At 42.7% G+C, this 105,962-nt stretch overlaps 1 protein-coding gene across 8 annotated transcripts; it reads left to right on the forward strand.

Moving 5' to 3' along the window:
• The first annotated feature begins 9,828 nt into the window (after positions 1 to 9,828).
• Positions 9,829 to 85,631, forward strand: LOC105919022 (CD2-associated protein). Of its 8 annotated transcripts, none has more exons than XM_021311543.2 (19): positions 9,829 to 10,275; positions 26,368 to 26,525; positions 33,478 to 33,646; positions 40,924 to 41,024; positions 41,291 to 41,417; positions 44,452 to 44,666; positions 51,001 to 51,088; positions 52,248 to 52,351; positions 54,011 to 54,109; positions 54,879 to 54,932; positions 59,053 to 59,086; positions 61,222 to 61,284; positions 65,646 to 65,742; positions 68,885 to 68,994; positions 72,853 to 72,968; positions 74,856 to 74,939; positions 78,781 to 78,980; positions 79,264 to 79,327; positions 84,710 to 85,631. In XM_021311543.2, the coding sequence occupies exons 1-19, from the start codon at positions 10,272 to 10,274 to the stop codon at positions 84,749 to 84,751; spliced, it is 1,929 nt and encodes a 642-aa protein (XP_021167218.2). In that variant the 5' UTR covers positions 9,829 to 10,271; the 3' UTR covers positions 84,752 to 85,631. The 8 variants fall into 8 exon arrangements, with proteins under 8 accessions (XP_021167218.2, XP_036002981.1, XP_021167220.2 ...); XM_021311544.2 differs by having other exon boundaries at positions 9,830 to 10,275; positions 65,649 to 65,742; XM_036147088.1 differs by lacking the exon at positions 61,222 to 61,284 and having other exon boundaries at positions 65,649 to 65,742.
• Positions 85,632 to 105,962: the final 20,331 nt, after the last annotated feature.

Consider the following 105,962-nt stretch of genomic DNA (forward strand, 5'->3'; position numbering starts at 1 on the left):
AATCACATTAAGGCGTTTAGTAAATGTGTAAATAAGAGGTTAAAAGCGCTCTTTTGGAACAAATCTACCCCCACTGATAATTAAGCAATGTTTAGCAATTTTAATTCAATACATTGAGCTCTCGTTGTAATCCACACTTAAAGACACTTTCATGAAACCTGGTATGAAAAGATCTGAGCTTGATTTGATTACTTATATCACCTAAAGGAGAGCAGAAAGTTGAAGTTCTCTCTCCCATGTTCTCTCTGCCCAGAGTCTCAGCCAGCAGGCAGAGAGACATTTCCAGCTCCTGATCTCTCTCTGTCAAAGGAACCTTGGTCTGTCGCCCCTGAGATCCGCCTAGGTCACTCTGAGGAGGAGAAACGCTGTCAAAAGAGGTCGAGCGGACTTGGAGGTCAGCCGAGAATACCTGTCAAGACAACAGCAGAAAAAAGGAAGAGGTTCCCTGCAGGCTGAGTTGTGGGAGTGTCCTAGTGGAGGATCAGGGATCAGTTTTTTCATGTCCGTTGCACAGAAATGTTTTCTCTCAACCACTTACAGGAAAGAGACTACTGAAGCTTGAAGGGTAAATGAGCCAAAACAGAAGTGTGAGGTTTCCCAATAGTCACACAAGATGCAAGTAATGAAATCGGGACTGTGCTGGTTGATGATTTCTTGCTGGCTCCAATTATCCCCGTCGTGTCAAATGATGCGATCATCTCGAATAGTGTCTAACCAACTCATGGGTCTTCTGGGCATGGAGATGGTGCGTGGGAACAGGACGCTCTGCAAAGGACGGCTAAAGCTTGGATGAGCCGCCTCAACTTTAGCAAAGCAGGAATGTTTCCACACGACACAACCTCTCTAAATCTATTCCAAAGCCCTTGAAACATCAAAACAACACTTTACAATACCGTTTAAACAAGAACACGATCATCATGACCGAATCTACGCTTCAAAGTTCATAATCACTGTGCGAAACAGGATTTCATTGGAACATTTTGGATGGATGGACTGGATATCTGAAGGTGTTAACATACCAAACACTCCAAAGGCAGGACAGAACCAGCAGCCTGCCTACAAGGCCTTCTGCAATCATCCCATCCATGGTCTTGTCCTCAACTCAGATTATGGCACGTGGGTAAACAAGTCCAGCAGGGATACCCCGCCCTGCCCTGCAACACCAACCATCTCATTCAACCTCAAGCGTTTGAAGCCCAGGAAGTACATTCAGACCCTTCAGCAAGTCCTGGGTTGGCCTGGGGTCTCCTACCAGTGAGATATGACCAGAATACCTCCAAATGCATCCTGAACAGGAAGTTCCTGAGCCTAGCTCTAAGGCTGAGCCCAGCTACCCTTCGGAATAGGCTCATTGTAGCCGTTTCCTTCTGGAGTCTTGTTCTTTCAGTCATGATACATGCCTCATGACCACAGGTGAGAGTCACAAAGTAGACAGACTAGTGAGTGGAAAGCTTTGCTCTTTGGCTCAGCTTCTTGCGCAGGCTTACTGGGTTCTGCCTTAGAGATAGATTGAGGAGCTCTGTCATCCAGAGCTCAGCGTAGAGCTCATTCATGTCATTAAAGCCGACCTTGGTCTTCCAAGTAAAGTGCCTGTGGCTCCACAGTGGTGCAGTTGGTAGCACTGTTGCCTTGTAGCAAGAAGGTCCTGGGTTTGGCATGCTCCGATGGCACAGGGGTAGTGAGCACGACCCATGTACTCGACGTGGCTAACCAGGGTTAGATTCTGGCCTGAGGTTACCGCATGTCTTCCCCCTCTCTCAAACCACCTTTCCTGTTGGAAAAACGAGCCACAAAAACCCAGAACTGGATGGATGGATGGATGGATGGATGGATGGATGGATGGATGGATGGATGGATGGATGGATGGATGGATGGATGGATGGATGGATGGATGGATGGATGGATGGATAGATAGATAGATAGATAGATAGATAGATAGATAGATAGATAGATAGATAGATAGATAGATAGATAGATAGATAGATAGATAGATAGATAGATAGATAGATAGAAAAGGTCAAGGTTTGACCAAGGGACTTTCTGCATGGAATCTCCACCATTGACTCCTGGAGATAGGCACAAGACCTTTCCTGTGACCCTGCATGGATAAGTGAGTATAGAAAATGGATGGACGAGTGGCTGCAGCTTTACACTTCTCCCACAAGGTGGCTCTAGTCTGTTAAAGTGTATAACAAAGTAAAAGACCAGGTATAACTCCATCAATAATGTCCTGTAAAGGCGTAGATTCAGAATCTCTGTGGCCATTTATAGTGTGTCTTGACCGTTGAAGTCTACTTTTAAGTTGTATTTGACTTTAATCTTAAAGCAGAGCAAAACTTTATTCAGATCTACTTTCATTGGATTTAACTTGTTCAACATTTGGTGTTTTTAGGCGAGAGACCTGGTCTTCCTGCTGGCCTTTCTCCCTGTGATCCTGAAAGCATTCTGTATGGCACCAGTCACCACTTCTCACTTTTCACTTGTTCTTTCGTCAGCGACTCTTTGGTAATTTGATCTCTTTAGTTGATAAAGTTCCAGGAATATTCCAGGAATATTCCTCCTCTGTCACACTTACTGCACCTACTCTGCACAAGGAGTCACATTTTCACATTTGTCATCGGGCAACCACAAACTTCAGTCTATCTCATTGGGAGTTTATGTAGTAGAACCGGCTTTTTCTGGAACCACAGTTTCGAGTATTTGGGGATAGGTCTCTACCACCTTTGCACAACTACTGGATGGAGAACATCCACTCAACAATCTTCCAGTTTTTTCCCCGGATTCTCAGTTGGATTTAGGTCTAGACTTTGACTTGGCCGTTACAGGAATATGTTTTGATCTAAGCCATTTGTTGTTGCCCCAGTCACCAGTCCGTAGCCCCCTCTCATCGTCTCTGACCGGCTTTCTTGGACCCACTGAAGAAACACAGCCACACCACTGTAGGTCTATAAGTAGGCCTGCAGTCACAGAACCAGAACCCTTTCTTTCTTGCTGTCCCCTACACGACCTGTGGTAAACTGTAAACAGGACTTTATATGGTCTCCTCCTAACAATGGCTTTGTTATTAAAGGCCAGATATGGGGAATGCACAACTGATAGTGCTACTTTGAGTTATTATATCACATCAAATCCTCATCAAACACAGTGAAGATGGTGGGGTGACAAGACATAAAAGGTTCTAGGGGTGTGCAATGTTTTTGGCTTGTCCTGTGTGAAGCCCCCTGTAGTTACTGCAGTTGCTCACTTTGTTTTATTTTGCTCCCTTGTTTCTCTGCAATCCTTACAGACATGTCACACAATGTGCATTTACAAAGCATGTTGCCGGACTTGTTTCTGTTTATTCTAGAAGAAGAAGCACATTCCTGCCTTAAGACTTCCCTTCAGACCTAAGGAGCCTCTGCTTAATAAGGCTCCCGTTGGATGCTCTCCCCTCATAACGCATCGTCAGCTGGATGATTGATTGGTTAGTTTTCCTCTGTGACTAGATGTGACTAGATGTGAGATGTCCTGGTCACATGATGCAGGTATGGAAGGGTCAATGATGCATGGTAATTGTTGGACATGTGATGCATTTAAATATGAATTTTCTTGTTGAAGGAAAATCAATTATTGACTGACAAGAACAAAAACAATGTCTTTACTGTTTTGGCATGCAAATATGATTTTAGCCACTCCGATGGTGGCCATTGTTGTCTGGTGTCTTCCTTATTCATCAATCATGAACATCGACCTAAAGTAAAGAAAATGAGGTCTGCAGTGCTTTAGAGGATGTCCTGCTGGGCTTTCTGGTGGAGTTGTTGATATGTTGCTGGAGTACTTTCAGGTGGGCCGGCCGCTTCTGGGAAGCTTCACCACTGTTCCATGTTTTCTCCATTTGTGGGGAATGGTTCCCTGGAGTCCCCCAAGTCTTTGTTAACCTTTCCAGGCCGATGGTCAGTTAGTTCTTCTCTCTTCTGTTCTTGAGTTTCTTTAGATTGGGCAATGATGTGTTGCTTTTTGACTTTGAACCTACATGATGTCAGAGAGGTTGTATTCAAGGTATTTCTTCTTTCCACATGTCTGGCAGAAAACAGGCCTGATGTGGCTAGTAAAATGGAACCAAAGAAATTACAAGGACTTTTCACAGGGGGCCAGATTAGCTTGGTTAGAGTTTCCCTTTGATGAAAAATAAAATGTTTGAAACTTACTTTTTTGATTCACTCAGGTTATATTGATGTTTTTGATAAATTTGTTTAATTTTATGCTCTTAAGTGCGCCAAAGAAGCAAAAACAGAATAAATCTATGAATGGGAAAACACCTTTTCATGGCACTCTGTATTTTGACTCTGCCTGGATTAAACCTGCGTTTAATATTGACTCTGTCTGGATTAGATGGAAAAGGACTCCTAAGTATTGTTAGTTTTGTTTATTGTGGTTCCTCCTCAGAAAAAGGCCTTAAATAAGAATCCAGCGTTATTCCTACATTGTGCCCATGGTGCTTGCATGTAAACCTCCCTCTGGACCTGTCTAGACCTCAGATTTGCCACTAAACTCTCGAGCAGCGGAAAATGGGAAGTCGTTCAGAGAAATTCCACCAAGCAGAGTGTCGGGGGCCAAATCAGCAGTAATCTGGTTTTACTAAAACCGTTTCCCTGCTTTGCAAAAAATCTGCGTCAACAACAAACCGCAAGTCTTTGTAAAACAGGGAAACCACAACTTTAATTGAGGGCAGTTGTGGTTTCCCAGTCCCGCTTGGGACAGTGTTTCATTCACTGCAGCCAACAAAAACACACACACACACACACACACACTCCACTGCGCGCACGTGTGTGTTGTACTCCTGTGGTCAAGCACATTTGCATAGCATTTGTGTTTTGTGTTGCCTTTTGAACGCTTGTTCACAGTTTACCCAAATGGCCCCGTTGAGAGTAAAAACAGCGCTCAACTACTTCCTTTTCCTACAGTCCACTTTCTGGTGGCAGCGAGATAAGCCGGGTAATTGGCACTGGGCGCTGCGCCCGCCTACGGCCTGAGCTGCAGAGGAGCAGCCCGGCTGCTCACTGCAGAGCAGGCCGGGACTGAGCACAAGGTGCTTGGACCATTTCAGCCTCTGGAATAGTTAAACGCTGCATGTTCTGGTGAGAGTAGGGGGATACTAAGCACATTTCCTGCTATGAAGACATGCTGTGAGCTTCGTTTCTTTCTCTGTAGTGACGCCGCTGGGGAGCAGACCCCGACGGTTAACACGTTGTTAGTCAGAGAACAAAGGAAACGTCAAGGGTTCATTCTGAGGCGCAGGTAAATCAGTGTGGTTGAAGTGTAACGATGACAGAGGTGTAGCGTGTGTGTGTGTGTGTGTGTGTGTGTGTGTGTGTGTGTGTGTGTGTGTGTGTGTGTGTGTGTGCACTAAGCACCAAGCTGCTCTGAATGAGAGACTAAAATAGCAGCATGGATTCTCACCCTGCTCAGCAAACCACTGCAGACGCTTACGTAAGGATCACACTTCTGTACTCACTCCTGGTTGAAATGTTAAGAACCAGAAGAAACGACGAGTGCAGCAGCGGATGTGTTTCCCCCGCAGAGCTTCAGAATGCTAAGAGCAGAGGCAGAAGCAAGTGACCCCACAGTGAGGAGAGGCAAATTATTCGAAATGACGTTTCAATTCAAACAGGCCGTTCACCAGCGGATCAAACGTTTAACACCGTAGACCTGAAAATAGTCCACATCTGAGCATAAGTCTTCCTCTTATGCCATTTTCTGTCAGGCATTGAATTTGTCACCTTCTGTTGGCAAAGGCAAAAAGCCTTTTGACCGAGGCTGCTTTGTTGAGCTGCAACCGCAGGGAACCGTTCCTACAGAGGTTAGGTGGAGAAAGACAGTCGTTTTGAATTTAAGATATCCTGTGGGGCTTGGGATAAAAAAAGTATAAAAAATAGTCTCAATAATTTTATTTTTTTTTTCTTTTATTACCTGAACTGGGCCAGAGGATTTGACGGGCATTCTGTGAAGACGCCGATCTAGATTAGGACCCTGAAAGATGCTGGCTGATGTCCTCCCACGCCAAAGATGGGATACTATACGTTGTAAAAAAAGGTTTATTTTCTGCAGAGATAAAAAAATATCTATAATAATTAGACTCGTAACACATTTTATTTTATAGCACTTTTCTAGATGCTCAAAGACATTTTACAGAGGTGCAGCATTGACAACCAAACTGCAGCATAACAGATAAAACCACCTAAAAAAGGCAGATTAGATGTTAAAAAGCAATTTGAAAAAGATGGATTTTTAATTCTCTCCTGAAATTGGAGCGGTCGGAGCAGGAGCGGCACTGAGTTCCAGAGAGTAAAGGTGTAAGGGAAGGCTCGGTCACCCCGGGTTCAGAGCTTGGTGCTACAGACGAGGGACAGAAGGCTGGCATCAGAGGAGAGGAGGGAGCGAGATGGAGCGAGGTGGTGGAGTAGGTCAGTGAGGTACCGAGGGGCCAAATTAGGAAGGGCTTTAGAAGTGATGAGGAGGATCTTGAAATGCATATTCTGTGTGGCAGGGAGCCAGTGGAGGTTCTGCAGGACAGGAGTGACTCACTGAAGTGAGTGTGGGTGAGGAGGCTGGCAGTGCAGTTTTGGATAATTTGTCATTTGTTAAGGGGTTTAGGGTGGTACACCATGCAGAATGCTGTCGCAGTAGTCAAGTCTAGATGTGGTAAAGGTGTGGATCAGGGTTTCATCCGCAGAGAAGGTGAGTGATGGGGATACATTTTTGAGATAAAAGAATGCAGTGCTGCTTATTTGTTCAGTGTGTGATTCGATGGAGTCAAGGAGAATACCAGCTTTGAGTGGATTTGTTTATGTGTTTTTTTATCAGTGAGGATTGTGTGACTTTTGTCAGTGCCTAAATGGAGAAAATTGTGCTTCATCCAAGTGTTGTTATCTGTTAAGCAGCGGGTGAGGGTGGAGTGGCCGTCAGGGTTTATGGATGTGGTAAAAATGTAAATCTGTATGTCATCGCCATGGCAGCGTCAAAGGAGGGCGTGACGACGGGCGGCGTTACCGAGAGGAAGAATGTATTCCTCTTCGCTGATGCATGTCTGCAAAACATGGGGATTCCTTTTGAATATGTTTTCTGTGTCACACAGAGCAGGAGGTCAAAACTTCATGGCTGTTTGAGGGGAAAAGCAACGCCCTGAACAGAGCATCTCCACAGGGAGATGTAGTGATGGCAGCATCATGCCGAGGGGGATGCTTTTACACTAGAAGGAACAGGAAGGCTGGTCAGAGGAAGCTGGATTGATATTAAAAACAAGGCTGTAATGATGGTGAATCTTTTTCCGTTTGTTGACACAATACCAAGAATGAAAACCGTGTAGGGAACACAGGAAATAAGTGGAAGAGGACGCTCCAGGAAAATAAGATTGAGTCGATGAGAAGAGAGAGGAATCTAAATAAAGCACGGTCCTGGAAGGAACGCTTTTTTTTTTATTTTTAGAGGCTGTCAAAGACTTGGCCCTGTCGAATCCATTCTGACCTTTTTTCCATTGAAGTATTGGGACACGTTTTATCCTCTAGATGCGCAATGCCGATTGCGATGTACACAAAAACATTAACATTGATGATAGTAAAAAAAGACTGAACAAGTATATTTTTATGAAAGATTGCTTCAAGACATGTCACAAGACGTCTGGAACAAAAAAACTGTTTCCCTCTAATATGTGTGGCAGAACAAAACAAAAAAAAAAGAAATCACAAAATTTGTCTCTGCACTTTAAAAAGCAGGGAAGCAGTCACTCCACTGATCAGGCGCTCTAGTGTATTCACATAGGAGATATGGTTAACTGCCCTGGGTGCCTGTGCATGATGGAGTGGCACTGTTCCTAAACAAGGAGACAGTTGGGAAGATTCTGTGAGTTGCACCTGAACAGAGTTTTCTATTGTTTGTTTGCATGTAACCGCAGCATGCTGACCAGCTGCATCGCTGTCTGGTCTGGGGCCTGCAATGCTTCAAATATGCAGAGAGAGCGGCGAGGACAGCAGAGAGAATCATCGGGACAGCGCTTCCCTCCATCCAGTGCTGACAGATGCTGCCTGACCGGGGCTCAGGCAACCATAGCGGTCAGGGGTGGACCACCAACTGTCCCAGTGGATACTGGATTACCTCAGTGGTCGACCGCAGTATGTGGTTCTGACAGGGTGATCTGCAGCCCGGGAGCACCACAGGGAACTGGACTGGAACCATGTTTGTTCGCCTTCTACACAGCTGCAGACTTCTCCATCAACTCACCTGGCTGCAACCTGCAGGAGTTCTCTGAGCCATAGTCGGATGAGGCAGTCTATGGTATAGTCAGATCATTAATTGTTTACACTGTTCCCTGATGCTAAGGTATCTTGCGCACTCCTTAGCTAGGGACGCTGCTGCACTATTATGCATATTGCATATTCTATTATCGTGCGTTATGCAAATAGGCTGGAGCTTTTTTTACACTGGTAAATATTTTCCACTGTGCAGGTTAAATTTACTCTGGTATTTACTTTTATCTTCTACTCTTCCTGTTTCTTTAGAGTTGATTTTAGATTAAACTGATTTGTCCTTTTTTTCTTCTTCTTTTCACTGCCAATTATTGTGTGTAACTGTCTGTGTTTTTGCCACAGTCACACCTGAATTTCCCCACTGCAGGACAATAAAGGAATTCTTATTATAAAAACGCCCTACCATGGACTGTTCTCTCTGCTGGCCTCTGGCAAGAGCTTCAGCTGCTCCAAATTCCACAACAGCTTCATTGCACACGTCATCAGACTGCTAAACTCCCAATATTCCTCCCCATACATACAAAACTATAGTCACTTAACATTAACACTGTGAACTCTATTGCACTGAGTAACTGCACTCTCTGCATTATCATACGGTCCGTTCGATGTTGCAATGCATCCTGCTGCTACATATACTTGGACTACTCATGTGGTCTTACACATAACTTTTCTGTACATATACATTTTTAGTTTTTTTTGCCGCTACATTGTTGACAAATGACAAACGCTTTTATAAAGTTTCTCTTTTGTCTTCTGTTATTACTTGCAGCCTTGCAACAACATTTCTATATTTTCCTCAACGACCAATGGAGAATCTCTAAAAGCAAATACTGTAGTAATTAAGTCCTTTTTTACAACCTCTGAATCTCATCAAAAGATGCACTGAAGACACAAAAGAAATTGTTTTTCATACATGTAGGAGGACGACTGCAGTTCAAGCAACTGTTGAAGGCGACAGAAAATGAGAAAATGCAGCAAGCATTCTGGCAATATTCTGAGCTTTAAGGGTGCTTCCCTGAGACCCAGAGTTGCACTCTGTGGGATTTGAATCCGGGAACTTTCAGTCTTCCCTGCTCCAACCACCAGGTCTCCACTCTCCCAAACAAAAGGACACATGCTACCAGGGAACAGAACCCAGGTCACAAAAATTGGGAAGCTACATTCCAGTACAATAATAATAATAATAATAATAATAATAATAATAATAATAATAATAATAATAATAATAATAATAATAATAATTTTTAGTTGCATTTTATGAATAGATTTGGAAAAAAATAACATTTAAAAAGTTTTGGTAGCCAAAAAAAAAAAAAGACAGAAAATGCAAGTCTGACTAAAATCATAACTCTTCACTGGGGTATATATATGTACACAATATACACAAATGTATATGTGTTTATACATTTGTCATCCTGTATTTAAATTTCTGAACTTAGACTTTAAAAGGTGGGACCCCCAAATCCCAGTCCCACCCAGGGCCCTGTGTAATTTGGGGCCGGCTCTGGGGGGCTGAAGCGGCGTCCGTCACCCGCAGTCCTGCGTGCCGCTGCGCGTGCAGTAGCCGGCTGACTGTACGCGCTGAGCGGGATGGAGGTTTAACATTCCACTGACTGGTCCTCCCGCTGATCCACCCCGACCGAAACCTCGCGAAGTTTCCGAGTCGGCCGCTGCGTCTCGGAGAGCAAGGCAGGCACGAGAACAGGCTGCGAGCGGAGGAAGCAGGCAGAGCGCCCGTGTGCGGAGGCGAGTCCAAGAAAGGTGGAGACTCCTGGCTGACTTCCTGCACTGTAATCTTCAAGAGAAGAGAACTCGGGAGGACTGGACCGCCGCTGGGGGCTCGGACGGATGGATGTAAGGCTGGTTTAGCTCGTTTTCGGCGGTAATTCGACCCACCGACTGGCCGCTCGTGCCTACCTGGACGGCAGCCTACTAGCTGTGAGCAAGATTCCCAACATTTGAGTCTGCGGGGCGTTCCGAGAGACAGGAATGGGTGAGTTTTCCACTGATGTGGCGCTGCTGTTTTGACGCTGCCCTATTTTTTTTTTTAATATAAATTTTCATGTCACTCTCTTGAAGACTCGTTGGCCCAAGAGGCAAAACCATTAAAGAAAGCGTCTTTAGTTATTTTCCATTCGCTCCTGGAAGACGTGTGTTAAAGTTAGCAAAGCCCGGAGCTAGCTGGTTAGCTTAGCCAGCTAGCTCTCAGCCCGTTCGCAGGACAACGCCAGCTCCATCCCGGGATTCGGCCGTGCTTCATGGCGTTTCTAGGGGACTTTCTTTACATCGGAGTCGGTTTGGGCCGCTGCAAACTCTGGTGAATCTCCGAAAACCCACCCGAGTTGTCAGTTTTCTTTATTTTTTTTCCCCCCTCCCCACCCGACTTTGCCCGGTCAGTCCGAAGTTTAGAGGATAAGGTGGGAGGGGGAAACTTGAACGTCTTCTCTGGGCTAACAAGGTGCACTTCCTCTTTGGACTTTCGCCTCCAAGGCCGATGCCGCGGATAGGTAAATCCAACCGGGACAGGAATGTCAGAACTCGTGGGCGGAATCAGGGAGTCCGATCCCACGGAGAACCTCCCCAGAATGAAGTGTGGGAACAGCATCTGTCTGTCGCAATCTGCCCACAGATCTACGTAAACGCACACATGCTGTTTGCGGTGCGTTTTTTGTGTGTGTGTGTGTGTTTAAATCGACGCATCCGCAGCAGGATCCAGAGGACGTGTTTTGATCTGGGTTGGCGTGCTGTCAAAGGATGACCCCCCCCCTCTCACCTTTTTGCATATGTTGTGCCTGTGCTCTCCGGGCTCTTGCCTAAGGTGCCAGCTATGTGGTGGAACAGGTTCCTAGTTTGGCTGCTTTCAGCTGCTGGTATGTTCAGTCAAAGCAATGCTTGAAGCGGAACAGAGGCTGGCAGACAGGGCTTTCTTTAGCAGGTGTACACTCCTGCCTGCGGATGGATGGATGGATGGATGGATGGATGGATGGATGAGCTGATCCCTGTTTTTGGTGTGCTCTGCTGCGGTTAACTCGGTTGTGTTTGAACATGTCCGGGCTGTCACTGTGTGGCCCAGGCGTTCATTCACCCTGCTTCACACGGCTTGTTTGGCCGCATTCCTCAAACAGGATCTCTGCTTCCACTTCTAAAAAAACATGCAGTTGGCTCGAAACCAAGGTCCTCCTTACGCCCGTGGACCCGTTTCCATGCTGTCTTGGCTTTTTTTTTTTTTTTTTTTTTAGATTATGAAAAAGTTGGTGCGTTTAAAACTTTTCCTCTGATATGTTTTTTTTTTAATGCGCACTAAAAAGCAGGGGAGTTTTTGAACCTCACTAGAAACATGCTGATCAAGCATTTCCTGACTAATACAGATAAAGCACAGTTCAGTTTACAAGCGGCAGGCATAGGTGAAAATCAGCTGAATGACAAACGTGAACATAGAAAGTCAATAAAGTTATATGTAAGTTCTGCAGGCTATTATTATTATTATTATTATTATTATTATTATTTATTATCTGATGCTATCTTGCATCTCGGCCAGTGGATCATTCATAGTATGGCTTTACAATATATCGGCATTAACATCGGTATCGGCAGATGTTAGTAAATTTTTTTAACAAACTTTTAAAAAAAACCTGGGCCTGGATTTGATTGACGATTTGGCATGATTTTGGATGGTTTGGTTCTTCGAAAGACATCCTGGACTGGTTGTCATAGCAACATGTGCGCCAGCTTAAACCGGCACAAGAGTTCCTGTCGTTTTATTTAAACAATTCTTTATAAAGAAAAGCCAGAAAGTCATCTTTTGCCTGCAGTAAGAGAAAGTTATGTAAAGTCAGCAATACTACTGTCAAATGGTGTATTAGAACTTACTCTGAACGTCCTTTTGAAGCAACTCGATCTCTAGTGCAATCTTTCTCTTTTTCAAGTTGTGGAGTTCAATTTCTCCTCTTAATTTGTGTTTTTTCAGGTCAAAACACTAATTTTTTTGTTGAAGATGCCATTTATATAGGGAACGGATGCCACTATGTGTCATTTTGTGAAAGAAAAAGGGTGAAACGTGCCTCATGCAATAAAAGTTATTTTATTTTTAGCCTTTTTCTTGGTGGCAAACACATCATTTAACAGTGGCTTTTAAAAAAGAGGAAGAAGTTGCTTTTTAAAATAAAGTATAATAATTAAAGGCTACCATTTTGTAAAATATTCTTGTATTTCACATTTACTTGTCCCCATGTTCTAGTGGGTCCCGTGGAGGCTCTGACATAAAAGAACAAAGTAAATATGAAATTATTAAGATGCAAACATACATACTGTAGAAAGTGATAGAAACATCTACCATGGACAGTATTTATGCATTTAATTTGTCTGCTACTTTCTGCCAGCCCTCTCTCCTGGCTTTAGCAGACTTTGAGGTGTTTTAATTAATGCCTCAAATTCAGCATAACCTTCCATTACAGAATTTCTGTATACTGCGTTTTAAAAGTAACGGAACAGTTGATGAAGGTGAAGCGCATCTATGGCAACTCAAAGAAAAGGGAAGGTCTGGCCTAGGGCTGGATGATACAGGAAAAAAATCATATTGACCGATATCGATAATTAGCAACAAATTCCGTAGATATATTTTATGCTGTTGCTTAGCGACCAATTTTTAGATACATAACTCACAAACACTGAATTCAAACTCAACCCTTTATTCAATCAGCGTTTACTAAACCTGCAAGTTTTTCAAAAAGAACATAGCGTGCTCTCTGAACCCTTTGAAGGGGGCGGAGCTTAGTGACGGTGCGGTCCTGGGTCTGCATTTGTGATTGGTTGGGAGGATGTGATGACTGGAATATTAACCTACATGGATATAATGCAAAAGGAAGGAAAACTGTTAATCTATTGAACTTTTTACTCACCTTTTTTTCTATCATCGATATACGTCTATCAATCGATACATATTGTTATTGACTTATCGTCCAGCTCTAGTCTGGGCTGACTAGTAGAACGACAAACATCACCACAGCGTCGGTCTGGGCCGTACGGCTACTCCATAAAGACGAGGCGCGGAGTTGGAGGTGAAGAGATTCATAAGGTTTAGCTGGAATACACACCTACCCTGATGCCTGTCATCATGTAACAGCTCAGAGTGCCCCAAACAGCCGGACCGGAGCCAGACATGTCAGCTTGAACATTAAAGCCAGCCCCACCTGGCCTCAGCTAATATTTACCCACCTGTGGCCGGCGTTGGTTTCCCACCCAGCTGTTAACTGATCTGACGAAATGTCCGTTTATCCGGCTCGCTATGGCAAGAGGTGGGCTGAAACGCACACCTACAGCTAACAGTGCTAACGTAGAGCGCGCTAGCTCCCTCACGTTGCAGTTATCGGGGCTTTGATCTGCAGAGTGGGAGAAATCTACCAGATCTGGTGAGTCAGCCGCTGTTCCTGCACAGGGAAACCTGCTCCAGGTCTCGTCACACGAACACGCGTCAGAGAGCGGCGGCGTTTTACTGCTCAGAGGAGGGCAGCTGATGAAGTGGCCTCATTGATTCATCTGCCGATATCTGCTCACTGCTATTCCACAGACGGCGAAGCACACGATGGCCCATTTACCCTCCGTGGACTCCGTCTGGTTCTGACGCTGCGTCAAGCCATACGCCCCCTACATCTGGACCTTACTTCAGTTTATTTTGGAACACGGAGGCAGAAGCCTTTTTCTCTATAATGAAGCTTTGAATAAAGAGAAAGTGTGTAATCCAGTCAGTTCTCTGCAGCTAAAGTAGTGACGTGTCTGTTCCAGGTTAGTTTTCCTCTCTGTGTTTTATTAGCCAGAGTGGATATTTCTCAGCCGGCACCTCCGCCTGTTTCCCCGGTGCAGAGAGAGACGTGGGAACGAGCCCCGTCGGTGCGTTTCCCATCTAGCCGTTCGGTTTTTGCCTGACCTGCTGTTGTGTGTTGATGCCATCAGCAAATCTAGCATGTAGGTGCCACTTTTTCCCCCACTTTGAAAAGGAGCAGAAGGAGCCAATGCCTAATAAGTTCTACTCTTATTTAACTCAGCCTGGCTATACAGTGCACACCACCCATAATTGTAGCCAGTTGCACATCAATCAAATGTTTTTTGCCTTTTTTAAAGGTCTGTGGTCTTTTTTGCAGTATAACAAATAGGACGAGTCGATAATGCCAAGCATTTCCTGTTTTTTGGTTATTTAATTGTGAAATCTGGCACCTGTTCCTATCTGCACCGCTATAGTATTTTGTTCTTGTAACGAACGTCTCCAGCGGTGATTACATTTTGCTCTTTTAATAAAGCGGTGTGAATGTGGAGCGTAGAAATGATGTCCGGTCTACCCTGTCTCTAACTGTGCCTGTAAAGCGGACCTGTTTGTCAGTATTGCAACCTGGTAAAGCTACCTTCCTGTTTGTCACTGTAGCCTTCTGCAGTAATTACATGTTACTGTTGAGAAACCGTCTCGATGGAAGTCGTTTTTTTTTTATTTAAAGTCAGCTTTCAGACACAGCCAGCTGTCAAGAGTGTGCCGCAACAAGCAGGGCGTTAGGAAATGCAGCCGTCCTCCATCAAGGGAAGCCTCCACTGGACTTTTGTCACACTTTTATCTGCAGGTATTCAATATGTGAGCATTACCTCTAGAGCTGCTCAGTACAGTACATTTCAGTTTTCATCACAGTATCATTTTGTGTAGAATTGCACACAGGGCTGCTTTGGTGCTCTATTTTTTTTTTAAACTTAAGATTGTAAGTTTTTTTTTTTTTTAAACTTACAATCTCTTACACATACTTGCCTGTCAACAATACACCTGTTTGGACTTTGACTGCAGTTGGTGGCGGCCTCTGATGTAGATCTTGATGCTTAAGTGGACCGACGTCTCTGCGCGCACGTCACCTTTTTCCGCCCCTTGTTCCGCCGTCGCGCATGGTAAATATATTTCTGATGTTTTGTGTTGTTGGCGGTCACCTGAGTAAACCACGCAAGCAGAAGAGTCAAAAGACATTAGTCCACAAATAAAGTCATGGTTGAAAATTAGAATAACCCAGGGGGTGAGTATTGGAACTCATGAAGAAAAGGCACAAAAAGTCGAAGAAAGCAGAGAATACCCACTGAATCTTTCAGTATTTAGACAAGATTCCTACTTCTATTTGCATATTAATAGCAGCAGGTTTCTTATTTAACTTGTGGCCTTTAAAAAGGTTATTAAAGCACAACTGGTTACAGCTGGATCACCCTATTTCTGAATGTTCCATTGAGTGACGTTGGAGCTATAATCAGGAAATGTGGAGTGGCAGAATTTCCCCCTAAACCGGCCATAACCAGGTGGCCCTCATAAGATCTCTGACACAGGAAATTAATATGAGAGCCAAGGAGCATTCCTGAAGAGCTTGAGAAAGACCTGAATACAGCAGGCACAGTTCTCCCATCAAAAAACAAAAAGTAAGGCACTGACTGCACAAGACTCCACTGCTGAAGGAAAAGCTTGCTGTGTTGATGCTTATTTAAAGCTATAGTTGGTAATCTTGTTCAGAAACACGTTTTGGTATACTGGGTAAAATCGTCCTTCCATCCTGAACGTAGTCAATCCATGTACTCACCGAAAAGGAGGTAAAAAAAAAACGTTGTCTGTGGGAGCTGCAGGCCTGTGAAAGCTCTAACCATTCTCTGCCGTTCGGTCCAAAGGGCATGAATTTGTCAGAGCTTTGTTCCTGCTCTCACCCATAGTGTTATACACTCTGTCCCTCAAGTTCAGGAGGAATCTCCTTGTCTATTGGTTGTCCCACATGCCAATCATTCTGACGAGCTCACGTACAACCAGCGTCCATGCTCATTCCTTCCTTGTTTCCGCTCGCTGGCTGCGCATGCGCACTTGTGGTGTTCAAGTATCCGGTTAGCTTAGCGGCTAGGTTAGTGGTTAGCCGTTCGTTGTAGCTCTGCTGCTCTCACCGTAGACTTTGAACATGGCTGAGAGTCACAAGAAGCGAAGTGTGTTCATGTTTATGAGAAGAAGAGAAGGACTCAGCAAATCAGACCAGAGTGGATTTGGGAGAAATCTTTAATTAAAGTGAGGCAAGAAGGTCGTGCACATGCGCAGTTATTCAAGAGGGGACTTGGGGAAACTTCCGAAAAAATTGCAGACCCTAGCTTTAAAGTTGGCTGCAGAAGATCTGGATAGACCAGAGGAACACTGGCAGAACCAAGTCAACATACCAGAGAACCTCAGCGTTCATAATTGTTCACCCCCCTAGAGCCAGTGTTTTGTAGAACCACCTTTTGCAGCAGCTGCAGCTATAGGTGTCTTGGATCGGCCTCTCTGAGCTCACCACATATGGCCTCTGGGGTTTCTGCCCATTCCTCAGGGCTAAACTTCAGCTGCTTCTCAATGCTGGATGGTGTTCTTTGTGAACAGTGATCTTCAAGTCTAAACACAGTTTGTCAATTGGATTGAGGTCTGGACTTTGACTAGGCCACTCCAGTACATTTAAATGTTTCCCCTTGAGTGATGCTTTAGCAGGATGATTCAGGTCGTTGTCGTGCTGGAAGCTGAATCTCCACTGACTCCGGTTCTGCTCCAAAACATCCCTGCTTTCAGCACCGTCCGTCTTTGCCTCGACTCGGACCCGTTTCCCTGTCCCTGCTGCTGAAAAACAAATGCTGCCACCACCATGTTCCACTGAGGGGGTGTGTTGGCTTTGGGGCAGACAGTGTTTTCCTTGGTGGCCATAAAGTTCAGTTTTAGTCTAATCTGACCAGAGCACCTTCCTCCATACATTTGGGGAGTTGCCAACATGCTCTTTGGTAAACCCAAAACACGCCTTCATATTATCTTCAGAGTTACACTGTGGATATGGGTTAATTGTGATCAGTACCACCCTCGCATTATTGAACAATATCAAAGTGCAGCCCTAATGTCTGGCAACGTTTTTCAGCGAATGCCTTTTTTATCGGGCCGCTCTTCTGAAGGACTCCCATCATGCAGCCACTGGACGCTTGCTGTCCACATGTTTGGAAACGAAAAGAAGCCGCTCTCCATATTCCACCCATCGTTTTCAGCTTAGCGGCCTTCTGTTTCCCTGTTTGGTTCTAAAAGTCAGAAATTGTACGACACAGAATCAGATCAAGTGACACCTAAAGGTTCTGATGCTTCTGTTCACTGAAGCTTCCTGTATTTCTTTCCTCTCCTCTGTAGCCTACATGCCGTCCTTACACCAGTAACAGCGAGCATCGTCGATGCCAGACTTCTCCGTAATGGTTGGTTTTGTCACATCTGGCACTCACGGCCGCTGTTCTCTCTCTCCTCCGGTTCTTCTGGGTACCAGTGTGGTTATTAGTTCTCCATTGTCTGCAGGATACAGTTGGTCAAGCCTAGCTTCTGAGCGTGTGCATATGGAGGAAAACCGCAGCAGGTTTTATTTCCCTTTCTCTGCTAATGACCAGCAGGATTCTGCGATCAGCAGCGGGCCTTCCGTTCTCTGGATTTGTCTGTGGAGGACTGTCTGTATCAGCTAACCCTCCGATCAGCAGGAAGGAATGCAGTTATGAGTTTCCTGTTCCCTGACTGACTGACTGATCCGCTGCTTCAGCCTGGCAGTCAGCTCGCCTGCGTGGCTCCGTGTAAACCCTCCCTCTTATCCTTCCTCCTGACTCCCCCCCCCCCCCCCCCCGCAACTTCCTCCTTTCTGTCACCTGCTTGCATAAGATTCCCGCTGTGCACCAAGGCGACCTGGAAATGGCATGCAGGCCCAGGACATCCCTTTATCTCAACCTCAACATGCCCAGGAGAAAAAGTTGCTCTGCTGTGTTTTTTTTTTAAAGTTGAAAACAAAGGTCTGTTAGGAATTTGGAACATCTTTAACATTTGGTGTGACGGAATCTCTTGAACGTCTAACATTCTCAACCCATTGAGCAAATCTCTGCTTACGGGGGAAATTTGAAATCGCTGCAGGAAGCCAAACTGGAAACATGAGTTCAACTGATGGGCCGGAAGAGCTATTCCTGCCAGAGAAATTTTCCAGAGAAAAGACAACTATCCACAGTTCTAGACCGTAAGGAAGAGGTGCTTGCAGTTTGGGCCATGTGGGGCAAACCCATGAAGAAAGGTTCTGTGGGCAGGTGAGACCCAACATGGACCATTTTTGCCTAAATATGGAGATCTAAGTGTGGAGGTTAACTAACCCTGCAGATAAGGCAGAAAACGCTGTCTCCACCGTGAAACACGGTAGTGGCAGCATCATGCTGTGTGACGCTTTCAGAGGAGACAAGGGGGTTGAACACAGAACAAAGCTACAGGAGCAGCTGACGATATCCCAAACATTACACCCACAGGAGTTTAGTCCAGGACTCCATTACACATCATTCATCAGCAGCCCAATCCTGAACCTCAGTCAGACTGGGACTTGTTTTGTTTAAGGTTCAGCATCAACAGATAAAGGACTCTGATTGGTGTTTTAAACAAAAATAATGTTAACACAGCCACGCTCACCCCTTCCCTGTCAGCTCATCATGTCTTCAGCTGTTTTTGCTGCTCTGATCTCCAGTTGGCTTTGACTTTGTCGCTCACAGCGCTTAGAGTCTTTAAATGAAACTGCCTCTAGCTGCCGCCTCGTAAAATCAGGTATGTTGTGGAACCGCTTAGCCCAACAGGTCTGGTGTCAGCCAGCCACCCATAGCATGGTTTGGTAACGTGAAAGTAAGCCAGTAGCTCGCTGCCTGGAGGCTGTTTGTTTCCCCAGTTTCACCCAAAAGGTCCATTCAGGCGGTTCCGAAGAAACAACCCTATGCCATTCCTGTCTTCGCCGCACTCACAAGTGTTGCTCACGTGTCTGAGGTGGTGAGACACTGGGTATGTGAGGTAGCTATTCCCACAGCGGTACAAATCCTATAGCTGGAGCAGACTCCCTGATGCAGTTTGGTCTCAGCTGTCGCAGACACGTCAGGCATCCTCAAGAGGGCGCTCCCATCGCCCAGTCGGAAAACCACTGGGCTGCTGTTGGGGTGAAGAGCTACAGACGGCTGGGTTTCCCCTGGGAATGTGGCAGAGGGGGATATAATGCGCCAACCTGCCTGGGAGGGGCAGAGTACAACACCTGCGAGTGCAGGTGTGGCAGAGGCACGTCTGGTGAGAGGTGGAAAAGACGCTGTTGTGAAAATAACATCGAAACCAGATCAGTTTGTTTCATAGAACGTTAGATGACTTCTGCTGTGATCAACATTCTTAGAAAATACATTTGATATCAGTAACTTGACCTTCTAGGGCAGCAGAGGTGGTTGTTGAAGGGGTGGCGCCCCTCCAAAGTATTGGCAGGAGGAACGCTGGACTGGACAGTGACTGAATCGTCACTGAACGGGCCGTATCCGACACATGTGGCTCCCTGTCAGGAAGGCACCATGTTAGACAACCCGGTGATGGCTATAACTGTAATATTGCCATGACGATCTCAGCTGCAAAATGGGCCTATTGGCTTCTTGACCTCTCTTTCTCATGTGTGACTTTAACCCTTTGGCAAATGTCTTTGTGTCCTGGGTGGACATCTCCGTCCAACTGGCTAAACGTTACTTTAGACGTGAAAAGCATCTTCAGAACACTATTTAACCCCAGACAGTCTATGGGGCATAAATATTGCACCCTCTGATATTGTGGTGACGATGGGTGGATGGGTTCGGGGGAAAAGACGTCATCATTTATCAGTTTTCATTGCAGGACCTCTCCACCTCCTGCTATGCAGCCTCTTGGTGTCGAGTGTCATGATTTAATAAATCTATTCAGATGTGTGATGAGGGACTGTCTTGTCTTGGCGCGCAACCAGTTCAAAGTTCCTCTGATGACACTCTGTCATTTGACCCTCGTCCATATGGCCAGGGCAAGCTGCCCTCGTCTCCCTTTGTGTTCAGCATAAACATCCCTTTGGAGGCCCAATGGCTGTCTGTGGCCGAGACTGCATGAATGCAGTCATTCTCTAGTATCTGTACAGCTAAACACAGCTTGAAGGCCCTGGCATTGGTCCGAGTCTGGAAACTTTCAGCCCAGGTTACCCTGTTCCCACAAACCTTTCCTCTGTTTGCCCCCGCGGACCAGCTCAGAGGTCAGATTAACCGCTGCTGGAGCGGGCAGGAAGCTCAGTCCTGCTTGCCTTTTTTGTTTTTGGCCAAATGCAAAACATTTAGGAATAAGCCTCACCAGTCATATTCTGCCCTCATCCACCGTGGTCAGGGTTTGTAGCGTTCCTGCTGCCTTAACTCGTACCAACAAGTTACCAGCATGCTCAGCTGAGCCCTGAACAAACCCCGCAGATGAACCTTTCAAAACCTGCATACTCCAGCGTATATTAGTGGGATTTTGTGTAGTTGACCCACATAAAGTGGCTTAACTACACACATAAAGTGGCTCATAGTGGTGAAGCAAAATGAAAAGGGCACTTTTTTCTTTAAAATAATTTTTTTTACGCAGATAAGATCCTTTAAGGAGCTGCAGAGGTCCACATCTCCAGTGGGAGAATCTGTTGACCAACTATCTCTTGTGCGCTCAACCAATCTTGCCGTTATGGGAGAGTGTCATGAAGAAAACGACTCGAAGTTTGCCGTTTTCCACTAGCCGTCTGGAGAACGTAACAAGCGTGGGGAAAAAAGGGCCATGGGGTCACCTGAGGCCTAAACCTCTCAGCTTCCGTTCAAAATGCTGCGAATGGCCGACAGCTTTAACGCTGCACCTCAGCCTGGACACAGCATGCCTTAGAGAGCATCATGGTGTGGGGGATGCTGGTCAGAACTGATGGGGAGATCCATGGAGCTAAATGGAAGGGATTGCTGGGCCCAAACCCGTTGATTCTGGGGGCGGAGGTTCACCTTCCAGCAGGACGTTGACCCTAAACATCCAGCCTGAGCTACAGGCTCAGGTTGAAGCATATTCATGTCTGGGGTGAGACTGGGTTTTGGGGCCACAAGTCGATACAAAATAATTTTTTCTTTTAGGCGCCGCCGCCCTTTCTTTGGTCTGCTGTTGTGCCCCGTGCCCTTTTCCTCCGCGTGGCGCCGGCTAAAATCTGAAGCCGAATTTTATTTTGGTGGAGCTTATTGGCTTGATGTAGGAGGTTCATCTGAGCGCTGGGTGTGTCACGGTTGCTGAGGCGTTGTTGTCTGCGAGACCTGCGGGGCAGCCCGTGTGCTTCAGAGGCTCAGTCTGAGGCTCGCATGGTCTTTGTTGTTTACCACAGCAGACCGCTTCTCACTGTGTGCGAGCAGATAGTAAAATAACAGTCCGCAGCCGCTGCTGCGTGTCGGCTCTCATGTTTAGACTGTTTCCCAGCAGTGTGGGCTAGTTTTTACACGTGGGTTGGGACGATACGCTGTGAAATACCAGCAGCTGGGCTGCAGATTGAGATGTTGCTCCAAGTTCCCTTTAAAGCCAAAATCCCTTCATTTCATGCAGTTTGCAGTATTGCTGGTCATCTCAGGAGGAGGTCAGGTTGTGTGACCACACCTCTGTTCAGTGCTGGCCTGACTGGGTTCCTGATTGAACCTTTTTTCAGGTCATTGAATGCATTTAAATATCAGACAAACATCTGAATAAGAGACTAGTAAATATAATCTGCAGCGTAACGTCTTCATTACAGGGGAAAAAGCTACTATGTGGATAATGTAATTGCCCCCTAAAGCTAACGGCAGGTGGAATCTCTCCCTGTCAGTGTTGGTGGTAACAGGCCTTGAGTCTTTTACATCCCCGCGGAGGAATTTCAGACCACGCCTCTTTGCAGAGTTGATCTAATTCAGCCACGTAAGAGGGGTTTCAAGCAAGAATGGCCTGTTTAAGAACATGCCACAGCATCTCTGTCACATTTGTCAGGACTTTAACTAGGTCACCTTAAAACCTTTTTATTTCAGCTTTTTCTTTGAAGTTGACTTGCGGTGGATCATTGCCCTGCTGCATAACCCCAGCCTCCCTTACACTTACACGATTTCCACCTGAAATTACATATCTGAAATAAATCAAGTACAGCTCCAAAGTTATAAAGTGTAAAAGTTAGTATTTATGTGACACGAAGGCATTAAAGAACATTTGAATAAACAAAGGGAAACCATTTTTTAACCTAAATTGTTTCCAAAATAAACACTGCAAAGCACCATGAAATTGTAGAAGAAGCCTCATACTTTTATAGATTCACATCTTGACTATAGCTGCTACAAATCTGGACTGAATCAGTTGAAGCGTATTGTTGAAGCAGTGTGCCGGGCGGACCTGTGATCTTGGCACAGCTGTGCCATAATAGGCAAAACTGTGCCAAATGTTTTCTTCACTTCATAAAAGAGAATCTGGTCAAATAAATGTGCTGATTTCCATTGTAGGACTCCTGCATTTGACAAAGTATTTGTTGATAAGTTTTACCTGTTTCATAATACCCTGGGTAAAATAATCAACAGAAATGATTACCCCCGTCTCAGCATAATATCAATAAAATGAAGAGAACATGAGCAGAATCGTGTCCTTTTGTCTCAAAAAGTTTGATTGAAAAAAGCCTTATCAATAAAAAAATCTAATAAACATGAGCAAAACTAAGTTATCAATATAAAGCTGTCATTAAAAAACTTAGTAAACAAATGTGCAGCAAAAAAATGTATGTAAACAAGTCTGGAAGAAACGGTTATGAAATGAAACCTTGTAAACAAATGTGCTGTAACCAAAAAAAAAAAAAAAATCAATAAAAAATACATTTATTTATTTATTTTATTTTTTGACTTTGTTCTCCAGAGGTCAGCACAAATCCACTAAACACTGCAACTGCTAAGAAAACAAAGAACTCTAAGGTGTCCTGTTGAATTTCTTCCCTGCCGAAATCAGTTGTTTGAAATGGCTCAGAGGAGACCGTGATTTGGTGGTGTCAATTCTGGCACCAGGAGGATGCCTTGGTGAAAATGTAGGTGTCTGCGGCTCAGTGTCTGGTTCACCTGGAGAGCGCCACATGTCCTCGCTGTCATCAATAGGCTGAGGGGTGGCTTGAATCGCCCGCCCAGGGATTGGCCTTTTTTTCTTGGGGCAGATGCAACCGTGCGCTTCACGGGGCTTGTAGCAGTCTGTAGCCGATGTGCAGGTAGCTGATACTCCTCATCTTCTCCTGCACTGTTGTCACTGGGTAAACAAAGACATATTTTGAAGATTAGATTTGACTGTGTTTATCTAAGTGGAAGGCTAAAGCAAAAGTTGCATCTGACACTGATTTATAACAAGCATAGGAATACAATGCTCATACTGCAATGACATTTATTTTGTAACCACCATGGTATGCAGAATAGACTCTCACCTGGAAGAAGAGGAGGCCTCAACCGAAGCGGTTAGATGCACGGTCATTTCTGTACCACATGGTCCTGCTTCCTCCTTCCTAAAGATGCTGGAAATAAAAAGTAACCATACGACTTACTCATGAAGCAGGTCTAGAATCAGCCGCTGCTCGTCTTTGTTCTCTTCAAAATCCGTGGAGAGGAGTCAGAAGATTCCTCTATGTCAACATGACTCTCCTTCCTAATTCCTACCAAAGCCTCCTGAATGCTACATTTTCTCTTCTGTGCCACCACGACTGCAAAAATCCACACTGCCGGAAAGATAAACAATAACAAGCTGCCTGCGTCTTCTGCGTGCGTAAAGTACAGTGAAGCATTTTTCTGAGTCAGCAATTTCTGATCAACATTTAAATGCCATCTCCTGTGTTTAAAGTGCCGTAAAACCCAAAAAATAGTCTGGAGCAAGAGTGGTAAGACTCCACTTTATTTTGGTGGTTTTGTGTTGGCCGTATTGGCGCTGGGCTCCGGCGCCTTGGACCGCCCCGGTTCTCTCACACCGCCATGTTTGATGTAAGGAGGAGCGCTGCTCTGAGTTCTGTGGCGACGGGTCAGCGTCTTCTAGGAGGTAAGCCCAGGCTGCCGCGGTGTCGGTGCCAGGGTTTGATGTCAGAGTGAGGGCAAAGACACACACACACACACACACACACACCTTGTTTTATTAGCAACAGAAGCTCGGCCATCTTTAACAGCAGGTAATCTTGAGTTAATGAATTACTTCTACAGGTGTGTTTGTGTGTGTGTGTGTAGACTTGTACTTGCTACTGAGTGTGAACATATTTTACCACCAAAGTGAGGACCTTTTCTTGGTCCTCATTTTTTTTCGAGGTTAGGGTTAGGTCTGTGGTGTCCATTAGTCTTTTTTTTTTTTTAGGCTCAAGGTAAGGCCTTAGAAAGGCTTATAAAAATGGAAGTCAAGGCAAGGTCCTCAGTAAGTATATAAAACAAGAATGTGTGTTTGGGACTCCAGTGGGAGTGTGTGTTACTGGAGCCTGTGTGGTATGAGGCCAGCCATGCTGGGTGAGCCAGTTAAAGAGCCACATGGTAGTGGAACACCTCGGCAGCAGCCAGCTCCCTGCAGGGTGCCGAGGATGCAGCCAATCAGAAGACCGGGCAGACTTCTGTTCTCCCTCCCACCTTCAGCCTGCTGCTGTTACTTCATGGAGGCTTTGCAGCGTCATGCTACTTTATTCTGTTAAGGCAACGCAGAGCTTGTGATTTCACGTGGATGCTGGTCAGAGAGGCACTTTAAAGGACTAACCCAGCATTCCTGGAGTTTGTTCCTTCTCTGTTTTAATGCAACAGGAGATCAGAGCAGTTTATTTGCAGCGGTTAATGAATGAATTAGGGTGCAGTTAGACAATCTGTCTGCTTCGGTCTCTGTTTTACATCTTGTACATGGTGGGAAATTCATCTAGTAGGATATAGCTGCGCGTGTGTTAAAACATTGTTTTGTGCAATATTTGTGTTGGCTACAAAAAGCAAATAAATGAAAATATTCAAAATCAATCTGTTCAGTAAAAATGTACCATTTGATTTTATGACAAAGCACTGTTAAAGAAAGGTAACAACAAAGTGGATCAGTGTTGGGGAGCGGGCTGCTGGTCAGTTCATCATTTTACCAGATTTTAGCCACTTGTCTTTTCTATAAACAAACCACATCGTATCCAGATAATTAACCCTTGCATGTCAGTTTATTTCTTATTCGTTTGGTATCTGTGTTAAATTATGTAGGTAAAAAAATCATCCGACCTCCTGGACTCTCCTCTAATTCCTGTAGTTGTACATTATTTTTTTTCTATTGGACTATAACTCTACCGACAGCAATTTGGACTGACTGAATCTGATTAAAAAATGGCGTTTTGCTGATTAATGATAAAACCAAATTAGCTCTAGATAACATTTATTGTAGTTGTATAACCTCATTTCCTTACAGTAGGCATGAACAGATTAGAGAATATCCCTTTAAATTATTGTTTGAGATAAAAATCAAACGTCTGTATGAAAGGTCAGATGAAAAGTCTAAAAGCATGAAATGGTGATTTAGGCGAAGTGACCCAGACCTGCTGCTGACTTTAGGAACTGGTTGTTCTGGTCAAAAATCTCAGAATCAGCCACTTTCTCTGCTTTTCTACTTGTTTTTTTCTTCTTCTTCTTTTTAAAACACAGTAACATCTCTTTAGGTTGCCTTTGGAAATATTTAGTGGTTTTCTGCCAGCTGCTTCACGCCGTTAAAGTAACGAAAATCATTCAGCAAAGTAACTTATACGCAGAGCAGCTAGTTTTCAAATTACTGACAGATTTTTGGACAGAAGCTTTGAATTCTGTGCTGAGCTGAGGCGCTGTAGGTCTCAGTATTTAATAGATAAGACATATTCCTCCTAAAAGTTGCGTTTTAGTGTGTTCTCCATATGATAACAAACTATGGAATCCAGCAGGTAAATAAAGAAGTGAATATTACATACTTGGAAAGAATATTTAGTGCATCTTATAATCCGGTGCGGTTTATGGCCCTAAAGATACGTTACTTTTTAGATGATTTCTGTTGGTTATTATTCTAATCAGTCCTTCTAGGAAATATGCAGGATGTTTCTAGCCACAATGAAGAATGAATCAGTGTTATTGATCACTTTATGATAATTTTAACTGTGTCGGGCTTTTTAATTTCAACTGAAAGTAGATTTTATTTTTAGTTTTTTGTTTTGCTAACCATTTATATTTTTACCTTTGTGTCCCCGCCTTGTCTCCCCCTCCCTGTCTGGAGCAGAGGTCTTAGTGGAGTTTGAATACGACGCGCTCCACGATGACGAGCTGACGCTGCGGCCGGGCGACATCATCAAGAATGTGCGGCACACTGACGACGAGGGCTGGATGGAGGGAGAGCTCAACGGGAGGAGAGGAGTCTTCCCAGACAACTTTGTTAAGGTGGGGCAGTGTGAGCAGGCTTCCCTGCAGCTTCTGATCGGGTTGCCCCGCGTGCCGCTGGCCGGCAGTTCCTCTGTCGCTATAAAAGCCGCCGTTTGATTGGCCGTCTGAGCTGAGAGGATTCTCCCACCTGTCTGCAGGGTGCAGGAGCTCCATGTGTTTAGGGTTGGACATCATTTAGCGGTAAACTGGAACCAAACAAACGGCCACGGTCATGTCAGTATTTCAGAACCTTTTCCAGACATCTGCTGCTTTCAGGCGGTCTCAGACTCCTTCGGTCCGTCCTCTGGCCATTTCCCGAGGAAGGACTTGTTTTGTTTAGTTGGACGTACTTGGAGCTGTGAATTCAGACAACGAAGGAGTTTTTGCTAAAGCTGTGTTCTGACAAAGTGTGGAGGAGTGGTGGCCTAGTGGTTAGAGCATTCAGCTTCCATCCTGGAGGTTCTGGGTTCAACTCCTACAGACTGCCACTTTGGGTTCATGAGCAAGATCCTTAGCCCCAGAATGTTCGCCGGGTAGCGCACAGTGGCAGCCCTCTGCTCCCTAAGGGATGGATTAAATGCAGAGGACTAATTTCATTGCAATGTATGCAGCAAAGACAAAGATGATTATTGTTATTGGAGCTGCACGATTTTTCCAAAAATCTAAATTGCGATACATTTCAATCATAATTGCGATTGTGATTAAAATTTGACTTTTCTCTGCATTAACCACAAGTAACAAAAATGGCCTGTAGATAAAGATGTTAAAACATGGACTATTTAAAATAAGAAGCAAAGTGTTCATTAGTCAGAATATTCTTATTCAAGACAGTAGCTTGTTGAGTTGGACATCAATGCTTGTTGGACATAAAGTGCAGCCAACAAACAAGTCTATGTATTAAACAGTCTGACCAGTACTTAATGCTATGGAGAGACTCCTGAAGGTTTCTGGTAAAAACGTATTGATCATATAAACTCTGAAACAAATAATAAAATTAGATTATCTCACTGCTGCAACTCTCTTTCCTGCCATGTAGAGGCAAACCCACTTTAAACATATTACAGACGCCTAAAGGATGCGTTTGATCCATTTATTGTTACGTAGTCAAAAATTGTTGACCTTTGCGATTTGGAAATTGTGTTTTTTATAGTTGCAATTATTGCAAAAGTGATTAATTGTCCAGCCCAAATGATTATTAACCTGTATTGTTATTCCCTTGAAAACAATATTATCTTTTTGTTTACATTAGTCTGCGTGACTACTTAATAATTTGAGTTAGTTTATGTCCTGTACGGATTAAAAACCAACCATGACCCAGACGAGGATGAAATTGAGCAGTTGAAAACAATAAATATCAAATAAAAGCATTAATAGAAAGAAATCATTTGGGTTTTCTCAGGGCTGATGTGAGAAAGCCTCCTGAAGTATCAAAGGCTTTGGAGCACTTTTCTCACATGGCTTCAGTTCAGTCCTGAATCAACAACGGCTGCCAGGCGTTACAGATGGAGCAAATCCTAGCTTTTCTCTTTGATACGTTTAGTTGAAGGTTGGACCCATCTCAGTCCAGAACTTGGCCATGGCTGTTCTGCTTATCCCTATAAGCCATCTGCAGAAATTAGAAGGACCTTGTTTTTACACCTGATCTAACACCCGTTTGTGGACAGGATGAATAGTAACACCCGATAGGACCGGACCTCATTTAATTGGCCCGTTTGGGTCATGTTGTTAGTTAAGAGGTCCAGAATTCAGACTGCAAGATTTGTATGGACAAGCTGTTCTAAAAGCCTCCGGGTTAAAGACAAACAGCTTTATTACTAATCACTAATATTATGACCTGATCACTAAATAAATGATCAAGGATGAGAACCTGTCCCTTCCTGCTGTTTGGTAGGTAGCGGTAGACGGCATCGGGTCAGAGCTGGTTCAATAGGCCTCAACATTTCTGACTTCACCCGTCTTAATAATGTTCTCATCACAGTTGTCGTCAAGGCAACTGGTCTGGACAATGGAATTTAGAAAGGAGCCCCCCCCCCCCCCCCCCCCCCCCCACACACACACACACACGTCAGGTAGCTGCTGCGCCTCCATCTCTCTGGTCTCCTTCCTGGGGGAGGCTGATCACCAGGACTGTGAAGGTAGCATGATTAAAGGGCTATTTCACTGCTTTCAGGGAACCCGAGCTCTGATCAGCTCTAGACCGTGGTCTCACAAACCTGGACTAGTCGAACCCTTACTCTGTAGGCGAATGTCAGTTTCATAGCTTAAACATACAATAAGGGTTCAATAAACTTAGTTTAGCAGAATCTGTCGTGGCTTTTACACCTGATAGTCTGGTAGACTCTGTTCGATTGGGAACCAAATTGGAAGTTTTCAGCTGGTGCGGTTTGCTTTCAGCCTGAACTTTGCCAAACGAGCCAGCCTGCTCACCCTCTCGCCTGTGGAGGCGCTGCGGCCAGAAACACAGAAGACAAGAGGTCGGTCAACACCACAGCACAACTTCCTTTTCCGTGAAAATGTAACCAAAATGGAATGGGCTATATAAATAAATAAAATGTATTAGATTTTGATACAAGTATGGAGGGCCAGAAATCACAGGTGAGCGTTGATGGTTACTCTATTTCACATCTTTAACAAGCTTTACGTAATTACGGCAGGGATTTATCTGCAAGATTCTTTAGTGACAGATGTTTAGAAAACTTTTACTGCAGTCTCCATAGAAGTGATATCAATTTAAAGTCAGCACAAGCTAAACAGGAGCTCCTTTTTAAAATATGTGCACAGTGCCGGAAGACCAGAGCAAAATGTTGAGTAAACCCCAATAAACCAACATATTTGTACCTTTTTGAATGTTTTATTTATTTAATTTAGCCTTTTATATACCACAAAACAAATGTCTACCATGTTAATGCCTGGTCGGGGTGCCAGAAACGCAGAACTCATTTATCTGAATGGGAAAACAATACAGTTTGTCAAAATAAAACCCACAAACATGCTACAACGGTCCTGTCACTTGATAAAGTGGGCTCCAGATGTAAGTAACTATAAAGGTGAAGTATGATAAAACTGTTTCCAGAATATTTCATATAAAGCAAAACAAGCATAAAAGGCTAAACTTCATATATGAGTAGTTTGGAGACTGAAAAGTAGTCTGTAAATAAAGAAAATGGCAGTAAACAAATAAATCAGGATGGAACAGCAAAAAGGACTGCAGGCAGCATAACAGTGAGCTTTGTGATGACTCTGATTCTGCTCCCGTCTCATGAATGTTTGCTGTGATGCCAGTTCCCGCTCCGCTGCGGGCCGCTCCTCTCGTCTCCCCCTCGGCGCGCTCCTTCCTCTTCTTTCGATCCTTTAATCCTCGCAGCGAGATAGGTAATCCGCTAAGCGGCCTGCCGCAGCCGGCGGGCTCGGCCAAATAATCCTGTAAGGCTGGAGCTGTTGAACTTTGCTCCCAGCAACATGACAGTGGTCTGACGCGCCGCAGCGTCCCAGCGAGCGAGGGATATAAGAGACGAGAAACATGTGGGAATGGGAGACGGTAAGTCTGACTGATAACTAAGTGCTATTAGCGCCATGGCAGGTGTGCAAATGTGGAATCTGGAGGAATGGAGGCTTTATTTAGTTGCTCGTGCCGTTGGCAGGTATGTCTGGATCTACCACCATCCCCTCTCCTCCTCTCCGTGGATCCTGAGCTGGAGGATTTAACTTCTGCACCTTTTTTTTATTTTTTTTATTGTGTGTGTGCGCTGAGAAGGAAGGCATCGTTTTCTGTTCAGGTTGTGTCTTTGGCAGTCAGGCGGTCGTATATTTTTGGCGCCGTAATTTGACCGACGTCTTGGTTTCGGTTTTATCTGTCGATGTCTGAAAATCCTTACAGCGTAACGCCAGATGTTCCTACTTCATCTGAACTTGACCCAGTGTGTGGTTGACTTTAATTTTTTTTAAAAATGTCTGAGCGTGCTGGGGGGAGTGACGTGTGATTGGGACATTCAGACCCTGCCGTGAGTAAACAGAGTCCTGGAAATGACGTTTGAGTACCTTGAACACATCCACCCTCTGGTTTTATGCTTTATTACCCATCAGCTGACACACACGCACACCCAGAGAGCCGAACAAACCCACAGAGAGGTTGTTGGACGGAGACAACAAACCCACAGCTTTACTGGTCACTTGTTTATCATCAAATACCTACTTAAACATTTACAGTGCCTTGCAGAAGTATTCATACTCCTTAATAAGAGTTATGAATACTAGAAGTGCAAATCACTAGCTTTGTCACGATACCATGTTGTATGGATTTGTTTGGATGGCCATACGATATTTGCCGATATAACAAAGTCTGTTAGGATTTCTGATCGATGCGATCGAAAGGATGCGCTATTATCTGTCCATCTAACACTATTATTTACATTAATTTAAAACGCAAAAAAAACCCTCAAATATGATTTGATCATTTCATTTCTAAGCTCTTCTAAGTATCAGGCATTTAAATTAAAAAGGTGCTCTTCTAATTTTAAAATAATAATTATAATACATCACCTCTTCACTATAGTCTTATGCCTGAATTTCAAAATAAAGACTCACGTTAAAAAATGACGATACGGCTCGATATTTTTATTTTTGGGTCAATGGATCAATAATCATTGAATTGATATGTAGATGTGGATCGATGTGTTGTTACATGTTTAGACCATAAACCTCCGTGTGTCTTGGTGAGACCAACATAAAGTCATTGATAACGGTAAAGTAGAAGGAAAGTTGCCATCAGTCGACGCTTTTCAGAGCCTTCATCTCGAAGTGTTTCGGCTAGACCGCCAAGAGTCTCATTTAATGCTAACCATCCGGCTGTTAACTGTCTTGTATTGTCGCCCCGCTGAAGACAGGTTTTCAGCGCCGGCACACAATGCCATCTGTAATGCTAGACATCTTTGAAAGAAGAAAGACAATATTGCGAAGCTTTAAAGCCTAAATTTCTCATCTGTTGTGCAGTGTGTTAAAGTAATCAGGGATGGAGGGATGGATGTTATGAATGAACTAATATTTCCTACGCAAAGCCTTAAAGGGCCTGTTGTGAATGTGCCATTTGTTCTGCATCACAAGCTTTTCTGTCTTCTCATAGAGTGGATGCTTCCTGTCTGGCCTGATCACATTGTGATGATGGCAGAAAACGAACTGCAATATGTTCTGTCTTTCTTTGAAATAATTAACACGTGTGAAGTGTCGCGGGCGTGGTGCCAGCACAAGCTTGTACTTGTTAAGTCTTTTGTGCGCTCTCCCTGCTGAAAGCTCAGGCCTCGCTCTGTAGCGTGGTGATTGGAGCTCACAGCCAACAGTAACAACAGAAGAGTAGCTGGTTTAGCCTTCAGTTGTTTTTTTTGTTTGTTTTCTGGAGAGAAACCTCCCAGCACAAAGCTCTAAAGCTGGACTTGTCATGATGTTTCCTGCTGTTTCAGACACAGCTGGACTTCCTCTGCAGTGGAACCTTCATGTCAGCACTTGTAAACCAGGAAGTAAATGATGAACTAGGTCACTGCGCACACACACACACCTTCACACACATTTACACGGGGACAGCACTGAACCCATTTTTATGGACGAAAGCACTTTTTTTTCTCTCTCTCTGGAAAGTAGTCCCTCCACGTACGCCAGGATCCTGTTTGAGTGCTTCGGCTCACGGCTCACAGCGCCAGCCTCCACCTGTCAGTGGATCACCACATTCCTGATTGGCTGGCAGCGGCAGGTGAGACCGGGGAACATCTTCTCCTGCACAAGAGCCATCGGCACGGCAGCCCCCCGTCTGCTGATGCGTCTGACCACTGTGATTGGTCTGATCCAGGACGGTGACACGTCTGTAACGCAGAGGGTGGTTGGATTGGTCGGTCCACCTTTGTGGTCAGAAACACAGTGAGGCTCATTAGGGCTCACCTCTCCGGCCAGGCCATGTAGAGGACCAGGGTGAGGAACAGAGACAGCTACTATCTCTGCAGATCCCACGCATTCTGGACACCAAACTGCTTAGGACCGTACCTTCAGGCCGGCGCTACAGAGCTCCGTTTACAAAAACCTGCCGACTCAGACAGTTTCTTCCCCCGGCTGTCTCTCTGATGAGCACTTAAAAGCCAGAGTGCTCAGATCGATATAGCCGCAGTCCACCCACATGTTCCTCTTTTTTAAAAATACAGATCATGTATGTTATATATTTATATTTAAAATGTCTTTATTGAGAGCAAAATGGAACCAAAGTCAAATTCCTCTTGCCTGCTCAAACTTTACAGCTGATTCTGATTCATCTCCAGAAAGCCTCCCTTCCTTCTTTCAAAGCACAGCTGAGCTCAGATCCCCCCCCACTGCATCACTCCACCCAAAGCGTCGGTGTAACTTTGGGGTCAAAATTGCAACATCCATGATGCACTCTTGGACTTTGTGTCGGTCGCAAACTTAATTTTATCAAGTCACCGCATCAATCGCAGGATGTCTGTATTGTTATGCATTCAAACCTAGACCAAACATCTGAGCTGGGTGGGAAACCCTAATTCCAAGGTGCGATTTGGGCTTTTGCGTTTCGTGTGGGAGTTTCATAGAATGAGCCACTTTACCAGCAGTTTTACCGCTAGGCTCTGTTTCTTAACCCTGATGGTTAGCAGGAGCTACATTTTGCATAACTGTCCTGAAGGTTTTACGACACCGTGCTGCAGAGTGTGTTCTGTGTGACATTTCCCTTCTCAGAAGGCCTGGCTGCCACGTCCCCTTTCCACGGAAGCCATCAGACGTGCACGCACTTGATCACTTTGTGCACAGTTCCTGTATGAAATGTTGCCTGACCGCATTCAGCGGGGCCGCGGGTGACCACAGCCTCTTTCTGATGCTTCTGTCTGCGTTGCAGCTAAAGTGGATTTTTCAATACATGTTGCCTAAAGTCAAAGTGTAGAAATGTTTATTTTTCTTTCTTTCTTTCTGTTTTCCTCATTAGGAGCTGAAAAAGGATCCCAAAGAGGTGAAGGAAGTCAAAAATGAGCCAAAACAGGAGGCCAGCCAACCTCAGGGGAGGGAGAGGAGCAACGTGGCCAACCTGGCCAAGAGGATAAGTTTCATCAACCCCACTGGGGGCTTCCAGCCTATTCCTCCAGCAGCGTCAAAGAGTAAGAAACTAGTGTTCTCATCAGAACCACAGCACCTTGGGTTCTCTGCTCTTCATGAATGAAACATAGCCACAAATGGCTTTAACCCTAACAGAGAGCCGTCAGTGGGAAGCCAGGCACACAGCACCTCATGCAGGCCTTAAGAATCAGATTGTGGTTAATACACAACTTCACACGTGCTGTCGGCCCTTTTGTTTTAGCTGCACTCTGTTATTTCTTTCTTTTTCCCCCCTTTCATGTGTATTTATGTTGTTGTTTGACAATATTGTTGGAAATGGTATTAATATATTTTATCTGCTGCCGTTTATTCAATAAAAAGTCAAAAATCTGAATGTCAGAAGTTCAGCTGGTAAAAAAAAAATGAAACGGGAGTTAAACATATTCTGTCCTGGTGGTCTATTTCCATCTTTGGAAGCAGCCAAACTGCTTGTTCAACTTTCATATAAAGTACTTGCCAGTGAGGAAGTCCCTTTGCCCTCAACACCCATCTGAACCATTTAGGAATGGGAGTTTTGTACTTAAACAGCCAAACCTGTTACTTCATTAAAATCAGTGTAAATGCACACTACCTTTCCTCAGTACCGGACAGTTCACTTCAGTATCGCCATTGTGTTGTTGTTTTTTTCCACACAGCAACACGTTGTTGTTTTTTTTTTCCAATTTTAGCTTCTGGACGTTGCATCAGCCTTGTGCTCCAACATTGGTTAACTCTGTAATGTGACCATGTGTGACCTTAAACACACAGAGCAGCATAATTTGTTTCTAAACGTATCTAACTGGACACACCCAGCTCCGCTCTTTGCTAAAGTAAGAGCTCAAGTGCTAGGCTAATCCTAGCTTGTTAGCTTTCTGTTTTCTATAGCTTGTTAATAAATCATTTTTAACTTTTTTACTGACTGCTGTGTGGAGCAGACGGATAACAAAGTTCTTTTTGCATTTTGCTTTCAACGCTACACAGATTAAAAAGGGAGGAATATTGTTTTCGGTACAGGTCTGTCAGCTTGTTACGTCTGTGTACCGAATGAATAACTGTTGTTTTAAAGCTGGACACCTGCAAAATGCTTGTCTCCAAATATCCAGAACATTAATCTTGACTGCTTAATTCTGGTTCACACGGCAGGATTTTTGCCCCGATCTGCCCCTTCCGAGAGGCGGCAATTATCAACGTGTCTCTTAAAATAATCTTAAGAGAATATCCTGCCGTGTGTGGTTTGTTGAGAGCGATCGGGTCCGCTCGGTGGGACCGCTCTGACCTCAAATCGGAGATATTCAACATGTTGGATTGTCTTGCCCCGACATCCTACCGTGTCCCGTTTCAGACATGGCCGACTATTCTAAAATCCTGCCGTGCGAACCAGCCTTTAGTTTAAATAAATGGAAGCACAGCCAATCAGAACTCCCAATTACTGCTACATTTTTCTTATTTAGCTAAAGCAATCCCGGAGAAAGAAAGTTGGACCAGTCCTAAACTTTTGTCAGCTAGGTTATGAAATTAGAAGGTTAAGTCAGAATTCCAGCTGCCTGAAGGGTTCCACCGAGCCCAAATATCCTGAGTTTTTCTAACTGCAGACATGCGGTGCTTAATATCCGGAGGGGAGTCCATGCGACTAGAGGCGTTTTCTTAAACAGCTGCCCAGTTATGATGCGTTCAAAGACAACTTGTGCTCTGGATCATCTGTTTTAAAATGTAATTTGAACATTGTTTTATTGGCAACTATTAGAACAGTGTTATTGAAAAATTCACAAACCAGTGATTTTTACCCATCTAGTGTCTGTACCGGTTTCTCCTTTTTTAGTTTGCTAAAATGAAACTGAAGCTCCAGTCAGTTCTATACTGGCCCAGTTTTGGAATATTAGAACGCATTAAATTACATTAAAATTAGTATCAGAGTATATAAACTTTTTGAAAAAATTGATTTATTTTTTTCTTTTTTAAACTGGCCGCACAAAGCAAAGTTAAACGATTCCGGCCAATAAGTTTGTTGCAAGTCAAAATCTTAACTAGTTTATTTCCTGATTTCTCACATTGGGCCTGTAAATGTCTGTGTCAGCGGTGTGTGAGCTGACATGTTCTCTCCTGCATACAGCTGTGTGTGAGCTGCATACCTGCCATGTGTCCAGTCTTGCTCAGCGATACTATCAGATACAGTTTGTATTTCGTGCTCTTCCTGCTGTCTTTAAGAGTTTCTGTTCCCAGCAATATCAGCTTATGAAAGCTGTGATATGACTACATGAAGTGAAACTTAAAGCTGAGCCCGAGTCCTCCAGCCTAAAGTTCAGTCGGTTAGTTTGTCTATGTTACTGTTTTAAAACGCTGATTATTGAAGCATCAGAGTTACTGTAAGCTTTCTGTTTGGGTTTGAGACGAGTTCAACAGGACGTGGAGCTTTCCAGTCTGCACAAAGGTTTTTAGCTTTTCTATCAAAAATGTCCGTCTGTGACGTTGGGCCATCAACAAGAACCGAAACAGAAGACAGACATTCAACTCTGGGGGGCCTCATAAAACATTAGGTAGAATCCATACTAAAAGTGTGCGTACACCAAAAAAACAAAAATTATGTACAGCAAGAAAAGTTAAGATTTCTAAAACCATGCACACGCACACCAGTGTGCAATTTTCCTTTCTAGATCACAGCTATATCTGCATGTTTGCGTAGCCTCATGTTCCGCCCTCTACACGCCCAGATTCAACCATAAATGGTCGATGCAAAGCGCCTCATGAATGTTAATGTTTAAATGAGTCAGCTGATCGTTGTTATTTCATGGTCAACTATGGAAACCACAGAGAAAAGCAAAAAAACCCAAAAAACTGAAGAATTTCTAAAGTAAAAAGGCTGTCTTAAATGCATAAATCAGAGGTAAAAGCACAGATGGTGTCCACATTAAAAGAACTTGTTAAAAGCTGAACTTGATTATCGACAGTTAAATGGGAGCCTCATGGAGCCGTGCTATGTGTTTAAATTCCTTTTGTCTTGGAGGAGGCTGTGCATCTGGGTCGTCGTTCTGAGGAGGGAGGGAGACTAGGAGAAATGATGTAGAGTTAAGTTGGCTGATGGACATTTTATTTTAAATCTCCTTATGTATAGTGAAGTATCACCAGCGCAAGCAAGAATAAGATGATTCCTCTCATTTGTCTGAGAGGAATCATCGTGCATTTTTGCTCCTACAAAGCACACCTGATCGAAATAAAGAGCTCCTGTTGGACGATTTAAAGTCTAACATGTGGTGAACAGTCAGAAGAAAACATTTGACTGTCTTTATAGACAAGTTAAACACAAAGAGGAAAACCTTTTGTTGGGGAAAAATATAGTGAGATTTTTTTTTTATTTATTACCAGAATTGAAGAAGGGATCATTGACTATCCAACATCCATGCTGGAGACTGGAATTCAACATGTAGACCATACTCGTGTTCTGGCAATGTACAAAATTGGCAAGCTATCGGGATGATATTTTAAACGGTTAACAGATGTACTAGGATACTTATGACCAAAAACGTGGACATTTCTCTATTTTGAACTTTTATCAGAAGGAGGCATACAAATCAACAAACTGTTATTTGATCCACATTCTCCTGGCAACCACAATGAAGACATCTACAGGGAATTGGTACAAAGTGCATTTGGATGGACGTTGTGGAAGAAATGGAGACTTGGAGAGAGTGAAATGTGAGAAACTGTGGAGAAAATGGACAATCTATAAGAAACTGCAAAGATGGACAAACAATCATCGAGATGGTATGGAACGGTAACACCTGGCACTTGGCTCTGTAAGTTCTGGAAAATTTTATTGTATTGTTTACAAGGAAAATAAAATAAGTATTAAAAAAAGATAAACAAAACCGTTGTTCGGAGGAACTTTCCCAGACAGGCAGAGAAGGGGAAAAAAAACCCAGAATATTGAAGTTAAGCTACAAGCACGACGGCGTGGATGTTTGAGAGCAGCATAAAAGGTTTAGTAAAGCTCTTGAGTCTGCATCAGTGAAGTTGTAAATCTCCCGGACATCATAAGCTAATGCTAGCCGGTATTAGCTTGACGGATAGCCCAACGACGGGGTTCTGTCAGTCTGGGCTCCCCCTTCAAGCTTCACCACACAACTGAAGCAGCAAAGCAACATACCGGACCATCTCTCCGTTATGCTAATTCCTGCATACAGGCCCTTGCTTATCAGAGGAAAACCCACCATGAAGCAGGCGAGGGTCTGGCCTGCATTACAGGACTGTTGAGGGTATGAATATGTTCAGGGAGGCTGCAACGGACACCAATCTAGAAGGTAATGGAGGATATCTCTGCGACCAAGATCGTCACCACATGGGCAAATCAGAAACCCTGGATGAGCAATGAGATATACACAATGCTAAGGACACGAATTGCAACGTTTCAGTGTGAGGACAGAGAGGCATTCAGATCAGCCAGAGCCAAGCTGAACTGTGCCATAAGAACAGCAAATCGTACCTATGGTCACAAAATCCACGGACTCTTCCACGACCCAACAAAAACCTTTGCTCTGGGAGGAAAACACAGTTTCTCGACCCACGCAATAATTACTTTGGTCGGTCCAAGAACTCGACACTCCTCTGAGAAAGTCCACACCAGACCCTGGTGAACAGGCACTCAGATTTGATGTCCAGAGAGCATTGAGAAGACTCAGTTTACGGAAAGCAGCAGGCCGACAACATACCGCAGCGGGTGCTGCCATGCTGCCATCTCATCCTGTTTAAAGAATGCAACCATCACACCAGTACCACAAAACTGCACAATTTCAGCACTGAACCAGTTTGCTTACTTCGCCAACTGCTCCAATGAGGATGCCATCTCCTCTGCACTCCATCGGAGCGCAGAGGAGATGGCATCTCCACTCTGGACATCAGCTCATCGTTCAATCATCCTCCAGCACCTGGTGAGAAAACTGCCCCGCCTTGAAATCAACACCTTCCTGCCCCACTGGTTGCTGAATATCCTCACAGACAGACCCCAGTCTGTCCAGGTTGGCAAAAACACCTCCATTCTCATCTCTGTCAGCACTGGCTCCCTCCAGGGCTGTGTACAGAGCCCACTGCTCTTCACTCTGAAGATTCAGGACAGCTGTGCCAGGTTCAGTGTGAACCGCATCATTAGGTATGCAGATGACACAGTGGACTGGTGTGACTAAAACAACCAGCCACGTCACACGTCTTTCCTCATCAACGACGCTACAGTGGAGCGACTCAGCAGCATCAAATTCCCAGGGATGCAGATCAGACATTTTGACCTGGTCTCTCCACACTTTCTGTGTCGGATGAAAAAAAGCAAACCTCCCCATCCTCACCACTTTGTACAGACGGACAACAGACAGGAGCCTGACCAGCTGCACCGCTGTCTGGTCTGGAGTCTGCGCCGCCTCAGCCTGGAAATGTGTAGAGAGAGCGGTGAGAATAGCGAAGAGAATAATCGTGCTGCCGCTTCCCACCATCCAGTGCTGACAGACACTGCCTGACGAGGGATCAGACAACCATAAAAGACCCTTCATCATGGATTGTTCTCCCTGCTGGCCTCTGGCAGGAGGTTCAGCTGCTTCAGATGCAGAACAACAGAACAACAGCTTCATTGCACACGTCATCAGACTGCTAAACTCCCAATATTCCTCCCCATACATACAAAACTAATCACTTTACATTGACACTGTGAACTCTATTGCACTGAGTAACTTCACTCTCTGCATTATCATACGGTCCGTTCAATTTTGCAACACATCCTGCTGCTACAAATGGTTGCACTCATATAGTCTTACACAACTGTTTTGTTCATAAAAAATGTCTTTGCTTTGGCGCTACATTGCTGACAAATGAGGATTGCTATTATTTATTTCTCTTTTTGTCTTCAGTTTTCTTGCAACAAACTTTTGCTCAAATGAGCGTTGTAAATGTGCAGTTGAATGACAATAAAGTCTAATCACATGGCAGCAACGCATAGTATGTTCACCAATCAGAGCAAAGTTAGGATTCTTGAGCTGTTGCTTTTGATTGTTTGTTTATGCAGGTCGGTATGGGCTTGAAGGTAATCCTAACAGTATAACCACGGTTTCCTATTGAGGATTAATAAAGCAATTCTTTATTTTATTTTATAGTATGATGATTTTAAGAAAAATGTCAAGTTTTTAGTAGGACTTCCTTCCATAGGTTCCACATCTTAACTATCTGTCTTTTGGGGACTGGAAGTATTTTCAAATGACTAAATTGGTCTATTGTGAAGGGTTTATTTAAAAATAGAACACGGTTGGCTTTTGTTTCTGTGAGTTGTTCACAGAAACAGGTGGGGAAAGGGCAAAGCAGGTTTATTCTATGGTACATAGTCGGAGGAAATTCTGTTCACAGACCCTTTTTCCCCGGCATCTTACACAGTAGCAGTGGTGTGATGCACTGTAGTCTGCAGAAATTACAGCAAAATAGCAGAAAACCCGCCTTTACATAGCTTTTGATTTTGCCTTGTTCTGTATATTAAGAGACAAGTCCTCCATTACTTTTCTGTAAATATGTTCTGTACTGTTCAAAGTTTGTACTTGAAATACAAAATCTTCAAATCAAATTCCGTTTGTGTGATTTTCTTCATTCTAAATAGTTAATTCAGCCTTTTTTCACACAGTAAGTTGGGAATAACCACATATTGAACGTTCCAAGTCTTTGCTGTCCTTTTTACAGTTGAAATAAGGCAAAAATATCCAGGGGCCAGGGGAGATTTTTAGGCTTACTTTAGGCGTTAAAGGGTTAAAATGAATTTAATTAAATGTTTATTCCTCATTACCTTCACCTCAAACTCCGCTGCGAGTTCAGTTACTTTGTCCACCATCTCACCACGTTTTAGTGGGATTCATAACTAAAATAAAAAAAAACTCCAAAGGAAGGTTTTCACTGCAATTTTCCACTGCAGAACGTTGCAGTAGAAAACTTTCCACAGCTTAGCCTACATTGTTTAGTTTTTTTGTAGGTAGGTTTTTTTCTTAAATGTGGTGGTTTTTCTCGTTTTTTTTCTGCTAACCTCTTAGATCTTATGTTTCCTAAACACTCTTGTCTTCTGCGGCTCTCAGGCTGGGTGTGTCAGTTTTGTCCCCCGGCACAACCTGAGAGGTCGGCGGGGCGGCTCTCCCGGCAGGTTTCACCCCTTTCTTTGCCTCTCGTCTGCCCCAGATTTTAGACGCTGGCGTTGGCGAGCGAGCTGGGAGGCACGGATACGCGCAGGCTTTTCCTATTTGACGTGAACGGGCCGATAAACTGACTTTAGTTCGTCTCTTCTCCTCATCAGAACCCAAGAAGAGGCAGTGCAAGGTACTATTTGATTATAAGCCGGAAAACGAAGACGAGCTGGAGCTGAAAGTCGGAGACGTCGTAGAGATCATTGAAGAGGTAATCTATTCGTTACACGTTTTAAACGCTGAAGCTCGAGAAAAGGGAAGATGCTGTATGCTAGCTTTGATTGTTTTTCTATCATACGTGTTTAATGTTAGATGTGGGCCATTTATAAGAGCCCTGAGCAAGTTAGAGCACGCTGAGAAGTGAGCTAAACCTTTAAAAGGGCCCGTGTGCAGTTAGATCATCCCCCCCCCCCGACCTGAAAGCCTGAGCGTTAGAGGGAAGGTTATTGTTTCTGACTTCTTTCCTTTGTGTCGCAGGTTGAGGAGGGCTGGTGGAACGGCAGTTTCAACGGCAAATCGGGACTGTTTCCGTCCAACTTCGTCCAGGAGCTGGAGGCTGCAGGGGAGGAGGCGGAGACCAGCGACACGCCGGCTGACAAGACTGGTAATGTTGATGGGCAAGGCACTGTTTCTGGAGACGCTGCAGCCTCAGACAGGAAAAGGAGAGCGAGAGCATTGTTGCAGAGCTGGGACGTTACGTTGCAGTCGACATTTGGATGACGCGTTACCCAAACAAATCTCACAGCGTACGAGCAAATGCTAAAGAAGGCGGTTTTGGATTTGTACTGATTGTAGCTCACTTAGTGTAAATTTCTAAGCGAGGAAAAGGTAATGACTTTCTCCAACAGCCCAAAAATAAACTTGTCTGCTGTTGCAGCATCAGGCCAGCACATGTTCGTAGCCCGGGGTGAAAATCTGGGAGCCAGAAACTGCTTCAACTTAAGTTACCTGGGCTGTTCATCCTGAAGGGCTGCCTTAAAGGCTGCCTCTGTTATACGGTGCCTTGCTAAGTGTTTCTAACCTTGGAGCGTGTTTTGTCTCGTAAGAGCCACGGTGGATCTAAAATAAGTCAGCTGTTCAGCTACTTGCCTTCAGAATTAACCGGATGAGTGAACTGGGTCCATCTCAGGCTTCAGAGGTTTCTTAGAGAACAACCAGCGTCATGGAGACCGTGGAGCACGGCATACAGGTCAGGGAGAAAGCTGTGAGGACAAACATGGGGCTTAGGTTATAAAGCTGTATCCCAAAGGCTCCGTGGGTCACCCTGAACACACGGTCCCCACTGTGAGGCACAGGCTGGGGCGGCATCATGCTGTGGAGATGCTTTTCTTTATCCAGGACAGGGAAGATGGTCGATGCCGAGGAGGATGGAGGGAAAACACAGAGCAATCCTGAAAAAAGTGTTAAGACTGGAGCAGTAGTTGGGGCTCCAGGAGGATCCACATAAAATAATATTATTTCAAGGCACTTTGCCCAGGAACAATAAATGAGCAAACCTGCTCTCAAAACTCAGGAAGTGAGAAGAACGTCAGCGTTTAAAGGTAGAAGTCAGATGGTTAAGTCTCCTGTCAGATTCGTCTCACTGTTTCAGGTTCATGTTTTTTTTTTGGCTCACCATTAATTTCATTTCATAACTCCAAACATATCCCACAACACAAAAAGCATTTAAAACTCGTCATTTAATATCAGTTTTTATTTTTAAGGCGAAGTCATATTCTGTGAACCCTGGAAGAACAAACGTGTTTTGGCTGGGGTCCTGCATGCGCTGGCAGATGGCGGCGGGGCCGTGGCGCGCTAAGTGCTGCGTCCACATGGACGTTACCTTGGTCTCAGCACGTCCAGTGAGAGCAAGTCATGCATGCAGATTGGCTGATGGCTGTAAGCGGATCATGCTGAGGCCTGGGGTCCCTTAATAGCTGAGCGATCGTCCCACACACTCTACACACACTCCATTAACACGGGGTGCAGTTATACAGTTGGTGCATTTTCTGAACGAGCCAAAGTTCATCACATCTTTGACGATATTCCAAAATATCTATAGATATGAAGCTTGTGCTTTCCTTTCAATTCCTGACGGGTGCATTCTTCACGTTGCTCCATCCAAATGTTGTTCCTAAGGTTTTGTGGAAAAGTCAGGCGTTCTTTACCTGAAATAATAATCCAAAATAAAACAATATCTTTCTCTCGTTGACCACTTCAGCAGCTGCAATTTGGGCTGAATTGAACCCATCTGCTTGGCTTGATGGTTGTTTTTACTGCCGCGTGGATTTACTGTGATCTGCTTCGTGCTCTACTATAAAAGTACAGCGAGCTGGTGTAACTCACGTTATAAGGTTTCTTCAAAGGGTCGTTGTAGAGGCAGGGAGGATTTCCTGGAGCCGTCTGTCTTACAGCGGACCCAAAGACTCCTCTGACTGAAGACGCTGTTGTTGTGCGACAGACTGATGAAGAGGATGCTCAGGGTTGTCTGTAATGTTCTTCATGCTATAAAGAATTCTTCTTTCTAATAGAGACACAGCAATCCGATACCTGGATCGATATTGACCAATTGGCTGGATGGGATGTCGGCTGAATGACGCAGATCCAGCATTTCCCTGCAGTCGTTTCTGTTTTTATTAATATCGTACACAGCAACACAGATACAGCGATCTAGTCGCTTCAGTTCTATTTTTGCAACGCCGGTTGAGCAAGCACAGAGGAACATGGTGCAAGCGCCGGACCGAGCCAAGTCTGCTAATTGGAAACGCCAACAAGGCCGACTGTAACATGCAATACCTGCAACATGAAAGTTGCGTGGGGTGGTGATAAAGTCGGTAAATTCAACACCACAAACTTAATTAGGCACCGTGCTAAAGAGCATGTGGAGCTTTTTTTAACAATGTTTGTCAAGCCTGATGCCTTCACTTACATAGCAAGTTAATTAATTTAACAGGAGTATCGGGTATCGGGTGTTGGCCGATACGTTCAGCCCAGGTATCGGATTGGAAAAAACTGGATCGGTGCTTCTGTGTTTTGTAAAATCTTCTCCAGAGGATCTAGAGGAGTCCCCAGAACAGAAGCAGCCCTCTTTAGCAGCTTTATAGAGCTTTAAGTCGCTGGCTGCTGTTGCCCCAACAGCTGACGGTAGAAGAGATCACGCTCTCCACAGCAGGCTCATAGAAGATCTGCAGGATCTTGCTGCAAACCGTGAAGCTTCCCCAGTAACTCTAGTCACAGCCAGACTCTTCCACTGTTGTCTCCACAGAACCGGAGGAGACTGAACCGCTCTGTGAATTCTCCTCATCTGTTTCAAACACAGAATGCAGAGCTCTCAATCACGAGACAGAAAAGATGAACTGAATAAAGGAAACGTTTGCGTTGTACAAAATCCTCACAAACGGTTGATGATTGGGTCATGCACAACTTGGACCTCTCCACTGTAGATCTAAAAGTATATTTCGTTTTTTAATGACTTTTAAGTTTCAAATGGCGTCAGACATTCAGACACGTATTTAACTTCTAATCAGTTTTTGCAGTGAATCTTTTTAAAGATGAGTTGTGCTTGAAGTGGAGCTATTTCCACGTGGCCCGGTGTGGGGAGATGGCTCACCATGACTTCACTTGGCTCATGCCTTCCACTTTGTTGCGTCTCCTTGCAGATGGAAGTGGAGCAGAAACACTTGCCGGTGTCCCTCCCACATCTCCTCAGCCCGACTCAGGAAACGGAGCAACCCAGCAGCCCAAAAAGGTCCAAGGTGTTGGCTTCGGAGACATTTTCAAAGACGGCTCGGTCAAACTAAGACCGCGGTTCAGCCCCGTCGCTGAGGACAGGAAGAGCAAAGACCAGGAGAAAGACAACGCTGGTCCAGCTAAGGTACGACACTACATTCTACTGCTCAGCACCTTTTGATACATGTCTCACACACTATATATATATATATATATATATATATATATATATATATATATATATATATATATATATATATATATATATATATATATATATATATATATATAAGGACAGACATTGCGTTAGCCCCTTAGAGCTGTTATTATTCAGTTATTAAGATAACGTCCCTGTTGCTGTCACCAAGATGCATGTCTAGTCGGTGTTTATTGTGAACACACTTATTTCTGCTCTCATCAGCACATGAGCTGACCTGCATTAGAGTTAGAAAAAAAAAATCTTAAGCCGAGGCAACGTTTCAGATCACGGCAGCAACTTCTTTCTGAGCTACTTAAGACTTCAGGGTTGTTTTTAATTCAAGGGATGACTGTTCCCAAAGACGCTGCTGGGCTATTTGGACCATGTTATTAGCCAGGTAAAAAAGGAATGTATTTACTCTAATATAATACTCTAGTATTATTAATATATCTAATAGTATTTTTACCTAAAACAATCTAAATAACAGTTTTACTGGCGTGCATGCGGTGCATAAGAGAAAATAAGGAGGTTCAGTTGTTTTAAGCAGCTCAGCAGATAGAAACTTTTGTCCAAAGGCTTCTGTATCACCTTCCTTTGGCCTGAAAGGGAACGATGTGTGTTTGGGATTGATGGGCGTTCCGGTGTTGAGGATCAGAGAAGCAGATGTGTGTTTCCCTGTCCTCACCACCTGGGACCTGTTGGTGAGGAAGTCACTGATCCAGGAGCAGAGAGGTGTGGATAGTCCGAAGGTGTGGAGCTTCAGAGCCAGCATGTGTGGGAGCACGGAGCTGAAGTCCATGAAGAGCATCCTAACTGTCGGATGCTGCAGTCAGAGCTGGGTTCAGTGCTAACAAGAGGCAGCAGGCTGTCCAGTCCAGCAGGGATAGCGTCCTTGATGTATTTTAGGAGGATCTTCTCAAAGCACTTCATGATGCCGGGTGTCAGAGCAACAGGACGGCAGTCGTTCAGGCAGGTGTTGGTTGTTTTCTTGGTCATGGGAGAGGTAAATATGTCCAGATAAGGCCCTGCTAGCTGGTAAGCACATTATTTTAGCGTCCGACCTGACACCGTGTCTGGACCCGCAGCCTTGTTGATACTGACCATCTTTAAGGAGGAGGTCACCTGGAGCAGCTGCAGCTCCTCTGCCTGAGGAAGATGTTCAGAATCACCCGGGTCACGGGATTCCCGTGGGAATCCCGCGGGATGGTAGTCAACGTTAGTAAATATCACGTGATTGGGACGGTACTGGATTAAATATAAACAGGAGCAGACGGGAGCGGGAGTAAACCAATAGCAGGTACAATTAACTAGGATCGATGCCAAAAAATAAAATAAAATAGAAAATCAAAAATGTAGGATAAATGCAAATATTAACAAACTTGACGAGAGTTGAATGTCACAGTGTTAACACTCAGTATCCTGCTTGTAAAACGTGTTTCCTGGACTCATTTCCCAATGTGCAACAGTGTAATAGACTTTGACTTAGACTTAGACTTAGACAACTTTATTGTCATTTTGTATGCACAAAGTGCGTACAGAACGAAATTTCGTTGGCATACAGCTTGAAAAAAATCACAGTTAATTGCAGCAAGTTTCAGGATAAAGATGCAGCAGCGATTTATGTAAACAATTGAAATGGCTTCAGCAGTTCCAGCAGCTCTAAGAAGCAGTTCTAATAATACGGCCAATAACTTAAAACTACTTTATTATTTAGTATTATTTGAATAGTTGTGTTTTTTTTTTCTGTTTTAACCCACTAACTGAACGTGTTAACACTTCTCTTTAACTTTTTAACAAAAGTAAAACATGTCTGCTTCCATGTCTGGTCGGATAAAAGTGAGACGGGGCTGACTGGACCGGCTTTCCCTGGGTCCAGTTAGCACTGCATCCAGCCCCCCCCCCTGACAATTAGCATAATCTCACTCTTAGCTTTTGATAAAAGTTGAGAGGTCTGTCCAAGAATGTGTTTATTGTTCGATGAAACTATTGGTTCTGATAGTAAACCCTAATTAGTTTGTGGATATTTAATTGCAAACGGAAAAATACTAATATGCTTGAATGATATTCAACTTTTTATTTTACTAAACTAAGTTTATGAACCACTGAGGTACATTATCTAAATTGTGAATATCTCATGCTCGGTGCATTATTCTTTAGTTTCAGCAATTTGAAATATAAAAGTAACTTCATTGTTCATGTGAAACAATGACTTAATAAATTAGTAAAAGGCAACATTGTACATTTTGTTTCTTCAACTAAGATAGGCATGGTCTGTTTCCTTGTTTGTTACGTTTATTATTTATTATTATTCCTTGTACTTTAACTGGCCTTTACTACAGCTAAAACAGGAACTTAACTGACCCTTCATAGATGTTCAGGTTTAATGTATTGCCAGAAAACTTAATGAAGACAACCAGAATGGGAATGGCGCAGGAGCGGGACTCATTCGGAATGGGAGTAATTTTACCAGGAGTGGGACAGGACAGGGCTTTATTTTTTACTCTGGCCAGGGATTGGGACGGGACACACATTTTTTCAGTGGGAGTGGGATGGGACAGGAGTGAAAATCCACTCCTGTGTCTCCCTCTAGTTCAGAACTTCTGCTACTTTGAGAGTCAAAGCGTGCAAAGAAGCTGTTTAAGGTGTTTGGAGGAGCTGGGTAGTTGCTGTGCTTGTAGTCCATGGTGGTCCCGGTGTCTCTACACCTGTTATTTGGGTTGTTGTTGTCCTCTATGCACTGCTTGTATCTGTGTTTTACATTCTTGATGTATTTTTCAATTCTAGCCCTGCTGTAGGCCAGTCTGTCTCCTGATCTGTGTGCTGCATCCTGGGCATTCGGGGGGGGGGGGGGGGGGGGGGGGACACTGTGCTGCCCACCATGGTTTCTGGTTAGGAAACATTCTGATTGTCTTTGTGGGTAGGACAGCACAATCAACGTGCTCCCAGTCTGTGTGTTCAAAGCAGTCCTGTAAAGCTGAGCAGGCCTCCTCAGTCCAAAGCTGAGTGGTTCTGACAGTGGGTCTGGTTCTGCAGGTCAGGGGTTTGTAGGCAGAGATCAGGTCCACAGAGATCTGATCAGACGATCCAAAGTGAGGAGCTGCTGTAGCCTAGTATTCACCTGGGATGCTGCAGTAGACCTGGTCTGGGGTTCTACTGTCTCTGGTTGGAAACCTTATAAATTAGTGCAATTTTGGGAGCACAGTTTTTAATCCAACATGATTAAAGTCTCCAGCTGCCTCTGGATTGCTGCTCATTCAGCTGCTGATGAAACAATAGAGCTGCTCCAGGACAAACCTTCTGCAATAGTAACAGAGCTGAGGTCTCTAACCAGTTTAAATGGTCTACGCTTTATTTCTAGATATTCCAGGTCTGGGGAGTAGAAGGTTCTGATTGTTTTTATAGCTGTGTACCACGGATTCTGAATGTACAGTGCCGGACCTCCACCTTTGCTCTTCCCTGCGGCTTCGGCTCTGTTGGCTTGAAAAAAAAAAGGTGCTAGCTCCACCGCATCCATGATGTTGTTGTCCAGCCACGTCTCTGTGAACAGCGCTACACATCTGTCCATCTTATGTCAGGCGATCCTCAGTCGGATCTCGTCCAGTGCGCTGGCAAAGTGCTCTGACATCGGCCAGGAGGAGACTGGGGAGAACTTAGCTTAGCGCGCAGTCCCGCCCTCTTAGCCCATTTTTTTCCTTTCCTCTGGTGTTTGTGCTAGGGCTGGGCGATATGGCCTAGAAGCAACCTTGCGATATATTGACCAGTTCACATCGATAACGAAATGGACAATAACACCAAAGCCTTGATTTTCCCCTCTAAGTAGTGGACTGACCAGATCTATCTGAGACTTTAATGGTCCTTGGTCTTTTCCACAAGATCCTCCTGTTTGAGCAGTTTGAGCAGTTCAGCAGCAGCGTCTCTAGTAGAGTATGTGACGCTCCAGTTTTAAAACTACTATTGTTGGAAAGGTTCTTTCTGCTCTACTCCACATTGGGAGTCTAACAAGCAGACGTTTGCTGTCATAAATAATTTTCCCGTTTATCTGTCTGGCCCCAGTAGCTAAGGCTGCGTTGAGCTGTTTATTTTACCAGCAGACACGCTAACGCTAGCTCGTTACCAGTGTCTTAAAATACCTCAGGAAGCCACCTGAATAATTTACAAACGGCCAACATTCTGTCCGTTCTAACAAGGGAACCTCGCAAGTTCCCTTCCTTCAGCCGGCTGACGGCACACAGCATCAAGTGGGGGAGGGGCAGGGCTCCTTAGAACTACCCACCGTCGAGGGTTACTCCGGGCTCTTTGGCGCTCTCTCTCACATCTCAAGGAAAGGAAATGAAATTGCGGGGAGAGCATAAAGCAACAACTTTGGGTTTTGGAACCACATATCCTTCTTGTCCTGCTGTAGAGCTAAATCACAGGAAGCAGTCAATCCCTAAAAACCTCACATCCTTATCTAACAAAAAGGCTCCAACCTACTTACCAGGTGTTTTTAACAGAAATCAACCTACACGTGGAAAATGTACAGGGTACGGCAAACTTACCTAGCCCTCTACCTCCCACCACAAACCTTTTGAACAAACATAAACGTTCCACAGCAGCAACACACATGTGCCAAAGAGCCATCAGCCAGGAAGAGAGAGAGAATCTTTCCAGCCTCACAAATCAGCTGCCTTTATAGGGCAGTCCTGAGTCCTGGTTGGCTCCTTCGTTGGTTCTACTACTAATCAGAGGTCCCAAACTGGCACCAGCCTACATTCTGAACTTGAGTGGAAACAAAAAGAAAGGAGGAGAGGGGTAAACAGAATATTACAGAGGAGCAGGGTGGATTGTCTTTGCTTCCTAGAGTCTCTTTGGGCTGCTAGCCACAGCTACTGGCTAAACAATGACTGGACCGCCACACTGGGTTTCAGTTAAGTGCTAATAGTTAAACGGCTAACGGTGAGAGCTGTTAGATTTCTGATTGATGCTGCAGATTATTTTAAGATTATGTGGGGCTAGAGATCTTTCATGCCACTAACTGGAAACGGGCAGAAGAAAAGGGGGGAAGATGTAGAAAGGTCCCTGGTTGGGATGAGCTGCGATGAGGACAAACAACCTCTGCATTTGGTGCATTAGCTGCACCGCATGCTTTCCCAGTTATTGCCACAGTTACATTAATAGCATCGTAGTGGCCATCCCATTGTTTGTCAAACCAAACATCCAAAGCTCAAGGAGCCACTTCCTGCCTGTGGCTGTGTTTCATACGCAGGCAAATCAAGTCCAGTGTCCCCAACTTTAATTCTATGGTTTATTTGTCTAGTTTGGCGAGTGATGAACACTGATCCAGCTTCTGTTGCCTCCTGCTGCTTCTCCTGCTCTGGTAACAAAGCCAGCAACATCGGCCCACCCCAGTGCATGCTGGTCCTAAGCCAGTCCCTTTACTTTTAGAAACGGTCTCATGGTTCTTTCTGGCTGACAAACAGAAACTAGACAAAAAAATATTGGCCTACAAATTTAACCCTGAACTGTAGAGCTAGGTCATGAACAAATTGAACAGAATTCAGAGTAATGAAGAACGAAACGCTCCAACGACATTGTTCAGTCTTTCTGCTGCTTTGCCAAATTTGTGCTGGAAATGGTTTCCAACTTCACAGCCACGTTTGTACCAAATCGGTTCTAATTGTCAGCTTCTTTATATTCTCCTGTTATTCCTGACGGAGGTCAGGTTAATGTAAATTTATCTGACCAGATGATCATTTTATTACAAGTTCTTGTGTGATTTAAGAGAGAAACCCTGGTTTATTCTATCTTCCCCTTTTTCTACTTGTGAAATGGATGAACCAAAGAGAAACGGATGTAACTGAGTGTTAACACACCTCCTTAGACAGTGTAGAGTTTAACTTTGTGTTGAAACTCTCCCCTCCTCTCCCTCTCTCCTCTTCACGTCACACCGTCTCACTCTAGCTCTGCTCCTCACCTCATATGGCATGCCCTCTCCTCCTCCTCCTCCTAGCATCAGACCTTCTCACGCCCACATCGATCCACCTTTAGGAAACGCCCTTTCTCACCTGCGTGCTCCAGCCAACGCTCTTAGAGTCACTCTGGCTCAGTTCCTCGCCTCCACTTCCATTAGCTCTAACCTTAAGTCGTCACGCATTCAGCCTCTATGACAGGAACACATCCTTCTCCCATGTATCCTTTCTCATATGTAGACCGTCTTCCAGACCAGATCCCTCCGCTCAAAGCCACATTTCCACTCATGTCCAATGAGTCACTCCCATCTGTATGGTTTGCTTCATTTTAGCCAGTCTCATCATTACCATCAGCTGCAAAGCCTGCTCATCCCAACATGACTGACTACCAGAGGGCGGACGTGGACGGCAAACCCAAAGGTAAAAACATCTTCACAGCCTGACGTTGATCCATAACACAACCTTTTAATACATTCAAACCATCGTGTTGTTAAAACGTCTTGTAAATGCCATCAATACTAAGCGAATCGGTCACACTATATTGAAGGAAATAAAGAGTTTTGTGTGTGAAGCTGCTCTGTGGGACCTTGTAGCATGAGAGGGTGCAGTTTAGTTTCAGTTTAGTTGTTGATCACCAAGGGGCTTCAGTCTCAGGTTAAATGGTGCAACTGTGTGGCCTAGTGGTGTAAGTCGGTAATCGCACTGTTCCTTTTCTAAGGAATTAACACACACACTGCAAAAAGGGAACTAAAAGTAGATAATGTTCTTAAAATGGGTGTATTTGTCCTTGATTTGAGCAGGTAATAAGATTATCTGCCAATGGAGTAAGTATTTTAACCCTTAAACATAAGATAATTAGATATACCGTACTTGAAATAAGATGATGGAGATGAGTCGTTCCTATTTTAAGTGAATAACTCTTATTCTATTGGTGGATCATTTGAACTTGCCTGCTCAAATCAAAGACAAGTACACTCATGTCAAGAACATTTAACTTTTAGTTCCCTTTTTCCTCTGCAAACACATGCATCACATCGAAGTCGGTGTTCTGTTCAAATGAGACAGCAACCAAACGTAGGCCTACATGCAGAGATCTACAGTACTACACATAACCCTGAAGAGGACCTCCAACCATACTGAAACATGGTGGTGGTGTCATCATGCTATGGGGCTGCCTTTCTTCTGCAGGACCAGGGAAGCTCATGTAGAGTCTATGTTTGGGAAACAAAGCATCCATCTGTGGCCCAGTCAGAGACCAGACTTGAACTGTCGTTTTGAGAATCTGATGTTCAAACATGTGCATGTAGTCATCCTCTCTGAACTGTTATGCAGAGATGTATACTAAAGCTTGTTGGTGCTGTTAAATCAAGACCACATTAAAGCAGACTGCAGCGTGAATACAGCGCTGCTATATGGAGAAGTCTGAGGTAGCAAATTCAGACTACAACAGATGAGCTTTACAGGACATTAGAATATTAGAACTGAAGAAACGTGAACAATCTGAGTATGTGTACGTAATTTCCTGTTGTGCCTGGTTGTCGTTTGTGTTCGTTGTCTTACATTGTGTGATTGTGTGCAGGTTCCACGGCGAAGGAGAGCTGCAAGGTCAAGTTTGCTTACGAGGGCAAGAATGAGGACGAGCTGACCCTCAAGGAGGGGGAGATGGTGCACATATTGAACAAGGTAAGCCTTCAGTTCAACATCACAGCCTCTTATTTTAGTCATGTTTCACTTAGCTTTCAGTTTGATCTATTTTCATGGTAATAACAACTGAAACACCCCCGTGGTCCCAAACATTAATGTAGCCCGGCAACACATCAATAAAAGATCAGAGTCTTAAGGGGTGATCCCGAGTGATCAATTCCTGCCCTGACTGGGTTGTTCTTTCAGCTAATGGCATGTTTTACGGTCGGTATGCTCCGGTCAACAACTCGATCACTAAAGTAGTTGACCATTATGTCAATCGATTAATAACAATCTGATTAATTGTTTCGTCCCTAGTAGCCAGGTCATGTTGAGAGTAATGAGATGTTTTAAAAACAGCTGATGCCTTTGTTCACTGGTGTTTTAATAATAATAATTAAACTTTATTGATCTCACAATGGAGAAATTCACTTCTGCATCTTAACCCATCCCCGTTGGGGAGCAGTGGGCTGCCACTGTAGGGCGCCCGGGGAGCAGTCGGGGGTTTAGGGTCTTGCTCAGGGACCCAGAGGGCAGGCAGTTGGGATTGAACCGGGTACTTGCATCCTTCTCAGAGCGCAAGCGCACTGCTCTAACCACTCAGCCAGCACACCCCCTTTTCGTCTAAACACACCATGTTATGAGGTGAGAATGGCTGACTTGTGGAGGACAGAGGCAACAATCAGGCATAACATTACAACCAGGTGAATGAATGAGACTATTTTTGTTTAAAAGGTTAAAAAAAATTCCCCACATTGGAATTGATAAGAGAATTGATAGGGAATCAAATCGTTTCACAGAATTGATAAGGGAATCGGAATCGTGAAAATCTTATCAATTCCCAACCATATTCACGAGGAGCATGTGCCCCGCCACAAAGCAAAAAAACGAGAGAACAGTGAGCATAACCGTCGTGGGATGTGCCGGAGATCCGAGTTCAAAGCCCACATTTCCCAGAGTCCTCTGAGCTGGAAAGCCTGGCTTAATGCTAAACCCCGGGCGGCTGTTTCTGCTGTGAGGATTTAGTTTGGAGAACCTGGAAGATCTGACCGCTCACGTTAAATGATACGCACCAGTCACAACGCGAAGCAGAAGATCAATGATATGTCGAGTTCACTGCCTGCTGAGTGAGAAAGCCACGTTGGATTGTTTCAGTTATGGCTGCCGTGGGGACTGCATCAGCATAAATCAGCACAGTGTTCTGTTAAATAGCTCGTTTTACTGACAAAAAGCTTGTTTTTCTGGCCCATTGGTTTTCTGAGCTGTATCTGAAACACGTGATGTCATTCCACTGCCTTATTTATGACTTGGGATTATTTTTGTTGCATGAATCTGCTTTCAGACCTTATTTACCCTGTTGAAATAAGAAGAGAGACTCTCCATAGACGGCGTGGAACTGAGAGTCACTGTGGCTCCATGTGATCAATACTGTCTTCATGATATTCAGTGATAATACGGCGAGGTCACGTGTTGCTGATTTCACCCAGTTTGTGCTGTAGAGACACAGGCTGAGGGGGGGCAGGTTTGTTGTCTGCAAGCTGCTGCCATCTAGTGGATTCCATGAGAAAAAGGAGATACATTTTATTTTTCATTCTTTTGTAGGAAATGAAAGACAACTATTTAGTCGACTCAAGCGCCAACACTTTCCTTCTCTAACAGGATACCGGTGAGCCTGGGTGGTGGCGAGGGGAGGTTGGCGGCAGAGAGGGGGTCTTCCCCAACAACTTTGTTGTAGTTGTTGCTGAGGCAGAGAAGGAGGTGAGAGCTCTTCTTTCTCCTGATTCCATCATTGGCTAGACGTCCCGCTCGGGTCGGGTCGGGTTCAACGTAACCAGGGAAAGGAGCAGCAAAAAGCGAGCTGCGTGTGTGCGAGGCAGTCAGTTAAACACTTTGGCCGGGGGCTGATTTCTAGCTGAGCTCCGTGACATCTGGATGGCTGCAGCAGCCACAGATATATGTAGGTAAATCTATCATCAGTCACCTGAGCCCTCCACAGGGGAGCTTAATCAGCCAGCAGCCAGGTAGAGTGTCCAGAGGGAGGGGGGATGCTGCAGCCTGCCCGGGCCCGGCCACAACTCCCCAGGGGGGGGTTAATGGTCTGCGTAATGAGCAAGGCCGGCTTTAGAATCTGCTGCTCTTCACATGCATCACTTTTTACTTTCAGCCAACTGGCCCATGATCGCTGGTACCTTTCATCATCTGATTAGTATTAGACAGAGATTCCCAAATATGGACAATCCTGTTTGATTTCCCTAAAAGCATTTCCATGTGATAGAGAAGGGCCCCCCCCTGATGTTCAGGAAGGAGAATAGGATGTAGTTTGAAATGAAGTGGTGATTGGATGGCGCAGATCAATGGAGAATCTAATATTAGAGCCCTCAGAGCGAGATAACGACGCCTCTGCACACAGAGGAAGTACTCTTCACAGTGTCCCTTGTGTCCCTTGAATCAACCGAGCGATGTCTGACCCCCTGCTGCTTTTTCTATCACAAGAACTTTATTCTATGTTCTGGTAATCCCTTTCCAGGCAGCGCCATCAAGAGGACCTGTGAAATTGCCCCCAAAGCCAGGGGCGGAGGAGGTAAGAGAAAGATGCTGATCGCATACTTCCTTTTGTTAAGCTCTGGCTCACCCCTAGGCAAACACAAACTCCTAATTTAGTTTCCATTGTCCAGACGGGCAAAATATTGATTTTAAACAATAGGCCTCAGTTGTAAAAACTGGTGTCATGATCAGCCCTTGATGCTGGTTTTTATCAATTTGTGACAGTTTTAGCTGGGAAAGCATCTACCGTTAGCTCTCTTGTTAAAGTGGACTTTTCTAAATTGGACTTTGATCCGGACAAGGCAGCGTCTTTGATATCAAAGCAGAGAACAAACATTGACATTTAAACAAGGATGTCTCTATCAGGATTTTATCATTTATTTGTCATTTATCAAGACATTTGCTGATAAATAGTTATTAAAATCAAGGCCCTGTAAATGTTTGCTAATGCAGGAGCTTTATGATGTGGTAAAATAACACTTAACCTTTTAACTATTTTACACTCTCACCATTGACACTGTAGGATGTCCTGTCTGTTTCTCACGAAAGCGACAGATGTTTGGTCCCAGCTAGAGTTTCTGCTGGACAGCCTCAACATGCCGATTCCAAATGGCTTTATGAGGGTAAAAAAAAGCTGCTATGATGTTCTAAAAGCATTACGGCAAAGGTTCTGATTACTGGAACCTTCACTAAACCTGAATCTGCTCACAAGATTTTGATGCCGAGCTCTAGGCTGAGTACGTTTACGTCCATTTGTGATCTGACTCGTTAAAATTTCGGCTCGTAATGTATTTCAGGGAGATTCCAGTCAATCGCTTGCCGACAATACGTGGAGAAAATGTGTTCATGGGCTACTGAAACTTAATGCTGGATTTTACACGTCACAAAAATATGAAGCTTCATACCCGCCTGCAGTCGAACCAAAACAACACTTTATAAAAATGTATCAGATGCAGTGCAAAGACATACACAGCAATCTCCAATTTTCCCCTTTGTGTTGTACTAGACAATTTTTTTTTTGTTGTTTTTTATGTTGCTCTAAGTCTGAGATGCGCTTGTGGCTGGTCTTTTGGGTTCCATCTTCTAAAACAGTCACCCGTGTCACAGCCACTTGTCATATCACTGCAGACCGTAGACCAACCTTTACTGGGGGTTCTGTTCTATCAGGGACTCCCCATACCGATCATTTCAACAAGCCTGGCTTTGGATACTTGAAATCGGATTGGGGTATCTTCACATTTAAAGGTGCGTTCACATTGAACGCGAATGTGTCAGGGCGAGTGACAGATTTACATGATATCCCTGTGCACAGGAGCGATGTGATGCTAAACAAGGCCACAGAGGCAATGCTAGCGATGCAAAACACGCGATTTTGCCGATTTTAAAGCGAAGGCAGAGAAACACAACACCTGTGAGGGATGCGAAGCGACAGTTGTTGGAATTGAAAAAGCTGAACTTTTGTGTCTTAATGCTCCGCGATAACCAATCAAGAAGTGGATGTGGTTGTGACGTGGGGTGAAGGTCTGCGGCGAAGGCGAAGCAGTGTTCATTCAACATGGAAGACACGCTGATAATAGCAGGTTGTCTGCGGTCAACCTGAATTGTATGACTCAATCAATTATTCGTACCGAGACGAGTTCAGAAAGGAGCAAGCCTGGAGAAGAGTGAGTGAGGAGGCTGGAGTGGCATGTAAAACTTGAAAGAGAAAAGCGTCACTAGCTAACACCATTGTACTGCTGTATTTTTGGCTTATCGCCCACTGTGCGAACGGCCGGTGATAAACTGTCAATAATTCGGCAAAATTGGCGACATTGTGCCGCCATTCACTTATGATGTGACCGTACCTTATTAGTTACTTACATTTTTGGAAGCTTGTAGCTAACAGTAATTTTCATATTGCAAAGATGTACAGTTGTGAAGCAGATTTTAAATTTGGGTCCAAAACAGCCAGTCGTCCGGGTAACCAAGAAACATTTCAGTCAGTAGACAGAAAATCAAGACGTCATCACATCCTCTTGCTTTTAGGAATGTTTGACTAAATATTTTGGCACGTTCCTTTAGCCTTCAGTTTAACTCAAAATGACAATACTTTAAAAAAATGAATAAAGATGACTTGGAAAGCATGGGCTCTACATGCACCTTGTGTGACATCTCTGTGTTGGCGTTGCCGTGTTTTCCCTCGGCGAGAAGTTAACAAGCCAGACCCGCGTGACAGTTTGCTGAACACCGATCCGCTGACAGATTCCTCTGTCCCTAATCTTCTCTCCCATCCAACAGACGTCATCCCACCGAGATGAAGACGTTTTTTATCTAAACTGTTCACACAGAGCAATGCATTCTGCTGTTCACTTCTGTCAGACCTCACCATGCGGAGGTAGCACTCTGATGGGGAGTCATTTTAACTAAGAGATGCCAGAGCTGCGTGTGTGTGAAAGTATAAAAACAGTCAGGCAGCTGCGGCGCTCCTTTTCATCTGTCCCAAAGCGTATCTGTGTGAAGATGAAGCCATACCTGCTGGCTCACACAATGTGGTTTGGTTCCAAAGAGCCCTGAGCAAAGAGATCCCTCTGATCCTGACATGGGCAGCGGACGTGCTGGAGGAGCATTTATATCTCTCTGTTGAGTTTATATTAGCGTTGGCAGGCAGTTCAACAAAATAATTAATTGGTGGCTTTGTAATTATGAATCGCAATTAATGGCATTTTTTATCAAATAGCGTTATTTGTGCACAATAAGAAAATGTTTTCAATTACAGTAAATGTGTTAGCGGCTGTAGCGGTAAATAGGCGTGTGCAATTTGCATTGGGATGAAAATCAGGTTGTTTGTTGCTTAAGGGCAGCTAGAATGTTGAAGCTTTACTTTCACGCAGCGGTTCATCCAACTATACAGAAATAGATGCGGCTACATTTAAAATGTCAAAATATCTGACCTAACCCGGAGCTTTATACTTTATATTCATACTAAACCATGCAACTATGTCAGGAAAGCAAGGGGAAATGCTTCAGCCTTTTACAGAGCAGGGTTTCTGTCATTTAATTCTGTATTCAGAAGTGTTCAGCATCGCTCTGACAACAATGCATCGACTGTAAAGAGTGACAAAGTTTTTTTTTTTTTTATATCCTCAACATGAAATGTATTATTCTAAACTCCTCATCAGAGGGTCTCATATTTTCTGACACTTGGTAGAATCCATGGTGGCGGTGGGCCGGTCGGGTCCTGCTGCACCAAAGCATCCTCAGACTGTGGCTGGCGTGAGCGCGGCCAAAGAAAACCTGTGATGAATATATGACCGCGGCAGATATTCATCACTGGTTTCTCACAGTGTGACAGCTGCTATGACTGGCGTCTATTCAGAGGTATTACCATACGAGAGGATCCACAGGCTCTGAACGGTGCTGCCCTGCATAGAAAGAAACAAAGAAAGAGGCTAATATTTGGATTTGTGAATCAGTTCCTATCAGGGGTCCCTGTATGTTCTGATGAAATCGCCACACGGAGCATGGACCAAGGCTCTGAACAGGTGGATCTTCACCAGCTGTGTGCATGTGAGATGGCATGGCAGTCTCAAGCCGGGAGGCAGCTTTTATTAATGTTCTCTGAAATTATGGCAGCCGACTGATAAATGATTTGAGCCCCAACACATTTTTACTTTTTTTTTTTTTTTTGCGCCTACAGCAGGTGCTAAACTGGGACATTATGTTGAACGCATTTTTTAGGATTTGTGAAAGGAGATTGATGATTGATTAAACAGATTCCTCTTTGGATGAATCTGTTTGCTATTTAATTTATTAGTTGACTATATTGTATTAAATGTAATTGTGATTTGTTTTGGATGGATTTGGGATTGAAGAGTAAAGCATGTGACTGAACAGCTGATTTTGATCGTTTCTATTGAATCCAGCCGGCGATGTAGATAGATGGCAGACGCTGATATAGGTGCTTATTGTCGTGCATTGTAAGCAATTAGGTAGTAAACGGGAATCGTATGATGTGCACACATCAAATCTGATGTTGCACAAAGATTATTAAAGCCACGTTGCGCAGCGTGTTGTGGAGTAGTCTTGTTAGATTGCTATAATTGCACAGTGTGAGAACGCCAGAAAAGTCACTGTCCGGTTTGTTATGCTGACACATTTTCTGCTCCTTTTTTCTTCAGAGAGGGAAACGACCTCCACCATTAAAGACACCAGGTAAAAACATTTAACATACTCTCTTTTTACTATTGTTGTCTAAGTCAGTAATTGTGGGCTAAGGGGTATTTGGGTGCCTGGTTTGAAGATCTGACTGCCTGTCATGTTGGTGAAATGAGGGTGAAATGTACACAGGGTGTCCCAGGCATGTCTCTACCCTCCTGGGGTTTCTTCAGATGTCCCCACTTTTGACATGTTATTCCAACGGCATGCTTTGGGTCTACTTTGAGTCAGCGCCATTCAGGCTGCTTCCAAAAACAGTCAGCTGGGGGGGGGGAGAGAATCAAAAAACAGTTTGTCAAAGAGCTTGAACTGGCTTATTTTAACTTGAATGAGCAGATGTCCTACTCCAAGCTTCTCCTCCAGGGCCTGAGCTCCTAACCAGGTCTGAAAGGCCCCGTCACACTGAATTAAGACAGTCCTTCAGGATCTCCACTGACATTCAGCTGCGGTTGGATTGTGTCATAAATAGAAAACCTGCGTTCCAGCATGAAGACAATCTGGACATTTTGCTGCTCTGGGTTCTAACCAAAAACGTTTTTGCTCTGCTGCACTTCCAGCTATTTTCCCACAATACTACTGCCACAGGTATCACATCTTGATGTGACCTTACCTTACAGTCTACATCATTTCCCTACCTTTAAGGGGGGTTTCTGCCCCCCCCCCCAACAGTTTCAGCCTTGCTGTTTAAAGGAGGCACCATGAGTATTTTCCCATCTTGTCAGGAGACAAGGGGCGGTCTCTTCCACCACTGAGCAGATGGACGTTAACCTGGTGCAGTGAAAAGTAATACTATGCAAGCACTGGTCTAGTATCTGGGTGTTTCACCGATCAGTGTGAGCCTAGAATGCTCTGAAACCTAAAGTTTTTTTTTTCCTGAGTTGAGCTCTTGAATTAGACAGTGTTAGCTGCTGCTCCTCTTCCTCAGACGCATTTTCTTACCGAGCTGCGTCTCGGTGAATGAATGTGTGCGTGTTAGTGAGAGCGACTGGGTGAATGTGGCTATAGTGTACAGCGCTTTGGGTGGTCAGCGTGATGGAAAAGCGCTTTATAAGTTCAGTCCATTTACCATTTCCTCCTCCCTCCCAACAAAACCACAGCTTCTCTTTGACAGTGGGACATGTAACATTTGAGATTTAACAAAACCCCAATGACCTCGCTGCCTTCCTTTAGTAAAGCCCGCATTTATGCAATTTGGAGATGTGTGCGCCTCTTTACACCTTGGACCTGTCTTCCATTCAGCTTTTTTGGCCGTGGTCAACCTGTTGTTGGCATGGTGAGTTAAATCTCTGGTAGCCAGTCCACACAGGTAGGTACAGGCCAGTTGTCATAAATTAGTGACTTCTGCTACTACCAGGCTGCTGCGCTCAGCACCCTGACCCAGATGAGAATAGAGCCATCACAGCATTGCCTCAGAAGTGTTGTTGCATGTCCAGAACTGTTGGGGAAGTCTCACTCTCCATTGTGCATGGTCTCTGTGTTTGTTTTTAACCTCCTGGTCTTAGTCTGAGGTGAAGGAGGCTGAAGGCAGAGCCACCTCTAGGAGAAGAAACATTTATCTGCTGGATTGTTGTCCCAAGCTTCCAAATGCAACCTGAGGATTACATTTTCTCGTCGACGCTGAACGAGATCCTCCGGTCCAGAGCCGAGTACTACCATGAAAAACGCAGCATGTAATAGTTATATCTGCTAATGCGCAAATTGTAGGTGGCAGTGTGTCTTTTCTTTTTTCTGTGGTTTACCATCGTTATAAAACGCCGCTGCCATCGCTTGCCGTCAGCGAAATGCGGCCATGCGTTGAGGTTTTCCTGTTTGTCTGGTAAGCAGCACAGTATTTCCATACGCACCCTGCTGCACATGCAGCGTGTTCCAGTTTACTGTGGGCTTTCAAGACACCAGGGAGAACGACGTGCGTGCGCAAACTTCCTCTTTAAATGCTCAGTCTGTCTGACAGCAAACCGTGGCGCATGGCTGTCGCAGCTATAACTGGAAGTCTCTGCTTGTTACTCCTTTTAGTGGGTGGTGTATGTGGTGAAAGTGCCCGTGACTGCGCGTGTTGCCTCTCATTGTCTGTCAAGTGTTGAATGAGTCAGTTGGGACGCCCAGGTGACTCTGGACCATGTTTCGTTTTTCAGCTCCCAAGCCAGAGCTGCCCAGCGCTGAGAGGAAGCCTCATCTCATCAGGCCGGAGGACAGAGGTACAGCTGGACCGCCGGTCCTCTCTGTCTCCTCTCATCCTTCCATCTCTTTATGCCACAGCTGACATTTCTGTCCACATTCAGCTCTGCAGGCAGTAAACAAACCTCGCTTTCATGCGCTTCTAGTATGTGATCTTGTTTCCGTCCTTTCCTGTCGCAAATCTCCCAACTTTAACAATCGTACAAAAACATGGTTGTGATCTTTCTGTTCGCTGTCAGCTGCACACCTCTGTCCTCTCACCAAGCTTCCTTTTGACCACATTCATTTCAGAACGCGTTGATGTTATAGGTCACTGCTAATCTATAAATTCAGCATAACTGAGCTGATGTTGAAACCTTCACTGCAGCGTCACCTGTAATCAGTTTGTCAATATGGACAATCTGGATATCGGCTGGTATGAGATTTTAATTGTATGTCAGGATTTCAACAGAGTTCAAAATGTCTTGCATTCAATTATCTCAATTTCAGTCTGTACTTTCCCTACTGCTTTTCAAATTAGATTTAAATGTGTGTTATATTTGAATGTCTTCTTGAATATCACTGCTTTTCATCTCAGTTTTTGTTCTGGGGATTGTCTTTTTGTACGTGTAGACAATTAAAATCAGAGTTCTCTTGTCACATCGTTACTCCTTCATCATGGGGAAGTGTATATGTAATGAGTCTGGTTGGAAAGCAGTAGTTTGCTTAAACCCGACGGATTTTACAGTATTCTAAAAGAAGGCGCTGATGTCGGGTTCTCCAGGGGTAAAGAACTGGGCTCAGGTCGCATGCCAGAGCTTAAAAACAGCCATTTCTTTTGTTATGCTTACATTGCTTAAATGTGGTAGATTAGATATGATTTAAAGTACGGTATTGAGTCAACTTATTTTTTTTTGTAAGTCGGCTGTTTAAGATACCACTCATGGCTTGCTAACTGTAATTATAAAATAGCCTTATCTTAAAAAGGATGATTGCTGTCTGTCCTTTAGTTTCCACGACATGACGCTGATCAGAAAAGTTTCCTAACAGCCAAGTTTGTCCTTTTTGTAAAATAGGGAACATTTTTGAGGCCTTTGTTCAGCCAGCTGACCTGCAGTGTGCAGTCGTTGGGGAACCGCCCTGTTACAGAAAAAGATGCTCACTCCAACACTTTCTCTGGCAGCTCATTAAAAAAGACCTTATTTCCATACTAACACAGTAAGAGACATGGAAAGTTGAACTGACGGGTCCGAGGAATATTCCATCACTTAGGGCAGGGCTTACCAAAGTAGGGGTCACAAGATGATTTGATGCTGATATGCTGAGAGGATTTAGTATTTCCTCATTTGCAAAGCAGATACCAAAGTATAATTGTACGAGATGCTAAACATTCCTCATTGTAACAGGGGAAGGGGAAGGCAGCACTTTTTTGCAAGGGTTCTCATAAAAACACTACTTTATTCACCTAATATTATGACATTATTTTCAAAATTTCCCCCAAAATGAAAAAAAATCCCACCTGCCAAAGGGGGCCACCAGTGTCTGGCACTGTTGTTTTGGGGATCTCAGGGTGAAAGATTTGGGAACCCATGCCTTAGAGGTTGGTAAAAGTTAGATTGCATATGTTGATAATTAGCTTTTCACATTTGTTACAGTCTCACTTTGTCACAATTTATAAACCAAGAATCAGTTTAGGCTGTTAACGCACTAATGTGGCAGACATCATGTTGTCCTGAGGAGCAGCTTATCCTTTTATTGACCAACAGAAATGATTGGCTCAGCAGATCAGCCGGTGTCACGTGTTACACACTGTATGAAGACTTCCATGTGGCGCTCAGGACCCAAGCTCTGTCAGCAAAGACCCGCATCAGTAACCATCCATAGAACAGCAATAAATAAATAAATTGGCCATAAAATATCTCATTAATACATCTGCAGACACCATATGCAGCCTTGCTGCTCACACTCCTGTCAGCGCTCAATTGACAGGTCATTTTTTGTAAAAGTTGGTATCAGGTGTCAAATCTCTCACCCTGTCAATTAGCTCTCTGCCCCTCTTCATTCTTTTAGGTATTTGGTCACTTTAAACTTGTTTTTTATATATATATTTGGGACATCTCTTCATAAGCAAAGTCTGGTATTTTCAACATATAATATAATTGACAGTAATTCAGACAACAAATAGATTTATTTTTGCAGTTTTAGGCTGATTTTCTAAAATTGTTGAAGTCGGCACTTGCAAATGTCTTTCTTTATCTTTATTAATAAAGTGTAGCTTCTGCCCTGTGAATGCTTTTCATTTAAATGTGGGAGTCATGTCGTCCTCTTTCTCAACTGCAGGATTGTGTTGTTAAAGCGTTGCATTTAAGCGGGTTAGACTTTATTTAAAGCGCAGGAAACCAGCTGTCACGCTCAGATGATTCTCATAATTATCAGCGCCGATCACATGTGGAGTCCCCCAAGGAAACAATCTTGGTTCTCAGTTTTCTTCCACTCAGTTCGCGGCTGTTAGATTCAGTTCTGTAAAAGTTACAGAAACACATTTCATCGCTATGCTTCTTCTTAAGTGTAACAGCACACATAAGTCCCACTTCAGCAAATACAGGGTCGTGAAAAATGATTTCCTCATTTGTTCTTGCATTTGTGACACTTAAATGTTTCACATCATCAAATAAATTAAAAAGCACCTTTATTTCGGGCCCCGGTTTAACTTTGGTTTGCTAACACAGCAACAAAAACCAAATGTCAGATAGCTTTTTAATTTTTTTACCAGACTACCAAATCTGTAAGTGAAGAAGAAGTAGAGCAGCTGGCGGGGAATTTGTTTACTTCACTTGACAGTTTGAGAACATTTTAAAATGTTTCCATCCAGGTTGAGCTAAATGGAGCAGTAAAGGCCATTCATCTGACAAAACGTTTCCGTTACCATGTTATGGCCATACTATCAAATAATCAATTTGAAAAAGTGTTTGTTCTAAATAACTTGGCCTTAAATTCATGAAAAAAACAAAAGATGATTGTATTTTGTATCAAAGTTTCATATCTTCAGTGTTGGCCCTTAAAAAGATATATTTACAAAATGTGATGAGTGTACTCTCTTTCTCTCTGAATCATTGCTGCTGTATTCATTTTATTTTATTTTATTTACAGATTTTTGTTTAATGGAAGGGTTATTGATGTATTTATTAAAGTTCTTGGATAAATATTTTTGCCACAATAAAACACTCTTTAGAAATTGAAACTAAAAGCAGAAATTATGAGTTACAGCGCAGTTATCAGAAAATGATAGCTACGTTAATGTTCTATAAGTGTGTGTAAATAAATATTAATATCTTCTCTGAATGTGGATTTTATTATCTAGCTTAAGTCACAAAGTTAAGCTTAACATTTAGATTAGTAAGGGCCCCCTCATTGTTCACGGAACATCTTTTTTTTTATCTTTGTTTTTTTTGTTTGGGTTGGGACTTTTGTTAGAAACTCTTAAACCTGAATTGCTCCTCTGTATTTTATAGATATTTGTTCTTGTAAGGAAAAAAAACATGAACTTATAAGATCTACAGCAAGAAAATAAAATTAGAATTAGTTTCACCTCATTTGTGCAGCCCCTACAGGCCTTCCATGTTGGCACCCTTAATCGTCTCTAACATCTCTGCTTGATGAGTCACAAAGTGCGCATGCATCAGCAGTTTTCTACCTCGCTTTTCCTCCCTGCTGTTCTCCAGCTTAGCAATTTGGCTTCTTGTTATGAGTCAAGCAGCTGCAGCATCCTTCCATACATCTTTGTCTTTCAGCTTTCAGTGCAGCCTCTGTTTAGTCTCTGTCTTATTCACGCTGCCCCTCAATCCCTACGTGTCTGTGCAGCACTTCTCGGAGTTTGTCTGGGGAAGCAGGAATCCTTTCTCTAAATCCCAAAAGACATGTTTGAGCCGAGTGTGAAGCAGATCAGCAGCTTTGTCACTGGAAAAACTGCGGATAACCCCTCCTCTGTGCAGCATCCCACTGCCTCCGTGATCAGCTGCTTTGGCTTTCTGCTTATGCTGGAAATCTTCTCATTAATTCTCAGAATTCAGGTGTTCTGCAGCTTTTTTGTTTTGTTTTTACAGGAGTTAAAAGTTTTGCGCAGCTATTTTTTTCCTCTATAAGCAACATTTTCAGAATAGAAACGCCAGTTTCAAGCAAAACATTCAGGTTTTTATTCAGATGCATCAGATGTATAATCAGCGGACAGCCTTGTTATCTGGGGTATAAGCTTTTTCTCCATCTGTTCTTTCTAATTGCTTTCTGTTGCTGTGAAATTAGAGGCACAACACTAAAATACAGTTCATTGAGTTAAGCACGGGTCTCATGTCTGGAATGTCTCAATGTTACATTATCTCCATCATCTCCACTGTTTCTGTGTCGGCAGACAAGCCCACTCCGATGCCTAAACCCGGTAAACCTCCTGCACCAATCCCACCCAAGAAGCCAGACAAGCCCGCCGTTCCCTCGTTAACCCACAAGTACGTACGATATCCTTATTATTCTGTTTACCTGTTCTATCTGAAACTCTGACTGACCTCTGTGAGGCTGAGCTGCAATATGTTAAAGGGCTCATGTATTATAATGTAGTCTCCCAAAAGCCACTCTGGGAAATGGAAGGTCAAGCTTCAACTAATCTATCCCCTTCAGGGTTTTTTTTTAAGAGAGCAACAATAATTCATTTTCTGGTTGCAGGTTCTCCATCAGTGTCAGCTTATTGTACATAATGACAAAAGGAAACATGTTTTAGAAATATTAAATGTGGGAAAGGCTCACGCATCCGATTACATGGATTACAGAGAGACTGCATTGCAAAGGCTGGCTTTGCTAAAACGGGTTAAAAAAGTATACGTAAAGGACGGCATGTGCTACACAGTGTTCACTGGTTTCTGCAACAATAGAAAATGTCATTGATAGAGAAGTCGCCTGGTGACCAGAATCAGATGATTCTCTGCTGTAGCAGCCTCGCATCTTTTCCTGTCACTGGGTTAAATACTCCATATAAAAATACACAAACCTATTGTCTGTCAGACATTAAGTCAGACTAAATGTTTTCTGTCTTGTCAGTTAAGACTAATAATTTGTATTTGCTAAATGTCAAAATAATGAGAGACGGAATATTAGATTTATTTTTTTAATCACACCAGAACATGTTCATCTTATACACGGAACCAGCCTCCTTCCTTGTAACACTACGGCAGCTGGATATTTACATGCTGTTTATGCCTGTGTGTAATAGATGTGTAATAGATGTGTCACTGTCAGTGCATTTTAATTTGTTCCACAATTTACTTTCTGATTTCTGATCTTGATTGGTTTGTTTGTTTGTGTGACAAAACAATGTGTCTGGGGTGTTTGCCTCCAATTATTTGATCAATTTACCTGTCGGGAGTTTATAGAACCATGACAACATCATCTGACATCAATGTCGACATTCTGACATTGACAAAAATGATTTAAACTCCTCCAAAAAAAAAAAAATCTATTCTCATTATTCTGGAATTTAGCAAATAGATATAATGTTGGTAATTCAACTGGGTTCAAAGTCTAGTCAGAATTAATGTCAGATGGTTAGGAACAGAAAATGGTTGTCGTTTGGTTTATGGAAGTTGTTAAAGGAGCAAATAGTCACACCTCTCTCTACCTCCAAAATTTAAGCACCAGACCAGTTATCTGTTTCAATATTAAATTTTTTGGTAAAAAAAGAGAATGCCCTAAATGTATGCAAGGATCATGATGGGCGGCTCACAGCTGCATTAAACAATGCTAACTGTGTTAGCGGGGCTACTGGCTACTACACAACAGTAACGCCTGGCCCATTGCTGGTCAAACTCCAACAATTAACCCACATGTCACCATTGTAGCCTTACATTAAATCAAATCAGCTCAGTGTCCCGATACCAGTTTTTTTCCAGACAGAGGAAAGGGGACACTAATATGTAGGGCTGACCGATAAACTGGTTTTATCGATTAATTAAAATTTGCAATTTATGAAGATTTAATTGTTGGAAAATCAAGAACTTTTTCTTCTTTCTTTCTTTCTTTTTGCGCCAATGTAGCCCTTGGGCCTCTATGTGACTACATATCCAGTTCTGATGGGGGAAATTGTTTTGGTAAAAGCTTGCAATGTTGAATATATGTTCAGGAAAATACATTGTAAAAATACTCTAAAGAGGAAACTGTTTTTACCCTAAGATGATGACAATCATCAACATTGTGTTAACATATTTTTGAATCGATTCAAAAATATGTTAGCACAATGTGAAGCATGTGGTATAGCATAGCTACTGTATATTTGTGCACTTATTCTACTTATAATCAGAGTTTAAAATTAATTTGAATATCATGTAATGTTAAAATGTACTCTATTTTGAAGGGAAAAAAAACAACCTCTCTGGCTCCTGTCTGTATGGCTGCTAAGCTGCTGGTGTCTGAAGCTACTGGTAGCTGCTGTGCTCTTGGTAGTGAAGGAAAACTAGAGACGACACTCCAGTGTTGGCAACTTAGCAACTCTCGCGCTATATCTGGGGACTTTTCAGACCCCTCTAGCAACTTTTATTCCAAAAAGCAACAAGAAACAAGTCTAGTGACTTTTTTTCTGTGTTTTTGCCGATTTAGCAGCTTCACTTGAAAGCAGCGGCATGTCTGCCGTTGCTGTCTCACAACTGCTCACAGCTCAGCAGTGTGGGGTCTCCCTATTCCCTCAGCGCTGTCTCACAGGCACAGACAGCTGCTGTGGGAGTTTTGTAAAAAGGTTATTGCACTATTAATCACAATAGGGACACTCATCTTTGTTTAAGAGGAAGCTTTTAGTTATTTTGCCTTATTTTAAGATTTGCACTTCAAGCCCAATAGGGAAATTCATCTTGGTTTGTTCATGTTTTTGGTCAAATAAAAATAAGTTTATATGAATGATTTCCTTGCTGTTTCTTTTTTTTTTTTTTTTTTTTTTTAAGAACAAAAAAAAAATCAATAAAAAGCGTAAATAAGATGTATTGTGAAAAAATCTGAGATTTTATTTTTAGGCAGTATTGCCCAGCCCTACTCGTATGACCTGTCTCAGCTCCCCTCACTTTCCACTGCAGGGCATTCAACATTAGGCCTTGAGTTTGCAGAAACGACATCACATTTATTTCCATCTTTTCTTCTGAGTAGCCAGGTGAGAGATCAGCCTGTTATTGCCCCCCTGAGGCCGTAGTGAACACTGCAAATGTCCAAGTTGAGAGCTGAGGCCCAATTGACCTTTTAAAATAAACCGATTTCACAGATGTGCTCTGACCTTAGACACTGTGTTTGTTGGCTGAGTTTTGACATTTTACTTTCTTTAGAGACGGAGGCTCTAAATGTTCTGCTATCTACTTCTCTTAGGTTCAGCTTGTTTAAACTAAGCTTTAGACAGTGCCTCACTGGTTATGTCAGGGAAAGACTGCAGAGGAACGCTTCATGGCTTTTCCACTGTTGATGTATTAGGTGTGTATTATTGAACCTTACAGCCAAATAGGTTTGCAAGTGACAAAACTCAGTACAAAGATTTAAATTGTTTACATTTGTTTGGAGGGCTTTGCAGAATCCAATGTTTGTGTCTGCTAAATGTTTGTCTGTTTTCCCATCTTTTTCCTGCAGGCAAAATGGAGAGGTGCCTTCTACACGACCAAAGTCGGATTTTGAGCCACTATTGCCAACTAAACCCAAAACGCAGTCAGTAGACTTCGGGGAGAAGCCTTCTGACACGGGTATGAGCGCAGAATGTCACCCCAACGGTCCAAATCCTAATGCATGCTTTTCAGTAAATCTTGTTCAGATAAAACAAGGTATTGCTTTCACCAGGTTTTTCTCACAAAAACCTGATGCCATTTTCTTCCATTTCTGCTTGCTGCAGCTGCTGCTGTCTACACAGTTTTACTGTGAAGTGCAGCACATTACGGGGTATCAGCAGGAAACAAAGGAAACATAACATAGTTTTTCAAAAACAGGATCATGCAGCATTTGCAGCTCTAAACGGTTTTTATTTAGCTAATCGTAGGAGCTAGGCATCAGCCTTCTATGGGATTTAGAACAGTATGATGACCTTGAGTAAACATGTTGGTTAACAGAGAACAGTATTAATCAAACAAATATTTGAATTGAAAAAAATATTTTTTAAACAGAATATCATGAAGTATCCCCTTTGCTGCTAATATAAACAGTATTTTTAGTTTTGATACAATCAAGTAAAATTGTAGAAAAGGTGGCATCTAAATGTGTTTTTCCAGAACCCATGTTATACCTTTTTGTTTCTCTGTTTTTTTAGAATAATTTTTAGATTATAAATATTGATATAAAGGTTTTATTTTGAGATAGGGAAAGTGTGGTAGCTCTTTTTCAGCCAGTTGATCAGCAGTGTGCAGCAACAAGTGGGGGAGTGGCATTAATGTGCCATATAGTCGGATAAAATTCAATTCACTCCTCTCTAGCAGTTAATCAGAAGGACTTCACTTTTTAGGAATCCTGAAACCGTCGCTTTAATTCCTTATTCCGTAGTACCAATATATGGCCCATAAATCGTATAAATATTCATGTAGGAATAACAGAAACTTCTCTTACAGATAGAGACGCTAACTGTGCTAACCGTGCTAATCACTCATAAACAATGTTAAAAAGGTCCAATCTAACCATGATTTCATGGTTTCACTCAAATGTTACACTTGTTCTTGTTGAGCTTTTTGCTGTGATTATGCTACCTGTCACATCCTCACCCATTTAGTCGATTCTAACTCTGAATATGGAATTGTGTTGCTGGATGTGGCAACTTTTCACCCAGTTTTACTGCAGCTTTGTAGCAAGGCTTCAGAAAAGCCTGCTGTGTCCCCATCCTGTGACTCTGTCTGTAGTTCTGGTATAGCAGCTCCTCAGGTGAAATAATAATAATAATAATAATAGTAGTAAATATTGATAATAATACAGTACATGGTCATAAACAACACTAAATGTTTAAGTAAAATGATTCTGGATCTTTGATTCAATTTAGAGTCAGATATTGGGACCGGGTAAAAACCTTTGGAAGATTGTGAGTTTGATTCTAGCTTCCCCCTGTCACATGTGGATGTGTCCTTGGGCAAGGCACCAAGTTGCCTACCGATATGGGCATAGGTGTATGAATGTGTGCTCGTTGGTGCGATTGGTTGAATGTGTCTATGTTGTAAAGCGCTTTGAGCGGTCAGAATGACTGGAAAAGTGCCGTATTAGTTCAGCCCATTTATCATTTATCGCTACTTAACCTGCTGGGAAAGTTTTCAGTTTGAGACATTTTACTGGTGAAAATCATTTTTTCAATATCCGCTGCTTTAAGTTGCAGTTAGCAGGACTCTTCCATGAATTATTATTATTAATTATTATGAAACCTTCTTCATGTTTCTCCAGGCTCCATCAATGACAAGTACTCCTCCTTCAAATGCACTGATCCATCTCTTCAGTGACATTAAAGTATGGGGGGGGGGGACCTTTTGTTCATTCACCAGCTATAGAAAGGAGGCAAGGAGCTGTTTATATCACTGGTGTAAAGACAAAAGATGTGAGGGAAAGCCAGAAACCAGACCTCCGCTGTGGGAACAGGAGCAGACTGCACTGAAGAATAACCAGATTTGAGGCTAATGTTTTAAGAGCAGGAAAGTGTTGTGACAAACGGGGACATGTGGGAACAGAAAGGGAGGCTGAAAGGTCACAGTGGGACGGCATCACAGCTGGCTGGATAAAGCTGACCTGAAGGCATGTCCTCCCTTTGAGATCGCTCTTCCTGACAAGCAGCTTGTGAAGGTGCTAAAAGTCGGCCCGGCTCCACACGATCCAGTCACTCACACTTTGCAGCCGAACATGAAAAGCCAATCATCCCTGCGATTACAGCCAGAGCTCCCCGTCTGCAGCCGCTTACCGCAGAGTGGGTGAAAAGTGCAGCTAGACGGTAGTTGCAGACTTTTCTTTGTTTTATTAAAAAAGGTCTGAGGAAGACTAGCTGTTGGTTACATTTAATGACCTTCAGCAAATTTCTTTTCATGCATTTCAAAAGTGTGTTAACGTTTCTCATTTTAATGGTTTTCCTCTCCGTTAACTCCATTTACTCCTCTTCAAGAATCTGAAATATTTACAAACCTGTTAGAGTTTCCTTTCTGAAGCTATTGGTTTTTAATTTGCAGTGAGTCTGTTATTATGTGACCTGTTTGCTCTAACTGCTGAAGGATTGTTGACTTTTACCTCCAAGTAATGGAAAAATAAATTGGAACTAAATTAATGAGTGAATATTGAGAGCAATCCTGAGATGCTCAAAGTGGTACTTGTAGAAAAATCGAAGCGCCGTAATCATCTCACAGTCTGCGTCACTTCAGTCCAAATATAACCAACGCTACCGTTCAGTGTTTTTCTTAGTATTTATGAGGAAATATCTGTCTCTTTTAACCTTTTATTCTAGCATTTCCTGATTTAAAATTTTGCAGCATCAATATTTCACATCACGTTCCTCCAAATCATAAATTTACCAGTCAATAGAGCCTTCATGTTACAGCCTTTACATCTGAAGGGAAGCATTTTCATCACCCAGAGTAAAGGAAATGCCTGACTAAATAATAACCTTGGAAAGCCAAATGGTGTTTTACACGTACAAGTTATTAGCTTTGGTGATAAGGTGCTATACATACAGTGTAACACCTTATCACTAAAGTAAACATCACCAGACAAACATACAGTTGACCTAAGTAGATGTAGAAATAAATATTATGGAATTAACAAAGCAAATGCTCAAAAAAGAAGTTGTATAAGAAAAATAGAAGAATATATAAGAGTAATAAGTCTATTTACCACGTTGTTATTCCTCTGCAGATAGTTACATGTGCATTACTTCATACACACACACTCATATATACACACACACAAGCACATTTGCTGGATAGTTACTCTGCTGAGCTTTTAACACACAATATTTGACACTGAGAAATTATTGATTTACACCTTTTTAGAGAGTTTGTTTGGGTCAGTATTTTTTGCCACTCTATATAAATGTGTAAAAATGGCTCCAGTCCTCATTGCTGCTGGCTTTCACCTGCTGCACGCCTAATGATAAAAGGCCTGAGTGACTGCATCAGACAGCCTATAATTAGGATAACACCGGGTCTGAAAATACGTGAAGATAATGTTTGAATGTTGTTTCTTCTCCAGCACCAGAAAGTGTAAATGGGATTTATGGATAGGCTGCTGTGTTCTTTTCATTTGGTTGTTCATGCCCTCTCCTTATCTTCAAGTTTTATTTCTCTCATAGCATATTTCGGGGATTATGGATTTTGTTTTTGTCTATCATGCAAATGTTTGCATAATTCACTGCATCACCTTGAGGAATATGCACATTTTGGACTCATTCCTCCGCTGCCGTGTTTGCTAATTTGATTAGCTGGCAGAAAAGAATCTGTCTGCAAGCCAGAAGGCACGCAAATGAAATCAGTCGTGTCGCTTTACCCTCGGATGAACCTTTTATTCATGGCTGAAACATTCCACTTAGAGCTGATTCCCTCTGGTATGTCCCTGTCCTTATCTCTTCCTCCACGTCTGCCCATCTCATCTGTTTTCAGGAGACCTGATTGGTTTTGACGATTTACCAGCGACCAAGCCGCTCATTTCTGTGACTGCTGACAGACCAAAGCGGAAGGACAGGAGACCCCCTGGCCAGTATGTCAAAGGACAATCGGTGAGGATGTTGGAAACCTTTGTGAGTGATGGGTGGTTGTAGCTGTAGCCTTCCGATGGATTTAATTAAACGGTTCGAAGGAAAATTAATATGTCTCAAAGGTTATCAGGAAAGTGTTTTCATTAGATTTGTTCAAGAACGCCTGCAGACTTATTTAAGTACTTTTTTACTTCATAAAATTTTTAATGTCAGAACTTTAATGTCTCTATATTGGGATTTTATTGAATAGACAAACATGAACAAGTCTATAATAGTACGGTAGTAAAGAAACTTCACACGGTTCCAAACTGTTTTCGACCGTCTCTCATAATAAAAAGAAGTGTGGAGTATTTCTGGATTCCTTCCCCTCTCAGTTTGATACTACGGAATAAAATTCCCGTCCAGCTACCATCAGAAGTCTCCTCGTTACTATGTCGAGGCCCCGTCTCTAATTTAGTCCAGGTATAAATGCAGAGGTTCTCTTTCTGGCCTCAGAAGTCTGTTGGAGAACAACCAGCATCTCAGAGATCAAGGAGCATGGCAGACAGGTCAGGAAGAAAGTAGTGAAGACGTTTAAAGCAGGGCGATGAAATAAAACCCCAGACTGACCAAGTCTTGGCTGCTGGATGAAACTGACAGAGAGGACAAGGACACCATTAATCAGAGAAGTAGCCGAGAGGCCCGTGTTACTCTGGAGGAGCTGCAGAGATCTATAGCATAGGTTGATGGGAAGTGGGGTGGAGCTAAATACAGGACCACCCTGGAAGGACATCTGTTAGAGGCCACACCAGACTTGAGACTGAGGTAGAGACTCGCCTCCTTGCAGGAGAAGGAACCTAAACAGACAGCCAGAGCTGCAGTGGAACAGCGTAGATCAGAGCATACTCGCGTGTTGGAGTATCCTGATCAAAGTCCAGACCTAAATCCAAAGCAGAATCTGTGACAAGACGAGCCGTTTGCTGTTCAAAAACTCCATCTAATCTAAATAAGGTAGAGCTATTTACCAAAGAGGAGTAGCCAAAGGTTTCAGTCTCTAGATGAGCCTTTCTTTTCATCGTCTCTTCCTCTGAATTAAACTTTGAAGGCTGCCATTTGCACTTTACCTCAGAACGGGTCAGACTGGTTCACGCAGTCAGTCCTTCTTAAAGTTAGACTAACATCTTTTTAGAGAAATTGTCAGAGTGTGAAGCCTGGACCAAAAATGTCATAAATAATGTAATATATGACTGAAAGTTTCTGCCACAAGGCTCGCTGATGCTCTCATCACCTTGTTAGTAAGTTGTTGGAGTTTGTGTTGGTTCCGCAGTGTTTCAAAAATTGCACTAATTATGCACTGCTGGAAAAAAAATAAAAAATAAATCCTGGAATATCCTCCACGGTCCTGAGGCGGTGCTGGGAGACACAGGAAACCTGGTAATAGCCCGTTCTGATGTGATGCAAAACTACTGAAAAGGAGTAGAAAAAACGTCTGTGGCCTCCTCCTGCAGAACCGTTCTTGTTTTTGGCTCGCCTCATTGTTGCCACTTTAATTAACACCAAAACAGCCGGTTCTGATGAGCAACCCCACTTCTACTGCGGGCCTGACCAGATCAATATTCCCCAAGGTTAGCTGACTTTTTGCGTGTGTAAACAACCATCTCCTAAATATACGGCCCACTGTCGTGTATGCCTTTACCTTAACCCTGGTGCTGCTTCAGAAAGGATCGCGGTACATCTACTTTTTAAATAAATAATGCAGGAGGAAGAAGGGAAGTAAAATATTTAGAAGGTGCTTATCAGCTTTAGGAGTTACCAGAGTTAGGTCTTTGCTTTGTATGGATTTAGAAAAGCTAAAAGTTGTTTTTTAGTTAATAAAAAAAGAAAGCAATATTGATGTTATGAAATATAAGAATAAATGTGTCTTTGCAGCCTACAAAGGAAGGGGGTGCTGAGAAATCCTTCAAGTTTGATGAGGAGGAAAGTGCCAAACCCAAACCAACAGAACACAAAAAGGTAACGTGTAACAATATTGGCTATTTCAACATATTTTTTATACGTTGTGCTTAAATGAATTACCATGCTGTATTTAACGCAGAAGTGAATTCCAAAATGCTCACATCTTTGTATTGTTGTATATAATGGTGTCAGTCAGCATGGAAAATGTGGATGGATCTAATTGATATGGCGGAAATAATTAGATGCAGCAGGAAAAATGCCAATCTGGAAACCTGTCTTAGAACATATTTACGCTTGACACTAGAAATATATGTACACTGTATAGAAAGTCTCATATCCTTTTTTCTTAATGTCTGGCATTAAAGTGTAACTCATCCCCATATAAAGGCGTAACCCCGCCCCCCAGACCCATTTTGAAAGATACCACCAAAGTGGGCGTTTCCAACAGACACGGATGGGTGGTGGGATCTTTTTAAGCACCTGTTGCTGCTGGAGGTCAGGATGAGGGAAAGTGACAAGTTGACACAAGCAGCGATCATGGTGACATCTGGTGGTTTTGCCTCAGAAATGTCTTTTGAGGTGGAGGAAAAAACAAAAACATAGGGCTATGGTGACGAAAGCCTTTACCGTTTCAACCAATAGGAACATTTACTGCAATAGCCACCATTCACCCTAACCCCGGGCTCACATTAAATGTGGTGCAGTTGCTGCTGTGGTGGAGCAAGGAACCCAGATAATTAAAAATCAATGTGTCAACTCACATCAGTGGCATGGAGCTGCGGGTTTCTACAGTTTATCTGCAAAAAAAGGTAAATTTTGGGTTGAGTTACACTTTAAATACCGCATTTTTGGACCATAAGGTGCACTAAATATTCTTCCCAACTGTGTAATATCACTCTGCCTCTCCGCGTACACAGCTCTCTCCTGAGATGGAGAGCTATCAGTCTCTGTTGGCAGGACAGAGTAGTTGGACTACACTGCCTGCCTTCTAACATAAGGCCAAAATAAAGTGAACTTTTATATTGAATTAACTCACTAGGTTTATTGTTGCTAGCACGTACTCGAGGCGTGGGTTGCCTTACATGAATACACTTCTAGTTTAGACATTACAGTCAGGCAGTCTTGTAGACAGCTCAGGGGTCTGATCAGGTAGTGACACATTGTACCGTAATGCTCCAAATATCCACTGAGCGGAGCAGCTTTGTCCTTTACCAAAGTCGTACATACACATGTTAACAGATTTTGAGCGCACTGTTCCACATGAAATCAGTCAGTAAGCACAATAGTAGTCATATATAAGGCGTACCATCAATTTTTGAGAAAATTTTAAGATTTTTGTAAGGATATTTACAGGCACAGTAACGTGAGTGCATGTACACTTCTTACTTTCCAGCAAGAAATATAACAATACAGGGACGCAAATAAATTGGCGCATTCAATCATTTTGAATAAACACAAATGCGTATAGTTACAAATTCATTATTTTAAAATCTTCTGTGCTGTTGGAGATGCAAAGGTTCCAACAAAGCACGGCAGTGGTTTTTGTCAGTAACAGAGTTAAGATTTAAAATGTTTTCTTCAGCAACGTGCTGCACGCGGGCCACATAATTGGTCCCCCGCAGACACAATGATGCAGCCTAAGCTCGTAGAGAGGGAGACTGAGCGGCACCCCCCGCAGCTCCATCTTCCACTTCAGCATTTTAATTAACTGTCTTGGATGTTATCTGGCCTGGATTGGTCCTGGTCAGCCAAGTCTGGTCACATGTGACTGCTGAGCTGGAGGCTGCACGGCTGCAGACGGGCCACACACACTGCAGTCAGAGTATAGCCAGGCTGCGTGTCTGTTCGTGTCTGGGCTCTGCGCTTCTTCTCCTGACCTGCTTTGTGCTTCACAGTAAGATTTTGACCCTCGTTGAATTTGTGCAAAACAATGAGAACAGTTTTCAGGATCTGAAAAGGTTTGAATCATTTCAATCTGAATCTGAATTGTGGGAGCTGCTGGGGTTTGTGCGGCGAATTTTGAAATAAATAATTTTGGTTACTGTCATCCCATAACCCATTCACTGCCTTTTTTTTCTATAAAGTTAGCTGCTTTCCCCAAGCATTTGTGAAACATTGGAGATTTACTGATTAAAAAGTTTGTTACTGTAGTTACTGGTGACTGAAAGCAAAATGTCAGAGGAATTAAGCGTCATACAAGGGTTTGGAAAGCCTAAAGAATGATGGGATTCTCTTAAGTTCTATGAATCTGTCATGTATTGTCAGTGTTGTTTTTTTTCCCTTAAATGAGAAATGTAATAAGCATGACAATGCAAGAGACTTTAGTGACAGACATGTCCCTGTAGCACAAAAGGTTTTTGAATTATTCACAACAAAATGATTGAGGAAAACAAATGGCTTAAAGTATCTGAGTAGCCTAAACCAGTCTGCTGCCTTTAAAAAAACAACCACTGTAACTTATGTAGCTCATCATATCATACTGCAAGGTTACGTTATTTCCACTTATGATCTATTGTTTTCTTATTGCAACAGCAGCTGTTTTGATGCAGCTCTGCTTCTTTTTGTGTGTTTTTCAGGAGTTTACCGAGCAGTGTTAACTTTTTTTTTATATAGGATGGTCATTTCATGAAATGGTGACGAATAATAAAGCAGAAGCAACCCCAAATATAGTCCCAAATTGTTATTGGTTGCAGCAACCTAACAAAACAAGATGCTCTCTCCATCAAGTTGGGCTTCAGTAAAACTAAGTTGTCTGTACTATTCTAATTCTGTTGGATTTCAATTTACAAAAGGCCATACAGGCTTGTCTTAAACGTAGTTTCATGGCATTTGGAAAGCCGCTTATCATAGACCCCGTTCTAGCCTGGTGGTCCCGGCTGATTCAGAGGTAAATAGACGAGCCAAACAACAACCATTAACAGCTCTTATTGAAATCCCTCCTGAGTGATCAGATCCCAGTTACCTGGACACGCACACACAAGCTGTAAATTGAGCTGAAAACGGGTCATCAGCGGCTCTGCTGTGGTTTTTTTTTTACCATCTCGGCTCCATTCAGCCTCTTGAAATCTGTTGTCGCTTAAAAAAAATCAATGCATGTCTCACTTTGAGCTTATTTCCAGCGACAAAACTTTCCACTGGCAGCTGTGGATAGCCGTTCATTGTGCCCACCATGCACAACGACACAGGGTATTTTGCAATAAAAACATCCCACGACATAGAAAACTCACCTGTACTGTGTCCTGTGGTCCATTAAGTGGACGAAAATCCAACCCATCTTCTTTTTATTTTATTTTTTTAATGGCTTATTCCCCCAGAGGCCAAACACGTAGTAAAGAGTTATCTCAGAAAGCGTTTAGTTTTACCAACACTGTTTATAAATGTTTTATTTTACTGGGAGATGTTGAGATGATCCCGACACTTGAAGATTATCTATGGTCAGATTTGCTCCTTCATTATGACTTAGATGGTAGATGATAGATGGCATTCCCTCAGTTACTGCTATCAAGGTGAGATCAGGTTACCCAGGACATCCTGTGTGAAATTAATCTGTATGAAAGACCGTTTTCAAATGTATTTACTTAAATAAACTTGTTGATATATTTATTGAAATGTACCTGTACCTATTGCTGGATCTGATCTTAGGGAATACAGTCGTCCATCACCTGATATATATTACTGACCATCGTAGCTCTTTCAATATGACACAATCTAGCAGATAGGAGCCTTGTGTTGTACATCAATCATTGCTAAGTAACCAATACTAATGTCCTAAAGTGATAAAACCCTGGGAGTCATTGTTTACCACAGTATGTTGCCATAAAATATATTCCCTGTACATGCAGCATAGATTTAATTGAGCTCTACACTGTAAAATCTTACCTTCCTGTATGTGTTGCAGCCGCAGCCTTCCAACCACTCTCCGCTACTCCATCGGGCCTCTGAGTCCAAAGCGAGCTCCGCCTCCGCCTTGGACACCGGCGTCTCGCACAACAGCAAAGTCCAGCTGGAGCCGGAGGAGCAGAGCGCCCAGCAGGAAGAGATCAAAAGCCAAATAAAGGACCTGCTGTTGTCTGTGGAGCGGCTCAAAGCTGAGCAAATGTAAGGGAGCGGCCTGCGACTGTACAAAAACCAAATATTATAACTAAAACGTCTGTAGCGTAGAATCTGCATGTTTGAGATTCATTCTTTCCTGTTGGGTTGGCAGGAGTTCACTTGACGGGATTTATTTTTATTTTAAACTGTTTGCAGTCAAGGAAACTCTTTTTAACGAGTTTACAAAGAAATGCATTGATCCCTAACAGAATGCCTTTCGATCCTGTGTCAGAGGATTGCTGACACATCCTGATCGGCGTGTCTGCTTTTGTTTTTTGTTGTTTTCCAGGAAAGAGATAACAGAGCTGCGACGGGATCTGGACGAGGAGCGACTGAAGCGCGTGGCCCTGCAGGTAGCATTGATTGCTCTCAGACGCACACGCTGAGCTGTCTGCATTCATTAAGCCGTCAGCTTCAACAAATATTGACGCTTTCGCCGCACGTTGCGCAACCCGAGCAAATTACACACAGTGTTATCCAGACAGTGGATGGCAGCCAAGTGGCAGCGCGCCGGGGCATGAGGATGGGAACATGAGGTTGGTTAAGGGGAGGAGAAAAAGGTCAGTGTTTATCTGCAGGTATGGCGTCTGCTAAAATGAGGAGCCGGACCAGCCGCCATGTTCCTGTCTGAATAAGCAATTTACGGCTTTTTTATATGGCAGAGAAACACAAAATACAGGGAACATGATGAATTTTTTTCTTCTGTAAAGAAAAATCTGAAAGGTGCGGCACATATTTATGCTCTATCAGCTTTGGACATTTAGGGTCTGAAACATTGGCACATTCGTTGATAAAGAAGTCGAGCTCAGTGAGATTGAAGGAGAGCATCTGTGAACATCAGCTTTCAAGTCCTGCGGCTGATTTGCCATCTTAATTGAACTTTAAACATTTTTCGCTACATAACTGTGCACTAATTCTCGTTACCTAAAATCCCAATTAAACCCATGGAAGTTTGTATTTGTAACCTGACAAAATGTGAAAATGTTCAAGCAGTGCGAATATTTTTTTAGGCATCAGGGGGCTTTGTGTACCAAACGTAAGTACGCGCAAAAAAAAACTCGGCATGTACAAACATGAACGCTGCAAGGAAGTGTGCGGTGATTCACAGAAATAATACAAAGTTCTAAAACTCACCCAAAGCCACTGAAATATAACTCCATTCAATTTTATTTTATCCAGGGAGCATCAAACCTGAAGTTTTGTATGGGTTTGAGCTGTTATGGTTTAAACCCAGAGATACAGAATCACTTTTAGCCTGATACAATAACGTAACACGCCTCAAAACGATACAAACTAGATCAGACTGAACTGAACAATAGGTGGTTTTGTATGGACCGGTAAATAAGCCTCGGTCTGTGCGCTGAGGCGCATCAAATGCATGTAAACCATCTAACAGGCTCTTTGATTCTGACTGAAAAGAGGGTCAGCTCAGCAGATTAATCCCCAACAAAACAGTTGTTTTGATTCCTAATGTGGAGACAATCACACATGTTCATAAATATCTGCTTAGAGTTGTACATAAATGATGGCAGCGTCGGTGCTGCTGGAGGAAATCTCAGATGGAAGCCTGTGGAGTGAGCGCGTTTTTCTGTTTTTAGAGATCCTGCTCACCTGCTGGCACATGAGATTAGCCTTTTTCAGATTGTCCAGGGTAATTATTTTTGAACTGGCCCCAGCGTTACTGAGGGAAACCAGGAAGGAACCGTTTCAAGCTTTAACTCTGCTGCGGTCTTTGCAACCAGAGCTTTTCAGAGGGAGCTGACTGACAGATTGGGCATTTAGCATCCCTAAGCCCTCCTAAGCCTGCTCCTTGGGACGACCTCATGTTGTTCAGAGACATAAAAGTCCCCTAAACCATGGCTATCGCTTGCAGCGAGGAGACAATTTCTCGTTGTAATCAGAGCTATGACTGCACTCGTATTGCTATAATCCGGCTCAAATCAGGGTTCCGCCATACTATCACCATAATTCTGAAGATAATAGTTGAGAACAAAATAAGAGCAAGCTTCATGCGTGATGGTTGACTTCTAGGAAATAAGTTTCTGTAACATCCTGACTCATCTAAGAGATTTAAAGCAGGCTACTCCAGAGTGTATGGTTACAGACTTCCTAATCGAAGTATGGGAGGCATATTTACCAGATTCCAACGATCAGCATTAAGCTGTAATCAGGCTCAATGCAGCAGCCAGAGGGCGGCGTGTAAATTTGATACATGTTGGACAAAACTGGAGAGTTTCACTGATGAGTCTCTGAGGTCAGTGAAGAAGCTGTTGGCTGGCTGTCTCTCTGACTGTCTGACTGCGCCGTTGCCATTGTTAATTGGACACATGGTGAGTGCCTTCTGGGTATTTAGACTCATTTGGATATGTCATTACGGGCAAGTACTGGGCGGCCCAAGTTACACATGTATTTACGTCCAGTTCCACACAAATTGGGATTTATCAAGGCAACATCTGACTTTTTTATATTGACTAAAGCCAAACACGTCCTGGAGGAAGCGCTTCACGTTCTTTACTGCTCCCTAGTCTTACCTCATTTGAGCTACCGTGCAGAATTATGGAATAATGACTACATAAATACACTTCAATCATTAATAATATGGCAAAAACAAGCCATAAGCATAATCAATACGGTTGGCACAAATTCACTATTCACTTTGCTGACAGTGGAATTACAAACAGCTATTGTTTTGTTCAAAGCCAAGAGTAAATTGTTGCTGGAAAATATTCACAAGCTTTTTTTTTTTTTTTTTTATTTAGTAACGGAAGGAATTTCTAACATAAGCAACAAATGTGAATATAAAACACTTAAATAAAGAACTCCAAGGAGGTTCTGCTAGATCAAAGAAGAATAACACATCATAGCGTTCCTACAGCTTGGATAACACGTTAACTTGAATGAAACACTTTAGAAATCAGATCCCAGTCTCCAGCATTGAACTCCTGTGGCTTCCTCTGGAAGATCCTAAGATTAAAAGCATAGAAATATTTCTGCATCAGAGCAGTCTGAATAACAAGGTTAGCGTTCATGTGCGTAAACGTTTAGTCTCTCTGGGAGTCAGACAGGCAGGAAAGTGATGAGCTGACGCCGTTTTCTCTCAGAGAACAGAGCCTGCTGTAGGAGGAAGCCGTCAGCAGGCTGATGACAGGAACACAGCCATGTTTCTTACATGACAGATTCCTTATGGAGTTTTTATAATCTTAATGAAAGTCCGCCAAGCCATGATGGCACAGTCGGGATTCTCCTTTTCCAGATTCCTGGAAAAAACCAACAACTGACACCCCACCCCCTCCAGTGAACATGCAGTATGTTAAATGATGTAAAATGGGATCACAAAAAAAAGACCACCACAGAGGTGGGGTTGCTGTTTTTAATGATTCTCTTGTTTAAGGAATGGCTTGTTTGAGCTTTTATTTTCCCATTTAAATTCCATACTTGGAATCTAACACTTCTTTATTACCGTAGCTGAATGAAAGTAGTTTTCTAGATTTTTTTGACTACTTGGTTATCCCTTCATGCACGGATCAGCAGTCAAGCAGCAACAGGGGGTTTGGGGGTCTTGTGCCCAGCAACACATTTTGCCTTGGGGGCAGCTGATGGAAGAGACAGAGTCCTGATAGAAACTTGCTCTTGCGGCTGACCCCCAGCCTCACCATTTACTCAAAGAAACGATTTCCACCATCTTTCAACAGTTTCCAAAAACAAGAGCCAGTAAAGCTGTTAGTCTGATCCCTGTCTGTCTGACAGCATTGAACTATTTAAACATGTCAGATATTTGAAATCAGCTCAGGTTCTGCTTTCGTTCATCCCCATGTTGCCTTTCCCTCGCTCCTAATCTCTACCACTGAGACCAGCAGGTTGCCTCCACTACCGTGATTCGCAGCAGGGATAATATTCGGCAGATCACAGGCACCGCAGACGCTGACATATCCGATATTCTCTGTTCTCTCCACTGCAAACAGTGACAGTTCCTCGGTTTGCCCATGTTCAGAATGTTTGGAGAGAACAGCACCAGCTGAATGTTTGACAGCAGTAAAACCGACAACTACTGACCCCGAGGTACCTGAGCCCTGTTAGTCCCAGCTGCTGAGATTCACAGAAGGATTTCTGCTATGTCTGTAGGAAATCTAAAGTAAGGAATAGCATCAAATAAGTTCCTACTTTCCTTGGAGTCAGTCATATTTCTTACATTAAATTTGAATGTTGACAACTGTGGGCCTGTTAGGCATTAGCCTACAACACTGACAAAAAAGTGCAAGATAAGAAAGAAGAAATTGTTTGCTAAAGCATTTAGAAGAATACATATGATATCCATAATCCTCATTTCATGTTAGCTAGGTTTATCACATTTAGCCATGGGTCAGTCATTAAGGGTTTCTTTTAGTGGAACTAAGGGGCTAAGCTCTTTACACATAAAGTCAGTGAAGTCCTGTTCTTCTGGCAACTGTCAGATTCATCTATTGCATTGTAGTCTCCTCTGCTGTGGACTTGTATTGCAGTTTCTGATGTGAGGCTTGGGCGTAGCTTCTCCACCATTGAAGCCTATTTCATGAAGCAATCTATTTACTGTTATTGAGCTAATCTACTGGAAGGTTATGTGGCCTCAGCATCCTCAGACCCTACTCTGTGATTTCACCTGGCCACTTGGTTGCTGTCGTTCCCAATCACTTCCATTTTGTTGTAACACCACTAACAGTTGACTGGAATATTTAGTAGTGAAGACCTTACAGAATTGGACTTGTAGCACAGTTGGCCTACTATCATGGTCACTCGAATCCACTGAGCTCTGGAGAGTGACCCCTTCTTTCAATTGTTTTCAAAATCAGCCTGCATGCCGAGGTGCTGAATTTGATGCACCTGTAGCCATGAAACACCCACATTCAATGATTTGGATGGAGGAGCCAAGACGTCTGGTGATATACTGGACCATAGCATATAGATTAGTAGTTATAATTTTATCTATTAGGATTATTTGACATTTTTGCTGTCCTGCTCTTCAAAGTGGCGCACATGTATAAACACGTGTATTTTATGGGGCTATTACTCTTAGAGCCTGCAATCAGCGGCTAACTTGATGTGCTACTCGCGTGGTTAGCACAGCTAGCATTGCAAAAACAGCAATGGGAACAACAGCAGTCCTATGTGTGTAGATAATTACCTTAAAGGAGCTATAAGTAATAAACACTTTAAACACTTAGTGGTTGAAATCCGAACAACACATACCAATGCCTTTCTCTTAGACCCGCTATTTACTCAACAGTCCGTTGTTGCTGTGAAATGCCACAGAATCTTTACTTTCACGTGTAGAGTAGGTCTATGATGTTGTATTGTCTTCTGTTTCTGGTCCGCTTCGCTTACTGGCTTCCATGTGTGCCGGATGCTGCTCTTTTGCCAACATAAAACACCAAATACTGCGCTCTGTTTTGGGAACTCTGGGAACTTTATGATTGACTCAGGAACCAGGAAGTAAACACGGCATACACTCTGAACCGAATTAGTTCCGGACCGTACCTCTGGGTTTGAAAGGAGAAAAACGTGACTAAGAGACTGTTGATGGAGAGAACCAATTGTTTATAGGGAATGTTACTTCCATTCTGGGTGACAAATTAGGATGATTTAGGCTGATTTTGCAATAAATATCTTATTGCCCCTTTAACTCATAGGAGTCATACAAGGCTCCTATTATTTCAAAATCGATTTGCTGAGCGTGTGGTGTTTTTTTGTGCTCCTCACAGATGGAGGTAGAGAAGCTAAAGCGGGCCTTCCATTCGACGTGAAGCGTTCTGTCCGATCAACAGCAAGCCTCAAGCTCAGCTGCCAGTCCGCTGAGCAGCCAGACCGGAGGAAGAGGAGCGTGGCGGCAGAGATGGACTGGTGGCTGACAGGATGAAGAGAAGGCGGACAGCCCGACAAACCACCTTTTCAGCAACCTTCAAAAAAACAAACTCTTCCTATATTTGTTATTTGTACAACTTTTTGCACATATTTTTTTTCAAGCTAGGTGTAATTATGTGACAGTTGTACTGTATGTTTCTCTCTCTCTCTCTCTCTCTCTTTTTTCTCTTTTTTTGTTTTTGGTTTGTTAATTTGCCAACACAACAAACGGAGGCCTTACTTCAAACTACTGTGCTGGACGGCTCTGCCTCTCCTGTTCTCGGCTCGTCCCTCCGGCATTCCTTCGGGGACGAGGTTCGCTCTCAGTACTACTGACTCTGTGCAAAGAAGGGGCTGCTTCTCTTCACCTAACTTCCTTCCTCTCACCGTTCTACGATGCACACATAGCAGATTCGTTTTAAGTAGGATTGAATGAGATGTTTGATTTGAGTTGACATGTTGGGATTCAAATGATTTCTTTCTTCCACGGTAGCTGCCTCTTTGTGGCTGCAGAGCTTTAGGATTTTTTTTTTTTTTTTTTTTCCCTTTCTGTCTTTTATATGTTTTCTAACATTTCTATCCAGGGTAACACTACTGTGCCTGTTTAAAAAACAAACAAAAGTATATTAAATGTTTATAATTGGGATCTGGAAGATTTGCAGCATGATTATTGTATATGTATATTTTTAAATCTATGGACTTGTCAGATTCTATATTGTGGGCCTTTTACTGTGCTGGTCTCTATTTTTGTGACACATTCCCTGGGAATGTTCTCAAACATATTAAAAAACAACATATATATATATATATATATATATATATATATATATATATATATATATATATATATATATATAGAACACAGACATGCAAAAACAAATGTCTTATAAAAGTGGAAAGAATGAGGAGGGTATGAGCATCTTTCCAACATGGCCGCTGTCCCGCTCGTCTAGCTTTGATTCACAGTGAATCATGTGATCTGGCTGGATTCTTGTCTTCCTGCTGGGTAAAATCACCGGCTGCTCTCTCCTTCCACATTCCAAGTACAGGAGTTGAGCAAACTGGAAGCACAGAACCCTCCAGACCCAGACATAGCCAGCCTGATTACCAGCTCTACGCGGCGTTGACTGCAGGTGAATGTGGAGATGTTGTTCATGTATCTTTGGTTTGAGATGTCCCTACACTTCTAATTGTGCAAACATTCGTCTCAGCCTGAAGGTTGACCCAAGGAATGATTCACTCTCTTCATTTCTTTCCCTTTTTAAAGGGCAGAATGAGTAATCAAACATTTATGCTATGTTTATGGAGAACAATAGACTAAAGTTGGACGTTAATCGGGCTTTTCCTGGCCGCTTAAGATTTTGGGTTTTGTTTGAGGTGAGTGGCGTAGAGGTTTAGCCAATTTAAATTTTCCCAGACTGCAACTTATAAGATGGATACAAAACTCTAACGGGGGAAAAAACGAGGTAAAACTTTAAACCCTTTCATCAAAGCATCTGGTCCTTACCTATATCAGATTTTGAATAAAAGTGCACAATAAGAGCCCAATGCTGATTGATCATTGCATTTATAGACTGAAAACGGTCTGATATCTTAGTTTTGCTGATTACAGCCGATCTCTGGTCAGTCAGAATGGAATATTACATATTTCTGCGAAACGCCATTTAACTTCTGTGTTTTTATTTTATTGGGGGACTGGTGAAAAGATGAATCGTAGTACAAAATGGATCTAACCATAAATATGTAAAGCAAAACCTTGATTTTTCCCTGTAGGCATGGGGTTTGTATGAGATTTTCACAGTAATTTAACAGTGACTAAAAATGCAGCTGAATCCCAAAATTGACACAACTCATTACATCACCTTGTTGCTTTAGGTTAGAAAGGCAAAAATGATTCCCACTGTTGTTAAAATAATCCAACATATTGTCAGAATGTAAGCAATAAAATGTATTGACCATCTCTGACCAGAAATATTCTATACACCACCCGCTGTGAAGAGGCTTTCTTTTAGCCAGCTGACCAGCAGTGGGGTATAAACAAACGGAGGAAGGAAAATTCCAGTTGTCACTATTTTACTTTATTCCCCCAGTTTCATCTACCTGCAGAATCCTCCAGCTGATTTTACCGATCACTGTTCAGATAGCAAAACTTAACATAAATGCAAATTTAAAGAAAATGTTTTTTTCGTCTGTTCTTCATATTTGGGAGTCCAAAACCTGGAGGAGAAACTCGAGAAACATGTCCTCACAAATTACATGGTGCAAGTTTCAGGGGTATTTCTGCTCAGTAACAGCAGTTTTGTTTTGTTTTTTGATCATTTTTAACTGAAATGTTTCTGCTTCCCATCTGCTGCTGTGTAACACTGAGTCTGTCTGCTTGTAAATATATCTCACAGATTGACCAAGTGAAATCAGACCTCACTGAGTTCAACTTCCCTGTAATGCACCGATGCTTGCGATTGAACAGTTTTGTTTTTTTCATTAACAACACAACTGGAAATTACTTTGCTGGAAAACGAGCTTTGAGGGTCGGTGTGATCAAGGCTGCAGCTCTGATTTCTACCTTTTTAAATGGGAGGAAAAAAAGCTTCCACTTGCTAAACATTCCAGAATTTGACACCAAGGAGAGAAGAAATCTCTGCACCTTTTTAACTTGTTCCGGTGAATTCTGTTTACAAAAGCTGTATCTTTGCATGAGCTGAGATTCCTTGCAGAAATGAATAAATATCTCTATTTCCTGCCCCAGCCTCCTCGGTCTTTGCTTGGTAGCACATCACAAGTTTTCATAGACGCAGGGCCTCCAGGTCGTTTGATGCGGGAAATCTCGACAGGTTTCCCCGAAAATATTGAATGAAAAGTATTGACTTTGAACACAGGGAGGGGGTGTCTGAGAAACTGCAAAGAGTTGATCTTCTGTTTCTGCATTTATGGCTTCTAGACTCCTGTTCTGAGGAGGAGTTTATTTTATTGTTCTTAGACCCCTGAGGTGTACTCTGACACATCACTATTAAAAAAAACAAGCCGATCTGAAGATATACTGTTTTTTAACATAAAATTATTTACCTACTGGGCTTATCAATAATAAAATACAACCTATGAAGGAGATGGAAAATTATCCATGGATTAAATTTTTTATTTTTACAGATAGAAAAATCTATAATTAATTTCATTAATTAATAATGAATAGACTAAATCTAATGCTGAACCTGGCTTCTGAAGCCCCCTAATTGGTGAACATAGCAAAATGTGAACCATCACTGAGATGTTCAGAGCAGGGTTAGACTGCCAAACAATATCCAAAGCTTTGAACATCTGGCAGAAGGCATTTGAGAAAAATCCAGCTGGCCAACTGAACTGATCAGAAAAGTCACAAAGAGGACCGCGGTAACTGTGGAGGAGCGGTGACTCGCCTTCTACCAGAACGACTTGTGATACCCATTGAGCATTTTTGACAACCTGTTAAGTGCTATACTAGTACATATCAAAAAAATTGCAATATTGCATAACAATATTTTTTTTACCCGTCAGTCATTTCAGAAAATGAAACTCATATATTGAATCATTGCACATACTGTAGAGTGATATATTCCAAGCCTTTGTTTCTTGTAAATTGGTGATTATGGCTTAAAGAGTGACAACCCAAAAGTCAGTGGCTCAGAAAATGTGAAAAGGTTCATTATTGGAAACTGATGGTGTCACACCCTAATCAGCTAATTAGCTCAAAACCCCTGCAAAAGTTTCCTAAACATTTAAATGGTTCCTCATTCTGAGTCAGTAGGCAGCACAATCACGGAGAAGACTGCTGACTGGACAGATGTCCATTCCCTCCAGCCCAACACAGACCGGACCAATCACAGCGCGGGAGGCGGAACTTTACTACGCAGCACTCTCAGCGGCAGAATTACCCATAAGGCAGCAGCGCTTCTCTGCCAACATAACTGAAGATATACAGAGAGGTTAAGGAAGTGCATGTGAGTACACCATGTATCTTCAGATTCCTTAGACAAAAGCTGCAAAAATTTGTTCCCTAGAGGGTTTGCTCGGTCACATGACATGTTTCATGGACTAAAAATAAAAGAAAAAACAGAGCACGTCGCTTGGTTTTTTGCATCTCATCCGTGGTTATCCGACTGGTTCTGACCTGATGGCGCTGACCTGCAACTTAGTTCTAGATCCCTCCAATGGAACTCATCTACTGAAAGTTCTTTGGCCCCCGCCCTTGAAACAAACCAACCTGCGGGAGACTCAAAGGGAGTCCCAGGCAAGTGTGGATAAAGAAGTCCTCAAATTCATTGTCGAAGGCTTACACATTGTTCAGCAAGAGCGCTTCATTGATCTTGTGCAACATCTTCAGTCAAATATAAATGTCATGACACGCAATACTGTTGTAAATAAAGTCACAAAGGCCTCTGTTGAAATGAAAGGAAACTGAAAGCTGCCCTTAGTAAAACGGTTCATAGCAACAACAACAGACTGCTGGACAGCACACAGTCGAGGATTAATCGGTGGAACTGTGCCCTGGTTTAACCCCCAGACCACGCAGAGATCATGTGCTGCCCTGGGATGCACAGCTGGCCTAAAAAAGGAGGATAGATTAAAAAAAAAATCATTAAAGATTTGACATTAAATGCAGGCTTTTCTGGACCTTGACCTTATTTTTGCTCTGTGTGTTTTTGTTTTACTCTCTTTAGGGGTTCCTACAGCAGATCATCTGACTCCATTTCAACATATCCCTTATTTTCTCCTCGATCACACCAACCCTCTGCAGGTCCTCCTTCACTAAATCCATGAATCTTCTATGTGGGCTTTCGCTTTATCACCTGCCTAGCAACTCTGGTTTAAGCATACTTTGTCAAGTACATTTATCTCTTCTCTCAACATTTGCAAACCATCCCAGCCTTGATACTATGACCTTGTCTGCAAACGTGAGCTTCTCCTTTGATCTATTCTTTTATATGATGTTATATCCTTAATACGTCCTGTGAAAATATGTAACTCCAAAGATGAATTAGTAATCCCTAATAACTGACAATAATAAATACATCCTAAACAAGTTCAGATGGCACGAATAACAGTGATCCAGGAACAATAGATGTTTAACATTTTGTAAAAAAAAAATGTAAAAACTCTTACTAAGGAAAAAAAATTCTTAAAAGAACAACGCTGTCTTCCCAAAAATGTTGATATCTCTGGAGAACATGCCATGGGTTCTGTGGTCCCCAGTTAAATGCAGAACTAACTGCGGCCAGGCTGCCTCATAGAAGGTTTTCTAATTAGACAGAGAAAAACAATTATTTAGCGCAATTAAGAACTTCTCCAATAAGTCAGAATTCAACCTTTTGACTAGAAAACCATTAAAAACAATTTCCATTTCATTTCCCTGGAAGGTGCAGAGAATCTTGGTGTATTTTCTCAACCCAATTGATGGAAAACACAGGAGTAATACTGCATTAAAAACAGGGATGTTCAGCATGTTCTTTGCAGATGTTTGAGGAAGCTGCTGAGGCTTGGTTCCTCAGCCGTTACTGAATTAAACAAACTCCTGTGATCATCATACATGTCTTTGTGTTTCCTGTGATGTGTTGTTTCTTTGTATGTTTATAAGGAGAGGAAGGGAGGTATGTTATATCTATGAGGCTGCATATGTGGGAAACGTGGGGAAATGTTTGTTGTGAATGTTTGGGATGCTACACTTTTAGTGAGATGTCTGAGTTATTTATACCTGCAGCTTGGAATATGTGATGACGTGTGAAATAAATTACCCATATTGGGCATTAACAATTAGCTATCTTAATATGACATCTACAACACCTCTTCTTTCAGTGAATTGAGTTATTTTCTCTTTGTCTCTGTCACTTCTTTAAAAGAGTTACAACTTGTGTTATTTGTGTTATCAGTAAAAGGTACAATGGTGTGGGAACAGGTGAGTCTGTATGACAGGAGCTGGGGTGTGATGAGAGGTAGAAAAGTATAACGGCACTATCAATGGATTTCCAAACTACTTTGATCTTATTTGTCCTGCTGCGGATGCTGCTCTTGAGTTGTGGCATGGTTCTAAAGAGGGAGTGCAATGGGGGAAAAAAGACTCAATTACAGTTAAATTGTCAAGCAGCAGAGCAGATTAGTAGAAGGTTTGGTTACTTTATTGACTATAAGATCCATGCAGACATCAATAGACAGATTTGCACAAATGACAAAACCTAGAGAGCCAAATCAAGGAGAAAGGCAATAGTTTCCATGAGCCACCAGCTTCAGCCAACCACAAAGCGTGGCTAAACACATTATAAATTTCTCACAATTAATTTTTTTTTTTTTTTTACAATTCTAAATGATGTCTTAAGAATGAAATTTATAATCGTAAAAATGTAGTATATACTACATATTGGAATGACCTGAAGGAAGTTTTTACTGTGATATACGTCCTACTCATTGTGTTTTAAATTTAGACACACCTGTAACCTTTGATTACAGGTCATTTCCATAAAAAGTGGTAGTTACATTGCAAATAAAGGGTTAAATTATAGTCAACAAAAAAGTAGCTGCTGTTTTTAAACAAGAGCCACGCTGCAAAAGCGCTGTAAGTAAATATTTGTTAAAATAAGCTTCCGGTTTTGAACGTGGCTGCAACCAGCAGGTAAATGGTATTCTTCTACGAGTTTAATAAACAACGTGTTATTAGAGTATTAGCTTATTGCTTAGTTTTGTGTTTATGTCTTTTTAAAGAAATTCTGTGCTATATCAAAAATGAATTGGCATACTTTTTGGCATAGATTTTGAGTGTTTAATGTGCTTTCTGGTTTATTGCATCTTGCTGGAAATGTCAGGGACGTTAACTGTGATGTAATCTTTTTAAGCAAACTCTTATTTGGGTTCATGAGAATCAGTTTTGTGAAATGTGGTGTTCAGTTGGTGGGAAACTAGACAGTGCTTGGCCCGTTCTTTTTGAAAAATGCCCTTGTCAGGACTCAGCGGGTAGCGCCAGTCAGGCCTCTGCCAGCTCTGCCCTTTTTTCCTCTCCCTTTCTCCTGCAGGTGGCTGTAGTTTGGCGGGGGGTGTGGCCCACAGCTGTGGCTTGTTCAGCGGCGGGGCAGGGGAGCATTTAAGCAGAAGGTTGTCAGCTGGAAGATGCCAGAGTGCTAACCTAGTGTGGTACGCCTCAGTTGGCCACTGTCTGATGACAGCTTTCTCTCTCCCGTCGCTAACTTTGTGTCTCCTGTGTCCCAGATTGCCTCACGCTCCGGATCCCGCTCCGGGTCTGTGAAGTCTCAAGCCCAGTTACTTCACTGGATCTCTCCCTGCACTCCCCAGCTGATAGCCGACCACCCGCTCTCACCTACCACGCCGTTTCGGATCCCGCTAACCCTCCATCTGCCTACCTCCCTGCCTTTCAGCTTCCGTCTCCTCCAAGGCCCTGACGCTCCATCACAGGGAGCCGCCCGTTGAGTTCGCTCTTCCCCATCTCCCCCAGGTCAGGTCCTCCATGCTTGTGCGGTAAGATCCAGGGCCTGTGCACCTCCTGGTCTCTTAACGTACCTTTCTAACCTCCCGTTCTCACCCGCAGATAGTGCGTGCCTCCCGGTCTCCCACGGACCAGAAGTGTTTCACATCCACAAGCACCAAAGATCCACCTTCTCAGCAGGGTCCATGCTACAGACCACTCCCAAAGACAAAAGGTCAGAGCACTTCTGACCAGACTCTCAGAAGATCACTGCTTTTCTCCTGGAGCCCTCGAGGAGAGGGGGGCTGCTACCCAGTCTTCACCTTCTTCCTGCCTGAGACAAAGGAGGATTGAGACTTTAGACAGGGGCTGTTGCCCCTGTAGAACCGGCCCCTGCCCCCATTACGGCCACTGCGCCGAACTGAAGAAACAATTCATTTTGTAATGTAATATATAATGTGCTGACACAGAAACTGGAGCTAATATGCCGCAACGTTTCACAGGGACTTGTTAGAGCAGTGCGCGCTCACTTAGGATTTTCTGAAGGAGAACAAGAAAGAAGAAGGATAACATTTACAGACGAGTCGGACGACTAACAGAAAATAGTGTAAAGAGACGGAGGTAAGCAAGAAATATGATTGTTTCTTGATGCACTGTTTGGCTCATTTTGGAGTGCTACTGTCATTTTTACTGCAATGAAACTTTGCATCATTGTTTAAACTTTTACTTAATGCAGTCCATATTGGGTTAGGAACTGATTAAATATTTTCCTTCATGGTTTTACTTTAATAGTGAATTAAGTATAAAGTTGCTAGTTTTAAACTTACGCATTTTTAAGATACCATCACAGTTATACCAATTAGATATTATCCATTACTTTCTTGCAGCAGAGGAAACGTCAGTGGTCATGAAAAGAAAAAGAGACATTACGTCATTTTTCCCCGCTGTTAGCAAAGAAAAACACAGAGAGAGGGAGGATGAAGATGACAGAGCCGAGGAGCAGGATGAAAGACAGAAAGAGGAGTTGGTTGGCGAGGAAGCTGACATTGAGAGATCAGAAACAGAAACATTCAACCTGAGAGTGAGGAGGAAGATGTAGGCTGTGAGGAGAGAGCGAGGAGCAGAAAGGACAACCAGTGGATCATCCATCACATGTATCAAGTTCACAGCCTTCAGGTTTGTGATGTTGAACAAACCTGTGTGAGTGTGTGTGAGTGTGTGTAAAGTGCATCTGAAACATGCTGACTGACTATTGCACTGTAAAAAGGAAAATAAAAGTAAGTACAATTTTCTTGAAAGGAGTGTATTTGTCCTTGATTTGACCTGGCAAATAATATTGTCTGCCAATGGAATACGTATTTTGACCCTTAAAATAAGATAAGAAAACATACTGCACTTGAAATAAGATGATGGAGATTATGTTTTGCTATTCTAAAGAGCAAAAATCTTTCCTATTGGCAGATAATCTTATTTACCTGTTCAAATCAAGGCCAAATACAATCATTAAAAACAATTACTTACTTTTAGTTACCTTTCATTAGTGTGATCTTAATGGATTATAATGAATAAATATATACAATTGCAAGCTAATGAATCCACCCTCATGTTTTCATTAATTTCTTTTCAGATATATCAGTAAGTGCAAGGATGATCCACCAGTGCAGCCTAATTTAAGGATATTTCCAACCACAGTTATGGCGAACAGAAGATGAAGCTTCCAGGCAAGCTGATACGAAAGTCATCCTTGGATTGAATATTCTGTTATTATGGATTCTGCCTACTGCTATGCCTGCTGACATTTCAGCCCACCAAGTACTTCTGGCTGTGTGTTTGACTCACCAACAGGCTTTAGGAATTGGAAAAAAGCAACTGAAAAAGAGGGGAGGGTTTTCAGTACATGCAAACTCTGACAGGCATAAGCAAGCACTGATGGCATGGATGGACCACCAAAGGTCTGTGAAAGCTAATACAACATTGGAAAATATCCTTAACCAGGAACACAGTAAACAAGTAAAAGAAAACCGTGAGTATATGAAAGTTATTGGGGAAGTGATGCTGCTCACAGTTAGACAAAACATAGCACAGAGAGGACACGATGAGTCTGAGGAATCAAGCAACAGAGGAAATTTCAGGGAAATTCTTGAAACAGTTGCAAATCACGATGCAGCTGTTAAACACAGACTAACATCCATTCACAATGCAAAGTACACTAGCAAGACGATTCAGAATGAGGTTCTGAATTGTTTGGCAGAAATGGTCCATTCTGAAATAACTGAAGACGTAAAAAGCAGTCAGTTCTTCAGCATCATGGCAGATGAGACTAAGGATGTCTCAAAACACGAGCCGATTTCATTTGTACTCAGGTACTATTACAACGGAACAATCAAGGAGCGTTTTCTTCATTTTGAATCTGCTGAAAGACCAGATGCAGTGGAGCTCACTGAAAAGATAGTCCGCTTATTGGAACACCATGGCCTAGACTACAAAAACAACCTTATAGGCCAGGCATCTGATGGAGCTGCTGCGATGAGTGGTAAGCATTCAGGGGTCCAGGCGAGAATCAGAGAGCAAGCAGAATTTGCATTTTACATCCACTGCAGTGCCCACTGCCTTAATTTAGTGCTAGTTGATTCTGTCAAAGCAGTACCAGAAGCAGAGGAATTCTTTGGGTTGTTGCAGAGTCTTTATGATTTCACTTCTGGCTCATATGTGCACGTCAAATGGCTGGCTGTACAAACTGAGATGTATGGCAGCACAAGAGAGCTCCAAAAATTGAGTGACACACGATGGGCTTGTCGGTTCATCGCCCTACGTAACATAATGGACAGATTACCTGCCCTAAAACGTGTCCTACAAGAGATGGCACTAGAGCACAGGGGAGAAAAGTCTCCTGAGGCCCGTGGTCTCCTGGCCCAGATTGACCTAGAATTTGTTGTGCATCTAGTAAATTGTTTGGGGAAACAAATCTTCTTTCAGATATGCTGCAGTCATCAACTGTTGACCTCTCAAGAGCAGCGGATTTAGTGGAAGGTCTGGTTGACAGATTTCAGGCAACAGTCCTTTTTTGACAACCTGTGGGGTGAAGTATTAACCATCTGTGAGCAGTGTGAGGCTGTCACCCAGTCGTTGTCAAAATGACAAAGAACAAAAAGTTCCAGACTCCGTGAGTACCACATACTAAGCTCTGTTGGTCAGAGGGAGCAAGTTTGTGATAAAGAAACGTATCGGTCCTCTTTCTTTTATCCTGTCATTGACTGCATGCTTAGTGAACTAAGCAGACGTTTTTCAAAGACCAACTGTGAGCTGATGAGTTGTATAGTCTTGATGATGCCAGTATTGAGGATCTGGGACCTAAACTCCATCAGTTCAGGAGACTTTTAGAGAGAAAACTAAAGAGTCACGAGACTGGAAACCCTTCTGATACAGTGGAGTTGATCTGTTTCGTTGAGTCATACAAAGAAGTATTCTGCCAGCTCTTTAGACTGTGCAAAATCACTGTTGCACTCCCAGTGACTTCTGCCACTTGTGAGAGGAGTTTTTCCAAACTAAAATTAGTGAAAACCTACCTCTGATCCACGATTACTGATGAACGTCTTAGCAGTTTAGGGATGCTAAGCATTGAAACCAGAAGGGCAAAGGCTTTGGACCTTGATGCATTTGTGGACTATTTTGCAAGAAACCACAAACGCAGAATACTATGTTTGTAGTGTTACAGGATTTGGTATTGCCAGTGCAAGAGCATGAGAGATTGCTGAAATGAAAATGTGACTGCTATAAAACTCCATGTACAACAATATAAACATATACCTACACAGATAATAAAATCTTATTAGATCCGAGTGAAAGAATTGTTAGTGTACAAAAACTGTATGTGAAGGTTTATTGTTCTCATGTGCAGTATGTGAAATATTTTGAATAGAAATTCTTTTTGTTGCATTGGTGCTCTAAATAAACAAAAATGTTGTAGAACAAAAAAAAAATCTTTTTTTTTCTTCATTTTTCTTTCTGTGCCCCCCGTGAAAAAACAGTGGCCCCACCTTGGCCCCCCTTGAAATTTGTTCCCAGAACTGCCCCTGCCAGTTAACCTAACAATGCTTCATACATTGTATTCGAAAATGTGGCAGTGCCCTGTGGGGAAAGAAAAATATCGCTGGTGTCCTTGTTGTGCCAAGCGCAATGCAAAACTGTTCTCCTTAATGTATCATCCCTGACAGCTTTTCAGTAAGACTGACTAAATTCTACAACGACATGAATTAATACAAGATTGTAGAAAGGGACAAGACATCCACTTAAGGAAAGACAGTTACCTCAAGAAATACAGATTAACCATCCTTTATCAAAGACATAATGCCACAGAAATCACATACACACACCATGGGGCTCAAACCCATGACCCTGAGATTAAGAGTCTCATTCCTCATTCTCCTCCGACTGAGCTAGTCAGGTACTTTGACACAGAGAAAGGGAGATAGATAGCGCGATTACATGGATCGAATGCTAGATAAATTAATAGATAGGCAGACAGAAATAACATCTGCAGACATGTTTTTCCTGTCTTTGGAGTCACAAGTTACACAAGAATGATTTGTTGAATATCGGATTGTTTATTCCGCTTGTGTTAATGCATGTGCATGGCAACATTTTGATTTGATGTTTTTCCAGGGACCAGTCAACCATGGGCTTATGGAAAGCGGAATCAAATAAGTCAGCGTGTGCAAGCAAAATTCAAGAGTCAATAAAATTATTCTTGATTAGCACAATATTAAATTGCATTTTTAAAATGTCATCTTGATCACAAGAATTTCTCTTGGAAAAAAGATGTAGTTGGACAAAAGCATGTCTGGAGTTGGATTTGAACCCACACCTCCATTTGGAGACCAGAAACCTCTTGCGCTTGTTTGTTTTCAGCACATATGTAGAGAAAGGTTTTCATCAACATGCTTCATCCATCCATCAGTCCATCCATTTTCTAACACGTCTATCCCTTGTGGGGTGGCAAGGGGTGCTGGTGCCTATCTCCAGCTGTCAATGGACGAGAGGCGGGGAACACCCTGGACAGGTCGCCAGTCTATCGCAGGGCAACACAGAGACAAACAGGACAAACAACCATTCTCGCACACACTCACATCTAAGGAGAATTTAGAGAGGCCGATTAACCTAACAATGCTTCATACAGTGAATTTGAAAATGTGGCAGTGCCCTGTGGGGAAAAAAAAAATATCGCTGGTGTCCTTGTTGTGCCAAGCGCAATGCCAAGCGCAAGTGTCTTTGTGATCAAGAAGACATTTTAAATTGATAAATGTGTTCCAAGCCATTGAACTCCTGACCTTTCCAGTTTTTTTTAACATATCACTGTCACAAGAACCTTTACAACAACAAACATTTCATGAATAACTTTTCAGTTCACTGCCATCTATCATGCAGATTCTTTAAAATCGCATATTAAGAAATTACATTTAATTGTGTAATCTTAATTTTTTAAAATAAATTACACAGAAAATTGTATTGGCAAAAAGAGCATCAAACAATGTAAGATAGTAGTTGCCATAATAAATGTATCTGTCATAATAAATAGTTCCCCCTATTTACCATAATGGAAAACCAAATGTTTCGACTGATTGCTGGAAGAAGGCAAGGGCAGTTGAGAACAAATTGTTCTTTGCAGCACAAAGGTACATGATCTGCAGAGAATGTAAACAGAATGCACAGTTTTCTTTCTCAAACTGTAATTCAATTCAATTCAATTTTATTTATATAGAGCCAATTCATGAAACATGTCATCTCAAGGCACTTTACAAAGTCAAATTCAATCATCTTATGCAGATTGGGTCAGATTTTACAGATTGGTCAAAAATTTCCTATATAAGGAAACCAGTTGATTGCATCAAAGTCCCGACGAGCAGCATTCACTCCTGGAGAAGCGTAGAGCCACAGGGAGAGTCGTCTGCATTGTCCGTTGCTTTGCTGCAATCCCTCATACTGAGCAAGCATGAAGCGACAGTGGGAAGAAAAACCACCCATTAACGGGAAGGAAAACCTCCAGCAGAACCGGGCTCAGTATGAACGGTCATCTGCCTTGACTGACTGGGGGTTAGAGAAGACAGAGCAGAGACACAACAAGAGAGACAAACAAGCACAGAAGCACACATTGATCTAGTAATCTGTTCTACATTAGATGGTAATAGCGAGTGATCTGTCTTCCCTGGATGATGTCACAGCTAACAGAACGTCAGACCAGGTGTACCTACTATGAAGAAAAAAAAAAAGAGTTAAAAAAAACAAAAAGTTAAAAGCTGAAATGACGACAAGCAATGCAAAATTGGAGAACAGTAGAATTCAGAGTGAGAAAAATAGGCCCTGATGTCTCCAGTAGTCTAAGCCTATAGCAGCACAACTATAGAGGTAGCTCAGGGTAACATGAGCCACTCTAGTTATAAGCTTTGTCAAAAAGGAAAGTTTTAAGATTAGTCATAAAAGTAGACAGGGTGTCTGCCTCACGGACCAAAACTGGGAGTTGGTTCCACAGGAGAGGAGCCTGATAGCTAAAGGATCTGCCTCCCATTCTACTTTTAGAGACTCTAGGAACCACCAGCAGACCTGCAGTCTGAGAGCGAAGTGCTCTGTTAGGAACATACGGGGTAATCAGAGCTCTGATATATGATGGAGCTTGATTATTAAGGGCTTTATACGTTAGAAGAAGAATTTTAAATTCTATTCTTGATTTAACAGAAAGCCAAAGAAGGGAAGCTAAAATTGGAGAAATATGATCCCTCTTGTTGATTTTCATCAGAACTCTTGCTGCAGCATTTTGGATCAGCTGAAGATTGTAAAGGATTTCTGTTTTACATTACTCATACATTTCTTGAAAAGCCATCACTGCCCCCAAAGATTACAATGTTGTATCTGTGTAGACAAAACACAGTACAATAGTACACAGAATTAGTGCAAGTAAGTCTCATTTATATAGTTCTGAAGTGCTCGTAACATCAGTCATACAGAGCAGGTAAAAACCAAACTTTAATTGCACTCTTTGTAAAATTAAAATATACACACCAAACAAGTTTGTGGTTGGTGTTGATGTGCATCAGAGATTTTGGACCAGCAACTGTGTAGGTGCGCCACTCAACACATCCTAGCTGGGTCATCCGGCATAGGACGGCAACAGTATCTATGCGGTGCATGGAGGCCTACACCCTCTCCCACTGGACTTGGAACCCTCTAGCCCGCAATGCTCCCTTAACCAAGCGATACCCAGCATGAGGCATGTCTTTGTTTTATGAAAGATATCAATTGGTTTAACTGTGTCAGAACAGGTGCTGTAGAGGGCTCTAACAGAGAAGGCATACTCTCCCATGCTTCTGTAGATAGTATGGGTGAACACGCCCAATAGGTTGGCATTGCATTGCACTGGAAGACCTTGGTTTAGAAGATGTAAGAGGGAATCAGAAGATATATCAAACCTTGGACGTCCAGTTACTCCATGGGTAACTTGAACAGACACGGTAATGGCCTGATTTTGACTCTCTTGAACAACCAAGATGTGCAAGTCTGTCAGTGCATTCCAGTGGCGGCTGGCCCATAGGGGGCGCTCGGGCGCTGCCCTACCTAGATGTGGAGGGGAAGAGTCAAAATATATATAGATTTTAAAAGTATTATTAATGTCAGTTTTTACTTAATAGTACGTGGCTACATGTAATAAGAATTATTAAAACACTTCTACTGATTTACTCTATCATTTAACAGTGCATTTTCACCAACAGAACGTATCATTTCTCTTCTTCTACACTTTTGGGGCTGTGACAGAAGTAGCCCTACAAGTGTAGCGAAATAACCAATCGTATACTGTTGCTAGGGAAGATTTATAAATATTTGGCCAATCAGCATCGCCAAAATGAATGGCTTTGGGGCTCCTGGAGTAGTAGCCCTAGCTGCACAGTGATAGGTGCACTTCACGCGTGACGTCACGAGCTACATCCGCGCTACATCCGGGTAACGGTGGTCGGCAAACACACCACTGTTTTCGCTTACCAGCGTGACAAAACGGGTGAATTAGAGAGTACTTTAGTTTATTTTTGGAATATAAACAATGCCTACGACTTGTTGTGCTCCCGGTTGCACACAGAAGCATTCCAAATCGTCGGATGTACGTTTGTTTCGTTTACCGAAGGACAAAGAAATAAGAAAGAAATGGATCATTTCAATGAAAAGGATGCAGGATGCCAATGGACTGTGGGAGCCATCATACTAAGAGTTTGCAGTCTACACTTCATCTCCGGTAAATACAACTTACTTTTGCACAAGTCATTGTTCTACTTAAATCATTATATAAATTAAAAATTAGGATACATATTAAAGTCAAGACGTAAACGTTTGTTTTGTAATAATATACGTACATGTACAATGTATGCAAACCCTCTGGCAAAAGTCTGTGAAAAGGATTATTATGACAAAAACACCAAAATAATCTTTTGTGAACAATGTTTTTTTATTAATTAAATGTTTATTGTGGAATCGTAGTAATTTTCCGACTTTTAATTTAAATGCATGTACTGGGTTAGGCAGGGAAATCTATTGGCCAGCCCCACCAAGATTTTTTTTCACCAGCCGCCACTGGTGCATTCCCTATGGCCTCAGGGATGTGAACCTGATCTTCAACATGCTCTTTGAGAGCAGTTCCTAGAAAGAACAAGAAAACATAGACATAAAATGTTGTTATTCTAGTAAATTAAAGGGCCTCTCGCCCATTGAGATGCTGGAGATAGGCACCAGCACCCCTCGCTACCCCATGAGGGATAAAGCGAGTAAGCAGATGGATGGATGGATAGTAAATTAAAGGATGGTAGAAAATAAAACATTTCAAATTATTGCTATAAAAAAATAAACTAACACTGGTTCAACATAACTTGTTAAATTACATTGAGATGGGCAGCAAAAATAAACTGATGAAAATCTTCTTCAGAAAACAGTTTACTTAAGCTGATTCTAGGATTCTTCTGTATGATAGGACATGATCTTAAACCCCATGAAACAGAAACATTTGTGCTTTAGTCGTTGTTTTAATGATCAAGGGTCTGGTTTCTCTTGTAGAGATCATTTTACAGAACAGCAACCATTTATTGCTACAAAACACACGGCGGTCTAAAATGTAACATGATCCCTTACCGTAATATAGCAGTGGGAAAGTTTTGAAACTCACCTGTGAGGTGCTGCCCGTATTAGCTGTGAAATCACGTCAGTCTTCCTCAGCCAAACCACTCCTCCTATCCTCCCGGCGCGTTTCAGTTGTGTCGATTGCGCCCCCTGCTGTCGCGAATCAGAACGACAACTCTTAATGCATCACATGACTTTTGGCAGACATTTGCCGCAGATATGTGGAAGTCTCATAAGCGATTTTGTACTGGGGGATAATTTATAACTGATATTTTGAGTGCAACGTTTGAGGACAGTTTGTAAAACAAGTTTTATTTGGATGCAAGGTTTTGGCAGGAAACTCACCCCTTAAGCTTCCGGTTTTGGACGTGGCTGCAACCAGCATGTTATCAGCGTTAAGAATGCTAGTTCGTACGTGGGAGCCATGGAAACGGAACGTTTGCGTCTCCTTTAAAAGGCCCTAGCGTCTTTCTATCGTTCCTTTTGCCTAGACTTTGGAAGGAGACACCTGAAGGAGCCTTAAAAGCCTCGACGGTTTCAACTTGCTCAAAAAGTCTGTGCTTTACTAACCTACAAAAGATGACCACCGCCCCGGAGAAGCACCTGGAGGACCTGTCTGGAGGTAAATGACATTCTTCTACGAGTTTAATAAACGTGTTATTAGAATATTAGCTTACTGTTTAGTTTTGTGTTTGTCTTTTTTAAGAAATTCTGTGCTACATCAAAACGAATTAGCATACTTTTTGGCATAGATTTTGAGTATTTAATGTGCTTTCTGGTTTATTGCATCTTGCTGGAAATGTCAGGGATGTAAACTGTGATGTAATCTTTTTAAGCAAACTCTTATTTGGGTTCATAAAAATCCGTTTTGTTAAATTTGGTGTTCAATTGGTGGGAAACTAGACAGTGCTTGGCCCGTTCATTTTGAAAAATGCCCTGAATAACATGATTGCTCTCCATGGAAACGATGATTAAAATACATTAACAAGGAATATTACTTTTTAAAACATTATTGTCATTATTATTATTGTTGTTATTTTTGCAATAATATGTTATAATTTAATTGTTCAGTTTCATAATGTTCTTCCAGAAAGGGATATTTAGAAAACAAAGCCAGGTATGCTAATGTTAGCATTAGCATGTACAAGGGTAAATTATTTCAAAGCAAACAACACCTGTTATTTTAGTTTGACTAAATCAGTTTTAATGTATTTTGTTGTCCAATGCTTGGACATTTTGACTGTTGTTATGAAAAGTTTTGTTTACAAGGGTCCGCTTTGCATTTTTGGGGTGCAACACATTTATAAGTTTTCACTGGAACTGTCTGGGATGCTAAAAGCGCTGTGGTGATGTGAAAACACATGCTGTCTTCAGCTATTTTGTGATTTGTTTTTTACTTAAAATTTGCAGAGAAATGTTAATGTTAATAGCAGTGTAGGTTTTTGATAACAGCTGTTATTATTGTTGGAAGTTTCCAATTTGTTGAGTTTTCTGTTCAGGGCTTAGAACACTTGATGGTGCTTGGATATTTTTTTGAAAAATGCATTGACAAGACATATCTGGTCTCCTTGGATACATTGGTAAAATTATTGTAAACCACCTAAAAACTTTTCAAAAATGTGTTTCTCATAATATTCCTAAATGATTTGGTGTATTTGAAATCTTTTTTTACAATTTTTGTAAAAAAAAAAAAAAAAAGGAAAAAAAGAAACGTATACAAAAACCTTGACGTGGCTGACCCGGGTTGGATTCTTGCCGGAGGTCCTTTGCCGCATGTTTTCCTCCTCTCTCAAACCTCCTTTCCTGTCAGCTTACTGTGTGAAAAACAAGCCACCAGTGCTGTATAAACCCAGAAAAGGAGTTTTTTTTTTTTCTCAAATAACACATTTGGTCTCCATGGATATGTTGGTTAAATTAAGTATAGAACTTTCAAAACACTTGGGGAGGCCTTGTGCTTCCAATAATATCCCTACATCATTCATTTTATAACAATTTTATTGGTGTTAAGAATGGGAAAACTTCAGTTGAATTGATCTACATGTTAATCATTTCATTATGTTATTAGAAGCCACAAACTACCCACTTTAAGAAGTAATAGTAATGTTTGATATATTACTTCAGGTCTACAATACTAACCATTTTTTTTGTTTTAAATGTCTGAGTAAGCAAATGCAAAACAGTTCATAGATAGCTTAAAGATAGTTGTTGTTGTTTCTACTATTATTATTATTATTATTATTATTATTATTGCCACATCACCAAGGTTCTGTAAAATTCAGCTGATGTCACTCATTCAACCTGGGAGCCTCAGAAAAACTATCATATGCAAACCTGATGGGTCAGGGATATTATTATTATTATTATTATTATTATTATTATTGCCACATCACCAAGGTTCTGTAAAATTCAGCTGATGTCACTCATTCAACCTGGGAGCCTCAGAAAAACTATCCTATGCAAACCTGATGGGTCAGGGATATTATTATTTTATTTTATTTTATTTACAAATTGAATGGTGACATGATTGACATGATGAGATCAGAAATAACTTGGAACTTCACTTGGACCATCAAGCATCTACTTGACTTGTAAATGCTTGAAATCTTATCCAAAACAAAAAATGGCTAAAAGTTGCGTCACAGTTAGTCGCTTCAAGGTGACACCTTGACTGGCTTCGTCCAAAAATCAAATTTAACAATAATTCCCAAAAGCTAAAAACCTCTTGCATTTCTGATGCCTTAATCATCAAATATATGTTAAAAGCAACTTTTCTCTTGAGATTACTAATAAAATATGTTTCATGTACAAATGTGTTTTATGAGTTTCTTGCTGTTTGGTTGGGAGTGAACCACAGTTTACTCTCCAGCTTAAAACCACAGTTTGTAGTTTTCACACTCTGAAAATGTGTAAGTTCAAGTTATTATTTTATAATCACATCAGACAGATCAATGTTATTATGATTAAATATCCTCTAACCAGACAAACACGTTCACAATCCTGGGTTAAGGAACCTTTTCTATTCCAGTATTCTGTCTCCACTTTGCTGTTGATTTTTGTGAAGCGCTGGATGTTGAAGCGGTGTTTTGTTTGTTCCTCACAGCCCACACCGTGGAGTTTCCAGCTGATGGATCCCCATTGCTGACGGGAAACCTGGACGATGGTAACGATCTCCGTGACTTTGTCGGTTCTCAACAGTTGTCTGATGAGGTTGTTTCGGAGGCTAAGGGAGTGGTCAAGGATGGAGGAAAGTCTGAGAAGTCCAGTTATAGTGCTCTTCTGGATGCTGCTGAGTGTCAGGGCTTGTCTAGCGAAGAGTCGTTAGATTTTAACTGGAGCTCTGCGGAAAGAAGGGGGAGGTTTCTCCCAACGTCCGATTCCTTTGGAGCCCAGAAGAGCATCTTGGATGTCTTGGCGACACTCCACCTGGAGGGTCCACCCCCATATATCATGGGATCTTTTGGAGACGACTCGTCTCCCTTGACATCTTCCCCCGGCATCTCCGAAAAAAAGGAGTAGGGAGGAAGATGCTGAGGAGGAGCCTGCCTCCAAGAAGACTTGTGAGAGGATCCTTCAAGAGGAGCTTTCCCTTGAAAAGCCCACTCCCTCTGGGAATGAGCTTCCCCGGACAGACCGACCTGAAGAGGACTTGGAGGACTCTCAGCCTTCAACATCTTGGGGGAGCACTGGGGACGCACCATTGGCTGGTGGTATAGGCCCAAGTGTGACGCTGATAGTGACTCTGATTAGAAACTGTTTATCCCCTGAAGGCTGAGGGACAGTCCGGAGATCATTGCTTTTCTTAACTGTGTATAAAGTTAATCACTTTCTAAGCGGACTGGTGAAGCCTTCAGTAGCGCCTTGCACTGGGGCTTCTCTTTTTTCCATCTGCTAGATTTTAGTTCTTAGATGTTAAGGAATCTAGCAGGACTGGTGAAGCCTTCAGTAGCGCCTTGCACTGGGGCTTCTCTTTTTTCCATTCTGCTAGATTTAGTTTCTTAGATGTTAAGGAATCTAGCAGGAATGGTGAAGCCCTTCAGTAGCGCCTTGCACTGGGGGCTTCTCTTTTTTCCATCTGCTAGATTTAGTTCTTAGATGTTAAGGAGTCTAGCAGGAATGGTGAAGCCTTCAGTAGCGCCTTGCACTGGGGCTTCTCTTTTTCCATCTGCTAGATTTAGTTCTTAGATGTTAAGAAGTTTAGCAGGAGTTTGCTGAAAGGAGTGGGACTGCAGAGCTGGAATTAATCAAAATTTATAAGGAGAGAGAGGACGCAGCTTTATATCTGCAAGTGGTGATTGATGCTGCTGAACAAAATAAATCTATATGCGTGCGTTAATGCGGCAGGGTATAAACTGAAGTCATGAAGAAGTAAAACATCATTGAGGAAAAAATAACTGAAAGGTGTAGCACACATTAGCTTCATGGCACTGAGACTCAGGTGGTGATGTTTCTTGACTTTGACGTGCTGCTGGTTACAAATAAAGATCGTGAAGGAGGCAAGAGACACTGGGACATGGCTGTTTTTGGTT

Source organism: Fundulus heteroclitus, chromosome 15 (genome assembly GCF_011125445.2).
Source record: "Fundulus heteroclitus isolate FHET01 chromosome 15, MU-UCD_Fhet_4.1, whole genome shotgun sequence".
In the NCBI taxonomy this organism is placed as follows: Eukaryota; Metazoa; Chordata; class Actinopteri; order Cyprinodontiformes; family Fundulidae; genus Fundulus; species Fundulus heteroclitus.

Bases quoted from the DNA above. Each gene is read 5' to 3' on its own strand.
- LOC105919022 (XM_021311543.2), top strand. The intron at 41,025-41,290 runs GTAATCTATTCG...TTTGTGTCGCAG, and splicing joins TCGTAGAGATCATTGAAGAG to GTTGAGGAGGGCTGGTGGAA. The intron at 44,667-51,000 runs GTACGACACTAC...GCTTCATTTTAG, and splicing joins ACAACGCTGGTCCAGCTAAG to CCAGTCTCATCATTACCATC.